General features: G+C 32.0%; 10 protein-coding genes, 1 long non-coding RNA gene, 4 other non-coding genes and 1 pseudogene across 18 annotated transcripts; 11 read left to right on the forward strand and 5 right to left on the reverse strand.

Moving 5' to 3' along the window:
• The window catches only part of LOC146886068 (uncharacterized), a 2,386-nt pseudogene extending 2,125 nt beyond the window's left edge, over positions 1–261 (forward strand).
• Positions 262–341: 80 nt separating this feature from the next.
• LOC114183599 (uncharacterized) lies at positions 342–3,273 on the reverse strand. 4 transcript variants are annotated; one of them, XR_003604397.2, is made up of 4 exons: positions 1,811–3,273; positions 1,433–1,535; positions 1,200–1,234; positions 342–356 (listed from the first exon to the last, which is right to left on the reverse strand). It is a non-coding gene; the product is annotated as an uncharacterized LOC114183599 (long non-coding RNA). The 4 variants fall into 4 exon arrangements; XR_003604396.2 differs by having other exon boundaries at positions 1,200–1,238; XR_003604398.2 differs by lacking the exons at positions 342–356; positions 1,200–1,234 and having other exon boundaries at positions 1,255–1,535; positions 1,811–2,281; positions 2,963–3,266.
• A 6,910-nt stretch (positions 3,274–10,183) lies between these two features.
• Positions 10,184–11,100, forward strand: LOC114184348 (3'-5' exonuclease-like). Its single transcript, XM_028071658.2, has one exon. The coding sequence runs from the start codon at positions 10,225–10,227 to the stop codon at positions 10,858–10,860; it is 636 nt and encodes a 211-aa protein (XP_027927459.2). The 5' UTR covers positions 10,184–10,224; the 3' UTR covers positions 10,861–11,100.
• Positions 11,101–31,185: 20,085 nt separating this feature from the next.
• On the forward strand, positions 31,186–37,348 carry LOC114184349 (uncharacterized). The gene is given in 9 exon segments (XM_085673287.1): positions 31,186–31,779; positions 31,854–32,289; positions 32,292–32,500; positions 32,585–32,674; positions 34,574–34,652; positions 36,415–36,506; positions 36,582–36,597; positions 37,053–37,189; positions 37,265–37,348. Coding segments are annotated over 9 exon segments (1,737 nt in total).
• Positions 37,349–39,614: 2,266 nt separating this feature from the next.
• Positions 39,615–40,609, reverse strand: LOC114183817 (3'-5' exonuclease-like). Its single transcript, XM_028070965.2, has one exon. It carries the CDS (start codon positions 40,527–40,529, stop codon positions 39,843–39,845), a length of 687 nt encoding a protein of 228 aa, XP_027926766.1. The 5' UTR covers positions 40,530–40,609; the 3' UTR covers positions 39,615–39,842.
• A 3,770-nt stretch (positions 40,610–44,379) lies between these two features.
• Positions 44,380–45,010, forward strand: LOC114184350 (uncharacterized). Its single transcript, XM_028071660.2, is given in 1 exon segment — positions 44,380–45,010. A coding segment is annotated over 1 exon segment (552 nt). The 5' UTR covers positions 44,380–44,458.
• Positions 45,011–45,611: 601 nt separating this feature from the next.
• On the reverse strand, positions 45,612–48,933 carry LOC114185851 (uncharacterized). Its single transcript, XM_028073789.2, has 3 exons — positions 48,135–48,933; positions 46,880–47,938; positions 45,612–45,833 (listed from the first exon to the last, which is right to left on the reverse strand). The coding sequence occupies exons 1-2, from the start codon at positions 48,815–48,817 to the stop codon at positions 46,918–46,920; spliced, it is 1,704 nt and encodes a 567-aa protein (XP_027929590.1). The 5' UTR covers positions 48,818–48,933; the 3' UTR covers positions 45,612–45,833; positions 46,880–46,917.
• A 4,454-nt stretch (positions 48,934–53,387) lies between these two features.
• Positions 53,388–55,674, forward strand: LOC114185860 (uncharacterized). The gene is made up of 3 exons (XM_028073800.2): positions 53,388–54,219; positions 54,365–55,084; positions 55,385–55,674. Exons 1-3 carry the CDS (start codon positions 53,593–53,595, stop codon positions 55,550–55,552), a joined length of 1,515 nt encoding a protein of 504 aa, XP_027929601.1. The 5' UTR covers positions 53,388–53,592; the 3' UTR covers positions 55,553–55,674.
• A 433-nt stretch (positions 55,675–56,107) lies between these two features.
• Positions 56,108–60,971, forward strand: LOC114185208 (chaperone protein dnaJ-like protein). The gene is made up of 7 exons (XM_028072803.2): positions 56,108–56,341; positions 56,451–56,660; positions 57,141–57,207; positions 58,364–58,695; positions 58,809–58,950; positions 59,086–59,211; positions 60,335–60,971. Exons 1-7 carry the CDS (start codon positions 56,320–56,322, stop codon positions 60,717–60,719), a joined length of 1,284 nt encoding a protein of 427 aa, XP_027928604.1. The 5' UTR covers positions 56,108–56,319; the 3' UTR covers positions 60,720–60,971.
• A 14,354-nt stretch (positions 60,972–75,325) lies between these two features.
• LOC114184351 (uncharacterized) lies at positions 75,326–77,284 on the forward strand. The gene is made up of 5 exons (XM_085672908.1): positions 75,326–75,518; positions 76,070–76,420; positions 76,498–76,616; positions 76,704–77,070; positions 77,112–77,284. The coding sequence occupies exons 1-5, from the start codon at positions 75,341–75,343 to the stop codon at positions 77,282–77,284; spliced, it is 1,188 nt and encodes a 395-aa protein (XP_085529034.1). The 5' UTR covers positions 75,326–75,340.
• A 1,862-nt stretch (positions 77,285–79,146) lies between these two features.
• On the forward strand, positions 79,147–79,238 carry LOC114186379 (small nucleolar RNA snoR26). The gene has a single exon (XR_003605039.1). It is a non-coding gene; the product is annotated as a small nucleolar RNA snoR26 (small nucleolar RNA).
• Positions 79,239–79,364: 126 nt separating this feature from the next.
• On the forward strand, positions 79,365–79,454 carry LOC114186380 (small nucleolar RNA snoR27). Its single transcript, XR_003605040.1, has one exon. It is a non-coding gene; the product is annotated as a small nucleolar RNA snoR27 (small nucleolar RNA).
• A 242-nt stretch (positions 79,455–79,696) lies between these two features.
• Positions 79,697–79,787, forward strand: LOC114186381 (small nucleolar RNA snoR27). The gene has a single exon (XR_003605041.1). It is a non-coding gene; the product is annotated as a small nucleolar RNA snoR27 (small nucleolar RNA).
• A 3,797-nt stretch (positions 79,788–83,584) lies between these two features.
• LOC114185681 (L-type lectin-domain containing receptor kinase S.4) lies at positions 83,585–85,041 on the reverse strand. Its single transcript, XM_028073548.2, has one exon. It carries the CDS (start codon positions 84,808–84,810, stop codon positions 83,740–83,742), a length of 1,071 nt encoding a protein of 356 aa, XP_027929349.1. The 5' UTR covers positions 84,811–85,041; the 3' UTR covers positions 83,585–83,739.
• Positions 85,042–93,418: 8,377 nt separating this feature from the next.
• On the forward strand, positions 93,419–98,664 carry LOC146886069 (uncharacterized). The gene is made up of 2 exons (XM_085673034.1): positions 93,419–95,667; positions 98,212–98,664. Exons 1-2 carry the CDS (start codon positions 94,942–94,944, stop codon positions 98,662–98,664), a joined length of 1,179 nt encoding a protein of 392 aa, XP_085529160.1. The 5' UTR covers positions 93,419–94,941.
• On the reverse strand, positions 93,788–93,894 carry LOC146886070 (small nucleolar RNA R71). The gene has a single exon (XR_014995438.1). It is a non-coding gene; the product is annotated as a small nucleolar RNA R71 (small nucleolar RNA).
• Positions 98,665–115,826: the final 17,162 nt, after the last annotated feature.

Consider the following 115,826-nt stretch of genomic DNA (forward strand, 5'->3'; position numbering starts at 1 on the left):
CACTAAAAGTACCACTATTTGACTTGGAGGAAAGGGTCATTGCAATTGGTGTGAAGGAGGTAAGAAACAGTGAGGATCTTGCTTTGTATGCTGTTACTTTTTGTATGAGATTATATCACACTCTTTGTTTGAATTGTGCAGGGTCTTGGGATATTGAAAGCTTCATTGACATCAACATCTGCTTTGACAGAAGGTCTGAAACACTTGACAAGACCTATTGAAGAGAAGATTCAATCACTCTCATCTTGTTTGAAGCTGTAAACAAGATTCTAGAAGTGGTTCATATCGAGTGCAATTTTGGCCACAATGTTTTTGAACTTTCTATGGTTTTATCACCGAAATTGGGGTGGCATTCACTGCATTTGTCCAAAGTTCTCTTCCATGTCAAATATCACAACAAAATTATTTCAAAAGCAGTTTGAGTATTGGGTGACGGAATTTGGGTGCAAAAAAAATCAGTTCTAGATATATTAGAGACCGAGATTTTATAATGTTATTGTGCTGTGTTTGGTGGAACCTATGGTATCAAATATATTATGCAATGTTTGGTGTCAAATATAATGCTATTAACAAGTTTTTTATTTCTTTTTGTAAGAGTTTGTTAAAAAAATATTATTAACACTCTTCTATTAATATTTCAGAAGTCTATGAAGTGTTGTTTGGTATAAATTACGAGTTGAAATTATATTTTGAAGTTTATTTTATTGACAAATATATTAGTAGATGCTACAAGAATCACATCTGGAAGAAAATAATTCTAGCGAGTAGTTTCATCATATCCAAAAGTACTTGGCAGAGGCTTATGGATGAGACATAGGTAAAAACAAACTACTTTCAAAGTCGATAAGTTTCTGGTTCAACCCAAATCCTTGTTCTAGAAACAGGTACAAAATGATAACAATTGACATAATAGAACATTTCATCTAATTATATAAACTGTGCACCAGTTTCACTAGTTATGTTAAGTTCATGAATGCCAGCACCTAATAATTGTTTTATAAGCAATATATAAGTTTAGATAAGTTTGAATAAAGGCTTACTTTAATTTTTTTTTTCAATGAACAAGCATATTTTTACTTCCTTGTTGGAATTAATGAAAGTTGGGACAAAATTTCTTCGAGTGTTTTATCTAATTATGGAACAAGAACTTAAATAATCATTAAAAAATAAATTTTAAAAAATAAATCAACTAAACTTACAAATATAAGTTCATTGTGTCTCTGCAACTCTTCATCTATCTAAAGAAGAGGAGTATTAAATGACTTTGTGAATGCCATAAATAACAATGAACGACAAGCTAGCTAAAATAACTATATATATATATATATATATATATATATATATATATATATATATATATATATCTCGGGGAAACAAAATATAAAAAAGCTAGCTAAAACTTCCAATATATTGACATACATAAATTACTAACCCTTTCATGCTGACTCCAATGAGGTTTAGTTGTAGCCATTTCCAAAACTGTGCATCCTAGGCTCCATATCAACAAGGTTGCCACCATTGGAGTCTTTTATAACCTAAAATATCATAACGACAAGCTATCATGTCATCAAAAACAAGATGTAATTGAAACAATAAAGAACTGAAACTCATAGAAATGCTCAAATATATTCTATCATTAATAAAAAATATCATTAACAATTGAAACTCATTGAGTTTTCCAGCACATAAGCCATGATAAAGATTCTATCACATTAATAAAAAAAGACAATTTATCCATTCAATTAATCAGTGCAGAAATTATATTATTAGAACATCTAGAAAGGCATAAATACATAACTTGATAACCTACATTATTATTTGGAGTGGACCAGCTTATCTCTACTGATCTTATGGGCAGGTCAACTCTAGGAGCATGTCCTTCCAAGTAAAATACAAACCGATCAGGCATAATTGACAATGAGAATGTCCCTTCTAACTTCTCAGAACTATCCTTATTAACAGAAGTTTTGTAGAAAAATCATGGTAATGTAAGGGCGTTTTCCATAATTTTTTCAAAACAAGGAAGAAGATACAATGAAAATATTTGCACCCTTGCTCCCACTTGGATCAGACATGTTTCCTGCCATGATCTGTCAAAGAAAACAATATCAGAGAAAACAACCAAGAAAGAACTCTGCATGATTTACACAGGTTATCTATCCAACACAAGAAGAAGCTAAATTCGGCAATGAAGCTTGTAATGGACATTTGAGAGGCATGATCTCGGACTCCATCCCTTGTGAAGCTACCAAATTAGGCAATGTAGTTAATGCAGGACAACCTTCATTAATAAAAGGAATAGGCTAACTAATCAAGGGGTGTTAAAGCAAAAATGCCCGAGGCATGAACAATTCATAACTAAACAAACAAGAATCATTAAGCAAAGATGGTAGAAACTCAGAAAACTTCCATTAGCCTGATTTAAGATGGTTTTGGACAAGGGTTAAAATCCTAAACCAAGTAAGAATATCAAAGAGGCTCGTTTCAATAATTTAAAAATATATTTGGATTGCTGCTTAAGAAACTCACCATACACCAACACAATTTCAGTAATAAAAAAAATAAAAAACTCGAAAACCCAGTTTGAGCCTTTGTTTTTAGTTAGTTCTGATCAAGATACTAATTGCTAAGAAAAACTATTTTGAATATGCAAAATATATTCAGTTTTTCCAGCCGCATACACCTACCATAGTGCCAACTCAGGCACTAACACTAGGTCGAGACTTTATAGAGACTCATTGGAAAAATGAAACAAAACAAAAACAAAATAGAGAAAAGTTCAAAAGCATTCATGATTTTGGAATGAATAATGCACCTACAACGAATCATTAGCATCATAAAAACTACCAAACTTTCAAACGGTAAATGTAAGTGCCACATTTCTATTTGGATTGCTTTGTGAAAATTATCCAAAATTAGGTTTCAACATTCACAAATTAGATAAAAGTTTACATTGCAGTACCATGAGTGCAAGCAAATCGAAAGTGAAATGTTAGGAAAACAATCGGAAGTGGAAGCTCCTAAAAGTTGCGAACAACTCCGACGAATGATAGGGCTGCCTACGACGGAGTAATAGAGTGACACGTGACGGAGTGGGCAACTGAGCTAGAATCATGAGTGAAAGAGTGAGCGACAAAGCTAGAGATGCGACTGATTGAGGGAGAAGGTGTTTAGGTTTTCTATGAGGGAGAAGGTGTTTAGGTTTTCAATTTTAAGTAAAAAAAGTTAGAATAGGAAAATTTTGGAAAAATGTGTGAAAAGGTATTACAATTTGCGGAGGTCATATACCTCTTAAAAAAAATACAAAACCCCCCGAAACTATTAGCATTCAGAGAATTGATCACAATTGTCTTAAATCATAGTTATGACTGGAGGTTTTTAATAACCTCCCAAAAATAATTCCCACAAAATAATATTTTTTTTGTAGTGTACGAAGAGTTGAGGAATCCCATGAATTTTCTCATCCTTCCTTTCAATTTTTATCACTATACTGACCTTATAATTCCACATTCACAAAACATCGCTAAATAAAAAAACTAAGAATATACAAAACTTCTATTAATTTCACAATTTTAAAAAAGATAATAAATTTTAGGATAATGATATTTTTATCCACTCTTTTTACTCACTTTTAACTCATTACTTCAATGACCATTGGATTATCACATCACTACAAAAAGTCAAAATAGATAATCTAAGGATAATTAGAATGGTGAGTTAAAATTAGATAAAAAAAAGTGAGTCAAAATATCATATCCTTAGTTTTAGTTTTACATGTCTTGTCAGTTTGACAGAAGGTCAAATCATCCCGATTATAATTCAACCTTATCTATCTTAATTTTATAAAAGTCGGTCCATGGATTGAGTCTGGCAATTTTAAAGTTATTTTTTGTTTAGAATTTTTGGGTTACATATATATTATTTAAATGTGTTAGTAATTAAGGACATAAGTGTTATGAAAAGTTTTTATGTAGACACCCTAACATAATATTCTGATTTGAAGAGGGTCAAATTAGAATTATTAAAATCAAGGGTCCCCATGTGTAAAAGGGGTAACATTATGTACTACACTAGGGTTTTTTTTTTCTTCTTTTCATCCTTACCCGGAGAGAAAATAAGAGCAGTGTTTAAGACTCTCTACATTTGAAATATTACATACTCACGGTTAATTTCATTATCCACATCATTCTCAAAGACAAACACGTTTCCGCATTCTTTTCATCATGAATTAGATTATGAGTTCATTAAAAGTTAATATATGATTGTTGTAAGACCCGGGAAATTGGAATAAAGAATAATAAATAAATTACAACAATTGTGGGTTGGAAGTACCTTAAGAAAATTTACTGACAAGTCTTTGGTAAGGAATAAAGTCAACTTAAGTGGTTGAGAGGACTTGGGTTCAAGTCTGGTGTGTACCATTAGTGTAATTTTAATTGTGTTTTATTTTACCAAAATATTGTGAATGCGGAAGCATGGTTTAAGTTTGTATGAATGTGTGAATTGACAAAAATAATGTGATGGTTTGTTGGTGTGCATGTGTAGGATGTGTTGGAAGGTTATGGGTTTGAATCTTGGCTAGAGTAAGTAGACCCTTTATATTTTTATATTTTTGCTAAGTGATGGAAAAATCTAGAAACTGTAGTATTTGTATTATTTATTTTGGGCTGAATGTGTGGGAGAGAGAGAAGAGTAAGTGAGAAAACAAAGAGTCATAGTGTGTATGTCAAGTGAGGGCCGAGAATTGCAATCCAGAGAGAGAATTAAAATTCTGGATTTCAAGATGTAGATATATTACATGTATTCATATAAAGGTATAAAAATGCAAGTGTGATTTTCTATATTAATTATGCAGAAATATAGACAACGTGTGTGTATATATATATATATATATATATATATATATATATATATATATATATATATATATATATATATATATAATATTATATTATATTAGGCATTGTATCAAATAAAACTAATCTAATATGAATAATGGTAGGTTGATATTACGTTTTGGTATCAAAAGTCAGTGGCAGCGTGTTTTGTGTATATATAATATATTGCATAGTAATGTATATGATATGGTAAAGATATATTAAAGGCTTTTGTAGTTGAATTATTATTATGTTTGCGTAGCGATTAAGCCAGGGGTTGAAATTGTAAGTATGAAGTTTTATTAGGTGTTGATCGTTGGAATAATAAAGGGTTAATACGTATTGGTAGGAGTGTAAAATAGTGATCTATTAAGTGTGAAATAAGTTTATAAAATGGGTGCAGTCTCGTAATTGACAAAAAATTGGAGATCGTCATAAAAAATAATGGTTGGGAAGTGCAGAGGTTTTTTCATGAGTTATATTATAAAAATAAACAAATAAATAAATAAGAATAAAAAAAATGAAGATGTGATTAATGAAGGTGTAGTAGAATTATGTAGATGGTGCAGCGCTTTTAAAAACAAATATGATTCTAATAAATAAATGTGTATATATTATAAAGAAACATGTTGCAGAATATGGTTTCTGGTTTTGGATTGTGTAATGTGAGATTACATGACTATGTGTTGATGTTAATTTTGGGTTGACATGAGGGTTTGGTTGGAAGGGGCTTTTGTAGGTACTGTTTGAGATAAATCTTGGATTTGGTATTAGAATATGTATTATTGTGTTGTTGTTTTAGAGCTCCTAAGAGTATGATTAACTCTTGGATAAACTCAAGTTTCAACCCAATCTCAATTGTGAATGTATACATATATGTATGAATAATTGATGTATGGGATATGTGCTATTGTTTCTGGGAGTGCCTAGCGATGAGAGTTTTTGCCAAGCAGTCTGCAACGCAACTTCATCTGGCGGTGCCTAGGCAACGCCAGGCAATAGCGTGCGGACAATGTATTGTTTTGTAGCGTTTTACATCGATGGTCTTGAGGGTTTGGTCGGGGATATGCTGGACTAGTTATGAGCGGGGAGATTCGTAACGGAGGTTGGAAATGCGTGATTGATGCGGACGGGAAGTTCATATCTATTGTACTCTTGTGTGGGGATACGAGCGTGGAGGTTCATATGTTCCGTGCTCACACTTGAGGCTACTATGAGCGGGGAGGTTCATAGTAGGTGTTCACGCATGTTGGACTACGAGTGGACAGGTTCATAGAGTTGGACTACGGGCGAGGAGGTTCGTAGAGTTGGACCACGAGCGGGTAGATTCGTGGAAGCATGATAATCCCTAAGGATCAAGGTTGTGAATGGATCTTTCTCATATAGGTTATAAGATTGGGGTGGAACGTTATAAAGAAGTCAATAAATTAAAATTGTCTAAGATAGATTGGGTGAGGGTTAATTCTTATTATTTTATTGATTGTATTATTTTTCTTTCTCAGCTCACCCTTTCTGTTTGTGTTTGGCGATGATCATGTGATTTGTCACGTGGAAGCATATGTGAATCCAAGTGAGCGTGCTGATGCGTAAGGACTCAGCGGGGCACACTAGGGGATGATTTACTTTATATTTTAATTTCTACATTGTAATAAACTTTATGAAGCTTTTCTCTACTATGAGCTTGTAATAATGATGTCACAGCGTAATATAACTGCGGCGATAAAGTTTTAAATTTTCCCGTGTTTGGGAATTTTATTTACTATCTTAAATTTCAATAAAATTTTATTTTATCAAGTAATATCCATCTAGAGTGTTACAATTGTGGTATGCATTTTGAATCTGTATTGGTAAGTGTTCAGGAACAATTATTATTTCTTAGAATTTTCCTTCAATTGGTATCACAGTCAACACATACTCTATTATGTATTCATGTGTGATTTTGAAAATTTTAAATTTTGGATTTTTTATGCTTGTCAATATTATTTGAATATGCATAATTTGTCGCTTAAAATTGATGGTTTCCAAATTCATATTGGAATTCTTTTTGAAGTTTTTATTATTAATTTTTCTTTGGATTTGGTACATAAAACTTCAAATTATAATAGTTTAACATTTTAAATGAGCTAATTGAATCAAGAAGTTGTCAAAGTGGTCTCTTTTGAGTAGATTGATTGTGAAAAATGTTAAATATTTGTGTTTATTTTTATCCATACGAGTATTGATCAGTCCAAAATAAGATTAATTCTTTGTCGGATTACATACACAGATATGACGATAAACGTGTGATAATCATGAAGTTTTTTGTGTGTCAATAATCTAAAAATGAATTTGTTGTTGGACATGTTGTTTTATTATCGATGCTTGATAATCACAGGATACTATAAAGTTAGTATTCATGCTTTTATAAGCCTTTGTTTCTCCTTTTATTGCATTGGCATAGATATTATTCTTATCATTCACACAAATTTACTACATGCATATGATTTTTTAGTGCCTCTCATTTTAGTACATCTTCGCGACTGCAGAGTTGCATGCATGTAGGGCTGAGCAAGTAATGTGGATCCATCCGAACCCGTCTGAATCGTAAAAACAATATGTTATTCGGGCGGTTTTATACGAGTCGGGTCTAAATGGATCACGAAATTCGGGTAAAAATGGGTTTGGGTGGTCGAATATGGATATTAAAATTTAAATCTGCGGATATCCAACCTGACCCGAATCACTTTTGTTTAACCTAATTAGTTCCCGCAGCCCATTTGTTGTCTTCCCCAACTTTCTTCCCTGTTAACCTAATCTATTGGGGCTGCCACAAGTCATTTCTTTTTTCCCCAACTTTCTCCCATGTTTCTCTCAAGCCAGTTGGTGGCCCTTAAGCCTTGCTTCGGATGCCATGGTGTTGCGACTTTATTGCTTTCGATGTCGGTTGCTGGTGCTTTTTGTCGAGTCATGTCCATTTGGTTCGTTTATGTGATTGTATGCCTTGGGTTTTTCGTTCATTATTTTGAGTTTTTCATTCATCTTGGCTGGACTTTACAACTTCTATCTCATCTTCTTTCAACTCCATTTTTTTATCTCTAAGATTCGGATAACCTGAATCCATCCAAATCAAACCGTAACTTCGATAACCTGAATCTGCCTAATCCGAGAAGTTAAACGGTCGGTTGTGGATTCAAAAATATCAGATTCAGATTGTACTGAATTGGACTTATTGAACCCGAATCCGACCCAACCCGACCAGTGCTCAGGCCTACATGCATGGGTTAGACCTATGGTAGGAGAAGAAAATCAATGGCGAGGAAAGACTTATGGGTTGGAACTTCTAATAAAGAACATTAAATGTTCTCATCAACAACATCTGGTTATAATTAAGGATGTCAACAGGCGGGTAGGATACGGGTAGTAGCTCTCCCGTACCCTACCCGCTGGATAAATATCCGCCCCATACCCCTACCTATATCTATGCGGGTATCCGTTATGCGGATACCCGTATATTTTTTTTAATATCTACGGATATTCATGGGTACCCGTGGGTATCTAAAAAAAATTTAATATTTAATAAAAAAAATTTAACCATAAATCCAAATAAAAATACAATGCATAACCTTCATAAATTTCAAACAAAGTCAAAATAACTCGTTTAAATAGTGTTAAATGACAATTTACAAATAAATGAAATTTTTTTAAAACCAATTGATAAAAAATAACCCATTTAAAATCAATGTATTAATGTTTTAATAATTTTTTTTAATTTAAATTAGAGTATAGCAGGTATAGGTACCCATAGGTACAAATATTATGATACCCATATATGCACCATTAATATGCGGATATCCATTTTTAAAATTCATTTCTTACTCGTTGCAGGTAAGGATGTCAACGGGGCGGGTAGGGTACGGGTAGTAGCTCCCCCGTACCCTACTCGCTGGATAAATATTCGCTCCGTACCCGTATCCATATCCGTTATGCGGGTACCCGTCTATTTTTTTCATATCCGCGGGTATCCACGGATATCCGCGGGTATTTACAAAAATATTTTAAAAAATAAATATTTAACCATAATTAGTGTTTATATCAACAAGTCCCCTTTCTCCGATTGATTCTTGAAAAACAAACAAATAAAAAATCACTATCAATTTATATTGTAGTTTATTTTTGAATAAAATATTAAAGAAATTACTAACTTCATCCATGTCCACCTCTTGCAACATTGTATAAAGTTTCATGTTGTCCAATTTTAATCTAGAAGAGCCTTAAAACATAAGAAGTTCAGTAAAAATTTCTAACAATCACTTAATTAAAATATCTAAGTAAAAGTGTTAATTTCATTACCTTCCATGTTGGTCCATAACCAGTCTTAGAGACACATCAATGCCTCCACAGTATATGGAAGTAATTTACTCATTTGTGGGGTAAGAATATGACCATCATTATTGAATGAAGACTCATAATGTTGTTTACTAATATATATATATATATATATATATATATATATATATATATATATATATATATATATATATAAGGTAAAGTTTAGCGGGTACGGATACTATGATACCCGTACTCGCCCCGGTAACATACGAGTATCAAAAATACCCATATCCGCGGGTAGCAGGTATCCATTTTTAATATCCATTTCCTACCCGTTGCGGGTTTTATCCGCGGATACCCGCGGGTACGGATACTTTTGACATCTCCAGTTGCAGGTTTTGGTCCGCGAATATCCACAAATACAAATTTTTTTTACATCCCTAATTATAATATTTAATAATAACTCATATTTTCTTGGTTTTAAAAATTCCAACATCCATACATAATAATATATATCTTTTTATTCATTTAGAATGCAATATAATTAAATATTATATATATATATATATATAACCATTATTTAGTTAAAAAAGTAAATAACTAGTTATATAGCATATTTATAATATTTAATTATGTTTCATTGTAATAGATATCAACAACTAAAAATAAGTTATAATAAACGATCAATTCAAATAATAAACTTTTTACTTTTTATATCAACAAATAATAATAAAATTCTTCTTATTCATTGGACATCTCTATATAAATTTTTACTTTTTCATCACTCCCATATTTATAAAAACAAATTAATAAAAGACTTGTTAAAAGGATATAAATAAAATATGAAAATTAGAACTGTAATTTAGGAAAAGTGTGTCTTTAACGTCCAAAGTTGAAAAACGAAAACCGAAAGATATACAACCCTATAAAAAAGAGAAACTGTATAAAGACGGTTCCTCTTCTCCTTTTTATCACCACCCATATATACCACTCCAAAATCAAAATCCTCTCTCCCTCTGCGAGTCTCTGCATTTTAGTAATGATGAATAGAAACGTAGTGGACTACAACATCCGCAACAACACCTACAACCTATACGACGTCACTTTCGAAAATCACAACATCCACACCCTCGTCACCCACCACCCCTTCCAAGTCGAGAGGTGGCTCTCCAACAACACCGGCCGTCGCCAGGACCTCATGGTGGGCCTGGACATTGAGTGGCGGCCTAACACTCAGCCCAACACGCAAAACCCCGTAGCCACCCTCCAACTCTGCGTGGGTCACGCTTGCCTCGTCTTCCAGATTATCCATTCTCCTTACATTCCCCACTCTCTCGTTTCCTTCTTCCTAGACCCTAACGTTACTTTCTTCGGCGTTGGGATACGCGCTGACGCCAAGAAGCTTCTTCAAGACTACGGCCTCTACGTGGGGAACGTGTGTGAACTTCGTTCTCTGGCTGCGGATTTGCTTTGGCGTTACCCTCATCTGAAGCGGGCTGGGCTGAAGACTCTGTGCCGCCATGTTCTCGAAGTGGAGGTTGAGAAGCCGCTGAGTGTGACCAGGAGTTTCTGGGATACTCCCCAGCTCACCACCGAACAGGTTCAGTATGCTGTCATTGATGCCTTCCTCTCCTATGAGATTGGACGCGTGTTGAATGAACGCTCGTATCCGTAGTAGCTTCTGTCATTTCTACCGTTGCTAGATGAGTAGCTTCTGCAGTTGCTGTCATTTCTCACTGTTAACTTTGCTCTAGGTAATTAGCCTCTGCAGTTTCTTCATTTCTCGCTGTTACCTTTGCTAGTTTCTGCTGTATCTGTCATTTCTCACTGTTACTTTTGCGTGTTATGTTAGGTTTGTTTTTATGTTTCTTAATTGAGGACCTTCAATTACCTATGTCTGTAATTCTCTAATTCTCTGCTGTTTGCTATGATTCCACTGTTGTTTGCGATGATTCCACGGATTTTATCACGCTTTTATCAGTTTACTGTTGCTTATTTATTATGATTAATGTTTGACACTGGGTTTAATTGTGTTCATGGAAAACTGTGCAGATATTAGTTTTCCTTTTATGGTTTATTCGTTTTTTAACCACAAAACTATGGATTAATAGAATTTTAGTTTTTGTAACAGTCTAATCGAATCCAAAATCATTACAATGAATTTAATCACAATGCAATTTCTCTGATAGGTGTTATGGAGTTCAAAGTAAAGTTGTTTGGTATATCAAATTAATATTTGATTTGAAAGGGATTATATTTGTTTTAATATTGTTTGCATCTTAAATTTTGTCAATAAATTTTTTTAGAGAATTTAAAATATTTTATAATAAATATGTTGTTTAGATGAAAAATTTAACAAATTAAAATTTTAAAATTTAATCAAAATGATTGTTATGATTAAAATTTATTTAAATCAATAAGTTTTAAATTCTATCTAAAAATTTTATTAACAACGATCGTTTATAGTTGTTATAGAATTCAAAGTAAAGATGTTTGGTATTCGAGATTTAATATTTTTACATTGCATTGTTTTGATATTTCATATTTTATATTTGTTTTAAAATATTTTATAATAAAATATGTTATTTATATATAAAAATTTCAAAGTTTTAAATTTTAAAATTTCATCAAAGTAGTTAGATTTAATAAAATTAAAAAACCTATATTTTATCTAAAATTTTTACTAACAAAACAAATCATAATTAGAGGTAGAAAAGGGATAAGCCTAGGTCAACATGCAAGTCAAGGTGGCATTGACTACATTTGTCCAAAGTTCTCTTCCATGTAAAAGATTACAACAAAATTATTTCAAACGCAGTTTAAATATTGAGTGACGGCATTTGTGTGCTACAAATTCTTCTAGATATATTAGAGACCTAGCTTTTATATTAGAGACCCCTTTATCAAATATAATGCTATTAAGAAGTTTAGTTTCTTATTCTGTTTTTCTAATAGATTTTAATGTAAAGAGTGTGTTATAAAATATTCTTAACACTCTTCGATCAATATTTCAGAAGTCTATTAAGTGTTTGGTGTAAGTTACGAGTTAGCAATTTTAGTCAAGTGTAAAATGACTACTAAAGAATTATTCATTACTTGTGAATTTTTATGAAAATATGTTAGCAAGATATTCATGCATTTTTTTTTTCGCATGTAATTCGATTGATATTTGATAAAAAAATGTAATTGGCAGAAAATATTTAGAAATTTTGTAGTAAAAGTTTTCTGCAATGAAATACTGCAAATTTTCTTATGTTAAATTATTTACAAAAATATAATTTAAAATTACCAGCAAATTTATTTATATATATGTCAATTATATCTTTTTCTTGCTAATAAATTTTTGTATAAAATATCTGTAAAATTTCTTATGTAAAGTTATTCGAAAAAAAAAAGAATTTAAAATTTCCTGAAAATTTATATATCACTACTATAAATTTATGATTTAGCTATAAAATTTGTTGCCAAAATCTTTTCTGAAAGCTTATCGTAAAAGATTTACTTATTATTATATGATCTTTTGTTAAAAAATTTGACCTCCAGAAATTCCACATAAATTTTTTTGTATTTATTGCTATTTCTTTTACAAATTTAAATTAGTAAGAATATGTTAAATATATTTTAAATTTTAGCAGGAAACTACTGAGAAAAATATAAATTTCTTGTAGAATTTTACTAAATTTATTTTGTAAGAACTTGATATAAAAATTATATTGAATTTTTTTTATTTAATAACTTTTTTCAAAATTTAAATTCACAGCAAACTCTTTTCTTGGAAAATTTTCTACAAATTACATTTGCATGGAAGTTAGCATTATTATTTAAAATTTTGCGGGAAATTTTTTCCAAGTTTCTTGTACTCATAAATTTTAAAATTATTTACATCTCCCTCTTCTTCTCGTTATTGTGTTCTCACGCTCTGCTTTCGTGCGCTCAGCACTATTGTTTTGCGCTAGTACTATCAACACTCTGCTCAAACTCTCTATTGCGTCCTTGTTATGTTAGTGTTATGATTCTTATTAGGTACGTGAATGTTATTATGACCATACCAAAGCACACTTTGTTTCACGTGTGTGCAATGAACTTGGCCTTTGATCACAATTTCATATGTAGACTTTTTAAAGATTAAAGCAATCAGGATCTATATACACTGGCGGAGGATAATGGTGGTAGGGGAGGCCATACCCCCCAAAATTTAGATTTTTTTTTTATGATAAGTATTTTAATTTTTTTTATAATAGATATTATGTATTTTGATTTTTTTATTATAAATATTAAATCAAATATTCTTTTTTTTATAAAAATAATAATTAACGGTAATAAATAATAAAATATAAAACCATACATAATAAAGAATAAAAAAATTTATCAAGATATTTTATTATTATTTTTCATTATAGTTTGAGTTTCTCGCAAATTGTTCTCATCTTTCATTCTTACCTGTTTTCGTTTTCTTTTGTATCTGAAAAGAAAAAAATATTTTATTTTTGCTCTTATTTCTCCTTTGTTCTCTTCCATTCACGAGGAAGTAAAGAAGAATGTAATTCTTTCGTCTCACTTAATGGTAAAATATTAGTTTAATAATTTATTTAATGAACCTCTTCTATATTATTTTTATTTTATGAACATAGAAGAAAAAGTATTGTACTATGTGTTTTTTATAATCAGATTTTAATTGTGGTTCTATTATATGTCTATTTTCTTTTGTTTCTCAAGAGAAAAAGATCTATTATTTTTGCTCTCATATCTTAGTTGTTCTCTTCTATTCTTGAAGAAATAAAGAAGAAGATAATTATCTTTTGTCTCACTTGATAGTGAAATATTAGTTTAATAATTTATTTAATGAGTCTATTGTATATTAATTTTTTATTTTATGAACATAGAAGAAAATGGATTGTACTCTGTGTTTTTTATAATTGGATTTTAAGTGTGGTTTGATTATCATCGATTTTTCTTTTGGATTTTAAGTATGGTTTGATTCTCCGCTAATGATGTAGCTTATTGTTATACTAAGTTATATATTCATTTTTACGGTATTAATGCCAATAATTAAATGTATAAATTTTGGATGTATTATTTTGGCTTCTCCAACAATGTTGGTCAAGATCTGCCACTGCCTGTATAGTATTATCGTCTTAGTAAGCACTTGTCAAAAGAAGTATATTTGTTCTTGTATTTATATAAAAAGATCAGAAAATGTATAATTTATCATAATTATTGTCTTTATAGATGACATAAAGATTGTTGAAATTCCTATAATTAGTTCAAGAAGACAATTGATGAATTTGAAATGAAAGATCTTAAAGTACAAAGTTTTATTTCGGATTACAAATCAAGTATTTAAATAAATGTGTTTTTTTGTACATCAATATATAATGAAGGTGCTTAAAATGGTTTTACATGGACAAGTCACATTTATTATGCACTTCAATGGTTGTAAAGTCGTTAGATGTTTATAAAAGCCCCTTTTAGACGTTAATAAAATGATGAAGAACTTCTTAGTCCAGAAGTATCATATCCAGATGTTATAGGAGTACTAATAAATTTTACTAATTATATTCAACTTGATATACATTTGTTGTAAATTTGTTAAGCAAGATATTGTTTTCATCTACAAGAAGACATTGAAATGTAGTAAAACATATATTTCATTACCTTAAGGGCACTATGAATATGGACTTATTTTATCCAAACGATTCAACATGAGATTTGATGGGTTATGCAAATGTAAGTTATTTACCAGGTCATTCATAATAGTTGATCACAAAGAGAATATTTGTTCACATGTGGTGACACAATGATTTCGTGGCAATCTGTGAAACAAACCATAACAACAACATTGTCAAATCATGCTAAATAATTAGCATTACATGAGGTAAGTCGTGAATGTGTTTGATTAAGGTCTATAGTTCAACATATGCGACAAACATGTGGTTTATCCTCGGGAAAAATGGAATCAACAACAAGATATAAAGACAATAGTGTGAGTTTACATTAATTTGCTACATTTACTCATTAGATCGATTGATTTGCTACAATTATTCACATGATTGATTACTCTTTATAAGATTTAAATATTTGTATTAACTATTTAATTTTTTGAGTTATATTTTATATCTATAAATAGGATTTTTCCTATTAGTAATAATACATACCGAAAATTATCTCCATTTTCTCTTCCCTTTTCTTCTTCTCTCCTTTGTTTTATAACACAATTTTATTATTATTAGTATTATTCTTATTAATAATATTATTATTCTTTTATTATTATTATTATTATTGTGTTCCATTCCAAGTTAAAATGTATATATTTCATAGGTGAGAAAGTTAAGATTTTATGTTTATATTCACATTTATGTAAGTAGTTTGTTTTTTTCATTATAGTTGTTTACTTTTATTGCATCCTTGTATTATGGTTGACTTGTGGATTTGCTTCTATGGTTTATAATTATGTTTGTATTTAATTTAATGGATGCAAATGAGTAGTAACCGAGCTAGGATTTATGTGTTTGTGATTGCTTATGGCAAGATGTTTGTATTCGATAATCTCTGAAATATTTTTGGTGTTATTTGGTTGTAAACTGTTTTGAATGTTGTCATTACATAGATTTAATCAATCGAATATGCTTGGCTAGATATAGATAAATATTATTTACTTCTAAGTTTTTCTAACTAAAAGAAACAATTATTTGGACTAAAGGCGAAGCCGAGTCGATTTGGGTTGAAAGTCAAGAAGAGTCGACTTCGGCTGTAGGTCAGAATGAATCACTTGAACTGAAAATAGGTTTTAAAGGGAAGATTGAGTCGTGTGAGTCTGGTTAAATATTGGTTTAAGTTTGTTTAGATTGAAGTTCAGGCCACGTCGGTCCAGATTGAATAATCTAACTAAATCAAGTTAGGTCTGATCCAACCTTATTGATTTTGATCTTAGGCCAACTGACATAAGTCGGTCTATTGATTGACCCTAACTCATGAGACTCTTAGAGTTATTTTGACACTGTAAACTTCTTCTCAAGTGAACCTTTTGACTTAAGCTTTTATGACCTAGATTCATGTAGGCCAAGATCAAACCTTGTTTCTAAATATAACCAAATAATTTTTTAAGAGTCATCTAACTAGTTTGTTTCAATAATCACTTGTGCAGTAAGGGCTTTCTGCCCCGGTTATTTTCCACATTTTGCCTCGGGTCTGGAACAAAGGCATATTGGGGCGAGGCCAAAAAGTACACCTTTTGGCCTCGGTTATCACCCGAAGTCATAGACCCAGTTTTATGCCTCGGTTGTTTTAAAACCGGTGCCATATACACAGTTTTCTGCCTCGGGTCAGATAGGACCGAGGCCATAGGTGAAAAATATTTTTTTTTAATTCAAATTTTTGCAGACTTTTTGGCCTCGGTTATGGTTAGAACCGAGGCCATATGTGAGTTTTTTTGCCTCGGTCTTGGTAAGAACCGAGGCATATTCCCCTGCTTTTTTTTAAATAAATTTTCTATTTTATATATATTCCCACATTCATATATTTTTCAGACCTGCATATATTTTTCAGATAGCAGCACAACCATAACAGAATATTTTCTCAAACATCCATAATCCAAAAACATTTAAAAGATAATTGAAATGTACACAATCGAAATACATATATCCTAATCAATACTATTGTACATTTGAATTATGAATTTTGCACATGCTATCCTACCAAACTTTATGGACTTCGCAGGAATTGGCAAAGGACTCTTGAATGTCTGCAAAATAAGACATTAAGTTAGTATATAGAAAGACAACTTTAGTATACCAAACTTTAGAATATTGCAAAGTAATTGTTTTAATTCAAAAATATATTACCGTGTCCCAATTAGTTGTAATACGAGCACGCACAATTGTTGTCATCCATTGCATTATATAGTAACCACACTCATATGAGCCGGTTTGTCTATTACACTACATTATATCAACAACATTAAAATCAATTAATGAAGAAAATCAAATCAAACAATTATAAATATATGGATAGAAATATCAAACTTGGAGGGAACACCATGCAAGACATTTTGTCTTAGCCGTTGATCTCCGTGACAACATGTTATGTCCAATAATTGAACTATGATAAAGGGAATAAGTTAGGATACTTTTATATAACATGTCATTTTCATAAGATTGAGATTAGGTTTCTTTCCAATCTATCACTTGTCTAAGATGGTTGGGGGGAGGGCGGTGCAAAGAGCAAAACCACACAGCAAGGTTCTCCCTTAGGGAAACCACAAGTAATTACCAATGATGTCTGAGAAGAAAATAAATTTATTGTTATGCATTAAAATGATAGATTATATTCATAAGTTAACAAAAATGACTTACCCAGCAATATAAGGGACAAAATAAATTTTTTTTCCGCGTTGAAAGCATCCAGTGACATATGATTGAATGTCATCAAACTTGTTGCCTTCATGAGTGAGTTGGGAGTCTACAAACCCATATACATCATTCAGTCCATAGTTTCAGTGACACCAGACAAATACCTAAACATAAAATTGATTTGATATAAGTAAATAGATAAATATATCATATAACTATATATAATGATTGGTGACACTTTTTGGACCGAGACTCCTTGGACCGAGGCCTATACCCCTGACGTCCAACCACTTTTTGGCTTCGGATCCTACTGGACCGAGGCCTATACTCCTGTTTGGCACCGGTTTTGAGCGAACCGGGGCCTATACCCCTCTTTGGCTTCGGGTATTTGGAGAACCGCGAGGCCTAAAACTTGACTCTAATTGCAAAAATGTCACCACGCCATTATATGCTTCGATTCCTGGCCAACCGAGGCATATAAGGCGAGGTAAAATGGGAATTCTCCACTAGTGAATGTACTTTATTTTAAGTTAGTATGTACGAGAATAGTCCAAAATTAACATTTTTCTAATACAATTTGCGATGTACATTTTCTAATGGAATTGCTAACATGATGAAATCACTTTACATTATCATCATTCCTCCATGTAGCAACAAGGAAGTGTGCTTGTCTGACTAACAAAAGTTTCATTGAGTTATAGACCTCGACTTGAGTTTGTATAAATTACTTGTTATATCACAGAATTTAAATGTTAACATTTATTTATATTATGTAATTTTTAAATTTTAAAACAGTATAATATAACACTTATTTATTTTTACATATTTTTGTGAGAAAATTAAATAGATAATTGTTTCCTTCAATAAAAGGTTATTAAATCAGTCATTTTAAAGAATATGATACTCTTTTGTTGGTTATAAAATTAGAATATTTAATATCAAATATTTCGTGGCCAAGGAAGAGTCTTACATTGTTCTTTGATAAAAATTCATAACCTTTATGTTAGATTGAAGAAGAAAAAAACATTAATAACTATTATGTTAGATTGAAAATTTATAACTATTATATTTAGAGTGGCTATAAGAAGAAGAAAAAACACAAATAATAATTTGGGTTCAGATTGAATTCAAAAAATTTAGGTGAATAATAATTTTGAAAATGATTTTGTTGGATGAAATGAAATTAATAGTTTAGCAACAATTTGTTGGATTAAAAAGGTGGGTTAGTTATCATTATTTAGTTATATTTTGATTTTTTTTTCTCGGTCTAACTTGATCGATATGATCGATGCAACTATTAGAAAAATTTTCATGAATCAATTTGAACAAGAATAATGTTCACAAGCAAATGCATTTTAGATTTTATCAAATAGACGAAGAAAACAGTTGGATTAATTTTCAAAAGAAAAATAGAATGTGATATTTGAATATTAGAACTTTAAAGAAAAGAAAAGGTGAAAGAAAATACTCAAGTTATATGTATCCTTGAAACCTTGAATATATGTAATTTTGATGTATTAGTAACTCATGAATATTAAAGATATTTAAAACGTTTAGCCTTTAATAATATTGATCGGTGGACATTATGATACAAGTAGAAGGTCATGACGGGTTGGTTATAGTCAAAGGTCGAGACAAATCGTCCGATGTCAAAGGTGGATACTGATCGAACTGAGTTAAAGGTTAAGACGAATTGTCTTAAGAAGAAGATAGAGACCTATCATATCAAACCAAAGGTAGGGACAGGTAAGCCCAAGCCAAAGGTAGAGATCGTTCAACTAAAATTGAATGTCAAGATGTATCGTCTAGAATTGAAGGTCAAGACAAGTCGATCAGACCGATGGTCGAGATGGCATAATCTGAGTAGAAGTTTGATATAGGTCGACTCGAGATAAAGGTTAATACGTGTAAACTTAGGACGAAGGTCAAGCCTAGTTAGTAGCCCGAAATTTAGGCCTAGTTGGCCTAAGCTAAAAGTTGAATCGATTCAATGTGGATCGAAAGCCAAATCAAGTCAACCCATGTTGAAGGTCAAAATAGGTCATCCCAACCCATAATCTTGTTGAGTCAGCACATGCCCATATTTGAGCAGAGTTAGCCTAGACTCATAGTCTAACTGAGTCAGCCCAGACTCATAGTCTAGTCAAGACAAATTAACGCAGTCCAAAGATCAAGACGAGTTAGCCCGGATGAAAGTTATGAATATTTTTTATTCAAAGGAAACCCCCAAAACTCGATGAATTGAGCGAAAACAACAAATATTCAACAATTTAATATTACCACGAATCTACCACTCACCTTTGGCTTCATTTTCCTTAACACAACCTGTGATGCATACATTTTCTAATGGAATTGTTAACATGATAAAATCACTTTACACTTATCATTATTCCTCCATGCAACAACAAGGAAGAATTGAGTTTGACTAACAAAAGTTTCATTGAGTTTTTGAAAAGGATGAAAAAATTACCCATGTAGGCGAGTATCCGCGAATAAAATCCGCTATAGGTAGTAAGTGGATACTTTAAATGGAATCTTGCAAGTAACGAGTAAAGGGTAATTTGATACCGACATATACACAAATTAGATGCGGATATCATACTACTTGTATCCGCAGGTATCTGTTACTCGTAAAAAATTAAAAAATTTAATATATATTTTATTAAGTTAAATTTAATTAGAATTAAAATATAATTTATATTTATTACTTAAATTTAGGCTTAATTATCATTTTGGTCCCCTAATTTGTTGGGTTGGTTCATTTTGGTCCCCTTATTATTTTTAGGTTCAATTTGGTCCTCTAATTCTTTAAAAGGTTCAATTTGGTCCCTGCCGTTAAGTCAACTTTAACACCGTCTCCGTACATGCCACGTGTCATTTTGTGGAATTTAATTTTTTTTTTTTATTTTTCCTTTTAATTTTTTTAAATTTTTTTTTTAATTTTCTTTTGAAAAAAATTAAACTGCCACGTGTCACCTTATGGTTGTGACACGTGTAACCTTATGGTTGTGACACGTGGCAGATCACGATTGTGCCACGTGTCAAACTAACATTGGTTGTTTTCAATTTAGTCCCTCTTTTTACAATTTTGATTCAATTTAGTCCCCCAATTTTTTAAAATGATTTAATTTTGTCCTCTCCAATTTGAGACCAAATTAATAATTAAGCTTAATTACAATTTATACATTCATGTTTAAATAATTTTTTACCATTTATACATAAATCACTCCCTAAATACTCATGTTATTTCATTTGTTATATTTTTCACTTGTAATTTTTTACACTTGAAAGTTTCTATACATGTAAAAAAAAAATAATAATTTGAATAGTTAGATGGAGTAATTTAATCTATAAATATAATAAAAATTATTTTAATATGTATATATAAGTTGTAATTAAGCTTAATTACTAATTTGGTATCAAATTAGAGAGGACAAAATTGAATCATCTTAAAAAATTGGGGGACTAAATTGAATCAAAATTGTAAATAGAGGGACTAAATTGAAAACAACAAATGTTAGCTTGACACGTGGCACAATCGTGACCTGCCACGTGGCAGTACATTTTTTAAATAAAAAATCTCAAAGTAACACGTGTCATAACCATAAGATGACACGTGTCACAACCATAAGGTGACACGTGGCAGTTTAATTTTTTTTAAAAAAAAAATTAAAAAATTAAAAAATAAATTAAAAAATAAAATAAAAAAAAAATTTGAAAATTCCACAAAATGACACGTGGCATGTACGGAGACGGTGTTAAAGTTGACTTAACGGCAGGGACCAAATTGAACCTTTTAAAGAATTAGAGGATTAAATTGAACCTAAAAATAATAAGGGGACCAAAGTGAACCAACCCAATAAATTAGGGGACCAAAATGATAATTAAGCCCTTAAATTTAATTTATCTTTCATTTAACTTACCTTATATTATATTATATTATATTATATATATATATATATAATATATATATATATATATATTTAAAAAAATTATTTAGATTTCATTTTAAAAATTTATAAACTTTGTTTTTTAAATTTCCGTGGATATTCATAGACACCCATAAGTTCTACAAATTTCACGAATATTTCTTAAATAGGTATTCAACGAAGTCGAGGATAACTCAAAAGTTGGAGAGCTATGTACTCTCCAGGATTCTACATCTCCACAAAGTCGAGGATAACTCATCAATATTGGTTCAAGATTGTAAATCGTGGATTATGTGAGAATATGAACAGAAACACTTGGTTAGTTTAGTAAGTTAGATATTTTTAAAAGATATTTTAGGTATTTAAAGAGATTCTTTTAGTTTATTGTTAGGAAAAGATATGTTGGTTGTGATTTGGTAGTTATCCTGTAGAGGTATTATTTTACAGCAATTGATCATGTAAATCTTCTAGTGATTATGTAAATCTTCTCAAGTTGTAACCGATTCACCTATAAATAAGAACTTTACTTCCATGGTCAAGAGACAAATTGATTTTGGCTTGAGTGAGTCACTAGCTGAAGTTAAAATATATCTTTCATTTTGTTTTCGGCCGAAGGCTATTCTACACCTTTTTTAACCGGAACACTTACGATTCAAAGAATTATAGATGGAAAGTTTCATATTAATTCTTTTGAATTATATACGAAAATTTTCATATTAATTCTTTGGAACCTATTATAAGAAAATATTCTCAAATATAAAAATATCTAGAGAAATAGATGAAATTAGAAAAATTTATTTAAAATGGATTTCATATCAAATCCAACCTCAAAACTATCATTTTTTAAAAAAAAGCATACAAAGATATTTTAATATTAAATTATATATATTTTTATTATATTAGTAATAATAATTAAATATATAATATTTGAGTATATTATTTTCACTCTTTCCAAAATTTTGTAGATCTTCCATCGATATTTAGTTGAATTTTCTGTTAAGGATAAAATAACGAGTAAACATTATCACTGTCTAGCCCCCGACATGATGTCATCCTAGTTTTGGACCTCAACTTCAGTTTGTATAAATTGCTTGTTATATCACATAATTTAAAACTTAACATTTATATTTATGATCTATTTTTCATATGGTAAAACAGTATAATATAACACTTATTTACGTTTACATATTTCGGTGAGAAATTTAATATAATAATTAAATATATAATTGTTTCTTCGATAAAAGGTTATTAAATCTGTCATTTCTCAAAATTTGATAGTCTTTTTGGTTGTTGGTTGGTTATAAAATTTGAATATTGTTATGAATTAATGAATTAATGATTGTCCATTGATTTGATACATTTACTCATATGATTGATACTACTCATCTGATTCATCATTACTCTTTATGTAAATATTTGTATTGACTACGTTGATGAGTTACTTCCTATAAATAGGACTCTTCCTATCAATGATAAAACACAGATGAGTTACTTCCTATTCTCTCATTCTTCATTTTCTATTCTTCCTCTCCTTTTTCTCTCTCTTATTACCTTTATTTCATAATACGTTATCTTTATTTCATAATACGTTATCAGTACCATACTCCAACCAATTGAGGCCCAGTGAAAGTTTTTTCTCTATAACGACAGTGCTCTGCATGTCTCAATCCAAGCTCTTTCTAATCCTTTCTCAAATTATAATTTTACTTTATATTCTTCCTCTTGTAATAAGAATTGTTTAACTTTATCAATTTTCATCTCTGTCTTATTATTTTTATTTTTATTATGACGGTGATTATTATTATTATTATTATTATTATTATTATTATTATTAATATTATTATTTTATGTGCTAGTTCTAAATACACAAAATGTTGCAAAATTTGGATTTGTGACCCTGATATTACAAGGAAAAATTCCTCATATTGGATTTTAAATGTTGAAATATATTTAGATGCAATGGATATTGGGATACCATTAAATAAAGAAATAAAGCATTTAAGCAACATGACAAAAATATTGTGAAAAGAGATTTCACAAATATTGTGAATTTATTTCATACTTATATATGGCTAGCTGGACAAAGCAATATTTTTTATAAAAAATCATGAGATCCGCATTATCTGCTCCATTCCCAGAAGTGAATGCAGCAATAAATATTATGAATTTATTTCATGCATTTGTATGGCTGAACAAAGCAATGAGCTTTTGATAGAAAATCAAGAAACATGTCCAAATTGGTTTTGCTCCATTCCCAGAAGTGAATGTCGCAACATTTGATTTATATTTTCATGATCGTGATATTGATTATGGACATGGTTATTGTCAACACCCAATTTCGTCCGGGCAAATAATGTTGTTTTTAAAAAATATATAAAAAATATAAAAAATAAAAAATAAAATATATATAAAATAATATATATATATATATATATATATATATATATATATATATATATATATATTCAAAAATAAGTGTTATATAAAAAAAAAGAAGATAAAAAACTAATAAATTGTTAAAAAAAATAATAATAAATAAAAGTTAAATAATAAAAGATTTTTAATTTATGTTTTTAAACGTTAAGTAAGATAATCTTTTTGTTTATATATATATATATATATATATATATAATTAAAAAATATATTTTCTTTTTTTATTAATTAATAAATTCAGAAATTAAAAATTAAAAACAAAAATTAAAAATAAAAATTAAAAATAAAAATTGTGGATTGGAGGGAACAGTTTTTTTTCTTCTTTTATCCCAACTTCTTCCAACTGCTGCCCACCCCATCTGCTAATGAAGTTAACACAAGAACTAGGGGGTTTCCACACAGACACGTAAAAAAATTTTCATCATAAAAATATTCTCGGCATTTTTTTTGGCACCATGGCTATGCAACTTTTTTATTGAAATCATTGAATTCGGAGTTGCAACAAAAGAGAACCAATTGGTAAACCAACAATTTTTGGAATCAAAAGCAGAATTGCAAAAGAGGTACGCATTTTCTATCTTCAAATTTTTTTTGTGTTATATGATGATCTGAGTAGGGAGCATGGCGATTGATTATATACCAGTAAAAGAAGTCCCAATTGAAATGAATATCACATCACAAAAACTCTTCTCTGTCTTCTGTTTTCATACACTGGCAAAGCAATTAATGAAATAAAAAGGATTTAGATTGCCGCTATAAAATAGGATTGTGGTAGTGAGCATTAGGGGAAACGTTGGAGGTAGTTTGAGTTGGTATTGGAATAACTTGGGGTTCAGTTCCGGAGAAATGAAGTCCTTGTGCGAGAGAAAAGACTGTCGAAATGGCTCTGTTCCGACGCTGACGGTGGCAGTGACGGCAAATTTACAGTAGTCTTGATGGCCCGAAGAAGACGCGAGTAGTGGAGACAGTGCGACGGTTTTTCGCGATCATGAGTGGTGTAGTGGCGAGCAGCGCCGTGCCGACGTTGCCAAAAACTGAGAGTGGTCGCCGTCACCGTTGACGGCTTTGCCACAAGCATGATTGCGTTTTGAATGGTGGCCGCATTTGATGGTATGGTAGTGTAGGGATGGAGGCGAAAATCTATAGCTGCCGTTACTGTTGGTGGTGGCGCAACGATTGCCGCCGGTGGTCTAGGTCGTGAGTTCTTGCGGCAGTGGTATTTCGTGGAAAGGAAGAAGATGAAGTAAGGGTTAGGTCATTTGTGCTGTGCGTTTTGTTAATTAAGGGTAGCAAATTTAACCTTTTTTTTTCATGCACCTCCATAATTTAATTCACGCACCCCCTCTTCTTTTATTAAAGTTAGATTTAAGTTTTTACTTCAGGCACCACCATAGTTAATTCGCACACTCCCTCTTCTTTTATTAAAGTTAGCAGATTTAAGTTTTTACTTCATGCACCACAATAATTCATTCACGCACCACCTCTGTTTTAATTAAGGTTAGCATATTTAAGTTGTTTCTTCACACACCTCCAGATTTCAGTTTATGCACCCTTGCTTTTAATATTGGATTTTGTTTATTTATTTGCTTCATGCACTCCCCAATGTAATAATCCCACACCCCTTTCATTAAGTTTTAGTTTACTTTTCGTACATGCGTTTTCACTAAGCACACACCCATTTCCTTTATTTTTCTTCTTAGATGTAATGTGTTTACTTTACTTTATGCACCCCGCGCTTTACTTTATGCACCCCGCGCTTTACTTTAATGCACCCCGCATTTACTTTATGCACCCCGCGTTTTTCTTTATGTATCACGTTTCCGTGTTTTTTAAGTAAATTTCATATTTCAATCACGTCATTTTCAAAAAAATAATAAAAATATTTTAAAATTGAAATAAAAATTTAAATAATTTTCAAAAATAAGAATAAATAAAAATTTAAAATTATTTTCTTTATTCTTTGTTTTGGTGTCTAATCGGTCGCTCGTGTCGCACGACACTTTCTTTTAAAAGGTAAAAATAAAAATTATTTTAGTGTCTAATTGATCGTTCGCGTCACATGACACTTCTATTAAAAATATAAAAATATAAAAATTATTTTAGTGTCTAATCGGCCGCTCGCGTCGTAAGACACTTTCTTTAAAAATGCAAAAATATTAAAAATGTTTTTGGTGTCTAATTGACCGTTCCGTCACATGACACTCTCTTTCTTATCAATAAATAAGTTATAAAGAGGTATTTGATGTCTAATCGACCGCTCGTGCCGCACGACATTTCCTTTCAAATATGTCATAAGGCGACTTTCAAAAGTTAAATCATTTAATCAAACAATTTTATAAAGAACTACGTAGCCCTGATTTCTTATTTTTAATGAGAATACGTAGGACTAAGGTTAATCCTTGTCGGGTCCTTTTCACTCAAAAATATATTTATGTTCTTACTTTTGGGAAAAATAAATATTTAAAATAAACACATCTCTTTTGCAAATTTAATTAAAGGTACCTCCTTTGGGCGGGCGCGGTAGGGTGCTAATACCTTCCCTACGCGTAACCGACTCCCGGACCCTAAATTTGGTTCTCGCGGACTTTATGTTTTTTATGGTTTTCCATAGTTTTCCAGAATAAACTATGGTGGCGACTTCAAATCTCTATTTTCTAAATGAATTTATTTTAGTTCGTCATCCCGTCGCGATTTAGGTTGCGACAGTTATAAAGAAAATTTCAAAAACACATTTTGTCACCAGAAGTGGCACAATAATGTGAAAAAGGGAAAAGAAAAATGTGAAAATGCTGACAAAAAGATGAAAGTATATATTATCATTACGGTGGTAAAGGTCATTTGAGTTGTACTTATTGTACACCAAAGCATCTTACAAATAATGAGAAAAACATAGAAGCATACTTTGCTTATGAAGATGGTGATTCTGATTATGGCCATATGGATGTTATTCATCTTGATATTATTATTTTCTTTACTAAAGCAAATGGAAGCATTTATCACCTCATTGATTATGAGAGTGTTAAAAAAAATCTCATATTAATATTTACGTTTATATGAAAAACGAATGTTTGCACTAGTACCAAAACATATGTGTCTTATTGATAGTGCAACAACTTATACAATTCTCAAGAGTAATAAATTTTTCTCTTGTTTGATAATGTGAGACATCGATGTTAGTATTATTTATAGTACTACAAATATATTTGAATATTCTATAAGAGCTATTATACTTCTACCAAGAAGTTGAATAGAAACTTATTAAGTTTCAATGATATTTGTCTAAACGAATATTAAATTGAGACAAATAATGAAAAAGATATGAAATATCTTTATATCTCTATGATTGAGTTGAAAAAGAAAGTGTGTTGGAGAAATTATCAACATTCTCTTATAGTTTGTACTACAAGTTTATTAGTACAATTTAAATGCATGTCATGGTAAACCAGAAGTTTACAAATCAAAATGATTGCTTTGTTTGACATGATCAGTTATTATGATGCGAAAAAGAAAAAAAAAAGGTTGGAAAACTCATGTGGACACATTTGAAGCGTGATAGACCTATTGGTTCCAAATATAAAAACTCTTGAATGAGAAAGGGAGCTAATATGCAAAATGACCTAATCGAAAAGGTTAAAACCCAAAAAGATTCATTTGACATAATTAATGGTTCGGTTCCAAAAGAACCTCAAGTACCTGAAATGGTTGAAAATGATGAGATCTCAATAAATTATGTCATGAATCATATAATATGGAACCAAAATGAAGTCAACATTGATGAAACTTTTACATATAATATAACGATGAATGCTATGAATGACAATGATGATCAATAGCCAATGATCATTGAAGATTGTCGACAAAGAAAAGATTGGCCAAAATAAAAATATGCAAAGAAGCATAATTATATTTGCTTGCTAAACGAAAGGTTTATGGACATATAGTTTGCACACCTGAAATTCTGAAACCCGTTGGGTACATATGGATTTTTGCGCAAAAATCAAATTAAGAATGATGAAATTGTTAGATACAAAGCACAATTGGTTGCTCAAGGTTGTTCACAAAAACCTTGTATTGATTTGTGAAAAAACATATTCACTAGTATTGGATGCAACAACATTGCAATATTCGATTATCCTAGTTGCACAACAAGGCTTGCATTTACATCTAATGGATGATGTTACAACATATTCGTACGATTATTTTGAGAATCATATTTATATGAAAATCCCTGAAGGATTTTATTTGCCCAACAAGACAAATTCTAAAGAGGGTTATTCAATAAAATTGAACATGCTCTTTTATTGATTAAAGAAATCAAGACGTGTGTGGCATAACCGTCTTATTGAGTACTTATTAAAAGAAGGATATAAAAATGATCATATTTGGTCTTGTATTTATATGAAAAGATCCAGATAATGAATTTGCCATAATTATTGTTTATGTAAATGACATAAACGTCGTTATATTCCTAATGAACTCACAAAGGCAATTGATGACTCAAAGAAATAATTTGAGATGAGTGATCTTTGAAGGGCAAAGTCTTATTTGAAATTAGAAATTGAGTATTTAAATAAAGGTGTTTTTATACGTCAAGAAGCTTATATAATTAAGGTGCTTAAAATGTTCTAAATGGACAAGTCATGTCCATTATGCACTCCAATAGTTGTGAGGTCGTTAAATGTTGATAAAGACTCTTCTTAGACCTCAAGAAAATGATGAAGATCTTCTTGGTCTAGAAGCACCATATCTTAGTGTCATAGAAACACTAATGTATCTTGCTAATTATACTTGATCTAATATTGCATTTGCTGTAAATTTGTTAAGCAAGATATAGTTCTTCAACTACAAGAAGAGAATGGTTTGGAGTAAAACATATACTTCGTTACTTTCAGGGTACTACGAATATGAGCTTATTCCATCCAAATGATTCAGATTCAGACCAATGGGTTATGGACATGCATGTTATTTTACATATTTTTACAATGTCACAATGGTTGATCACAAACAAGATGTTTGTTCACATGTGGTAGCACAATGGTTTCATGAAGGTATATGAAACAAACCATAGTAGCAACATCGTCTAATCATACAAAATTACGAGAAAAGTTATGAATATGTTTGGTTAAGGTTTATAATTCAACATGTGCAAAAAACTTGTGACTATCCTTGAGAAAGATGGAATCAACAACCATATATGAACAAATAATGTATTGTTCAATTGAAAGGATGATATAGATATCTAAAAATTCATTCATGTGAAAATATGGCAGGTCATTTATGAAGTTTTTGCCAAGGAGAACTTTTGAGCAAATGATTCACAAGTTCGGACTTCGTTACCTTAATGATGTAAGTTTACATGAGGGGGAGAAATAGAATATGTGATGAACAATATTGTATTACATAATACATAATGTTGTACTCTTTTTTCTTCACTAGGTTCTTATCCCAAAGAGTTTTTCCTAGTAAGGTTTGAATGAGGCACATTCTTTTATCAATGGACACTCAAGGGGAAGTGTTATGAAAATGAATTAATGATTGCCCATTGATTTGATACATTTACTCATATGATTCATTACTCTTTATGTAAATATTTGTATTGACTACGTTGATTTGTTTCTTTATAGAATACATGTTGTATCTATAAATAGGACTCTTCCTATCAATAATAACACAGAGATGACTTACTCCCTATTTTCTCATTCTTCATTCTCTATTCTTCCTCTCCTTTTTCTCTCTCTTATTACCTTTATTTCATAACAAATATTTAATATAAAGTATTTCGTGCCCAAGGAAGAGTCTTCTTGCGCTGTATTTGAATGTGTGTAGTCATAAATCAATTACAATCGGTTGAAAAAGACTTCATTACATTTAATACATTTCTTTTTTCTAAGTATCTTTACTCGTTTTTTGTGCTACAATATTTTGTAAGTGTCTCTTGGATGCTCGTTAATTCATATTGTTCAAAATTTTCAAGGAAACGGGTAATATTACTGGTAACCAAGCATGTGATTTTTTGTGATTAACAACATAGGTTTTGGTAATATATACATAGAGCTCTTAAATACCTCCTTAAAAATAACGTAATGTTTTGTACCGTAATTAAAATTGATTTTAAACACACTTTATTTTCAGTTTTAATTATTTTTTTCACAAACTCTTCAGCTCTTTGTTTAATTTCAGCTAATAAATAATATTCATTAAAAACATTTAAAATATACGTACAAGTTAACATGATGAGAATACTGTATAATATAATAAAAAACATTAATACATTATATATATACACACACGATAGAACAAGATAGCTGTTTAATTTTATTCATGGTAAGAAAATAATCATATTTGTATATATTATATTCATGTTAAATTAACATACCTAACATATGAAATATGATAGATCAGTGATAAATTATTTATGCATATAGAGGTATTCGTGATTTCTAACTTTCAAAACTTTTGTTATTAATCTGTACTTGATTCTTTTTTTTATTATTTAAATATTTTTCAGCAAGTTAATATTTAAAATAAAAGCTATTGAAATATAACTAATAAAATATTTTATCACAACTCTATTTTTTAATAAGATTAAATCATGTCTTTGTTCCTCATATTCATAGTAAAATATTGATTTTGTCCCTCTATTTTATTTATCTCGATCTGGTATCTATTTTAGGAAATTTGATGTAATTAAGTCCAAAAACTAACTTGTAACACCCTTCTAACATGGTTATTACACCACTAACAGAAAGAATTTTATTACATCAAATTTTCTAAAATACAGATCAAATTAAAATAAATAAAAATAAAAAGATAGATTTGATATTGTGCTACGAGAACGAGTATAACTTAGCCTTTTAATAATGATTAATACAGTAACACTTCTTCAAATTTAGGTTTTTATTAAATTTGAACTGCCCATATAATAGAAATTAATGAAACCGTAGGCGTTTAAAAAAAATAAATTATTGAGAATTCAAAATATATATATTGTGGTGCGTCTTTTAAGAGGAATGTGAACAAAAAGTTAAGAAGCTTAAGAGTTTAAGAAGCTTTAATTACAATGGAAATATTACTTAAATATTTATTAATTTTTGTAATATTTTGTTCATTAAAAACGAGTGACATTTAAGAAGTCTAATCCTATGCGTCATGGGTAGCAAACCAAAATTTTCCTTTTCAAAACCGTCTAAAATTTAGAATATCTGAATTAATTTATCATCTTGTATTTCAAAAGATGATGCTCTCTATAAGTAGCGTTTGACAAAACTGATTTGTGATTGTGAAGCCACAATGGTTAAAGATGCAACTCGATCAGGGGTTCGAGATGACACAGTTTCCCTGAAAGTTCTGATAGACAAAGAGAAAAATAAAGTCGTGTTTGCTGAAGCAGGGAAAGATTTTGCGGATGTTCTACTGAGTTTCTTAACATTGCCTTTGGGGACTATTGCTAGACTCGTGGCTAAGGAGTCCAGTGTACAACCAGTTAAAGTTGGTAGCCTGAGCACATTGTATGAAAGTGTGTCGCTTCTTGAAGAAAAATTTTTATGCATTCAAGAGTCCAAGGAAATGCTACTGCAACCAAGGAACTATATGGAACACTATTGCAAACAGCTGATGCTGAATATTGATGATACTGAGCTTAAAAGCTACTGCAACCTTTTGAACTGTGCTTGTGACGATCCACAATCTGAATTGTTTTGGGAAGCTGTAATGCGAACGTGGTTAGAAAAGGGCTTTGTGAAGGAATCTGCTTCTCTTTTAGTTTGTGATGATCTTTATATAATGCCCAATGATTTTGGAGCAAGTGCAAATTTGTTTCATATGCTTGGAATTGAAGACTTGGAGACTCTTGAGGAACAAATTGTGGATATCACCAAGGAGGAGGTATGTCATTTTTTAACTTGGTTTTTATGCTTCCATTCTTTCTATTCATTGGTTTGTTTGTTTTTTTGTCGTAGGTAGTGGACTTGCTGAAGTTTTCATTGATCTCAAGAACCCCAATGACAGATTTAATCCTAAGAAAGAAACAATATCTTGATAATTTTACCCCAATAAGCCAAAACCTGTTTGAGATTGGAAAAATACCATCTTTTGAGGGTAGGCAAGTGGTTGTGAAAATTCGAATAAGTAAATCAAATGGGAAGATTATGTTTGCTGAGGCAGAGGAAGAGTTTGTTGACTTTCTTTTAAGTTTTCTGACTTTTCCCTTGGGTGGAGTGCTTCACATGCTTGAAGGATCTTCTTCGGTAAGCTGCATAGATACATTATATAGGAGCCTGAGTGAACTGAGTTCAGAAAAATATCTGATGTCACATGAACTCAAAGACAAACTAGTTAACCCTCCTTTTTCTAAACATTTGAATCTCAGCAACCAGATATTACCTATGGGATAGGAAATTTTCCTTGTTTATATTGTGGTTGTAGAGCCTCTACCGGAGAACCTTCAAGTCTTGTTGGTTTTGTGAAAGGACCAGCAACGTACTTTGTGACAGATGACTTGGTTGTGACTCCAATGTCATCCATTTATGCTGTTTCATGTCTAAAAACACTAAAAGTACCACTCTTTGACTTGGAGGAAAGGGTGATCGCAATTGGTGTGAAAGAGGTAGGAAATTGTGGAGGCTTCTTACTGTGCATGCTGTTATTTTCTGTATGAGATTACATTAAACTCTTTGTTTGAATTGTGCAGGGTCTTGGGATATTGAAAGCTTCATTGACATCAACATCTGCTTTGACAGAAGGTCTGAAACACTTGATAAGACCATTGAATAGAAGAACGGTTCATTCACTTGCAATTTAAATCTTGGGTTAGGGAATTTGGGTTCTACAGAATTCAATTCTAGAAATATTAGAGACCTAAACTTTATAATGTTTCTGTGCTTTGTGTTTGGTGGAAGACCGTTTATCAAATATGTTATGCAATGTTTGGTCTAAAATATAATGCTATTAAGGAGTCTTTCATTTGAACAGAAGGAATGTGTTATAACATTCTTTACACTCACTCTTCTATGAAGTGTTGTTGGTCATAAGTTATGAGTAAACATTTTTAGTCATTTGAAAAATTAAGGGATTGAAACCTCTTTAAAAAAATTATAATATTTTAAATATGTGCTTTTACGTTCTCACATCATAAAAATAATAATTTTATGAAACAAATTTGTCATACTTATTTTTGGGAATTTATGTGAAAGACAGGATGTAACCTTAATAATCAATTAAATCCTACTTGAATAAAAAATAAATAAATTGTTTTACACTACCAGAAGTTTATTCCTTCCTTTCTTTTATTCTTTTTGAGTATTTTGAAAACTAAATCAAATATTCACAAGAAAGGAAAATCAGATATATGTTAAGTATTAAATGAACAAAACATTTTGGAATCTATTTTTTATATCAAAAATATATGTGTTTTTCGTATTCAGTGTTTTTTTTTTTCTGTTTTAGACATCGAAAAATGAGAGAAAAAAGCTTTGCTCTATTTAGAAAAACATCAATATGATGTAAAATCCGACAAATTGAAATTCACACTATTAAAATTTCTTTTATTACATGAGATTATCTTATAAATTGTTAAAAAAATTACAAAAAAGACTTTTTTTAACTATTTTATTCTAAGAATCTTAATTGATAATCAATTTTTTCGTGAGCAATTATTTCTTACAAAATTATAAAATTTGTAAGTATTTCTCACAAAATTTGTTGTGAAAAGTGTTTAATACAAAATATTTTGTAAAAATGTTACCAATTTCCTACAATATTTTTTATAAAAAAATCTATAAGTATTTTCTCCAAATTAAAATTTAAAACAAAATTAGTAGAAAATATAAGTGTTTTTAGTAGTGTCAAAACTATTGAGTTTTTACTAAATTCAAATTTATATAATTTTAGATTTTTTTTTCAGAATAAAAGTTTAATTAATTAAACGTTTTTCTTTCAACATCTTCACAGTTCAAAACTTGAAATAATAATAAATAATAAAATTAAAATTAAAATTTCGTAACTTACATTAAATTAAATTTCCATGTTTATTCTTTGATAAAAATCCATAACTTTTATGTTAGATTGAAGAAGAAGAAGAAAAAATATTAATAACTATTATGTTAGATTGGAAATTTATAACTATTATATTTAGAGTGGCTATAAGAAGAAGAAAAAACACTAATAACAATTTGGGTTCAGAATGAATTAAAAAACAAAACATAGGCGAATAATAATTTTGAAAATGATTTTGTTGGATGAAAAGAAGAAATTAAAAGTTCAGCAACAATTTGTTCGATGAAAAAGTTAGGTTAGTTATCATTATTTAGTTATATTTTAATTTTTTTTTCTCGGTCTAACATGATCGATATGATCGATGCAACTATTAGAAAATTTTTCATTAATCAATTTGAACAAGAATAATGTTCACAAGCAAATGCATTTTAGATTTTTTATAAAATAGATGAAGAAAACAATTGGATTAATTTTCAAAAGAAAAATAGAATGTGATATTTGAATATTAGAATTTTAAAGAAAAGAAAAGGTGAAAGAAATACTCAAGTTATATATATCCTTAAAACCGTGAATATATGTAATTTTGATGTATTAGTTAAATTAACCATCTCATAAATATTAAAGATATTTAAAACGTTTAGCCTTTAAGAATACAAATTCATAGACATTATGATTTCTCTAACAGATAGTATATATGGTACAACTCGAAGGTCATGATGAATCGTCCAAAGTTAAAGATCGAGACAAGTTGTTGGATGCTAAAGGTGCATACTGGCCAACCCAAATTAAAGGTTAAGATGAATTATCTTAAGAAGACGATAAAGACATGTCATATCGTACAAGGGATAAGTAGGCCCAAGCTAAAGGTAGAGATCGTTCAACTCAATCTGAATGTCAAGATGTATCGTCCATGATTAAAGATCAAGACGAGTCGATCAAACCGACGATCCAAATGAGATAACTCGAGTAGAAATTTGATATTGGTCGACTTGGGATAAAGGTCAAGATGTGGAAACTTAGGATGAAGGTCAAGCCGAGTTAGTAGTCTGAAGTTTGGACCTAGTTAGCCTAAGCTAAAAGTTGAATTGAGTGCCTGAATCGAAAGATCAAAACGAGTTAGCTCAAATCAAAGTTATGAATATTTTTTTATTCAAAGGAAATCCCCAAAACTTGATGAATTAAGAAAACAAAAAATATTCAACAATTTAATATTACCACAAATCTACCACTCACCTTTGGCTTCATTTTCCTTAACACAATTTGTGATGCATACATTTTCTAATGGAATTAACATGATAAAATTACTTTACACTTATCATTATTCCTCCATGCAGCAGCAAGGAAGAATTGAGTTTGACTAACAAAAGTTTCATTAAGTTTTCGACAGAAATGACAAAATTATCCATGCATGCAAATATTCGCAGATAAAATTTACTTCGAGTATAAGTGGATATTTTAAACGAATACCTACACATAATGAGTAAAAGGTAATTTAATACTTGCTTATAAACGAATCAAATGCGGATATTATAAAGTATCCGTTACTCGTAAAAGAATAAAATTTAATTTATATTTTATCAAATTTAATTTAATTAAAATTAAAATTTAATTTATCTTTCATTTAACTTATCTTATATTATATTATATTATATTGTATTGTATTATATTATATTATATATATTTAAAATTATTTAGATTTTATTTTAAAAATTTATAAACTTTCCTTTTTTAAATATGTGTGAATAGTCGTGGACATCCATAAATTCTAAAAAATCCATGAATATTTCTTATACAGGTATTCAACGGATAAGTGGATAAATAAAAGTTAATTTTTTTATTAAGGATAAAATAACGAGTAGATATTATTAGTGCCTATAAATTGCTTGTTATATCACATAATTTAAAAGTTAACATTTATGTTTATGATCTACTTTTTATATGGTCAAACAGTATAATATAACACTTGTTTACGTTTACATATTTCGTGAGAAATTTAATATAATAATTAAATATATAGTTTTTCCCTTCAATAAAAGGTTATTGAATCTGTCATTTTTTTAAAATTTGATAGTCTTTGGCTGTTGGTTGGTTATAAAATTTGAATATTTAATATAAAGTATTTCGTGCCCAAGGAAGAGTCTTGCACTGTATTTGAATGAGTATGGTCATAAAGCAATTACAATCGGTTGGAAAAGATCTCATTACATTTAATACATTTTTTTTTTAAGTATCTTTACTCTTTGTTTGTGCTACAATATGTTGTAAGTGTCTCTTGGATGCTCGTTAAGTCATATTCATCCGTTCAAAATTTTCAAGGAACCGTGTATTACTAGTAACCATGCATGTGATTTTTACAAGTCTTGATTTACAATATAGGTTTTGGTAATATGTGCATAGAGCTCTTAAATACCTCCTTTAAAAATAACGTAATGCTTTTATTGCAATTAAAATTGATTTTAATCAAAATTTATTTTCAGTTTTTATTACTTTTTTCCCCAAACTCTTCACCTCTTTGTTTAATTTCAGCTAATAAAGAGTATTCACCTCTTTTTCATGATCTTGGAATTGAAGACATGGAGACTCTTGAGGAACAAATTGTGGATATCACCAAGAAGGAGGTATGTCATTTTTTAACTTGGTTTTTATACTTTCATTCTTTCTTTTCTTTGGTTTGTTCATTTTTTTTACTCCAGGTATTGGACTTCTCAAGTTTTCATTGATCTCGAGGACTCCTATGACAGATTTAATCTTAAGAAATAAACAACATCTCGGTAATTTTTCCACTATAAGCCAAAACCTGTTTGGGATTGGAAATATACCATATGCTGAGGGTAGGAAAATGGTTGTGAAAATACAAATAAGAAAATCAAATGGGAAGATTCTGTTTTCTGAAGCAGAGGAAGAGTTTGTTAACTTTCTTTTTAAGTTTTCTGAGTTTTCCCTTGGGTGGAGTACTTCACATGCTTGAAGGATTTTCATCGGTATGGTGCATGGATAGATTATATAAGAGCCTGAATGAACTGAGTTCAGACAAATATCTTATGTCACATGATCTCAAAGACAAACTAGCTATAATCTTGTGATCAGCAACCATATATTACCAATTGAGTTAGAAAGTTTATCTTCTTCTGGACAATCTTAAAGTGTTCCTGGATTTGTGAAAGGACCAGGGATGTACAAGGTCACAGATGACTTGGTTGTGACACCAATGTCATCCATTTCTGTTGTTTCATGTCTAAAAACATTGAAAGTACCTCTCTTTGACTTGGAGGAAAGGGTCATTGCAATTGGTGTGAAGGAGGTAAGAAACTGTTTCTTATATCCATTTATGATGTTATTTTTTGTATGAGATTATATGACAGTTTGAATTGTGCAGGGTCTTGGGATATTGAAAGCTTCATTGACCTCAACATTTGCGTTGACAGAAGGTCTGAAACACTTGATAAGACCCATTAACTAGAAGAACGGTTCAATCACTTCCAGTTTAAATCTTGGGTTATGGAATTTGAGTTCTACAGAATTCAATTCTAGATATATTAGAGCCCTAGTCTTTATAATGTTACTGTTCTTTGTGTTTGGTGGAATCCGTTTTATCATATATATTATGCCATGTTTGGTCAAAAATTTAATGTTATTAACGACTCTAATATTCTGTTCTGTTTTATTGATGATACGTTTGAATGGAAAGAGTGAGTTATAAAATATATTTCTCTGAAGTGATGTTTGTCGTTTTAGTCGTTTGCAAAATTAAGGATTGAAACCTCTTAAAAAATAAAAGCTTTTTTTATAATATTTTAAACATGTCCTTTTACGTTCTCACATAATAAAAATAATAATTTATGAAACAAATGATTAGAGAATGTAACCCTAATAATTAATTAAATCCTACTTCCATAAAAAAAATTGTTTTACATTACCAGAATTTATTCCTTCATTTCTGTTATTCTTTTTTAGTATTTTAAAACCTAAATCAAATATTTACATTAAAGAAAAAAAAAAGCTTGCAAAATGAAATTCAAAACTACTGAGTTTATACTAAATTCATATTTTTATAATTTTACTTTTTTTTTTCAGAATAAAAGTTTAATTATTTAAATTTCCGGATTAACAAGTCTCTTCGAGATAGTGAACTTGTTAAATATCTTTTTCATCTTTCATTTATAAATTAATTTCTTTCGACCTCTTCATAGCTTACGGCAGCAACCAAAACATAAAATAGTAGTAATAATAATAAAAATATTAAAATTGAAAGTGCATAACTTACTATTAAATTAAATTTCCATGTTTATTCTTTGATGAAAATGCATAACCGTTATGTGTTTATTCTTTGATAAAAATTTATAACCATTATGTTAGATTGAAGAAGAAGAAAAAACATTAATAACTATTATGTTAGATTGAAAATTTATAACTATTATATTTAGAGTGGCTATAAGAAAACGAGAAAACATTAATAATAATTTGGGTTTAGAGTGAAATCAAGAAGTTTAAGTGAATAACAATTTTGAAAATGATTTTGTTGGATGAAAAGAAATTAATAGTTTATAAAAAAATTGTTGGATATTTAGTTATATTTTTATTTTATTTTTTTCTCTGTCTAACATGATTGATGCAACTATTAGAAAGATTTTATCGTTCACAAGCAAATGCATTTTAGATATAGATGAAGAAAACAGTTGGATTAATTAAGCAAGATATGTTTCAAGAGAAAAAGAAAATTAGAATGTGACATTTTAGAATTTTAAAGAAAAGAAAAGGCGTAATAAAATACTCAAGTTATATGTATCGTTGAGACCTTGAATATATGTAATTTTGATGTATTAATTAATTAACTAATTCATTAATATTAAAGATATTTAAAATGTTTAGCCTTTCAGAATACAGATTGGCCATTGACACTACGATCTCTCTAAAAGATCACGAAAAGAGTTTTTTTCATATTTAATACAACATTTATTTGTGACTAAATGACTTTAAATTTAATATTCAAACTGAATTTTGAAGTTCATAAACATCACTACAAATTGAAGCAAAGAATATACCAAATTTTCTTTATAACTTCACTCCTTTAGTTTCTGAATTCTTTTTTCCAGGTCCGAGCCAAGATGGCTAGTCACGGGCATCGTTACCAGATAATTAAAAGATTTTTTAATGTTTTGAGTTGTAACATATTCAGATGATTTTTTTTTTTTTCGTTTTAGTAAACAAAATTTCACCTTGTAATTATCATTTTTTTTTAATATTGATCCCTTTATGCTATTTGAGCAATTCTAATATTACAAAAAAGTATTAAATTTTCTCAAATTAAAAGCCAATATATAATTTTAAAAATTATAATATAATCAAATAATCCATGAAGAACCGACCAGTTTAGGGATTAGGGTTATAACAATTTTATTAAAAACAAGATTTCGGTTTTATCAAATACAGAAGAATGGGTTGCTCAAAACTCAGGTAAATTTTCTTCATCCCATCTAATTACTGATCACATTTGTCATATTTCTAATTTACTGTCCTATTTCCTTTTTTTTTATTTCACTCATTCTATAAATGATATTATTCTATACTACCCAAGCAATCTATTTAAATTATTTTTCACACATAAAAAGCACAATCCAAAATCAAATAAAACCTTGTTATCACGAGTTCATCGGATCAACAACATAAACATAACCAGTAGCAACATAAATATATATATATATATATATATATAACAACACAGGATATAAAGGCATGGAAATGTAATTAGTGCGGCTAAGCACATAAATTGTCATTAATAAGTAAATATGCTAGGAATGGTTTCTCTGTAAGCATTTAAAAGAAAAATAAAATAAGAATTAAAATTAACTTTTTTTCGTAATTGTTGTTTTCAATGTATACAAAAGTCAATTGTTTTCTTTTACTTCTCTTTCCTAAAAATACGAGCAGAGGAACCATGCTATTAATTAATTAACTTACACGCTCAGACTGCGTCCAATCTCGTAAGAGAGAAAAGCATCCACTGTAGCATACTGAACCTGCTGTGGAGTGAGCCAGGGATTGTCCCACCTACTCCTCGTGATCCGTTTGGGCTTCTCAACCTCCAAACCCAGCACACGGAGGCCCAACGATTTAATCCCCGCTCGGTTCAGCTCCCTGTCACGAAGCTTCTCTGCCGCGAGAGAGCGAAGATCCTGAATATTAACTACATGGAGATTGTAGTCTTCTAGAAGCTTCTCAGCATCTTCTTCGATTCCAACACCAACGAAAGTTACATTGCGATCGGCGAGGAAGGAAACTAGGGAAGGAGGAATGGAAGGGGAGTGAAGGATCTGGAAGACGAGGCAGTGTTGGCCGAGGCAGAGTTGAAGTGTGGCGACGGGGTTCTGCATGTTGCGCTGCGTGTTGGGCCGCCACTCGATGTCCAGGCCCACCATGAGCCCAGTTTGATGGCTGCGGATGTTGTTGGATATCCAGGAGTGGACAAGGGAGGGATCGGATGTGAGGAGGGTGTGGATGGTGTGGGTGTGGAAAGTAACATCGTATAGATTGTGGGTATCGTAGGGTAGGCAGTGATCCACCACGCTTATGGTGGCAACGCGGGTGGGGGTGGGGATTACTGAGTTGATCGGAACGCCGTTGTGGTCCAGCATCTCTGACATGCTCTGAGTTGGGGAAAAGCGGAGAGAGATAGGGTTTGAAGCTGGATAGTGCGAATTTGGATTTTGATTCCCTACTTATACAAATGATTATACAGTTATACTTAAGGGGATCAAATAATTTTTTTACCCGTGAATATATGATATTTTAAATTTGTATCTTGGAATTGTGAAATCTTTTGTCTTTTGGAGGAAAACACGGTCCATTACTAAATTAGAAAATTACTACTATATCACAGTCAATAATTAGAAAATTTTATATAATTAATGTTACTTCATGCGGTTTTTTTTTAATTATTTTGAACTGTAAAATATTTTTAAAAATTACACACGTTATGTTATTATAAAAAGGATATTCACTTTTGTATTTATATCTAATTATTTCAGTTTTATTTTAATTATTATTTTAAAAATTAATTATTTTATAAATAATTTACTTTTAACTTTATTGTTTTAACAATTATTTTAAAATTTCTGTTATATATATATTTTTAATTTTATAATTAATAATTATTTTAAAAATTAATTATATATTTTTTTAATGATAATAACTCAAATTTTATAAAAGTTAAAAAATATGAATATAAATGCACAATAATATCTGTATTTTGGTTAGTTATTAACAAAGTATATTTAAAAAATAATATTAAAAATATAATAATAATGTCATGAGTAATCATTGTGTATTAAAATATTTATTAATTTATAATGACAACAACTAATTGAAGAAAATATTTCAAAAATCATACTGCGATGATTTAGTTCTCTTTTATTTCTATTTTATGATTAACTTTTTTACTATTAGTTTAGCTTTATTTTAAAAAATTTAAAAACTTTTTGTAAAGTTTTGTCTCAAACAATAAGGGTAGAGATGGTACTGTAAGGGATACAAAACGAATTTCATCATTTTGTATTCATTCTCTAGTAAAACATTCATTCACATATTTACATAACACTTCTATATTATCTCATCTTCATTGAATAATGATATATTTGTATTCATTTCTGTATCAATTTCTTACTATTTTAATACCATCTAATTATTGTTTATAAAAATTAAAAAGTCATGACAAAAAACATCATATTATGAAATATTTAATATCAAATTATGTATTCTTATTTTTTTAATATTAAATATTTAGAAAAAAAGAAATATATATATATATATATATATATATCATGAAAATCAAAATATTTACAAATTCTTTTGCAAAATGTTAATGAAATGGAATTCATAAAATTAAAATTTATTTTTAAAAAATTATAATAAAAGTAAGTATCCAAGCTTAAAAATATTTTAAATATCTCTTTAATTTTCTTCTCAAAATTCTAATAATTTTTTTTTCATACATTAATATAAATTATAATACACCACTTTAATGAAATTGCATAAAAAATAAGTATTAAACTAATCATAATTAAAATTTAACATAAATATTTTATCTTTTGAACTTCAATTTATGTTGGATGATGATAAATAAGATTCATCACAAAGATATCAAGTTATTATAATATAGTAATAAAATGTCTTTATATAATTGCGGTGATAAAATTACATTTTTAATAAGGAGTTAGAAAATAGGGTTAAATATGTTTTTGGTCCCTCAAGTTTCAGTGAAATTTGGAATTAGTCCCTCTTCGAAATTTTATACCAATTTAGTCATTCATCTTTAGAAATGCGTGGATTTAGGCTTTCTTGTCAAATTTTGTTAAGTTTATTTGACATTTTAAACGCATTTTATGATAATATTTAATACCATGGCCCAGAATATCTCAGCCAAGTAGTTTGATACCATACCTACACATCATTATCTACTAGCTAAAAGTAGGAGCATCTCATCCTAACCTATTCCACATACAAGACTCTTGTTGCATTTCATTTATTGCAAGCCTAGGGCTAGTTTATTGTGCAGGACTTGCACATCTCGAATTGTGAATTGTGCAGGACTTACTCATCTCGACCTAGTTAAGGGGTCCTAAGACGTGGTAATGTATGGATACAAGACTCTTGTTGCATTTCATTTATTGTGACCCTAAGGAGTTAATGTATTATACAAGGACCTAGTTAAGGGGTCCTAAGACGTGGTAATGTATGGATACAAGACTCTTGTTGCATTTCATTTATTGTGACCCTAAGGAGTTAATGTATTATACAGGGGGTCCTAAGACCTAATAATGTATTATGTTGGACTTGCACCTTTTAGCCAAGATGTACCATCTTGGCTAAATAGATGATTGTTTCCCAAACTCCTTCCCTTTTTTCCTATGAAAGGTTTGATACATCTCAATCAAGGTGGGTCTAATACATCCCGACCAATAACTTGGTGAGTTTTAGATATAGGGTTAGATCCATCTCACCCAAGGTAACCTGATACATCTCAACCAAGGTAACCTAATACATCTCAACCAAGAAAAATAAGGGTGTGAGATTATAACATCTTAGACAAGGACCTGCTAGCTTGCACAAGGAGATAATACACGTGATTAACGTTTGTGACAGTTACAACAGAGTATTCATTAGCATTTATGAAAGAATCTAAATGTTCCTAAAGGTAGTTAATCAGTCAGATTTATAAAGATGAGTCAGTATCACTAAGATGTATTTATATCTTGATTTCTTTGCTATTACTAAAAGCATCACATACTTCTCTATCAGTGACTTGATACACGCCAAAGTACTAAAAGTCCTTGCAGGTACTCGCTTCCCAGAGTACTTATAGGTCCCTTTGACTCACAATATCAGATCAAGTGAGGATGTCTCAATCTCAAAGACTCAACACATCTCGACAAGCAGCGGGCTAACTATACCATATCTTGAAAGATAAATCGATCATAAAAAAACATTTTTTTTCTTTTGTAAAAAGAGGATATAAATAATTTTGTAAAAGAAGGAAATAGACAAAATCTTTTAATTATCAATTTGAAGTAAGAGAAATACTCTCCTGGTTGTTGTAATATGATGGTTAGCAAATGGAACGAGATTATGATAATATAATTGTCAAGTAAATTCGATAAATATGAAAATTGTTAGTCTTTGAATTTAGATCTTACGACAAACTTTTTGAAGTGATTGAGTTTTTTATTTGTAATTATATATATAATACAACTATGATGATGAATTGAATATTGCATGACAAATTTTAAGATGAAAAACCTTTAATAAAATGATAATTTATGATTATAAATTTTGTTGAGATATATTATAAAAATTGTGTGAAACATTAACAATGTAGGTTTTGGTAATATATGCATAGGGCTCTTAAATACCTCCATAAAAAAATAGCGTGATACTTTTTATTGTAAGATAATTGTTTAATTGTATTCATGATAAAAAAATAATTATTTATGTAAATATTATATTCATCCTAAATTAACATAACTAACATTTGAAAATATGATAGATCAGTGATAAATTATTTATATACATAGAGGTATTCATGATTTCGAATTTTCAAAAATTTGGTTATTAACCTGTTCTCGAATGCGATTTATTATTTAAATGTGTTTTAGCATGTTAATATTAAAATAATAAGCCATTAAACTAAGTGATAAAATATTTTATCACAACTCTATTTTTTTAATAATGATTGATGCTTTTCAAATTTAGTTTTTATTTTCAATGCCCATATAATAGAAATTTACTTCTTTAAAATGGAAATTAATGAAAACTTAAGCGTTTAAAAAAAAAATTATTGATAATTTAAAAAAAAAAAATTATTGTTGTGAGTCTTTTAAGAGGAATGTGAAGAAAACGTTAAGACGGGAGTAAATAGAAGATAAAGAGTTTAAGAAGCTTTAATTACAATGGAAATATTATTTAAATATTTATTAATTTTTGTAATATTTATTAAAGAGTGACATTTAAGATTTCTAATACTATGTATATACATATATGGTTATATATACACAGTATATATCATCTATAATATTACATGAAAATTTCTAATTTCAAACGATAATGCTCTGAGTAGAGTTTGGCAAAGCTGACTTGTGATTGTGAAGCCACGATGGCTGAAAATGCAACTCAATCAGGGAATGAAGATCACACAGTTTCCCTGAAAGTTCCGGTAGACAAAGAGAAAAACAAAGTTGTGTTTGCTGAGGCAGGGAAATATTTTGTGGATGTTCTACTGAGTTTCTTAACATTGCCTTTGGGAACTATTGCTAGACTCGTGGCTAAGGAATCCAATGTACAACCAGTTAAAGTTGGCAGCCTGAGCACATTGTATGAAAGTGTGTTGTATCTCGAAGACAATTTTTTATGTGTACAAAGGTACAAGGAAATGCTACTGCAACCAAGGAACTCTACGGAAGATTATTGCCAAAAACTGATGCTGAATATTGATGACACTGAGTCTAAACGCTACTACTTTTGTGAGAACTTGTTGAACTGTGGTTGTGGAGAATTAATGAAGAGGATGGTGAGATCTTTATTCAAACTGAGTTTAGAAAATGGCTTTGTGAAGGAAGCAATATCTTGGTAATTTTACCCCAATAAGCCCAAATATGCTTGAGATTGGAAAAATACCATCTGTTGAGGGTAGGCAAATGGTTGTGAAAATACAGATAAGAAAATCAAATGGGAAGATTGTGTTATCTGAAGCAGAGGAAGAGTTTTTCTCACTTTTCCCTTGGGTGGAGTGCTTCACAGGGTTGAAGGATTTTCTTCAGTAAGCAGCATAGATAGATTATATAGGAGCCTGGATGAACTGAGTTCAGACAGAGATCTAATCTCCTGTGAACCTAAAGACAAACTAGCTAGCCCTCTATGTGCTCCACATTTTAATCTCAGCAACCAGATACTACCAATTGGGTAGAAAGTTTTCCTTCAACTGGAGAATTTCAAGTCTTTTTGGATTTGTGAAAGGACCAGCGATGTAAATGGTGACAGATGAGTTGGTTGTGAATTGTAGTAACTGTGGCTAAGCACATACATTGTCATTAAAAAGTAAATATGCTAATAATGGTTTCTCTCTAAGCATTTATAAGAAAATAAAATAAGCATTAAAATTAACTTTTTCTTTTGTAATTATTATTTTAAAATTATACATGTAACACCCAGATTTAGTAGCATAACACTACTAATTAAAGCATTACAAATTAGGTATTAAGCATAGATCATCACTGAAATGTATACATTGTATTTTACAATTCTCTGAACAAAATATTCAGTCTTTCAAAATTTAGAACCTGTTTTAATACTCAAAGGAATGTATAAAACACAACTATATAAATAGAGGTAGATACAACTCCTAACAGTCCTCTAACAATCTCACTGCAACCCACCACTCCTACCTATACCAACCTCTGCTTAGGTATAATATACGATCAGCGCAGGTAGACGAACCACAACCAACACAGAAAGCGGGATAAGCTAGTGTTATTATAATAGACCATACAAGATATAAATCATCTTATAGCATAGGTAATTTGTCATCATTATGACATGTCAATCACATATAACAAAATAAAAAATTTATACAACACATGCCCTCACTGGCATCAATATAAAACCATAGCCCACACGACTATCATGACCTAGACATTTGACTTCATTTCCAAAAGATATGTATATTGAGTAGATTTTGCACTTGTCCTACCACACTCTCAAGGAGTCCGCTCTTATAGAGCGATGAACTAGGACTAATGTCCCCGTCAAGTATGAAGAGATAAATTCTTTTTATCTGCGTCATTCAATCATGTTTCATACCAAAACACCAGAAATCTCTCTCAACTCTCACAACTACATATATTCCTCTATCTGAGTTAGATACTAGCAAAGTCAGTATAATCTCCTTAAATCCCCTTCAATACACCCTAAAGACACATATATTGAGTAGACTCAGAGATTTTGCACTTGTCCTATCATACTCCCAAGGAGTCCGCTCTTATAAAGCGATGAACTAGGACTAATGTCCCCCTCAAGTATGAGGGGATAAATTCTTTTTATCTGCGTCATCCAATCATGTTTCATACCAAAACATCAGATTATAGGAATCTCTCTCGACTCTCACAACTACATATATTCCTCCACGTGAGTTGGATACTAGCAAAGTCAGTATAATCTCCTTAAATCCCCTTCAATACACCCTAAATTCACTTAGTGTAGTACTTTCTCCCTGGAAAGCAACTACACTCTCATCACTTCATACAGTTTCATACATCATATAGTTCAATTCCCATAGTAAAGCAATTATTTATACATATAGAAAACTATTTTCTTCATATTTCTCATTTCAACAAATCCATCACATGTATATAAAATCTAAAACAATTTATTTCCCATTATTCATATCCATGCATCATATACCTTTGCTTAAGCTATTCTATACAAAGAATTTAAAGCATATTACCTTCATATTTTTAATCATGGAAAGTCAGTACACTCTTATCAAATACATTCAACACTTTCACCCTCCACCCTTCCTTGTTGCACTCTCCCTGTATCAAGTTGTTCTCCCCTGTTCGGACAATCTCGGGCTAGATGTCCTCCTCTTTGACACACATAACACTTCTTATCAGTAAGCTGATGACAATCCTTTGTATCAAGTTGTTCTCCCCTGGTTGGGCAATCTCGGGCTAGATGCCCTCCACTTTGACACACATAACACTTCTTATCAGATTTTTTATCAGCATGACAATCCTTTACCAAATGAGGTCCATCACAACGACGACACCTCTTCTCCACCACTTGGGGTCTGCCACCATTTTCTCCTCTTTGTTGTACTTCTCCTGTAGCAACTTGTCCTTTCCTATCTGGACAAACTCTTGCATAATGGCCTTCCTTCTGACACACAAAACACTTCTTTTCTGCCGATTGTTTAGAACAATTTCCTTGAAGATGTGACCTTTTACATCGATAACACTTCATACTCATGGATTCTGACTGCAAAGGTTGGGAAGAGGATGCCCCAGTCCTCTGATACGGAGATCTATCACCTGGCTTATGCTGATTTCTCTTGGCCATCTCTCCTGAAGATTCTCCCTTCTGTTGGCAAACCACCCCGTTAGGCACAACTTCTGACCTCTTCACCATTTCTGCTCTCTCTTCCAGAGGAGAAAACTCTCCAACACAGGGAACAGATGCAGCAGTAGTTACTCTGGCAGCTTCCCACTGCTGCATGAAAGTCCGATGAGTTTCAACTATCACTGCACTTTGATGTTGTATAGCAGCGGCCATTGTCTCTATGGCCCTTGCTATTCCACACATCTCAGAAGGTTGGAAAGTGGCAGGAGGTCTAGGAGTCATTGCTATTCCACACATCTCAGAAGGCTGGGAAGAGAAAGGAGGTTTAGGAGCCATTGCTATTCCACACATCTCAGAAGGCTGGGAAGAGATAGGAGGTCTAGGAGTCATTGCTATTCCACACATTTCATAAGGCTGGGAAGAGGCATCAGGTGTAGGAGTCAATCTGGTCTCACATAAAGAAAAACTCAGAAACTACTCTTAACTTTTAAACAAACACATATCACAACCATAAAAACAAAGCAAAACAGAAACACAACAACTTCTGTTCTGGTCTCTAACAATACAAGTAAAAAAAAAAAATCTTTTATTTTTCTTTCCTAAAGATGGGATCAGAGGAACAATGCGACTTATTAACTTACACACTCAAACTGCGTCCAATCTCGTAAGACAGAAAGGCATCAACCGTAGCATACTGAACCTGCTGTGGAGTGAGCCTGGGATTGTCCCACCAACTCCTCGTGATCCGTTTGGGCTTTTCAACATCCAAATCCAGCACGCGGAGGCCCAACGACTTAATCCCGGCCCGGTTCAGTGTCGTGTCACGAAGCTTCTCCGCAGCGAGAGAGCGAAGGTCACGAATATTAACAACTCGGATATTGTAGTCTCCTAGAAGCTTCTTGGCGTCTTCTTGGATCCCAACGCCAAAGAAGGTGACATTGGGATCGGCGAGGAAGGAAACAAGGGAAGGAGGGATGGAAGGGGAGCGAAGGATCTGGAAGACGAGGCAATGTTGGCCCAGGCAGAGTTGGAGCGTGGCGACGGGGTTCTGCATGTTCCGCTGCGTGTTGGGCCGCCATTCGATGTCCAGACCCACCATGAGCCCAGTTTGATGGCTGCGAACATTGGTGGAGATCCAGGAGTGGACGAGGGAGGGATCGGAGGTGAGGAGGGTGTAGATGGTGTGGGTGTTGAAAGTGACATCGTATAGGTTGTGGGTGTTGTAGGGGAGGCAGTGATCCACCACGCTTATGGTGGAAACGCGGGCGGGTGTGGCGTTTACCGAGCTGATGGGAACGCCATTGTTGTCCAGCATCTCTAGCATGCTCTGAATTGGGGAAAAGCGGAGGGAATTAGGGTTTGAAACTAAATTGAAAGTTTTTGGATTTTGAAGGGCTGCTACTTTTACAAATGATTATGCTTACAGGTGTTTTCATATTTTTTTACTTGTTTTCTAAACACTATCCATTACTTTTATATATATATATATATATATATATATATATATATAAAGATTAAAAGTTATCTTAAAAAAAGTGTGTATGTATATATTCATATTGGAAAATATAAAAATTAGGTTAAATATTATTTTATCGTCTTCTAAAATTTTTTAAATTCAATTACATCATAATTTTTATTTTTCATTCGGTTCGCTCCGCTCTACAAATGTTTAGTTTGATTATTTATATTAGATTAACGATAACGTCTTATATGTCATAAGTCAATTTCTGATATTTTCAAATTTTTAATTATTTTTTATTTTTTATAAAAAAATAAATTGTCACATATTATTGAAGTGTTATGACACTCTAAGTATCATGTGTCAAACTCATATGTCACGTATTCATAGAATGTTAGGTGTCATTATTAATGTTATAATATATGACAATATTTTATATTTAATTTATAAAATTTAATTGTATAATTTTAAAAATAAAAAGTTAATTGATCTAAATAAAAATGAAAGTTTTAAAAGTAGTTTTTTCTTCTATTTATTTCTATATTTAATACTTACGTATGCGATGTATACTGACTCATTTATTCTTTTGATATTTCAATTATTTTTGTTCTTTATATTTAATTTACTTTCACTATATAACGATTTCTTTATTCTTTAATTTATTTGTATTTCTGTTAATCATTTTTTTCTTCAATTATATGCTATTCAATTATATACTATTCTAGTTTTTATGTTTCTTTTGTTTAAATTATTTAGTAACATATCATTCAAGTATTGATTTAAAGTTATTCTTTTATAGTTTTTATAGTTTTTTATTTTGCACTATATTATAATTTTTTAAGACAATGTCACTTTTTTCATAATTTAAACTAAACAATTTAGATAAAGGAGAATAATTAAAGAAAATAAACTAAACCCACCAAATTTGGATAGGAGGAAGGTATGTATAACTTTTTTTATTATTTACGTATTTTTATTAATTATTCTTTAATTTTTGTTTAGAATGATTATATAAAATATTGTTAAGACAATGTATAACACTCTTTCACCATTTCACTTATTCTTGAAACTATATCAAAATATTTTAGAGCATACTCTTTAAATTTAAAAATAATTTAATATATTGATTAGAGGATTCTAGAAATATTAATTAGATAACTCTTTTCATGTATAAATTAGATGAGTATATCAATACACATTAGACAAATTTGTTTATTCACTTATTAGATTAATATTGTAATACACATTAGATGGTCTATTCATATATTGATTAGAAGAATATAGTGAAAAACATTAGACGATATTAGATAAGTCTATCCATATATTTATTAGATGTGTATAACAAAAAACATTAAACGGATAATTTCATACATTGATTATATAAGTCTAAGAATACATATTATACAAGTATGTCCATACACTGATCATACGAGTATTGGAATAAACACTAGAGGAGTGTGTCTATATATTGATCAGACACGAATCTATCGATATAAGTTAGATGAGTATATTCATACACATATTAGATACGTATACTAATACACATTAAATGATTCTATCTATTATCTTATTAGACAGACGAGTCTTGCAATATTCCTTAGACAAGTTTGTCTATATATTAATTAGACGAGTCTAATGATATACATTAAACAAAATAGGTCATATATTGATTATACAAGATTAATAACACACATTAAACAAGTTGTCAATCAATTGATTAGACGAGTCTAACAATATACGTTAGACTAACCTTTTCGTACACTGTTTTGTACTTTTAACAATTATATTCTACATGTCTACTTTATTTTTGCACATATTTTGTGTTGTGTATTTTTACAAAGCCTACTATATATTTCTATAAATATATTGACTTTTAAAATATATAAATAAATTTTCAAGTTAATTATATTAAACACATAGTTATAAACTCAAAAATATTTATTATTTCTAAATTTATTTTAATATACATATACAAACCTCAACATGTCCTAGAAACAAATTTAAAACTAGATTATTATAAAAAACTATATCTTACTAATCGAACACCAGTCGGCAGCAGAAAAATGGGTTTTTGTACATAAAGAAAAAGTCGAAGTATTTTTTAATTAAAAGAATTAGAATTATCAAATAAGTTGGATGTAACTATATCATATGGCAACGGAGCGGAGCGGGGACGGGTTTCGCTATCCCATACCCATTCCCGCATAAAAAATTCATCCCCATCTCCATACCCAAACCCAACGGGTATCAAACTTTTTTCCCATCCTCATCCCCACCGGGTAACGGGTATAATCTCGTACCCATACCCGTACCCGTGTTCTAACTACTTCAATATTAATTTTTATAAAAGAAAAAAAATTATGGTAAAGAAAACATAATATTATGAAATATTCAATATTAGGAGAATTTTCTTCGATGTCAAATACCTTAAAATAAATTATAATTGTTTACATTTTATATTAGAATACCAAATAAAATTTCATGTGAACCAAAACATTTATTAAATTTGCAAACTACAACATTGATGAACTTAGTTGATAAAATTAAAAAATATTTCAAAAAAATATAAAAGGAAAACAAATATTCAAATTAAAATATATTTTAAATGTTTGTTTACTTCAATTTTTTAAATTCTAATGAATCTCTTTTTTATACACTAATAAAAGTTATAATATATCACTTGATCAAAATGACAAAAAGAACAAATAATAAAAGGAAAAAAAAATATTCAAATTAAAATATATTTTAAATATTTGTTTACTTCAATTTTTTAAATTATAATGAATCTCTTTTTTATACACTAATAAAAAGTTATAATACATCACTTGATCAAAATGACACAAAGAACAAATAATAAACATAATAATAAAATTTTGACATAGATTTTATATCTTTTGAACTTCAATATATGTTGGATAGTGACAAAAAAATATTCATAGAAATTACATTAAATTTTTATATTGTAGTAAATAAAAATTATTTATATAATTAAAGTGAAAAAAATTACAGTATGATTAATAGTGAGTTATAAAATAACAAATAATTAGATAGAATATATCGAAATATTATTCTACATGATGAAAATAAACAATAAATAAAAATATTAAAAAAACAAATGTGTGTTTTAGAAATAATTTGAGAGACTATCGAAAGAAATCGCACAAAGGAAATCAAATGTATAATTAAGGTATGATAAAATGAAAAAAAAAAACTTAGAGAACTAATTATTAAATTATGTTTGAAGTGGTTAAAAATAAATAGAAATATCATTAGTGACCAAAAAATTTGTCATTAAATTACAAATAAATTAGTAATTAAATTGGTTACTAAATCAAGTACCGATTCGATCATTGAATCGGTCACTAATTTAGACAATAAATCAACTACTACCACCAATGATGAAAAATAGTGACTGATATGGATTATTGACTAAATCAGTCACCATTTCATGTTTTTCTTGTAGTGAATTATCATATACTATTCCTAAATATCATTATATATATATATATATATATATATATATATATATATATATAATTGTAACCACTTCAAACAGAATTTAAAGTGAAAAAATTACATTATGATTAATAATGAGTTATAAAATAAAAAATAATTATATAGAATATATCGAAATATTATTCTACATGATGAAAATAAATATAATAAATAAAAATATTAAAAAACTAACAAATGTGTGTTTTAGAAATAATTTGAGAGACTATCGAAAAAAATCACACAAAGGAAATCAAATGTATAACTATTTGAGAGAACTAAGAAAACTTTTCAAATATCAATATATATACTTAATGGTTGAAAAATAACGAAAATTATTTTAATGAAACAAAAGAGTTCTTCAAATTAAACAAAAATTAATAATAATAATAAGTAAAGAATTTTTTTTATATTACCTTAAATTGAGAGTATAAACATTCTCATGTGAAAGGAAAATTTATAATAAATAAAAATATTAAAAAATAATATAAATATTCAAATGTGAGGCATAATTTTTTTTATTAACATACATCATTTTAACATAATTACATAAAGGTTATGATAAGATAAAAAATATATTGGAGATGAGAATGAGTATAATGACAAATGAAATAATTAAAAGAAAAAAAAAATATATATATATATATATATATATATATTGATTAATTGTGAATATTTTAATAATTTAAACGAGAATGAAGATATGGCGGGGACGGGTATTATGGCGGGTATATGTACATCCCCATACCCATCCCCATACCCAACTAAAAAAGTCGGGGATTCCCCATACCCATACCCAGTCAATGCGGGGGATTCCCCGTCAAAACGGGGACGGGTTCGGACAATACCCACGAGGACGGGTTTATTTGCCATCTATAATAAAAGAAATCGGTGTGAAATGTTTTTTTTTTCTTGCAAATAACCCTTTTACCCAATATTGGAGTAAGGTATTTTCCATTGCGCAGGGCACCTATACACCTTTCCTTCATTCTTAGTGAATTCCAAAGCATGAAACTTTGGAACCTTGAAGCTTGCATTACTTTCCTCTTCATGTGTTCCACTTCATTCCTTTACCCTTCACCAAAAATAAGAACGGAACATAAAACACTTTTTGCTTCATTAATTTTCTGGAGTTTTATGTTTCAGACATGGCTTCCAATCAAGAAGCAACAATCCCTTTGAAATTTTGGGTGGACGAAGAACAAAACAGTGTAATTGTGGCAGAGGCGAGTGGAGACTTCGTTGATGTTCTCTTCAGTTTCCTCACCCTTCCAATGGGAACCATCATCAGGCTAGTATCAAAAAACCAACCTTTAGCGATCGGTTGCATCGACAACCTGTACCAGAGTGTGGAAAAGTTCAACACCAACGTCTTCTGGAACCGTATGTGCCGGCAAATGCTGCTTTCTCCGCGCAACCCTTCGGAAGCCTCTTGCCAGAGACTGAAACTGAAGGTGGATGACACTGTGCCCTCGAAGTATTTCGTGTGTGGGTACTGTTTAAAGGGCAGTGATTTGTTGGTGAGTACTTTTGCTGGGGCAAGTTGCTACTGTGGGAAGATGATGACCAAAGAGATGAAGGTGCTGGAAGAGTCAAAGGAAGAGAGTTCTTGGGGAAATGGAGTTTTTGTTAAAGGGGATGCAATGTTCTTGATCTTTGATGATTTGAGAGTGCTGAACAGCTCTCCTGGTAACACTGTTCAGCAACTCCTCCAACTTGGATACAAAGACTTCGACAAGATGAAAGAAATTTCTGTAAATGTTGGCATGAAGGAGGTAATATTATCTTCAAAATGATGCTATTAGACAGGACCATTCCTTTAGTATATAATACTTTGAAAGTATTAGGAAATTACCTTGTTTAAATGAATTATAACTGTACAAGGTTAAAACTTCCTTTGTTTTTTTATTTCTTTTTCAGATATATAGCATACTAAAGCAAGCATTAACCTCCAAATCTCCTCTAAGTGATGTATTCTTGGCAAACAGAGAATCTAAGCCAACACTCCCTTCCTTCTCACCAGATTCTGGTCCAAGCCACCATAGAGGCTCTTTGGAAGTGAAGATAACAGTGAGCAAATCACAGAACAAGATTCTGTTTGCTGAAGCAGAGGGAAATTTTGTGGATTTTCTATTCAGCTTCCTCACCATACCTCTTGGATCTATTATAAACCTCATGAATGACAATTTATCCTTTGGAAGCATTGATAACTTGTACAAAAGTGTGAAGGATCTTAATTCATCATGGTTCATCGGATCAGCAACCAATTCCTTACTGAATCCATGTGTCCCTCATCAATTTGGTTGTACAAGCCAGCCAATACATGTTCCAGAAGAAGAAACTCCCAGTTATTGGTTTGGCACTAAGGTAGTGAATGCCAATATCAAACGTGAAGCGATTTCAAAGAATCAAGACTTGTTACAAGATCCAGTGGCTATGAAAATTTTTGAACCAAGATGTTCTGATGGAGCAAGAGGATCTGCTGTGGGATATATGAAGAGGCCCTGCATATTTGTTGTGAGGGATGATCTTCATGTGACACCAATGACAACTACTTCTAGCATTTCCTTCGTACAAGAGTTGCATGTGCCATTGGATGATTTTGAGGAGCATTTGGTGGAAATTAAGAACTCTCGCGAGGTAATCATGTTCACAATCCACTCTTATGACTTCTTCTTTGGCGTTGCTGTAAGAGAATTGATTCACACATTGTTGTATGAAAATTTGATCATATACATGGTGAAGTTATCATGAACAAACATTAGGTTGAAAGTTTACACTAAACTTTTTACATCAAATTTGCTTCTACAGTGAAATTACATTATTTTAAAGTCAATTTAAACAAAAAAAAATTACAAATAGTTGGTTATGATGAACTTTCTACAACTTTTCTTCCATTGACACTTCTTTTTCAATTCATAATTGTGTCCATTTGGTCAGGCACTGAACCTGTTGAGAGCTTCTTTGACATCTAAAGCTGCTTTGACAGATAGCCTATTCTACTTACTGAAGAAAAGGAAAAGGGAAATGTGTATTTTGAGATGTATTGGGTGGAAGGAAGAAAGAGATGAAAACAAAAAACATGGAAACAGAAAAGAAAATTATTGAATTGTTATTATTTTTTAAAAATTTGAACACAATTTGAATTGGGGCTTGTCATGGTTGGACACGGTTTCGACATTTGTAAGAAACGACTAATGATTATTTTTGTTTCGGCTTCCCTAACAGAACAGATCTGAGTTGTACTTTGCATGGAGTTTGAAAAAAAAGTCCATCTACGGTTGATTAAAAAAATCAATGTATTGGAAAAATATTTTGTTTATGTAGTAAAGTTTATAATAAGTATATAACTTATATAATAATATAATTAAAAGTTATAATCAATAACTTGAACATATAAATTACACTCTAGATTTAAAACAGATATACGTATCGTGATACAAATTTGTGTTTAATATTTCGTATAGAATAGTTGTATCCACGTATCCGTGATTGCATAATCAATGTTTTTACCCTGTCTATTCACCATCGAAATCAAGCGGTGAATACAAAGTTATTTTAATTTAATAAGTTATTTTAAGTTTGAGCAATAAATATGATTTTAATTTAATAAATATATAATTGATGAATAAATAATAAATTTCCACACCAAAAATTCCGTTTCTGTAATTGCCATTTGATGTATAACAGAAAGTGGGGCACGCGGTTTGTAAACCGCAGGGTCATTCACAATGATCAAATCATAACACCGTTTGACTTGTGTGTTTGTGTATCCACAATTCTATTTCCTTAATGGCGAAGTTTTTAACTCGATTATAAGGCACCCAAGTCAATTATCTGTTCTCCACTCTCAACTCTCAACTATCCATCCCGCCATGGAGGAGCCTCTGCTATCAGGTACAATTTCACTTCTTTGATGGCTAAGTATCAATTTAATGGCTGATTTTGAATTTTTAAAACGATTTTGATTCTGGGTAATTTATAATTTTTGTTGGGTTTGAATTAGATAAGAGAAGTGGATCGGTTGAGGCGGACAGTGGAAAATGGAGCTCGTATCAGTATGTGGGTGGAACTGGTTCTGCGAGGCCAACTGCTTCATTGGCTGGAACTGAGGTAAGTGTGGATGAAATACGATCTGCTGCTGCTGCTTCTTCTGGTTACTATCCTCCTTCTCTTCATGGGGCTTTGGTTGGTTCACCTGAGCCTGATCCTACAGGTGTGTTCTCTTGTGGTTCCTGATTCTCATCTCAATAATGATGATTGCCAAGGTTTTAAATTATAGTTACAGCCGCAGTTTCTTCTCCCCACCCTTGAAATATGGGATAAAAGCGGCTAAAGTAGCCACAGTTGCGTTCGCAATGACCCCAAAGATATTGATTTTGTGGCTGTAATTGACCATTTTTTATCTTGGTGTTTGGTTTTGATCTTGTGTTTTTTATATTCATTGCACCAGTAATTCATGCAAATTTTGACACATATGTGTTCTTTATTGTGTAATAATTAAAAAGTTGTAGACTCCAAAGTGATAATCATTGTACAACGGCTAGCATTGGATAGGGGGAATTTTCTGGTTTTTCTTCAGCTGCGGTTTCTATTATAATTTTGAGACAAATGGAGATTTACTAGTTTAAGTTTATTGTCGGAAGATACTTTACCTGTATGACCTGGACGCTGAATACATTATTACTTGTTGCAGAGCAAGCTCTTGTTTATCAAGGTGGATATGGAGGAGATTATGGTGGACCAAGACCCCAATTCCAGAGGTATAACATCTACAACAAATCCATAAAACATGTGTTTCATGTAGCTTCTCATATTGAAACTGGGCTGTACAATAAGCTGTTTAATGTTTTGGTTTCATTGTCGGAAAGAATTAACGGAGGGTTTTATTATATAATGATTCAAACCTTGTTGTTACCGAAATTAGATGGTGGAAATAAAATAAATGTATAGAAGTGTGGACTGGTAGACAATGTTTTATGAGGCAGAAAGATAGAGAATCAAATTAGATGGTGGAAATAAAACAATTTCGTTGATTGTTATTGTGTACAATGTAGAGTTACAAAGTGCTTTCTAGGTGGTATTTTGAGTGTTCGGAGGGGTCTAGCTAAGACATCAGAGCAGAAAACAGAAACAAAGATGTATGGAGTTTGATAATTAAGGGCTGATTTAAGTCGCTTTGATTAAAGAGAACATCCATCAAATGAAGGTACATTTGCTACCTGAAAATGTGTAAGTAAATGTATCTGATCTTGGTGGTGGTGTTATGAAGCACTTTTAGGAACCATTGGGAAATAAGTGAAATCATATATTCAGCGGAAAGCAACTAATTTATAGGCTAGAGTCTCTTTTACAGTGAAAATAAGATAGGTAATCTCTCCCTTTACGTGCTTGAGAAAATAGTAAATAGCAAATACCAATAGCTCAAAAGGGGTTGAAGGGGAGAGAAATTAGGAGGGTTCATCAAGATAAATTTCTGTCATCGCTAATGACTTCATTAGAATGTTACTTCCCTCCTTTTACTATTGGCTGGTGTTTATGGTTTCTTCACATAAATTAAGAAAAACAATTACTTCAAGACAATAGTATTTGTTAGGGACCAATTTTACTGAAATATCTTTACTCTTTTAATTTCTTATTAACTGAAATGTCAATTGGCATGATTTTTCTCAAAGCTAAAAAAATAATCAATATGAAATGGAAGGACTTCTAGATTGTCCTGTTTCCTCCAATAGGTCAAGGAATTGGCACCGCAATTTTTGGTGAGGCATATTATGCATGTTTATTTAAAAAGTATCTTCCTCATGTCACGTGTGTCTAAAATGCATGCCTTTTGATAAAGGCCATTCTGATATGGACTTCTCAAGGTCAATAATATATCGGCAAATAATCTTTGTTAACTGGGTGATCCTCTTTTAGGAAAATTCTGGATGAAGTGGAGATACGAGAGTTGCTCATTGATCATGTTGGTCATCGTTGCTGTTGGGGTAGCCGTCCTGCTCGAACATGGAAGATTCATGCAGTGGAGGACTGTAATGTTTATGTAGGAACACTGGATACATTTATAGAGGAAAGAGAGATCGTAAGAGAGACTGAACCATACCTTGGTGGCGGTATTGATGGAAAAGATAATGGACCTGAACTTGGTATTTGGGAATTGGATCTAAGATCTCAGTTCCCTATTCTATTTGTACCCTACAACGAAGTGCGGCAAAAGATTCCTCATTCTGAAGTTATTGAGAAATGCTCAGGTGAATTCTGGATTTTGATTTCCAAGATTCACAAATAAAATATGTACACGCATATACTACTATTTCACCACTATGTCCTTTTACCTCCTAACAAAATTGTCGAAATTATTCAGTTTGTGCTGGAAGAGGAAGTACAGTCTGTGCCACATGCAATGCAGACCAAGAACCTGGATTTTACAAGGAAAATCAGATGACTCAGTGTGCTACTTGTTATGGAAGGGGTTTAATAGCTCATAAAGATGGTTCCGACACAGAGTGAGTAATTTGTTTGTTCATATAATAGATCAATGTTGAATTCAAGCAGAAGTCAAATGCCCTGGCCTCATTACTTTCTCTCAAGGTGGAGGTTTATACTGGTAATTCATTTATTCAAGTTACATTTTCTTGCAGATGTGTGAAATGTAAGGGCAGGGGAAAGATTCCTTGTGTGACTTGTGGATCACGTGGGCTAATTAAGTGTGTAACATGTAATGGAAGTGGTTCTCTTCTAGCACGCAATATAGCCATTATTCGATGGTATGTCAATCTGGCTTTGTCTAATCATACCTTTGCCTAATTTTTTCCTTGAATAGATAGCTTTGAGGAGTACATTGGTATAATAATAATACTCAAACTTGTATATAATAATAATAATAATAATAATAATAATAATAATAATAATATATTATCTGGAGTAGTTACTTTAGCAGGCACACGTTGTCATGATTTACGTGCTTTAGTTATAATTTAAACCAGTGTGATATGCATAAAAAAAGTCTCTGTAGAATGAACTGCATCAGCACTAATTATGAACCTTTTTATGACTTATCTGTAACTGGCTGAATAATACAAGTTCCTCCACCTTTTTTTTATCCCAAAAGGGTGCTGCTGTTCTTTTTCTGAAATACAAGTGCTCTGCCAAAGCAAGGGAGTTTGAAACATGGTAAAACATTGATATAAAGAGAGAACAAGTAAAATAAAATTTATGTAATTTAATCATCCTCTTAAAGCTAAAGTTGACCCCAAATTTTTGAAATAAAAATTTGCTGTTTATTGTGGTTTGGAAGTATGGTTGATAGTTAGAAGAGAAAGATGTGAACATTAAGGTGTTTAGGTAACCGAAGATAGGAAAAGCTGAGGAAGACCTTTGAATTTTTTGACGGGAAAGTTGTCTTACATGGTTTCGAGATCCATTCAACATTCAAAATCTAATCGAGAAAAGTAATATCAGAGGTTCTCATGATGGTTTGAAGTTGAACTTGTTTGAAATAAAGATTCTGGTGTCATATAAAAGTTCAAGCCAAACACAACAGATGATTGAATGTAGGAAATTAATTGAAATAATACTAACAGACTTTGTAGAAAATAGATCATTATATGTAGTTGAATGGCCATTGTGCTGTATCCATGATAAAGATTTTGTACTGTCTAAAGCGGTGAGTTCAAAATTTAGTTAGAGGTCAAGGCCTGTGTCACAATTTAATGTTTGGGCATTACTGCTCAATCATTGTGCATAAATGTCATCTGTCACTTTAAATGTGGGACTTCTAATATATAATCTCGTTTAAGAAATTCATAGACAACCAATTTCATGTTGTTATGCATAACATTGATTCCTTTTAGTGACAATCCTAAAAGACCAGTGTTTGCGCTGTTACAGGAAGACTCTTTCAACTCGGAAAGTAAATGCAACGAGTGGAGCAGCTTCAGTACCAGATGAGGTTTTCAATAGGTCCAAAGGGGTGGAATTGTGCAACACTCAGGCACACCAATGCACACCAGCCTTTTTTGCAGATTCTTATTTTCTGAACAAGTTTTCTTCTGATGTCATTGCTGAAAGAGCACAAGTACCTGCCACTGCAAGGGTCATATGTGAGAGGCACACAATCTCAGTTGTGCCAGTAACTCGTGTAACCATGTGTCACCGTCGGCAATCCTTCAGTTTCTATATCATAGAATATGGCAGGGAGGTGTATCTTAAGGATTATTACCCTGCTAGATATTGTTGGGGCCTGTGTCCATGTCTGGAGTGGTTGAAGTTGTAATGTTTGAAACTTTTTATACTGGCAGCATTGAGGGGTACACCAGGTTCCATCTACAAGATTACGAGTTCTGTGTTTGTTTGTTCAGTTTGATAATAACATAAGCAGATTTCTGGGTTTGAGAGGTGTGAAGATGAACAATGTACTATTTATCTTTTTTTGCCATTGAATAAATCTTATCATGTACTTGGTTTCTCTTTTTCATAAAAAAGCATCGCCTAGTAGGATTTCTAGCTGGTTTTATTAAAGCTTCAATCTTTGTTACATTCCTTGCTTTCTCGTCTCCATGGAATGGAAGTAATGAAGAACAATTTCAAGTCTAAAACACAAGTCCTTCATGTTATACTAACAGCTATGTATACGAGTGTAACTTTTAAGCTTATTTTATTTCGGTAATATGAATTACATTAAATAGCCGGTGCAAGGAGAAAGCGAAAAACTAAGCCACGCTTAAATCATGGCTAAATATCAGGGACATCTATTCCTAAAGAATAGGCCTTCTTATTTAATTCAAAACAGACAAATTCACTTGGACGTGCATAACACACCCCTTTTAAACTGAAATCAGTTCATATCTTCAACTTTGCACATTCTAAGTAGGGCCGGGCATAGTTAATTAAATTGTACTGAACTTTAGATTATTTGTACTAAATGAAACTAAAATAATTGAACCATATGTAATAAAATTTGAATTGAACTATTATACAGTTCAGTTTTAAAAAATTGAACCCCTCAAAATTAAGTTCAGTTAACTGTTTAGAAACTGTTATCTAATAATAGAAACTCTGTCCAATTCACAATTGACCATTGTCTTGTTGTTCACCACGTTCTCTCTGTTGTCCGCTGCTGCTCTTTGTGCCATTGACGACGTAAGATTCAACTTCACTTATGTTTCTCGATCTAACTTCTTCTTGCGAGAACATTTGCTTTTTCGTTTGTAGCACCAATTTAATTTCTGAAATTTCAACTTTACTCTTTTCCTTTCCAAAGAAAATTTACATTTTAGGGTTTTTTTTTTGTTGAGATCGCAGAGACCCGATAACTGTACTTCTTTGCTTCACTACTCTACTTACTTCATCTCAAAATTGATTTCAATTGGAACCTAACAGTGTTTGGGAAATGGTTTAGACTAGTATAAGCTACATAGTCTTCCTAAACTTTTTGGAATTCTCTCGTATTTCCTTCATAAATGTTAACTATTCAAGAATAACATTTCATTTGGGAAATAACATTATTGCTTCATTTGTTTAACATGATATAACAGAGATTATTGGTGTGGTGCTTTCCTTTGACCCTAAGCCAATCAAGGTTAAAATTTACATTTTCTCTCACTTGGTGATTTGCTAGATTAAACATGTAATTTATTTTCCTAGTGGCTATTAGTTAAACATGTCATTTATTGCTCTGTATATGGGATAAAGTAAGAAGAAATAGTAGAATCACTAAATCTTAGAGGAAAGTGGAAACATATATTGTCTTTTGGCGTCTTTTGTTCACCTTTGAAAATTGATTCAAGTTTTGGCGTCTTTTGTTCTCATCACTGCACAAAATTGTCACACAAGTCAGGCCCTTCATCTAATTTATATTATTTTAATGAGTGGAAAGAGAGAACAAAGCTGAGGCTATCTCTACATCTGTTCCGAGTCATGTTTCACCACAACTAGAGACAACATCCGCATGGTTTAGTTATCACAAAAATGGGAGCATTATACTTGAACACCATAAGAAATTAATAACAAAAGTTTCTAATGAAATTTATGATGTTTCTTCATGATGGAGGCAATCTCAAATGATATGGTGTGTCTTCCTGCCACTAGATGCTCATGAATAGGGAGATAAGTTACTAGAAATGTTACACTTAAATAGGAGACTCCAAAAATTTGAATGTTACTTTTTGTGCAGAGTTGGAATGGCTTAAAGCAGTAGTAGAATGGCAAAGCCAACATGGTTTTAACGTGTGTCAACCTCGGAAGAAGATAAGAATCTTTGTATCCATAGAAGCATTTCTCGTAGATAATCTGGCATATCTCCTGGTGTGTTTGTTTACTACAAAATGATTAGGCCCACAAATTGTCAAAGGGTGTCATGGTCAAAGGAGAGTGAGGTATGAGTGCAACCCTTTTTGTTTTTGTTGTCATCATACTATAAATTTCATAAAATTATGCAACTGAAATCTGATGCAAGCACAATAATTTCCTAGTCAATAATTAATACAACTTCTGCATCTCTATTTCGTGCAAATAGAACTTCTGCACATCATGCAACTCTAACATCTAAGTTGGGTAAAATGTGTTTTAACACAATTTATTCCATAATAAATCATGCCACAATATGTTCTTTTAATACACGTACAACAACTTGAAACTAACATCAAAATAGTCACCCCTTTTATCTACTAACTTTTCTCCATCCTTTTCCATCATGAACCTATTTTCTTACATGTTATGAAGTAGTACTCTAAAAAAGCCTCAAGCATTTAACTCATTTTAAACTGTTTATTATATACTAAGTTTACTGTTTTTGCATTGTAGCATACTGGTAATTTTCATTGATATGTATATGCTTAATTTAATTATCTCCACTTCACCCACCTCAAGGGAAGAAATAATGAAAGTTTTTGTAGCTCCTTAATGGTTGGCTAAAAGTCAAACATGGTTGTAAATGAAAAAGTTATGTGGCTGGCTGAACTCATTAGTAGTGCAGGGTGTTGTGTTGCTGATTTCTTCAGAACTAATTTATCTTTCTACTCAAACAATTCTGACTGCTGACCAACTAAAAGGAAAAGGTCTTTGAGGGAATTATTAAAAGGGATCTCATGGTGAAATATACTTGGTAATTTAGTACTCTACAATTTTCACAGACTTGTGCTATTAAAAGTACTGAAATGCATTCGTATATATTAACAAACAAAAGAGTACATGATGCATTGAACTAATTCAATTCATTATAGTCTTTCAGGTATTAATCGCAGCTTTACAAAAGCTCACATATCTCGTTGTAAGGCACCCTAAAGTTAATTTGTAGCAGGGTAAGACAATCATCTTCTAGCTTTAGCGGTTCCCAAACCCTCAATAATTATCACACAGATTAGATGAATTTTACATTGCCGGAAACCGTCGAAACTCTCACACCAACTACTTTTGGGATTGATCCTTTACCTCCTTGTATGGCTACATTGTCAATAGAGCATAGTAAAGGTCAGTCAGATGTGTGAGGGCATTTTACCAAACAAAAACCTTATTATGAGAAGAAGGCTAAGTGCAATTACTGTGGTGATTTGATTAAATATTTGGCTGGAACAAGTGGGATGAGGAATCATTTGATAAGATGCAAGGAAAATCCTAATAGAGAAGCATTCAAAAGGCAAAAATTGTCATCATCAACTACAGAAGGGTTAGTGTTGGCCCTTCACCAACTATTTCTAAGTTTGACCAAAATGCATCTCGAATGAAGTTGGTGAAGATGTTTGTGAAGTCTGAGCTTCCTTTTCGATTTGTGGAAGATGAAGACTTCCGTGACTTTGTGCGGTCCTTGCAACCAAGGTTTGAGGTTCCATCCCGCACTACATTGAGGCGTGAAATGTGGGAACTCTATGAAGAGGAAAAAGCAAAGTTGAAATTTTTTCTATCAAAGCAGTGTGGGAGGGTTTGCTTAACTACAGACACGTGACTTCAATCCAAAACCTAAACTACATGAGTTTAACAGCTTACTTTATTGATGATGATTGGAAGCTTCATAAGAAAATTTTGAATTTTTCTCAAACAACAGGTCATTCAGGGGAGCTCATTGCTAAACATGTTGAGGCTTGTTTGAATAACTGGGAGTTGAAACGCGTCCTTAGTGTCACAGTGGATAATGCTACAGCAAATGATGTTGGGGTCCAATACCTCAAAAGAAGGATGTTATCATGGAATTGTCTTGTCTTAAAGGGAGAATATGTTCATATGCGTTGTTGTGCACATATATTAAGTTTGATTGTGAAGGATGGGTTAAAAGAGATAAAAGATTCAATTTCAAAAATTCGGAGTGCAGTTAAATATGTGAAATCTTCTCCAGCTAGATTTGCTAGATTCAAGGCTTGTGTTGAACAAGAGGGAATTTCTTATAAAGGTCTTGTTTGCCTTGATGTTGAAACCAGATGGAATTCAACTTATCTAATGTTAGAGGCAAGCTTGAAGTACAAAGATACCTTTGTCTTGTTAGATATGCAAGATAAGAAATTTGGTGCTGAAATGACCAAAAGTAGTGGTGCGCCATTAGAAGAGGATTGGGAATATGCGAGGTCTGTTATACCATTCTTAAAGATGTTTTATGACTCTACCATGCGCATTTCTGGTTCTTCTTACGCCACTAGTCATATGTAAATGAAGGAAGTGTTTGGAATTGGTAAAAAGATTCGACAATATTCTGAGAGTAGTGATGTGAGCATAAGATTGATGGCAATGAGGATGAAGGGTAAGTATGACAAATATTGGGGAAATCCCAATGGAATTAATATCTTATTATTGATTACTATTGTGCTTGACCCTAGGAGTAAGTTGGATTTTGTTAATTACTTCATTGACTATATATTTGAATCTAGCATGGCCAGTGGATTGAAATCAAAATTATTATCATCTTTAAAAACACTTTATGATCAATATCAAGGATTTGAGGAGGGTTCTCAAAGTAGCCAACAAGAATCCCAACTAGATGATGAAGATGATGATCCTCATGGCATGAGTTTCTACCTAAGAGCTACAGAATGTAGATTTGATTATATATCAGAGCTTGATAAATATTTGAGAGAGGATCCTGAACCTTATATAAAGTCGGTTGAGCTTGATGTTTTACATTGGTGGAAGGTAAACTCAACTAGATTTCTTATCCTTGCAAACATGGCTAGAGAGGTGTTAGCCATTCCCATCTCTACCGTAGCATCAAAGTGTGCATTCAGTACAGGAGGAAGGGTGGTTAGTTCTTATCGTAGTTGCCTAACGCCTAAAATAGTGGAAGTACTTGTTTGCACACAAGATTGGTTAAGAGGAACACCTTTCTCTATACTTTTTAATGAGGATCCTAAAGAGCTTGATGAATTTGAGCAAGGTGAGTTTATATGAAAACTTTATATACTTTTTAGTTGATATTTTATATGAAAGCCTAAAATATTTTTTTTTGTAGATATAACTTCTCAAGATGAAGTGGGACCTTCAAGTGCAATTAATTTAGATGATTGAAGATGTATCAAGATGTATTAACATTTTGATGTTGCTTATGGGAGAACCTACTGCAGAACCTATGTATTAAGATGTATAAATATTTTGATTTTGGTGTATTGAAGTATGAGGCTTATTTCAAGTATTATTTCCTAAGCACTTTCAAATTATAAAGTTTATATTATTATTGCGTATTACAATCATATGTAATTGGTGCAATTCGGTTCAAAATAATGTAATTCAGTTCAAAAACAGTGCAATTCAGTTCAAAAATTGTGCAATTCAGTTCATAATCAATGCAATTCGGTTCAAAATAGTACAATTCGATTCAAAAATAGTGAAGTTTATTCAAAATCAGTGCAATTCGATTAAAAATTGGTTCAAAAATAGTGTAGTTAAGTTAAAAATTAGTGCAGTTCAATTCAAGAATAGTGCAGTTCAGTAAATAATAGTGCAGTTCAGTTAAAATATAGTGCAGTTCAGTTCTGATATAGTGCAGTTCATAAAATAGTTCAGTTTATAACAATTCAGTACAGTTCATATTATAGTGCAGTGCAGTTCAGTACAGTTTATTTTTCAGAAAAACAGTTCAGTTCGTCTGAACTATTTTTCAGTTCAGTGCAGTTCATACAACCTGTTTTTCAGTTCAGTGCAGTTTTTGATAGTTCAGTACAATACAGTTATTTTTGCCCAACCCTAATTCTAAGCTTCCCCTTAGTGTTGTGAAGATTTCTAGCTTCAAAACCTTTGTCATAATATCTGTGAACCGCTCCTTAGTACCACAGTGGACCAATTCAATTTCGCCTTGATTTATGGAGGAAATGAAAATGAATATGAATATTTACTTTTGCCTTGCATGATAAGTTTTTTTCATAATTTGATAGTTGAACTATTGTCACAAAGAGTAATGCATTTATCTTGCTTATTTCCTAGCCTCTCAAGCACACATCATCCAAATGTTTGGGGCTACACATGTTGTTGCAACAATAAACTTGACCTCAGTTGTGAAAAATAATACCACAAACTGCTTCTTAGAACTCCAAACAATTAGTCTGTTTGACATTTTAAAAACATACCCGGAGGTTCTTTTTTTGCAATCCAAATCACCAACATAGTCGTTGTCACAATATGCCATCAAATTCTTTTCACATTCCCTTTTATAAAACAGTCCTAAATATATAGCTCCTCCCAAGTAGTACAAAACTCTCTTTGCAACTTGATTATGCAAGGTTGTTAGTGATCCATGAAACGAGCTAGTAAACTCACAACATACATTAAATTTGGTCTTGTGGCAGTTAGGTACATGCGACTGCCTACCATTTGCTTATATATGGTAGCATCAACCTTCAATCCTCCTACATCCTTTGTGAGTTTGTATCTTGGAACAATTGGATTTTTCACATTTTGTAATCCAAATTTTTCCAATACTTCATTGGCATATTTCTGTTGACAAACGAAAATGCCACTAGGATTTTGTGTGACCTCAACTCCTAGAAAATAGTGCATGCATCCCGAATCAATCATCCTAAATTTCCTTTTTATTGAATTCTTAAATTCTTCAAACATGTTCTTACTATTACTTGTGAAAATAAGATCATCCACATAGAAATTAACAATATAAGCATTGCCTTCCCTTTTAACAAAGAGAGTATGATTTGTCATGCTCCTTTCAAATCCTTCATTGATAAAGTATAACTCTATTTTGCTGAGTCAAGCCTGAGGGGCTTGTCTAAGTCCACAGAAAGCTTTTCTAAGTTTCTAAACTTTGTTTTCAGCACGTGGTACCTCATAACCCTTTGGTTGTTATACATATCCCCTATCTACTGCAATGGACAGAACTAGCTCAATAGTGTCCCAACGAGCAACAGGTGCAAACACCTCAGTGTAATCAATGTTAGCTTGTTGAGCATATCCTTTAGCTATAAGTCGTGCCTTACACTTGTCAATATCACCTTTCTCATTTATCTTAGTCTTGAAAATCCACTTGACATCAATCTTCTTTGCTCCTGGTGGTAGATCAAGGAGCTCCCAGGTGGCACTTCTTTCTATTGCTTCAATTTCATTTTTCATAACATCCCTTCATACTCAACTTTTAGTTGCTTCCTTTAAAGTGAGAGGATCATTGTTCACAATCATAGCGAGTTATGGTGTATCCTGGGTGAGATGCTCCACATCATCAACTTCTTTGGATAATCCAACTCCAGATTCATAGTCTTGCATCCATATTGGAGGCTTTTTTGTTGCGTTCAAGGACTTTGTTGCTTATAATTTATGAATTCTTGGTAATTTCAGGATCTCCTTTTGTGGTGATTCTTGAGTCAACATCAACTATTTATGATTCACCACATTTAATATCACTAGTTTTGTTGCTTTCTCCCGATATGCTTCAATCTCACTTTTCCATTTCATCAAACACAACATCATTGGTGATTATTATTTTCTTTGTTTTTGGATCATCCATGCAATAGGCTTTGGATTCTTTATTATCTCCCATGTGCACGCATTTGATACTCTTCTCACCCAATTTTTGGCGGGTTGCATAAGGAATATGCACATATCCTATGCAACCAAACACCTTGAGGTGGCTCACTATTGGATTTCTTTCTTTCCATGCTTCTTCTAATGCCATATCTGTCAAATATGAGATAAGACAACCATTGAGAACAAATGTGGCATGATTTGCTGCTTCTAGCAAGTACTTTTGTGGAACCTCGTGAGCTATAAGCATGCACCTGATCATATTCATCAGTGTGCGATTTCTTTTCGGAGCCACTCCATTTTTCTATGGGGAATAGGTGACAGTGAGTTGTTTGGTGATGCCATGAGCATTGCATTAGTTATTAAATTCTGATAACAAAATTCTCCTCTTTTGTCAATTCGTAGGCACGTTGTTTGGTATTGTTTCCTTCTCCACACATGACTTTAACCTTTTGAATATATTAAAGGCTTCTGACTCGGCATGTAAAAAGTATGACCAAATTTTTCTACTATAATCATCTATAAATGTTAGAATGTACCTCATATGGCTATGAGACTCTAGGGAAATTGCATTGCATATATCTAAATGAATATGTTGGAGAGATTTGGATTCTCTCCATACATTTTTTTTGGGAAGGGATTATGTTGTTGCTTTCCACTCATGCATATGTTGCACATCTGGGATTGGTTCTTCATATATGTAGGCCATGAACTATTCGTTTATAAGTCATAGTGCATAATTCTTTAATATTGAGGTGCCTAAACCTTTGATGCCACAAGCTTGTAGTATTATAAGGAGGAATGGATGATAAAAGTATAAACATGCAATTGACAATTATCATGGTTCTTATAATTAGACCTTTCGCATTGTGATAAATACCGCAACATCCTTTATGAATTAGAATTGACAATTCTCTTTGTTGTAGTTGAGCAATACTAAGTAAATTAGATTTAAGGTTCAGAATATAAAATACCTCTATAATGACCACAATCAGTCCTTTTATTTTTGAGTTGAATTGTACCTTTTTCCCATGACATCCAACTTTGAATCATTACCCAATTTGATGGTGTGCCTGAATGATTCGTTTAGCCTGGTGAACCATTTTTTCTCCACTCATATAGTTGTTACAACTTGAGTCCAGGAACCATATGTCACTACATCCAACTCCTTGTAGTTCTTCATAGGTGGGAAATTCATATTTGAAATGTCCCAGTTTGTGTCAACTATAGCATTCAACAATGGATTTGTTGAATGCTTTCCCTCGGCCCCTAGCTCTTCCATGCCCTCTGCCTCTAGTGTTGGTCATTCCTCAGTATGTGAAAAAGAGGTATCCTATGTGACCTTCAATGCTTATTCAATTATCTCTTGTCGCTTTATTTTTTGTTCATGCTTTGCAATCATCAAGTGTTATCTTATTGATATCTTTTGACTCTTCAATAGAGCACACAATGTAATAATACTTATCTAACAGTGTGCGTAGAATCTTTTCAACAATGTGACCATCCTTCATAGCCTCACCAACTCTTCTCATATCATTTACGATAATCATTACTCTAGAAATGTAATCATTAATGCATTCACCACCTTGCATCTCATGGAGTTTAAACCCCCTTCTGAAGTTGGGCTCTTTGAACATGTGCATTGTCATGATATTTCTATTTCTTTGAGTCCCAAAGACTCTTGGACATTGCTTTGTTGGTGATTGTCATCAGAATATTTTTATCGAGGTTAAATCATTCCAGAGGTTCCCATTTTTGTAGCGAAATCTCAAGTAGGTCCCCCCATTTTTATTTGACTCAATTGAGTCCCTATTTTTGAAAATTCGTTACAATCGGTTCCTTTCCGTTAGTTGTCCATTAACAGTGCTAATTATGTGCCACGTGTCAGCACGTGGTTTTTTTTAATTTTTTTTCAATTTTTTTAATTTTTAATTTTTTTATATTTAAAAAAAAATTACCACGTGTCAATCTGACATTGTGCCACGTGACAGAGACAATGTGATGTGGCAGTGGCAGTGCCACGTGTCACTATTGGATGTGAAAAGTCTCAATGTAGTCCCTATATTTGTTATTTTGTCTCAATTTGGTCCCAATTTTGTTAAAACTGAATCAATTTCATTCGGTATCAAATTTAAATTTTATATAAATTTTACAATGGTATTTTTATTATAGTTGATATTTTTAACAAAATTAAATTTATTTAAATGTATATTTTGCACTGATATTTATTTAAATTTAAATTTAAATATTTATATATCCATAATTTATAGATAAATGTTAGAGTTGTTTTAAAAATAAAAACTTTATAAATTCAAATATAAAATTTTTAAAAAAAATTATAACAATTCTAACATTTGTCAATATTAGAAGTATAAAAATTATTGATATATAAATATTTGAAACAATATTTAAATAAAGTTCAATGCAAAATATACATTTAAATAAACTTAATTTTGTTAAAAATATAATTTATAATAAAAATACCATTGTAAATTTATATAAAAATTAAATTTGATATAGGGATGAAATTGATTTAGTTTTAAAAAAATAGGGACCAAATTGAGACAAAATAACAAATACAGGGACTACATTGAGACTTTTGACATCCAATAGTGACACGTGGCACTACCATTGCCATATCACACTGTCTCTACCACGTGGCACAATGTCAGATTGACACGTGGCAATTTTTTTTTTAAATTATAAAAAAAATTAAAAATTATAAAAATTATAAAAAAAGTAAAAAAAAAAAACACGTGCTGACACGTGGCACATAATTAGCACAGTTACTGGACAACTAACGGAAAAGAACCGATTGCAACGAATTTTCAAAAATAGGGACTCAATTGAGTCAAATAAAAATGGGGGGACCTACTTGAGATTTTGTTAAAAACAGATCTTTCTAATTATCTTAACCACAAAGGGATCTGAATTGATTAATGAGTTTTTCACTTACTTAATGTGAATCTTGAAGGAGTCTTTAAGGTTTAAAACTCAATTAATCAATTTCGCAGTTCTGGGTTAATGGACTGTTTAAATCAATCAAGAAAGATTAAGAGAGAGAAGAAAGAATCAAGACACACAATTTATACTGGTTCGATTCAATGCGAATCTACATCCAGTCTTCTCCTAAGTAACACACTTAGGAGGATTCCATTAAACATAAAGGATCTAAGAATTACAAGCACACCTATATAATTCTAGAACCTAAAACCCAAGAACTTGATCTACCAATCAAGAACTCCCCCTAGGAGCAATGCATCCACACAATTGCACCTAGGTCCACACTTCAAACACTGAAGCAATTGTAATCAGAAATACAGAAAACAAAACAAGAAACGAATACACCTATGCTGTGCAGATTTGACAAGATGCTCCTTGAATCAAGCAAGACCCATCATGGTAGAATCAACCATCAATTCTTCTTGGATCTGTACTTGAGTTATCTTGCAGAATCTTCTGAAACTTTGTGTCTCTCAGATGGCTCTATCTCAGATGAAAACTGCGTGATCTTTCTGATTTTTCCAGTCCCAAAACAGATTCCAAAACAACTTTTATACAAAGGTTTTTGCTGTCACTAATTCAATTAGCAATTTACCTAATCGATTATCGTGAGTATATTTTCACTTACTTTGTACCATACTCACAGTTAATCTATTAGTTAAAAAACTAATCATATGCAAAATTACACAGCAGGCCTGAAATACATTTGATAAAGAGAAGCTAATTGCCTAATGCATATCCTAACTGGACCAAGCTATATTTTATCCTAGATCAGTAGACATCATCAAAACTGTTCTTCATTTATGGATGAAAGGCTCCCCCTTCCAACAGATTTTGCTACAAAAATGGGGACCTCTGGAATGATTTAACCTTTTTATCAATAGACTGAAATAAGTAATTCTTGGCTCTCAGCTCCTTTAGTTATTGCTCTTCCAATGTACACTGCTATGCTCTAGTGAGTTCCTCCACTAGTTTGAGTCAGTGTTATTGAATATCGGCCATGGCGCCGATATGACGGAAACCGGTAGCAATTTTTCAGTCAGCCGCCATAACAAGGCAGGAGCGAATCGAATTTTTCGTGGTGGCCCACGACGGTCGCATTGCGCATGGTGGGTGTAGGGATGTCAATGGGGCGGGTAGGGTACGGGTAGTAGTTCCCTTGTACCCTACCTGTTGGATAAATATTTGCCCCGTACCCGTACCCATATCCGTCGGGTATCCGTTATACGGGTACCCGCCTATTTTTTTCATATCCGCGGGTATCCACGAGTACTCGCGGGTATTTACAAAATTATTTAAAAAATAAATATTTAATCATAAATTCAAATAAAATAAAATAAAATACATCACTGTCATAAATTTTAAATAAAGTTCAAATAAACTCAAATTCATACAAGTCCAAATAATTATAAAAGTAAATATAAAATGACGTTTAACACAATGAAAATTCTTTAATTAATGTTATGATAAGAAAAAATCACTTTCTCCGATTAATTCCTGAAAAATAAAAAAATAAAAAAATAAAAAACCTCAATTGTCACGTGCCAAATATTCTTATTTTGATTCCATCATTTGACAATAAGCATATCATAAACGCCATTGTCTATATAAGATTTGATATATATGTCCAATTTGAAAAAAAAGGAAAGAGAAGAATGTCAAGGGTATACCTCGAAGAAGACAATGTATCAATACTTGAAGTTTGAAGAGTAAAGACAGAAGATAAGACAAGATGTACAACTTAAAAAAAATTAGGCTAGAATGTTTTTTACTAATATATATATATATATATATATATATATATATATATATATATATATATATAAGAATACTTTTGTGAATTAAAGTTTAGCGGGTACGGGTATCCACGGGTACGGATACTATGATACCCGTACCCGCCCCGTTAACATGCGGGTATCAAAAATACTCGTACCCGTGGGTAGCGGGTATCCATTTTTAATATCTGTTTCCTACTCGTTGCAGGTTTTATCCGCGGATACCCGCAAGTACGAATTTTTTTAACATCCTTAGGTGGATGGTGGTGGCGGATCGCTCGTGACGAAAATCTCGGACAAAATAAAAAAAAAAAGGAGAAGAGAAGAGAGAAAGCATGAGAAGATAGAAAGTAGCGACGACGACATGTGTTGGTTGGAGGAAGAAGATGACTTCCAAAACCTAAACCTAATTGTTTTAGTATGATACATTTAAAATTGGGCCTAGCTTACTTCCCCAACGTGCAAATTGCCCTCTTACTTTACTATTTTACCCTTATTTCAGTCACTTAATATTGCAGAAAGCTCTTCTCTTATTATATTACTTTTCTACCCTAATGCAGAAAGCTCTTGTCTTATTATTTTACTTTTCTACCCTAAATTTAGTTGCCATTTTTATTCTTTAAAACCTAAGTCTGGCCCATTAACACATATTTAACCTAACCTATCTGCAAAACTTTCTTCATTCTCTATTATTTTATTCTATTCAGAACTATTATTTTATTCAAAACCAGCACCATCTGATATTCTTCTAATTTTGTAACCAAAAGCTTTTGAAGCTTCCCTACTAGTCGTTGCCACCTGCTGTTACATGTTGTCAGCCGCGTTGGCCGCCACAGTTGTCGATCGCCATTGTCGTCGGCGGCTGCCACTGTCGCCGACCACCAACGCCAAGTTTTTTTTTTCAATTTTTTTCTATTTGTCTAATTTCATTATAATTATTTTGTAAAAAATATACCTATTTTTCAACAACAATAATGGCCAATGATAATGATCCTTCAAGAATATCTCATAGGAGTGACCCGAGATGGAAACATTGTCATCCAATGGATGAATCAAATTTAAATACAACTATTTGCAATTATTGTGGAAAAGTTATGAAATAAGGAGTTACTAGAGAAAAAGAACATCTTATGGCAAAGAAGGGCAATGTTGCTGCTTGCACCAAAACTCCTAAAAATGTGAGAGAAGAACTTTAGAAATTATACAGAGAAAAAGCAAACAACTCCTCCGTCAATCCTTGATATACTGCAACCAATGATAACCATGAAAATGAAGATGAGGTTGAAATTTCCATGGTTAGTAATGATAAAGGGAGAATAGCGGTGGAAGAAAAGGACCAATGGATATGTTTTGTAGAAATCCAACTGCTACAATAGAGAAGAGAAGAAAGGAAAAGTTAAGGCAAGCTAACAACAAAGAGGCATGCGACAAAAATTTAAAGGCCTCGGTTCATCAATATATTGCTCGATTTTGGTACCAAGCAGGCTTGTCATTCAACCTTGTGAAGTTGAAAAGTTTTCAAGATATGATTGATGCCATAGGTGCTTATGAACCTAATTTACCCGCTCCTAGTTATCATGAAATCATAGTTCCACTTCTCAACAAGGAAGTTGATTACATTGAAAAGTTGTTGCAAGATCATAAATTGTAATGGAGCAAACATGGTTGTTCTATTATGTTAGATGCATGGACTGATCGAAAGCAACGATGCTTAATTAAATTTTTGGTGAGCTCCCCTAGAAGGACAATGTTTGTCAAGTCCATTGATGGTTCAAACTTTGTGAAGACAAGAGAAAAATTATTTGAAATGCTTGATTCCCTTATGAAGGAGATTGGGGAAGAAAATGTTATTCAAGTTATAATAGATAATGGGAGCAATTATGTGTTGGTTGGTAAGTTGTTAGAAGAGAAAAGATCCCATCTCTATTGGACTCCTTGTGCTGCCCATTGTATAGATTTGGTGCTTGAAGACATTGGAAAGCTTCCTTTGATAAAGAAGACAATTCAAAGAGGAGTTTGTCTTGTTGGCTTTATATATAGTCATTCTAGTACCTTGAGTTTGTTGAGATAATTTACAAATAAAAGGGAATTAGTAAGACATGTCGTTACAAGGTTTGCTACCTCTTATGTATCATTACAAAGGTTGCATCAAGAGAAGGGAAATTTGAGAAAAATGTTCACCTTTGATGAATGGATCAATAACAAGCTATCTAAGGAAGCCAAGGGGAGGGAGGCTACAAAAATTGTTCTTATGCCTTCATTTTGGAATCAAGTAGTATTTACTCTCAAAGTCATGGCTCATCTTGTTCATTTGCTTCGACTAGTGGATGGGGAAAGAAAAACAGCTATGGGTTATGTAAGACCCGAGAGAATTAAATAGTTAATTAAATAATTATTTAATAAATGCGGGTAATGGAAGCCTTTAAGGCATTTAATGCAGAGGTATATGATGTGGAAAAGTGTTAGCTCATGTGGTTGAGAGTACTTTAACTGTGAGAGGACTTGGGTTCAAGTCCTATGTATGCCATATGTGTTTTATTTGATTGATTATTAATTTTAATAAATCGCATGGTTATGTTGGGTACTAACATAATTAAATAATTAGAGGATTTAATACAAACATGCCTTGGTTGAATTGGTTGTGTCCTAACTTTGGAAATTCAAGGGTGTATTTTCAAATCCCATTCATAACCAAATTGCTCTCTTAATTTTGGGCAAGAAGAACCATCATCCAGGACTTGCCGCCTAGGTGAGAGAATTTTGGATGCTACGATTTTAGTAAATGTGGCGCGATGTTTAAACAATCTAATTTTTCCCGTTTTGGGAATAATAATATCATGATGTTTTTTTCTTTTCTTTATGTATTTATTTAAATAAGTAATATTCTTTAGGGATGTTATAGGTTATATATATGAAGCAATGGAGAAAGCCAAGGAAATGATAATAAAGTCATTCAACAGTGATGAAAGTAAATACAATGATGTATTTACAATCATTGATAACAGATGGACATGTCAACTTCATTGCCCCTTGCATGCTGCTGGTCACTTTTTGAACCCAGAGTTCTTTTATTCCAATCCAGACATGGAATATGATTTGGAAGTTACAAATGGATTATATGATTGCATCAGGAGGTTGGTGCCAAGTAAAGATGTGCAACAAAAAAATTTAACTGAGTTGCCTCTTTATAAGAGTGCAAATGGACTCTTTGATGATGATTTTGCCAAAGAATCAAGGAAAACCACAGCCCCAGGTGAGACACTTAAACATTTTTTAAATTGTGCTAAGATATAATGGTTACATTCTAAGCTACTTTTGTTCCTTGTGTAGCTCAATGGTGGAAGAATTATGGGCATGCAACTCCCAACTTACAAAAGCTATCAATCAAGATTTTAAGCTTGACATGTAGTTCATCGAGATGTGAGCGCAATTGGAGTGTTTTTGAGCAAGTAATAAGACATGGCTCATTTCATTATTATATTAGTTTGTAATTTGTAGAAAGAAATTAACTTACATATTACTTATTCACATTGTAGATTCATTCAAAGAAAAGGAATAGGCTGGACCACAAAAGGTTGCATGATTTGGTTTACATAAAGTATAATCAACAACTTGCTCAAAGATACAATATTAGGGATAGAATAGACCATATTCTATTGAATGACATTGATGAATGTAATGCGTGGTTAGTGGAAGAAGTTGATGATGATAACGATAATGAAGAAGGAGGTAATGATTTGTTTTTTCATGATGATCCCACTCTCAATTGGGCAATTGTTTATGAAGCTTCAGGTATTGGAGAACCAGTAGTTTATACAAGGAGACAAACAACTAATAAAAGAAAACAACCATCAAGTGATGATATTGTTATTGGATCTTCCCATGCTTCTAAGAAACGTCCAGGTGCAACTCCAACTCTAACACAATCTAAGAAGGGTAAAGAGAGGACTCAAATTCAAGTTCAAATGAATTGCATGATAGCTCCAATTCCGAGTTTGAAAGATTACTTAATTTTGACAAGAGTCTTTTAGAAGGGGAAGATGAAGAGGGATATGCCCCATTGGATGATGACATTGAAGATAATTATGTTGGAGTTGAAGAAAAATATGATGATTAGAAAGAAATTTAATACATACATTTTATGATTTATTGCTATTTTATGTTTTAAACTTTAAATTTGTAGTGTTTTGATATGATATCATTATTAATTAAATTTTTAAACATAATATCATTACTTTTTTATTAAAATTATGTTGTAATATTATATTTTTTTTACCGCAATATTTTCGCCATAATTCGTTATAATTTTATAAAAAAATTTTAGGTAGCCAATATAATAACACTGGTTTGAGCTCTTCATAGCCTTGTTCTACTTCTGTCCAATATTCCTTTGATCTCAACAATTTCATTAACATAGACCACAAAAGATTTTTCATTAAAATACACCAGTAATCATAATCACCATCAAACCTAGGAATACTAAGGAAATTATTGTTATCAGTCATGATGTTCTGGTTTTTGAATATCAGCCCGTGAATGGACTCTGATACTAGTGTTGCACTTTAATAACTATGTATAGGAATGAAAGCTTTCAAGCTTATTTTATTTTGGTAACATGAATGACATTAAATGGCCGAGATCCATACTTAAATCATGACTAAATATTAGGGACATTTATTCCTAAAGAACAAGTCTTCTTATTTAATTTAAAACAAACTAACAAATACAGCAAAACATGTGTTGTCAAATGCAAAATCAAGTTAGCAAATACTGAACACATTTTTGTATTTTCAACTTTTTATGAATCTAATCTATCAGTAATCTTAATTTTGATAAGATTTAGATATGTTTTTAGTTTTTTTTTAAAATGTAAATTTTAATTTTAACTCATATATTATTATTATTATATTATTTATTTTTATCCTGAAAGTTTTGAAGTATCAATTTTTTAGTTTTCATAAAATATTTTTATTCTTTAAAATTTGAAATCATTACTTTTAATTTCTAATTTTTATTTTAACATAGACAAAATAGGAGGAATTTTAAAATTATATTACTGGTGTCAAATATTTGATATTATATTACAAACGTTAATATATACTTGAAATTCTTTTTCAATATATACCTATCTAATAATACATAATACTAAGGACTAAACTTAAATTTAGCTTATTTTAGGCAAAGTAAAAATATATTTAGACCATTTTTTACAGTATTATATTTGATATTGAATTTTAAAATAAATTAATAGTTACTGTCAAACAAACTGGATTTTAAACATTAGAGGAATAAAGTAGCATAACATTTTTAAAGTGTTTAATTATCTGTAAAATTTATCAAGTTAATATTTTGTATTTCAAAAAATATTTTAATAAATAATATTTGAACTGAAGTGCGCTAAAATATCTATTCTTATATTATAAATTAACTTATATAAGAAGTACATCTAGAACATTATCTTTCCATATACCAAAAATATATTTATTGGTAGAACTTTTTATTTGCTTTAATAATTTTATATTATCTCATTTCGCGTATATTTGTTAAGGGAGAAAAATGGTATGCACTTGTTACCATAAAAATTTTAAACTATTTTTTTTAAATATCAATTTTTTTTAATTTATTTATTGTCAAATTTAAATTTAAAATAATTGTTAAAAATATAAAAAAATTATTTAAGAGATCATATATCAATTATAAACTTATGTAATGTTGGTAATTATTTGTTTTCTTACAATTTTAATATATATAATTTTTTAAACTTCTCGAAGAAGACGGAAAATTAACACATCATCCCAGGCTCCCAACAAAACCCTAGGTTCTACGCAGATCTTTAAATTCTCAGAACCCTCACGCCGCAGAGAAATTGGTACCCTCGAAACATCTTCCATTTCCATCTCATTCGAATCATCAAATCTGAGGTTCAAACGCGTTATTCCCTCTTTTAGATTCCAATCACCTTGTTGGGTCTCTGTTTTACGAGCATCAGTGATGACCAATTCCAATATGTTATCCTTGCACTATGATTGCCAGTGAAGAAACTAATGGGGAATGATTACTCTGAGATGCTCTTTCTTCAATCTCTCTTTTCCCAATTTTTTTCTAGACAAATTAGTTTTTTTTTTTATATATATATATATTCACACGCTACAAAAATTGCTTCTTTTGTTCTATATCTTTTGTTAGTTGGCTTGATTTATGGATCCGTGATGTTATTTTTAAACTGCGTTATCTATCTGAAACTTCCTTCAGGAATTGAAGATAACCATTAATTGCTGAGATCCATTGTTGTTCTTATTGGATTTTGTTCATGTAATGTAAATCCTCAGACTCCGAAAGGTTGTGGTCGAAATCACAGTTGCATAGCATCTTTTAAAGTATTGCTTCAGGCTTTGATGTTATTGAAGATTGATTGTCTATATCAGCTTCAGAGTTCTGTTGTGTTTTGTATTTGCTCTATATTTAGATTTTGGTGGGTCTGTCTTGTTTTTTCACAGTAGTGCATCAAACATTTGCATCATGGGAAATTTATGGATCTGTGATGTTGTTTTAAAACTGCGTTATCTATCTGTAGTTTCTTCAAAAGAACTGAAGATAATCGTAATCTACTGAGATCTTGCTTGGCTAGTTGTGCCTTTAATTCATTGTGCATATTAACGTCACCATTTCTCTCTGCATTGTAATCAAATTTATTTTTTTGATAGAAAGAGTGTGATAAACTTTTTTCTATTTTTAAGTTCCAAAGTTCATAGTGGGAATTCAAATATGATCTTTTGAAAACATAGCCACCACAAGAAATTGTGCTAGTAGGCTTGTTCACGCTGAAATGGATTGAATTTGTAACGACGGATAATTTATAAAATGGAATTTCAAAATCATCCGAACACGAAATGAATAAAATGTACTTGAAGGTTGTGTTTGAACTGATTACAGAACGTATCTCACTTTAAATCTCTAGACGGGGAGAATGGGAATAGAACAAAAAAACGGTCATTTGTGTTTATAAAGCTCGTCCATCTGAGTCAAGAATTTTGTGTCCTTATTGCATAGTAAGGACTTTTTCCTTTTTATCTAAAGGTGAATTCATTTCTGGTAACCCGTTCTCTTTAGATAATGCAGATGGGGCCAGATGCTAGTCTAACATTATGAATAAGAAATTTTAATAAGTCTGGATGAGTTAACTTGAGGTGAGTAAGCTCAAATTGAAAATCTAGATAAGTTGATCATGATCAAAGTTCGGAATGAGTCAACATTAGTTGATGGTTGAGACAAGTAATCCAAAAGTCAAGTTGATTAGGTCTAGGTTAATGGTCGAGCTAAGTGAATCTAAGTTGAGTCATATCAATTTTTACCAAAGGTTGAGCACAACCAACCCTTGCTATAAGGTTTAGGGTTTTGGAGGATCTGAGTAATCTCATGTATAAGGTTTAGTTAAAAAGGGGATTCGAGTAATCTCATGCATAAGGTCAATTTGAGTTGGCTCAGTCAAAGCTTAAACAAGTTAATCCTAATTGAAGTTCAAGACGAGTTAGTACGATTGAAGGTCAAGTCAAGTAGACCTATATTTGAAGGTCAAGTAGGCTTGGGTTGAAGGTGTGTCAAACCACTCGGACCTAAAGGTTTAGCCATGTTGATTTGAGGCGATGGTCAAGCCTAGTCGACTGGAGTTGAAGGGTCAAACCGTGCCAATTTAAGCAAAAGGTTGACTTAAGTCGGTTTGATCAAAAGTCTAGACTAGTTGATCCAAGCTGAAGGTTAAGACAAGTTGGCCTCAGTGGAAAGTTAAGCTATCAAGATGAGTCAACTCTGATTGAAGTTTGAGATGATTTGACATTAGTCGAAGATGGAGTTGAGTATACCTAGGTTGAAGGCCGAGTTAAGCTAGTCCATACCAAAGGTAAATCTAGGTTAGTCGGGACGAAATTTCAACTCAATTGTTTTGAATTGAAGGGTCGAGATGAGTCGACTCAATCAAAATGTTGAGTTGAGTTGTTCATACAAAAGATCGAAACGAGTTTCTCTCAGCATAAATAGAGTCGAGTTTGAGTTTGCTTTGGTTGAAGGTCAAATCAAGTTGGTCTAAACTCATAATTGAGTCGAATTGACTTGAACTAGATGTTAAGATGACTTGATCCGAGCTAAATGTTAATGAATCGACTTTTTAGATTTATAAAATTTTTTCCTTCTAACTAATGAAGAATTATATAACTTACAAAATTCTAAGTTCCTTCTTTTTTTAGTAGCTTTCAAATTTTATTTTAAAATTAGTTAAAATACCTTCTTAAAATTCTTTTGTTTCAATTTTCTTTTAATTTCTTCATTCAAACAAATAATTTAAATTCAAAAAAATTCAAAATTTTTAATAAATAAATTATTGCCTTGTACCAACGCATAACACATCTACAATAACAAAACTTGAATCAGATTGCTTTGACAATATTTATGGTTAATTTTGTCTATTATACTTATACACTATATTTGATTATTAGGGATAGCTTTCAATCAGGGTAGGGTTGCTTACCTTGTGATGCGTAGAGTATAGGTTTGATCACAGTCACTTCACTTGTAATGGCGTAACCCACTACAAACCATAAATAAAAAAATGTCTAATGGGACAAAGAAAGGAAAATGTAATAAGCCCGTGAATATTCCCTTTGACTGAGCAATGAACTGTTTCATGCTAAATAATCTGAAGCATCAATTGCTATCATCTAAGTAATGATTAATCAACAACTATCAACCAATTACATGTGGCAATAATAACACCAAATTTTATCAAATTCAAACGCTGCGCAGTTCTTTTTTACTCTACTAGACAAGAATATAATTGACATTCTTCTTTCTCTGTTTCAAATAAAAACTTAAGTCACGGAGATATTCGATGTATCCCACGAAAAGAGAAAACAATGATGGCAATAGAGACTTCTCACTTACAAAATGTATTAGTCATCTCGAAATGCATGCAAAGGACACAATCATTGATGTGTAATCTATCAGAAATTACTCCTCTGTAGCATTACTAGATTAAGAAAAGTTAAAGCATGGTATACTTCATACCATAATATTTCGCAGGTAATGTCACATGGTGATCAGATTACTTGAGAAATCATTAGCAAAAATACACATTTATGATGACAATTTCATTATCTATAATTGTACTACAAATGGTTTCAGAGGAATAGGAAAATACAATATTTAAAACAAACTTTACTTCAGGCTTTGTAAGCTTCAGCTTGTAGACATTATATTCATCAATGCAGCCACTTGAAAAGCTATTTCCAATCCCGTTAACTTACCAAAGGATAAGAGCCAGGACAAGGTTAGGATACTATTGTCTGCAATTATCCAATGAGATGGAAAATCATGGAAAACAGAAACATTCATGGAACATACCTTAATAAGTTGTCACTGTGTCCATGATCACTTCTATTCACCAAAAAATTGTATTTAACTTACAAGAACATACCTTAATAAGAGTGTCATCACAAGAAAACTCAATTATTCTCAAGACTACAAAGCTCTTAAGAATTTACCGAACCATTTTAAGTACCAGGATATTCCATAACTAACTAGATATGTTTTAAGGCATTAATACAAGTATCTGCTGCATTAGCAGATCAGGTGCTTGATCCTTTTATTGCAGAAACATTTTGAGCTGAATGCAGAGAGAGCCAGAGAATAGATGCCTAAAAAGTATATACCAACCAACCTACGTAGCATTAACTGCTTGAATATGAATGAAAGGCTGCAGAGTGCACAAACAAATCAAACTACCTGTCAAATTGTCAATGATACTGCTACAAGTTTCTGCTACCTCTAAAAATTGGTTTCACACAAGATCAATAAAGAAAAGGGGATACAAAGTTTCCTGTCAAATGAGAAACACCTGAAATGAAATGAAGAATTGATCCAATTCTGAACGTTCTACTTTCCTTCCATGTTTTCCCTTTTATGGAAACTGTGCTCCTTACTCCTCAGAGAGTTTATTTCCTTTTTATTAAGTTTAATCTCATCATAGAAAATGGGAAACAATATGTTAAATAAAGATAAAAGGGAGGGGTTAAAGAACAATTGCCACTTTATAAAATAATATTATCAAATAAAAAAAAATCCACTTCCATCACTGCGAAAACCAACAACAAAGGTATTGGTATATATGATATATCCATAATCAGCTTTCATTAACCATGTATAGACATTATAGTAATTCTCTTACTTTGATTTGTTACAGTAAACAAGTATCACGCAGATATCACATTTTTACTAATAGCCAGCCTATTCAATACACAGACTGATTATGATTACTTGTCATCTTGATTCAATAAAATCTGTCTCAACATCATATTATAAATTAGTAAGATAGATTTGGACTAGGTCACGATTCAGGTAAAAAAAAAAAAAGGAAGACAAATAATCCTTAATATAGAGTTAGATCTGGATCTCAATTTGCTCAAAAATAGATAATAACACAAGTAAATAAAATAGTTTTTATCAAACTACAACAAAGCAAAACCTGAACACAAGAAACAGTGATTTACAATGCAAGCATCCAACTACATCCATCCTGTAGATCTACTCCTTAGCATCTTTGATGGTTTTATCTACAACAATGTCCACTTTCTTGTACTCAAAATCTACAGGCTGCATTGCATACTCCTCCGGCACCACTGGTCGTTTATTACCAAAGATGGTCCACAAATACAGCACAATGAATGCTGTCAATGCCCCACATCCAGCACCAAATATCATTGCAGCAAGAACCCTCAAAAGACAATCACTCCTAGATTTCACTGCAGGAGTTTCAGCGTTCTTAGAAAGGTCCTTTGGATCCAGAGGCTCAGAATGCATCCAGTGTGGAAAGTGCCTCACAATAAAGCTCCATGAATAGAGAAAGGATGCTTGAGAAGTATTCCCTTTCAGAGTACTAAACCCTGCAAACATCTCTTCAGTACCCCAAACATTCGACAAGTCAATTGAATGCCAAAGCAATGGATCAGATGGCCTTGATTGACCGTAGTGATTCAATCTAACTTCTAACCGTTTTGAACTCGCTTCATAATCAATCCAAGCATGCAATTTCCCTTCACCTTTTAGACCCATAATGACAGATGAGGCATTGATTGTCTTAACAGGAACAGAACTACCAACATTAATGGACACAACACAACTACCAGAACTACCGTTACTACCCTCAACACCAAACTGAACACCAACAATCTTAAAATCCTTTTGCTTCAATCCAAAAGAAAACCCATATGAACTATTACGAAAAACCTCACCTTCAACACCACTTGGAACCATAACAAAAGCCAAGCTACCCTTCCCACTATCCAAGGACATTGAAAACCCAACGTAGGTTGAAAATGAGACCAATTCCCTTGTTACACCATGAACAAGCTTGATGGGCTTCTTGTACATGACTCTCCCATCATTTCCAGAAAGAAGGACTTCAGCACCCTCATTGATAACTTTTGCATTGCCATAAAGCTCCACACTTGACTTGAAATCAGGGTCTTTCTCAAAATCTGTGAAAGAAAAGGAAGAAACTGGATCAAAAGCTTGGGTTTTGAGGAAGAAGATGAGGAAGACGAAGGCGGCGAAGTGGTGGGAAATGGAAAATGGTGCCATAATTGAAGTGGGCATGAGCTAAATCTGCAAGGGTATGCCTCTAGAGTTGGTGGGTCGATCCCATTTGCATCAAAAGGGGATTTTGCTGTTTCTAGGGTTTGAGAAGGAAGAAGACGGAGGAAGAAAGTAAAGAATAATGGGTAAGTTGTTGGAGTTGGAGGTTGTGAAAATTAAATACGGTTTAACTGGTTCCCTGCGAATGCATCTGCAGTGTGCACTTCACTTTCACTTTCTCCCAGTAGTAGCGGTAGCTGAAACTAGGGAATATAATAATAAATGCTCTTTTAACTTTTTCTATCAAATATTATCTCTTTTTCCAAAAAAATTATAATACTTGTTTTCTTTTCAAGAATTTCTATAATACAAGTTAACAAAGCTTGAATGGATGGAAAATTATTCAGCTTTTCAAAATTAGGTTGAAAATTATATTTGTAGCTTCCATTCTCTGAATTGTTGAGTCAGTGATATGTCAATTTGGTAAAGGAAAAACAGCAATTATTCTTCTGCACCAACACTCATCTTCCAAAGTAAAAAACAAAAAATGCTAATTCTTTTTTATTAAGAAAGACGAAGAAGAAGATCATAGTTGGCACTAGTAGCTTTCAAGTCTTAAAATGGTAACAATCGCATTTTACTTTCATCCAATTATGTGTTTTTTCCCTCCATTATGGTTAACTCTATTAAATTGCATGTATTTTGTTTTTTTAGTACACAGTGACTCAATAATAAATGCACTCCATGAATTGAAAAAAAAAAAAAAAAAACCCGTCTAGGAGGAGAAATTAAGAAGAAAGGGTTTTGAGAGATGAGCATAAATTGCTTCACATGATAGGAAGGATCCATGTCACGCATGATGTCGTTTTCAGTACCCAAATAGATGCTGTTTTTGGCACTTCTCTTACATCTTTAAAGCAACCACAATAAAATTTGTGATTTTTTTTTTCTGAATTGATTATACTTAAAATTTAACGGTCCTAATAGTAATATTTTGTTTTTTTTTTTATATTTTAATTGAGAGAATTAGTTTCTTTTTAAAAAGTCGTTATTGTGGAATTTTTTTAATCCAACACTAGATGATACCAAGTTGATACATTTTGTTACCAAATGTTATAAGAAATACAAAACTCTATTTAGATAAGACACAAACATTTATTATAAAAAGAAAGAAAACCTGAATTAATGTTCTCCGACTACTTTTAAAAAATATATATATATATATATATATATATATATGGTAAATTTTAAATTTAGGAAAAAGTATTTTGCTTTTGGTAAATTTTACATTTTGTTGTTTTATTACATTGATATGAATTATAAGGTTAGTAATCTTATGACAGGTTACATATTATTGGTTAAAGAATTGTGAGACACAATATAATACTATTTGATAAAAAATATTATCACTTCATATTAATATCCGTAAGTCGACGTAACTCATCACAAGAATTCAAATCATATTGGATTAAAATCAAGTGATTTTTATTTTATTAAATTTCTAACTCATTAATTGAGTTAAATTAATTTTTTTAGTTTAATTTTAACTCAATTCGTCGTGACCGTACGAGGTAGATTGATTCACTTTAACATTTCTATTATAATGCTATTTTAATCAAAAAATATTTTTATTTTTTAATCATATATTAAGATTATTATTGATGTAACAAATTTTACTTATTTATAAATAAATTTTTTTACTGAATTTTTTCTCTCTTTCATATATATATATATATATATATATATTTTGAATTTTAACTAAATTTTTTCAGAAATATTTTAAAGAATGGTTGAGAATAATGAATGTGGAATTCAAGGCACAAACACAAAAGTGTACAAATTTCGTGAAAATCAACACATGAACCAATGAAATGCTTTATTTTTATTGCATTTTTTTTTTCTTTTAGTGATTTTATATTTATGTTTCGAAATAAAAATTTTTTATATTGTAATATGTAATTGAAAACAAAGTGTTATATTTTAAAGTTCAAATATACTTAAATTACATCATTTTTATATTTTGATATTCACAATGCTTAATTATGACTTGAGAAATTATTTTTTATTTGATGATTTTATACTAAAATGTTTTTATAATATTATAATAATTTAAATATTTTTTATATAACCATTTAGATATAAAAACTACTTTTTTATCAATAATAAATGGGAAATTAAACTAAATATACGTAAACAAATTATATTAAATAATTATAAACAATCTCGTATAGTATTTTATAAATAATGTCCTCCCAAAATTAAGGTTAATTTTATAAATACACATTAAAAATATTTACAAAGATAAAGAAGTAAATATGAAAAATACAAATAAACAAGTAAATATGAAAAATTAAACAGCAATAAATGTGAATAATTAATTAATAATTAAAAATTGGAACGTAAAATTAGAAGGTTAATAATTAACATTTATTCCAATTCAAATAATATTTTTAAATTTGATATGATTTCCAAATTTCAAAATTTAAATTATAATTTACATTTTTAAAAGTAAATTTATCTTATTTATAATATCCACGTTTAGAGCTATATTGATTAATTTTTTTATGATAAAATATATGGGTCCGATATTTTAAAAGTTAAAACGTCTCAGTAAATAAAATGTTGATTGACATTTATCATGTAAATCTAATCAAATGATGAAAAGATTAGTTTGATTATCATATCAATAACTTACAATATTAAAACCTTACAATTTCTCACTCAATATATATGTGCATGAGTGATTTTTAGGTTAAAAAAATTATTACATGGTGTGACTAATTAAATATAATTAGTCCATAATTTTGAAAAAAAAAATTGTATTTTCTTAACAATGATTTGCTAGAAAAATTACAACTCAAATATATATATATATATATATATATATATATATATATATATATATATATAACTTACTTGCTTGCAAATAAGAGTTTTAAGGGTCAATTAGAATTAAATTAGTTATACTATAGTAATATTAATAAAAAATTTAAATAAATACCTTCTCAGTTTATAAAACTTTATAATGCAATTATAAACTCTCACTCTATAGCTCTCCCTACTTGACAACACCAAAAAAATTCCCTACCTAACCTATTCTTAATCCAACATATCATTTAAAAATAATAAGATTGTATGCAATGTCCTTTAATTCATAATTGTACTTACATCATATATGTCCCACAAATAAAATTTGATCAGTAAAATATATATCTAACTTTTACTTTCTAAATTATTACATATCACAAGTATATAAACACAAAAAGTCAATATAATTCCTAAAAATATCAAAACAATATAAGGGTTAAATCAATATAATTCCTCCATAGATAAGCTCACATGATTCTTGAAAGGGTACATAACTCTACAATTTTAATTTCGAAGTAAAATAACTATACCATTGTATAACATGTACAAAAAATATAATGATATTTATTATTCTATGAACAATAATAATATGAACACTAAAAAATATTGGGTACAAAAATACTTTCAGTAAAGTTAAAAAATTTGTAAGATTATGTGACCTGCACTTCGAGTATCAATTCTTTGTCTTTCTTTTTTTCATGACAAGTATCTATACTTGTCTTCTCCTCAAAGCGATAACCACCTTTTCTTTAAAAAAGGATAATTTCTTTTTTATTTTTTATTTTATGGGAACATAGAAAAAGCTGTGGAAGTTACAAATATGTACAGTCAGAATTCCCACTTTATGCAAAAGGGGACCATATACAAGCAAATTAATTCACATATTCCTAATATATTATATATGTTACAATTTTAAATATGAGTTGGGAAGTGGTGTATATAAAAAGATATAAAACTCACAAACATTAAATCACCTTAAAAATAGTGTCAAATCAAATTTCTTATATACAAAATCTATATCTTAGAAATATCAATCTTTTCAATTTATCCCAAGTATACTGACTCACATAAGACCAGTTTCTATAGAAAAACTATATATAGAATTTTATAAAAGAAGTCAATAATATTTATTTCAAAATCTGACTAAACATTTCCAGTGTCCTTATTTTTTTAAATCAACTGTTTTCAGATAAGAGATTTAATATAAAATCTTATTTAAAAAATATAAAGTTAAGTTTCATTTTAGATGAAGAATTTGTTGGTAGATAATTAGTCAATTGGGTGAACTAAATGTTTAAGAAATAAATATTTTTTAAGTCATTTTATTGAAAAACATTATGTAAAAGATAAATATAAACAAAGTGGTCCAATACTGTGAGTACTGTAATACTAATAATTGTAAATTGAAGAAAAAAGAAACAGATAGAATATATGAAGAATTTCATTTTGTTAATGGAGTGAGGTGGAGGAAGAATCCATCCAACGATGGAGAAAGTGACAATGGCAAAAGCAATGCCAGCTAAGCTAAGCCATCAAATTCAAAAATAAATGACTATGTTTACTACGCGTGCTTTCTTTGTCTTCTTCCCAAACCCAACACATGCAACACCATAACCCATATTTGGATATACTTCAAACTTCATCTACACTCCACAGTATACAATTCATTCTCAGACAAAACTTAGATACAATTATAGATACTGTGTCTGTAATGGGACAACGGGGAATTTTCCTTATCATCAGATAAAATTACGTCTACAAAGTCAAATATTAGTATTTTAGACAAAATATGTATATGATGTATTAGAATTAAGTTATTAACCTTTTTTTTGTTCTCTACATATAGTATGAAATTAGATGTTTTAAGATAAAATTGCCTTATTTTGTAGTAATTATACAAGGAAATGATGTCATGGTCACAATATCATCGTATCCTTTTTATTATCATCTTTATCTTTTTGTATCAAGTTTTTTCATTAATGTCAATTAATCTATACTTAATTGAGAATTATTTGATAAATAGTATTTGTATTGTTTTTTAATTATTATGAAAATTTCTCAAAAATATACATAATTATTTATCAGAATATTAAAAGCAAGGAAACTGATGGTGCCACGTCTAACAATACGCAATATGACCGTTACTGTCTTTACTAATAACCAACAGTGCACTCTGTTTTTATCTTAGTTATGCTTTATTCTTTTCATATATATATATATATATATATATATATATATATATATATATATATATATATATATATATATATATATATATATATATATATATTTGTAACCTCCCTATTTCAATAATACACGAAGATATACAATAATGAAAAATGACAGTTTCAGTTTTTCTTCTCCCAGTTTTCCCTTTCTGTATCTTTTCGTTTTTCGCTGCCTTCATCATCTCACATCCTCGACTATTCGTTTCTCTCATCCATGGAATGATAGTTTCTAAGATGGTATCAGAGCTCTTCATTTGAAGAGCTTTGCTGCGCGTCTGTGATCGGTTTATCTTCAACCTTCTTTTTGATTCTTGCTTTTCTCTTTTACCCTGTTTACGTTGTTTGCTTTCATCATGGCCAATGAGGATGTGAAGGCCGCTCCCCCTACACCATCGTATCTCTACCTGCATCCGAATGAGAACCCAGCGGTTCCCTTGGTGTCCCCCATTCTTGAAGCATGTAACTACCATTCTTAGAGCAGGTCTTTCGCGACAGCCTTGAGCGCCAAAAACAAGCTAGAGTTCATTGATGGAACAACTGAGTAACCAAAGAAGAATGACCCAAATTACCCACTGTGGAACCAGTGCAACAACATGGTGGTTTCGTGGTTAGTCCATTCCGTCTACCCTTCGATAAAACAAAGCATACTTTGGATGGACAAAGCGGAGGAAATCTGGAAGGATTTGCGGTCAAGATTCTTCTAGGGGGATCTTTTGAGGATCTCTGAATTGCAGATGGAAGCAGCGTCCCTAAAACAAGGTGATCTCACCGTGACGGAGTTTTTCACAAAGCTAAGGACAATTTGGGATGAGCTTGAAAATTTTAGACCCGAACCTACTTGCAAGTGTCCTACAAAGTGCACATGTGACGTTGCTTCAATGATTAAGCAAAGGAAAATTGAAGATCACGCCATGCAGTTCTTGCGAGGACTCAATGATCAATACAGCAATATAAGGTCACATGTCCTTCTTCTTGAACCCATTCCTCCCATTACTAAAATCTTTCATTATGTAGCACAGCAAGAACGACATATTGGAGGAAATTCTTTCTTTCCTAACACTGATGCCAAGATTAATGCGGTTGCCACTATTTCATGCACCCACTGTGGAAAAGGCGGACATGTCGAATCTACATGCTATAAAAAGCATGGTTTTCCAACAAATTCTGATAAAGGGAATAGAAACAATGCCAATAGAAAAGTCTGCACGCATTGCAGATGAAACGGCCATACTATTGATGTGTGTTATAGGAAACATGGGTTTTCTCCAGGCCATAAGCTTCAAAGCGTAAAGACAGGTTTAGTCAATCAAGTGGAAACTCAACATGAGTCAAAGCACAGTGACCAGCAACGTGATGGAGACCAAGATTTCAAGCTCACTCAGCAGCAATATCAGGCTCTATTGGGCCTTCTGCAACAGACCAATGATGGCAGTAAGGCCTCGGCCAGCATAAACCAGGTTGGATCTATCACATCATGCAGTTTTGATCCAGGTATTGTTACTCTTATTGCACATTCTTTGAACAACGATAAGTGCTTAAAATGGATTTTAGATTCCGGCGCCACTAACCATATATCTTCATCTTTGTCAAATTATGTCTCTTATAATCAAATTCACCCTATTCCTGTCAATCTTCCTGATGGGACAAAAGTAAATGCAACTCACATAGGAGTTATAAGATTTAATAACAATTTCTTTATAAAGGATGTTTTGCATATCCCAAATTTTGCATATAACCTCATATCCATTTCTAAGTTAATTTGTGATCATAATTGTGAGGTAACTTTCACCTCCAATGCTTGTATTATTCAGGATGTGAGAACCAAAGGCAAGATTGGTACAACTGATTTTTGGGGTGGCTTGTTGATAAGTGCCAAAATTCAGTAAAAATTCATAACAAACTCTGGCACTTATGTTTTAAATTTGTGTTCATTTCATATTGATTCTCCCTAAATCTAAGTTTCAATCACATGCTTCCAAGTTTTGATTTAAAGAAATCATTTGATCCTATTTTGTGTGTTTTTCAGGAAAGATTAAAGAGAACTTAAGAAGAATGAAGGAGAAAGCAAGAAACAGAGAAAATAGGGAAGAAATGATGTCAAGGTCGCTCAAACCAAAACATTCTCGCCTAAGCTAAAGCCACTGCCGCCATTCTCGCTTAAGCGACGCAGACTCTCGCTTAAGCGAGACTGGAGACCCTCTCTTGCCGCCATTCTCGCCCAGGCGAGCCCAGATGCTGCCAATCTCGCCTAAGCGAGATCCTTTCTTCAGCTTGAAGTACTCTTGCTCGCCTAAGCGAGATGTTGGCTTCAGCACATCTCGCCCAAGCGAGAGGCTTTCTTTGGGATGAAGAATGCTGTCTCGCTCAAGCGAGACTTAGGTAGCTTGAGCGAGACTTCGTGGGTATATATTCTCCATGCATCAGAAAGTGAAGGGAGCTGGAGATTTTGGAAGAGGAGTGCATCTGTGCTGCAGAGCTGCTACCAAGAGCATAACACAGATCATATTTCTTCTTCTTCTTCTTTAGTTCTTAGGATTTGATAGCTACCATGAGTGGCTAATCTTCTCCTTTGGGATTGAATGTAATCTACTCGAACTTGGATGTAATCTGGTGATATTTATATATAGCATTTCTGTTTTACTCAGTATTGGTATTATTGTTCTGCTCTTAATGCTTACTTCTATCTGATCAATAGATGTTTTGATTTTGATTTTTAGATCTGACTGGAAAGTATTTCTAAAAATCTGATTTGAACAATGATACTTGATATACTGTGATGCTAGGAATAGATCTTAATATATCAACTGCTTTTAACACTCGACCGTAATGATGGATAGTTTGTTGAATATGTGAGGAATCAATATTCAGGAAACTAATCTTATGAATTTTATACGCGAGGGATCGGTATAAATGATTTTTTGAGTGTGCATCAATATTGGTATTTTCAGATGTTATATATTATATTCATCCAGATTACAGACAAGGGAGATAGATGAAATTCAATCTCAGTTTCTTTTACTGTATTTTTCTAAACTTTTCCGCTTTTACTGTATTAATTTTATGCAATAGTTAATGTCAAATCAAATTAAAATATTTGTACATATGCTGATTGAGATAATTATTAATTTTCACTGACTCCGTTCCTCGTGGGTTCGACACTCTTACTAAAAATCATTATACTACAATTGACTTTTGGTACGCTTGCCAAGAGGCCAACAAGTATTTTTGGCGCCGTTGCCGGGGAACGGTGTTCTTTTGAAATTTCTAGTTATCTCATCCAACTTTGTGTATATTTTTCTTTATTAGATAGCTTATTAAATTTTCCCTTTTTACTAATCCTTGCTTGAGCTGTTTGATTTATGCTCTTAAGAGGTCAGGTTCTTGAAGATCGATTAGCATTTGACCCGGAGATAAAAAAGACAGCTAGAAGGAACAGAAGCAAAAGCAAAAAGAAGCAAGGAAAGACAAGGGAAGAATCTTCCTGTACTTCCACCACATCTCAATCAGAAAACATGGAGAATCAAAGACCAGCTCCAGCCAGGAAGACACTTGGAGACTATGCTATGCAACAAGGGCCGAGATATTTTTCTAGCATAGCAATACCATCCACCACCAAAACTTTGGAGATGAAGCCAACTTTCCTCAGCTTGATCAGTTCTCATCAATTCACTGGAATGGATAATGAAGATCCATATACTCACCTTTCTACATTCTATGAATTGATAGGAACCATGGGCTTTCAAGAAGGAGATCTTGAACATGTATACATGCGTTTGTTTCCTTTTTCTTTGGCAGGTAAAGCAAAGGAATGGCTTAAGTCACATCCAAATCAGAGTTTGAACAGCTTGAAGGATGTTGAGGAGAAATTCTTGAACAGATTCTTTCCACCATCTCGCTACATCAAAGCCAAAGCTGATATTTCAACGTTTAGGCAAGGACCAGATGAGCCATTCTGTGAAGCTTGGGAGCGGTTCAATTCCTTATTGAGGAAATGCCCAAATCACGGATTTGAAGATATTGCTTAGCTGAACATATTCTGTAATGGTCTGAGGCCTGACACCAAGATGATATTAGATGCAGCAGCAGGTGGAACAATGATGAGTGTAGATGCGGAGCAAGCAACAAGAATCATTGAGGCATTAGCATCCACGAATCATCAAGCTCAACATAATAGGCAAACTGTTCAGAGGAAGGGAGTGCTTGATCTTAGTACTACATATGCGATCTTATCTTAGAATAAAATTCTGACTCAACAGATTGAAGCACTGACGAAACAGATGTCTAAATTACCAGAGCAGTTGCAAGTTATGCAAACTTCTCCCAGTCACCAACCCATGAGATGTGACTTTTGTGGAGGAGATCATCCAAATGGTCATTGTTCTTATCAGAGTAGTTCACAAGGAGAAGTTCAATATGTGAGCAACCAAGGAAGACCAGGAAATTTCTCCAATAATAGCAACTTCTCACAGGGGTGGAGAAACAATCCAAATCAAAATTTTGGATGGAAGCAAGAAGCTGATCCTTCAAACAGACAACCTCCTTATCAACAACAGCAACAACATTATCCTTCGGTGCATGACAGAACATCTAAACTGGAGGATACTTTAGAAAAGTTTATGCAAGCTTCTTTGACCAATCAGAAAAATACAGAAGCTTCAATCAGGAATCTTGAAACACAGGTTGGTCAGTTGGCAAACAATTATCAGATCAGCAGGCAGGTCAATTTTCAGCCAACACACAAACTAATCCCAAGGAGCATTGTAAATCTATTACCACCCGAAGTGGTAAAGTTGTGGGAAGAGGGATTGGAGACAACCTGGGTGTAGAGGAGGAGGTGTTGGAGGAAAAAAAGAAAGAGAAAGAAAAAAATGAGTGTGAGGGAGAGGAGGAACAAAATAAAAGAGAGTTTGTAAATAAAAGAGAAGAAAAGGAAGAAAAAAATAAAGGTGAGGTGAAAAAGAGGGAGAAGGGTGAGAAACAGGTGCCTCAGTTGAAGAGCCTACCATACCCTCAAAATCCCTCCAAAAAAGACAAGGAAAGGCAGTTTGCAAGATTCATGGACATTTTCAAGCGACTGCAGATTAACATCCCTTTTGTAGAGGCTATGGAGCAGATGCCGACATATGCAAAATTCATGAAAGAGCTCCTAACAAAAAAGAGAAGATTCTCTGAAGAAACAGTGAAGCTTGAAGCAAGGTGTAGTGCTATAATTCAGAAATCATTACCTCGAAAATCCAAAGACCCTGGGAGCTTCACAATTCCAGTTACAATCGGAACATTACCAGTGGGAAAAACATTGCTTGATCTGGGTGCCAGTATAAATTTGATGCCCTTGTCTATGCTACGGAGAATAGGAGATCTGGAAGTAAGGCCTACACGGATGACATTACAGCTAGCTGACAGATCCATGAAGTATCCCTATGGTGTGGCAAAGGATGTTTTAGTTAAGGTTGACAAGTTCATGTTCCCAGTTGATTTTGTAATGATGGATATTGAGGAAGATACTGAAGTTCCTCTAATACTGGGAAGACCTTTCATGAAGACGGCCAAGGTCATTATTGACGTTGATGATGGTAAATTGAAGGTCAGGGTGCAAGATGACGAAGTCAACTTTAATGTATTTGAAGCAATGCAGCACCCGAAGGACAAACAACAATGCTTCAGGATGGATGTGATAGATGAAATTTTTCTGTCATCCAGGAAGCAATTGACAAAGGCAAGCCCATTAGAAAAAGCTTTGATTGGTGCTTGTGATGATCTGGAGGAAGATGAAGAAAAGAAAGTTGATGAATACTTAACACATCTGAATTCAGCAAAAGAAATTGCATCAAATGATATACAATTTGAGAAATTGCAGCAAGAAAATAGAACTGAAAGTCAGAAGCTGGAGCTAAAGGTATTACCTCCTTATTTAAAATATGTTTTTCTTGCAGATGGAGGTGACAAACCGGTGGTGATTAGTAGTGCTTTAACGGCTTCTGAAGAGGAAAAGTTGATTTCAGTTCTTAAGGCCAACGAGGGTGCAATAGGTTGGACTTTATCTGATCTTAAAGGAATTAGTCCATCCTACTGTATGCACAAAATTCATATAGAGCAAGACTACAAGCCTGTAGCACAGCCTCAGCGGCGATTGAATCCAACCATGAAAGAGGTGGTCAAGAAAGAAGTAATGAAGTTACTTGATGCAGGTATGATCTATCCAATCTCCGACAGTGTCTGGGTTAGCCCGGTCCAGGTAGTTCCAAAAAAAGGAGGTATGACTGTTATTTGTAATGATAAAAATGAATTAATTCTTACTAGAACAGTCACAGGTTGGAGAATGTGTATAGATTATAGAAAATTAAATCAGGCCACTAGGAAAGATCATTTTCCTTTGCCTTTCATGGATCAAATGCTAAAAAGGTTAGCAGGGCAAGCATTCTATTATTTTCTGGATGGATATTCTGGTTATAATCAAATTGCAGTGGATCCAGAAGACCAAGAAAAAACTGCTTTTACTTGTCCCTTTGGTGTGTTTGCTTACAGAAAAATTCCGTTTGGATTGTGTAACGCACCAGCAACCTTTCAACGATGCATGCTTGCAATTTTCTCTGATTTGGTGGAAAAATGCATAGAAGTCTTTATGGATGACTTCTCTGTATTTGGTGCTTCATTTGATCAATGCCTGGAAAACTTAAACATCGTACTGAAGCGGTGTGTTGATACCAATCTGGTTTTGAATTGGGAAAAGTGCCATTTTATGGTAACTGAAGGTGTAGTGCTGGGTCACAAAATCTCTGCTAAAGGTATTGAAGTTGATAAAGTTAAAGTGGAGGTCATTGAAAAGCTGCCACCACCCAAAAATGTAAAGGGTATCAGGAGTTTTCTAGGCCATGCTGGATTCTACAGACGATTCATCAAAGATTTCTCTAAAATTTCCAAACCACTCAGCAATCTGCTTAACAAGGATACACCTTTTAATTTTGATGTTGAATGTTTGCATGCATTTGAATTGTTAAAACAGAAATTGGTTTCAGCTCCTGTGATAATTGCTCCTGATTGGAATTTAGGCTTTGAGTTAATGTGTGGTGCAAGTGACTATGCCATAGGAGCAGTTTTAGGACAGAGGAAATCCAAAGTTTTTCATGCTATACACTATGCTAGCAAAGTCCTTAATGAAGCTCAAATTAATTATGCAACAACTGAAAAGGAATTGCTAGCTATAGTTTTTGCATTGGAAAAATTTAGAGCATATTTGATTGGTTCATCTGTCACTGTATATACTGATCATGCTACAATTAAATATTTGTTAACCAAATCTGATTCAAAACCAAGACTAATTAGACGGATCTTATTGTTGCAAGAATTTGATTTGGTGATCAAGGACAAAAAGGGAAGTGAAAACTTTGTAGCTTATCATTTGTCTAGATTGGTGAATACTGAGGTTACCAACATTCAATCAGAGGTGCAGGAGGAGTTTCCTGATGAAAAATTGATGATGGTGCAAGAAAGGCCATGGTTTGCTGACATGGCCAATTTCAAAGTTGCAGGGGTCATACCTGAAGATTTTAATTGGCACCAGAAGAGGAAATTCCTGAAAGATGCACACCAATATGTGTGGGATGATCCTCATTTGTTCAAAATTGGAGCTGATCAATTGTTGAGAAGGTGTGTATCCAATGATGAGGCAAAGAGCATTCTATGGCACTGTCATAGTTCCCCATATGGAGGGCATTTTAATGGAGAGAGGACAGCTGCAAAAGTCCTCCAATCTGGATTTTATTGGCCCACCTTATTCAAAGACGCACACAAATATGTGCAACACTGCAATAGCTGTCAGAGAATAGGGGGAATCTAAAAAAGACATGAAATGTCACTAAATATCATTTTAGAGGTTGAGGCTTTTGATTGTTGGGGAATCGACTTTGTGGGACCACTGCCATCTTCTTTCTCAAATGAATACATTTTGGTGACAGTTGATTATGTGACAAAGTGGGTTGAAGCAGTAGCAGCTCCTAAGGCCGATGCCAAAACTGTAATCAAATTTCTCAAGCGGAACATCTTTTGCAAGTTTGGTACTCCAAGAGTGTTGATTAGTGATGGTGGTTCACACTTTTGCAATGCTCAACTTCAGAAATGTTTAGAACATTATGGAGTGCGGCATAAAATTGCATCACCTTATCATCCACAGACCAATGGACAAGCGGATGTGTCAAACAGGGAAATCAAGCGTATTCTAGAGAAGACTGTGGCATCTTCAAGAAAAGATTGGTCAATGAAGTTGGATGATGCACTCTGGGCCTACAGAACTGCTTATAAATCTCCCACAGGTTTATTCCCATTCCAGCTGGTATATGGTAAGTCATGTCACTTACCGGTTGAACTGGAACACAAGGCATTCTGGGCCTTGAAATTCTTGAATTTTGATTCAAAGGCAGCAGAAGAAAAGAGAAAATTACAGCTGCAAGAATTGGAGGAAATGAGACTCAGCGCTTATGAGTCCTCTAAGCTCTACAAGGAAAAGATGAAAGCTTATCATGACAAGAAAATTCTCAAAAGAGAATTTTATCCTGGCCAATTAGTGTTATTGTTCAACTCCAGGTTGAGGCTATTCCCTGGAAAGCTAAAATCAAAATGGTCAGGACCATTTCTTGTAAAAAATGTGAGACCTTATGGAGCCATTGAACTAGAGGATCCTGAATCTAAAAGGAGCTGGGTTGTAAACGGGCAAAGGTTGAAGCCCTATCTGGGTGGTGAGATTGATAGGCTCGCCACAATCATTCAACTGGATGAACCTTAAATGAAACAGGCGTCAGGCTCATGACGTTAAACAAGCGCTTCCTGGGAGGCAACCCAGTGTTTAAATTATGTTTTAGCACTTTAATTTCATTTTATGTGATTAAATGTGTTTGTGTATGTAATTATGTGTTTGTGTTTATAGTTTTATGTTTTTGTGTAAAAAGGTGAATTTTAGCATCCAATCATCTCAATAAGACAAACCATGCAATTTTGGTTGTTTTCAAACAAAACTGGTATTTTAAGCATGGAAATGAGTTTTTGTGCCAGAATTGAGATCATCAAATGCTAAAAATTGCCTTGTTTTAGCCAAATTGTGAAATTTGAGTTTAAAAGCTTGATTTTGAGTTTGTTGATGTGAAACCTTTTGGAATGATAAAGAATTGATTGAAGTATGGTTTGGTGTGTGTTTATGAGTTAATTGGACTGAAAGGATCATGAAATGGCTGAGTGAAAGTGAACCAAAAATTGAAAAGTGGCAAAATCAGTGTGTGTCAAAACTGCATGGAAATCTCGCCCAAGCTAAACATGTCTCGCCTAGGCGAGATATGCAGAACCTGAGCCAACCATTTCTGCTGATATACTCGCTTAAGCGAGTAGTGACTCGCCCGGGCGAGAATGCCCTGCACCAGGGGTGTTTTGGGCGACACAGTCTCGCCTGCGCGAGACTTTTTAATTTTCCTCTCACGCTCATCTCGCTTAAGCGAGAATGAGTCGCTTAAGCGAGAAATCGTGCTTAAGAGAGGGACAGAGGCAGAACTCGTTCAGTTTTCTTTCCCTAAACTCTCGCCCACAACTCTCGCCCAGAACTCTCCTTTCCACTCTTTAGGCGTGCCTCCATTCACTCATTTTCTCTGCATTTTAACTCAAAATTTCCTTCCTCCCTTTGCTAATTCCCCTTCAAGGTAAGTTCTACTCCTCATTCTCTATATTTTCACCAAGCATAGTCACGTTTTGTATGCTCCAAACCCTACGAGAGTGCCTATGTTATGTTTGCTGCATTTTGTGTTATATTGTGAGTTTTAATATGAATTGATACTGTTGCAGAATAATGTGGGTTGTTTATGCACGAATTGGTTCAAAAATGTCATATTTTAAGAGTGCATTCAAGCTGTTTGACAAAATGTGTGACTTAATTTCGTCTTGGTTGGTCATTTAAGTTGTGAAAGCTGACTTGGCATGCTTTTGGTGGGTTAAATTTCATCCTTGCAGGTCCATGGCTAGAATAAAGACAACAGCTAGACTTCCGACTACTGAACCCAGCAAAGGGAAGAGGAGAAGACGTGCAAGTAGCTCTTCTCCTGAAAGGCCAATAAGCAACCGTTTTAGGGACCCCGAAAGAGAAGAACGGTATGAGAAGATAAAGAACTGGGTCTTTATCAAAGAAAGAAAGGTGGTCCTACTTCCAGATGAATATGATCCATTCTTGAATGGCCTTATCAGGAAGAATTGGATGAAGTTGGCTGACCCGCTTCCCAAATTTGATCCAGAGATTATGAGAGAGTTCTATGCAAATGCTTATTCTGAGGACATCCTGGTGAAAATAGATCTAAAGTTAGGGGGAGGTGGGTAAATTATGATCGAGCTGCCATCAGTGAATTCCTTGGTAATCCACTACCTCTACAACCAGGGCAATGCTGTGACTTCACAACAAGAAGGAGGAGTCATGAACCTTATGATGAAAATGAAGTAGCACTCCTTATATGCGTTGCCAACCGATCTTATCAAGTCGGACCCACTGGAAATCCTCTCAGAATTCTAAGAGGGGATATGAAAACCTTGGCCCAAGTCTGGACCACATTCTTACTTGCAAACATAGTGCCCATTGGTCACGTGTTAGACTTGAATGTCCCTAGATGTCATCTCCTTTATTGCATAATGAGGGAGGATCTGACTGTTGACGTTGCCACAATTATCTCTGAAGAAATCCACAAATTTGTGAGATACGAAGTCAACACTAGGAATGACAAGGCAAAAGGTGCTTTGGGTTTTCCGGCATTAATCACAACTCTTTGCCAAGAACAAGGGGTGGAGGTAGATTTAACTGAAAAGATAGGACCTTCAATTACCAAGAGATTCATTGAACACTTTTGTACCCACCCAGAGGACTTAGAGCAGCTAGAAGAGCCCCAGCTGGATCAACAAGCTGAAGACCAACCAGCTGAAGACCAACCAGCAATGGAAGAACAACAAATAGGGCCCACACAGCAACCTCAACTCAACATGAATAATGAATTGCTTGAGCATATGAGATATCTGAGGTTGCAGATGGAGCACACTCACCAGCAAAATGCTTCCATTCATAGAGGACAACTCCACCTTCAAGAGTACCTCTATCAGAATGTCCGCGGACCATACCCAGGCATGACTCCACCAGAATTCTTCACTTATCTACAGTGGCCTGGGGACAGTCCTATTTTCCCAGGGGGAAATGGACTTGCTGCAGGTGAGGGACCATCAGGAGCTGCTGACACAGATGGAGCAGACATTGAGGATGAGATTGATTTTGGAGAAGATTGATTCACAGCATCATTCCACCCTTCAAAACTCTATAAATACGGTTTCATTGTTCTTTTTCTTTTAGTATTTTGCAGTATTTATGTAATTACTACTATTTTGCTTTAGTTGTTTTGGATAGAATGCTATATTATCTAGTTAATTAACTATTTAACTTTACCTTTTGGCTTAGTATGTTGTGCATAATACTTAGAGACAGCTAAAATTTTTTGGGAATCATTTTAAAAATCTTTCTTGAGGAAATTGGTTAGAGAGAAATATGATTTCAGTAAGTATCATGAGTCTTGAACAACTGAGTGAACTGAACACAGAGGTGAAAAAGAGAAATTTTGGTTGAATTCATAATTAAACAGGATTAGGATATTAGTGCTGCATAGTTAGTCAAGATAATTAGTTGTAATAAAAAGTGAGATACCAAGGAAATAAACCAGAAAACCCAGTGAGTGTGTGAATCCTTAAACAGCTTGAGTGTTTCCACTGTTTGTTGACAAGTTGATATTGCTTGAGTTTTCATTTGATAACATCACATTTGAAGCATGGAAATGATTAAGGCAATTTTGTTGAATTTATAACTCAGTGCCAAATAGCCAACCTGTAAATAATAATCCTTTGTTGATAGCCCATTTGAGCCTAATTGTTTGAATTATGCACCTTAACCTTAACTTGAATTATTATCCTTTCCCTTTGCACACTTAGGGATAGAGAGCATAGGTGTATTTTTCAATTGTAAGGGTAATTGGTTGGTAGAATTGAATTTAAAGAAGAAAAGGGCTGAGTATCATAATTCACTCTTTAGTATTATGTAGGAATGTATATATTTACACATAAAAAAAGAAACTTGAAAAGAACAAAAAGAGGAAAGAAAAGAAAAGAACAAAAAGAGATAAGAGTGAATTATGAATGAAAAAGAAATTTGGTGTATTGAGGTTTGAATTGTGAGGAATGGAGAGTAGAATTGGGTTTGAATTATAGTTATGCCCTTTTTTCTAAGTTGTGCTTTTGGTAATCTTGAAAAACCATTATTCTTGAAAGCCTAGCCTCATTACAACCTTGAAAAGACCTTAAGATCCATGCTGATTGTGTGTTTGTGGTTAGATTGAAAATGACTAGCAATTTTGATTTGTTGAAATTCAGTGGAAAATGAGAGAGACACATGCCTATGAGATTTAAGAGAGAATTTCCTTGGTTAGCATCACTTGTTCTTACAATTAGTTTTCCTGAAAAATTGGTTGCACTCTTATCCTAATGTTGTTTGATAATTGGATTCACCATTTGCTTCTGATTTTGAATCTGTGGTTTGGAATGCAAAAGTTGTTTGGACAGGAACTGTGAAAATGATTTCTCAATAACCAATTTTAGTTTTAGTTTTGAATGGCTGTTGATTTTGTTACTTTGCTTGAGGACAAGCAAGATGCTAGGTTGGGGGGAGTTGATAAGTGCCAAAATTCAGTAAAAATTCATAACAAACTCTGGCACTTATGTTTTAAATTTGTGTTCATTTCATATTGATTCTCCCTAAATGTAAGTTTCAATCACATGCTTCCAAGTTTTGATTTAAAGAAATCATTTAATCCTATTTTGTGTGTTTTTCAGGAAAGATTAAAGAGAACTCAAGAAGAATGAAGGAGAAAGCAAGAAACAGAGAAAATAGGGAAGAAATGTTGTCAAGGTCGCTCAAACCAAAGCATTCTCGCCTAAGCTAAAGCCATTGCCTCCATTCTCGCTTAAGCGACGCAGACTCTCGCTTAAGCGAGACTGGAGACCCTCTCTTGCCGCCATTCTCGCCCAGGCGAGCCCAGATGCTGCCAATCTCGCCTAAGCGAGATCCTTTCTTCAGCTTGAAGTACTCTTGCTCGCCTAAGCGAGATGTTGGCTTCAGCACATCTCGCCCAAGCGAGAGGCTTTCTTTGGGATGAAGAATGTTGTCTCACTCAAGCGAGACTTAGGTAGCTTGAGCGAGACTTCGTGGGTATATATTCTCCATGCATCAGAAAGTGAAGGGAGCTGGAGATTTTGGAAGAGGAGTGCATCCGTGCTGCAGAGCTGCTACCAGGAGCATAACACAGATCATATTTCTTCTTCTTCTTCTTTAGTTCTTAGGCTTTGATAGCTACCATGAGTGGCTAATCTTCTCCTTTGGGATTGAATGTAATCTACTCGAACTTGGATGTAATCTGGTGATATTTATATATAGCATTTCTGTTTTACTCAGTATTGGTATTATTGTTCTGCTCTTAATGCTTACTTCTATCTGATCAATAGATGTTTTGATTTTGATTTTTAGATTTGACTGGAAAGTATTTATGAAAATCTGATTTGAACAATAATACTTGATATACTGTGATGCAAGGAATAGATCTCAATATATCAATTGCTTTTAACACTCGACCGTAATGATGGATAGTTTGTTGAATATGTGAGGAATCAATATTCAGGGAACTAATCTTATGAATTTTATACGCGAGGGATCGGTATAAATGATTTTTTGAGTGTGCATCAATATTGGTATTTTTAGATGTTATATATTATATTCATCCAGATTACAGACAAGGGAGATAGATGAAATTCAATCTCAGTTTCTTTTACTGTATTTTCCTAAACTTTTTCGCTTTTACTGTATTAATTTTATGCAATAGTTAATGTCAAATCAAATTAAAATATTTGTACATATGCTGATTGAGATAATTATTAATTTTCACTAACTCCGTTCCTCGTGGGTTCGACACTCTTACTAAAAATCATTATACTATAGTTGACTTTTGGTACGCTTGCCAAGAGGCCAACACTTGTATGTGCTAAGAACTGGCTTGGGTCATGAAGAAAATAACATTGCATTGATTTGTAGGGATGTAAATAAGAACAATATTTGGCATGTTCGATTAGGACATCTTTCTAACCAAAGACTTGTTGTCATGAAGCAACAACATCCTTGTATACAATATAATATGAATGATTGTTGTGATGTTTGTCATAAGGCTAAGCAAAAGAGACTTCCTTTTCCTGAAAGTTTTTCACATGCGTCTAATGCTTTTGATCTTATTCACACTGATATTTTGGGGCCCTGCTCCACAGCCTCCTTGAATGGAGAGAGGTATTTCTTTACCATCGTTGATGATAACACTAGATTTACTTGGATCTTCCTTATGAAATCCAAGGCTAAGACTCGTACACACATTATTAATTTTGTCCATTATGTGAAAACCCAATTTGGTAGATCCGTTAAAGTCATGCAATCTGATAATGGCATTGAGTTTGACATGAAAAGTTTTTTCCAAAATGAAGGCATTGTGCATCAAACTAGTTGTGTTGAGACCCCTCAGCAGAATGGTATTGCTAAGAGGAAGCATCAACACATTATGAATGTCACTCGTGCAATCCTTTTTCAGTCCAAACTTAGCATGCAGTTTTGGAGTTATGTTGTCACTTATGTTGTTTTTGTCATAAATTGTGTTCCCACTCCTTTTCTTAAGAATACTTCACCCTTTGAAAGGTTGTACAACAAAATTTTTGATATAAATCTCATTCGGGTTTTTGGTTGCCTATGCTTTCTATCTACGAAAACAGCTAACAGAAAAAAGTTAGATGCTCGTGCTGACGTTGGCATCTTTCTTGGGTTACAATCAAATGTTAAAGGCTACATTATTTAGAATTTAAAAAGTCACACAATTTGTGTCTCTCGGAATGTAATCTTTTACGAAAATCAATTTCCTCATACTAGACTCTTTGAAAACAATGATTCTTATCATGACCTTGCTGTTAAGCATCAAATATCACACCATGACACCCTTTTATGAAGAATATTTCAATTCTGAAACCACCAATGACACTTTCGGTGCCACTAATGACGAAATCCCTGCCAATCATGATCCTCACATCGACAATAGTGATACTGCAGATGATCGCAATGTCCACCATGAAGATGTTAATCTTCGCAGATCTATTAGAACTAGGAATGCTCCAACTTATTTGAATGATTACCAAACCAATTTGGCTATGCATAAATCCAATTATCCTATCAACTCTTATGTTTCCCTTGCTTGGCTCTCACCACATTTTAAACAGGTAGTTCTCTCTCTTGATACTAACATTGAACCAGAGAATTACATAATTGTTGCACAACAAGAAAAATGGAAGAGAGCCATGCAAGAGGAGCTTGAGGCCCTGAAACAGAACGCAACCTGGAGCATCCTGCCTCTTCCCCCCAACAAGACAGCCATCGATTGTAAGTGGGTCTATAAAACTAAATATAATGCTGATGGTTCTGTGAATAGGTATAAGGCACTGTTAGTGGCCAAAGGCTATGATCAATTAGAGGGGTTAGATTATTTTGAAACCTTTTCTCCTGTAGCTAAAATTACTACTATCCGTGTCTTGCTTTCTTTAGCTGCTATGAACAATTGGCACCTCAAGCAATGTGAATAATGCCTTCCTTCATGGGGATTTACATGAGGAGGTATACATGCAAGTTCCTCCTGGTCTGGCACATAAAAAGGATCATGTTTGTCTTTTGCATAAATATGGTTTAAAGCAAGCAAGTAGGCAATGGTATGCTAAATTGTCCGATTTCCTTATTTCTCATGGATATAAGCATGCTACTACTGATCACTCATTATTTATAAAGTTCTCTCATTCGAAAATCACTGCTCTACTTGTGTATGTTGATGATGTTGTCTTGACAGGAAATGATTTAGATGAAATTTCCAACATTACTTCCCTGCTACATGACACCTTTAAAATAAAAAATTTAGGTGACTTGACTTACTTTCTTGGTTTTAAAGTTGCTAGATCTGTTACAGGCATAAATCTCTCCCAACGTAAGTATACTCTTGACCTTCTTAAAGACACAGGCATGCTTGATTCTGCTCCTGTTTCCACTCCTATGCATGTATCAAAACATAAAGTTGTTGAAAACACTGATATACTTCCGGACCCCACTCCCTATAGATGACTTATTGGAAGGTTAATATATTTGACTCACACACGACCTGATATCACGTATGCTGTGCATTTTCTTAGCCAGTTTGTAGCTGCACCTACCTCCCAACATCATCAGGCCAGCATACGCATTCTTCGTTACCTTAAGAACGCTCCTGGCCAAGGCATTTTTCTCCAAGCAACAGGTGACCTTCAATTTAAAGCCTTCAACGACTCAGATTGGGCAAGTTGCTCTACCACTCGTCGTTCAGTAACAGGATATGTCATATACCTTGGCCAATCTCCCATTTCCTGGAAGTCCAAAAAGCAACCGACAGTCTCAAGGAGCTCCTCAGAAGCCGAGTATCGTGCCCTTGCATCCACCACTTGTGAATTGCAGTGGCTCATTCATCTCATGCATGACCTACAAATCCAAGTCTCTCAACCTTCCCTCTTGTATTGTGACAATCAATCAGCCATACAAATTGCTTCCAACCAAGTCTTTCATGAAAGGACAAAACATATAGAGATAGATTGTCACATTGTGAGGGAAAAGGTTCAACAAAAACTCATCAAGCTTTTACCTATTAACACTCACCTCCAACAAGCTGATATCCTAACCAAGGCTCTTCCTACTCCTACTTTTCGTTTCCTTTGTTCCAAGCTGGGAATGCTTAATATATATTCCCAGCTTGAGGGGGGCTCTCAGAATATTAAAAGCAAGGAAATTGATCGTGCCACGTCTAACAATACGCCTAGTGCCAATATGACCGTTACTGCCTTTACTAATAACCAACAGTGCACTCTGTTTTTATCTTAATTAGTTATGCTTTATTCTTTTCATATATATATATATATATATATATATATATATATATATATATATATTTGTAACCTCCCTATTTCAATAATACACGAATATATACAGTAATGAAAAATGATAGTTTCAGTTTTTCTTCTCCCAGTTTTCCCTTTCTGTATCTTTTCGTTTTCCGCTGCCTTCATCATCTCACATCCTCGACTATTCACATCCTCGACTATTCGTTTCTCTCATCCATGGAATGACAGTTTCTAAGATTATTTTTTGTGAAATGTTGATTCATATTATAAAATTAAACTTAAAATATAAACAGAGAGCGAAAATAATCATTCCTATGATATTTTATTTAAATTCTTACTTTGATATTTTTTCATTATTATTGTCATCAATAATTTTAAAAGTAAAAGTGTTGAATCATATAAACTTAGTGTAATATTAAGAATTATACTAACTTTATACTACTATATACACAATAAAAAATAAAACATGAAATAAGATTAAATAATAAAACCCTAAACGAGAAGTTAAACACTAAATTTTTTTTTAAAGTGAAAAATCTAGCCTCATATAAATATGTAATTTGAATATTGTTGATATTAGACTTCACCACCTCGCTCTCTTGTTTCATTAAGTTCAAGAATAAAGATTTTTCTCTTTTTCATTTTCACTAATCTTTATCAAGAAAAGTTATATGTAATATCTCATTTTAGTACCTCAAAATTAATAAAATAGAATATTACATCATAGTATTCAAAACATGTAATCCACTGCTTAAAGTATATTAATACAATCTTACAACAGATAGAATTATAAAAATATATCTTTATACATTCAAACTAAACCAACAAGCTGTATACAAAACTAACCACCACTAAAGCTACTTAAGGCCTTTCATAGGTAATATATATATATATATATATATATATATATATATATATATGTGTGTGTGTGTGTGTGTGTGTGTGTGTGTATACAAAGTAGTTGACATTAAACTCAATTATCCAAATGCATGCCCTCGACATATAATTCACTAGAGGTGTGCACTTGTGATGGTTCCTAGTAGAGATGGAAAATATATTCGTGCCCACGGGTATCAATGGATAAAATTCACCACAGATAGTTGGTACTTACAAGTATTTATTACCCGCGGGTATTTTAATACTCATACATAAACGGCTCGGATGCAAGTATCATATTATTCGTACCTGGAGGTATCTGATACCCGCAAAACTTAAAATTTAATTAATATTTTATTACATTAAATTTAATTAAAATTAAAATTTAATTTAATTAATATTTTATTTTATATTTTTTTGTAATTTTATTTAAATTTTATTTTTAAAAATTATAAAATATATTTTTTTGAATATTTGCGGCCATCCACAAACATTTTTTAAATGGGTACCCGACAAATGACGGGACAAGTAACAGGTAGACTTTTCTATTGCGAGTCGGATTCCAAGTAGACATTATCCATGCTTGACCCAATCCGACCCGTTGTCATCCCTTGTTCCTAGACTTTGCAGAGTCTAGCCACAAGGGGTTGTCCCAACCACACATAAGGTAGATCTCCTTCGCACCTAGGACCAAAACAACCTAGTGATTAGACCTCCTACGACTCTCATCACATAACTCATTTCACTCTATTTGAGTGTAAATGATTATTAAAGTTCAAAATACCTTTTTACTAATATCTCCTATGTCAAAGCATACGTTAAGGTAATCACCATAAAGAACTTCTCCTTAAAATTTCTCAAACGCCACCATCATACATGACCACAACCATATTATCACCCCAATTAATAATAAACAACATTTTAAACATACATTAGCTTCATAACAAATCTATATCAAATAACCAAAGAAGAAAACAAGGACAACATACAAACTGGCACTCAGCACCACACCTCTCTAGAGATGGCAAATAAACCCGTCTCCGTGGGTATTGCCCGAACCTGTCCCCGTTTTGACGGGGAATCCCCGCATTGACTGGGTATGGGTATGGGTATGGGGAATCCCCGACTTTTTCAGTTGGGTATGGGGATGGGTATGGGGATGTACATATACCCGCCATAATACCCGTCCCCGCCATATCTCCATTCTCGTTTAAATTATTAAAATATTCACAATTAATCAAGTAACCCCTATATATATATATATTTTTTTTTTTCTATTTTTTATTTCTTTTAATTATTTCATTTGTCATGAAACTCATTCTCATCTCCAATATATTTTTTATCTTATCATAACCTTTATGTAATTATGTTAAAATGATGTATGTTAATTAAAAAAAAATTATGCCTCACATTTGAATATTTATATTATTTTTTAATATTTTTATTTATTATAAATTTTTCTTTCACATGAGAATATTTATACTCTCAATTTAAGATAATATAAAAAAAATTCTTTACTTATTATTATTATTAATTTTTGTTTAATTTGAAGAACTCTTTTGTTTCATTAAAATAATTTTCGTTATTTTTCAACCATTAATTATATGTTAATATTTGAAAAGTTTTCTTAATTCTCTAAGATATTTTTCGTCTTATCATACCTTAGTTATACATTTGATTTCCTTTGTGTGATTTTTTTCGATAGTCTCTCAAATTATTTCTAAAACACACATTTGTTAGTTTTTTAATATTTTTATTTATTTTTTTATTTTCATCATGTAGAATAATATTTCGATATATTCTATCTAATTATTTTTTATTTTATAACTCATTATTAATCATAATGTAATTTTTTCACTTTAAATTCTGTTTGAAGTGGTTAAAATTATATATATATATATATATATAATGATATTTAGGAATAGTATATGATAATTCACTACAAGAAAAACATGAAATGGTGACTGATTTAGTCAGTAACCCATATCAGTCACTATTTTTCGTCATTGGTGGTAGTAGTTGATTTATTGTCTGAATCAATGACTAAATTAGTGACCGATTCAATGATCGAATCTGTACTTGATTTAGTGACCAATTTAATTATTAATTTATATGTAATTTAATGACAAATTTTTTGGTCACTAATGATATTTCTATTTAATTTTAACCACTTCAAACATAATTTAATAATTAGTTCTGTAAGGTATTTTTCATTTTATCATACCTTAATTATACATTTGATTTCCTTTGTGCGATTTCTTTCGATAGTCTCTCAAATTATTTCTAAAACACACATTTGTTAGTCTTTTAATATTTTTATTTATTGTTTATTTTCATCATGTAGAATAATATTTCGATATATTCTATCTAATTATTTGTTATTTTATAACTCACTATTAATCATACTGTAATTTTTTCCACTTTAATTGTATAAATAACTTTTATTTACTACAATATAAAAATTTAATGTAATTGCTATGAATATTTTTTTGTCACTATCCAACATATATTGAAGTTCAAAAGATACAAAATCTATGTCAAAATTTTATTATTATGTTTATTATTTGTTCTTTGTGTCATTTTGATCAAGTGATGTATTATAACTTTTATTAGTGTATAAAAAAGAGATTCATTATAATTTAAAAAATTGAAGTAAACAAACATTTAAAATATATTTTAATTTGAATATTTGTTTTCCTTTTATTATTATGTTTATTATTTATTCTTTGTGTCATTTTGATCAAGTGATATATTATAACTTTTATTAGTGTATAAAAAAGATATTCATTAGAATTTAAAAAATTGAAGTAAACAAACATTTAAAATATATTTTAATTTAAATATTTGTTTTCCTTTTATATTTTTTTGAAATATTTTTTAATTTTATCAACTAAGTTCATCAATGTTGTAGTTTGCAAATTTAACAAATGTTTTGGTTCACATGAAATTTTATTTGGTATTCTAATATAAAATGTAAACAATTATAATTTATTTTAAGGTATTTGGCATCGAAGAAAATCCTCCTAATATTGAATATTTCATAATATTATGTTTTCTTTACCGTAATTTTTTTCTTTTATAAAAATTAATATTGAAGTAGTTAGAACACGGGTACGTGTATGGGTACGAGATTATACCCGTTACCCGGTGGGGATGGGGATGGGAAAAAAGTTTGATACCCGTTGGGTTTGGGTATGGGGATGGGGATGAATTTTTTATGCGGGGATGGGTATGGGATAGCGAAACCCGTCCCCGCCCCGCCCCGTTGCCATCCCTACACCTCTCAAATTAAGGAGGTGCTTAACACAATTCTGGCATTCAACGTCATTCTTCTTGCAAAAGGCAATGCTCAACGAAATTTTTGGCGTTCACCATACTAAAGCTAAAATGCTCCAAACTTGTAGTGCAAAGCTGACACTCAACGGTGCCTTGTTATCACTCAACGGTGCCTTGTTATCACTCAACGCCAAAGCATTCGCAAACTGTGGCGTTCAACGGTATAAACTAGTACTCAATGGACTAAAGCTAAAATTCTCCCAGACTACACAACGAGGCTAACACTCAGCGCCAGTCTGTTACTGCTCAGCGTTGTATCAGAAACAAAAAAAATGTGCAGTGATTGAGGGAAATTAGACCTGTTCAATTGATCAATTTGGTACTCCTCTTTTAGTACTTTGGTTCAAAAATAGTTTTAAGACATTGGAACTTGTACCAAATTGCTCAATTGCTCAGATTCTAATTCTTTCTACCAAACACCAGATCAAATCAAACAAGTACGACCATTCTATCAAGCATTTATCAGCAAAATCATACAAGATAACTTGAACAACTCACATTAAACCATATTTATCATAACAACCAAATTCATTCCCAACATTCAAAATATGATAAACATGCAAATCATCAAAATTGGTAAAACTCACACAACACATTAAAATTAACTTCCTTTACCTCGACAAAACAACCCCAAAGCTCTAAGACAACAACCACACTTCTAACTCACAAGATGCTCTATTTACACATAGAACCATCACAAACATGGTCAAACCATACCATTATGATCACTAATCAATAAAAATTCACAAGGAGAGTTAAAACCAAATAAGGGTCACATGCAAGCTAGGACAAAGACGACTCGTAAGAAAACAAACAAAAATTCAACTTACACGATTGAAAAAATTGATCAGACATAAAGGAAGAATTGGCCAAAAAGATCACCATAGTGATTTCCAATTTTCAAAAAACGAACGGAGGATGAGAAATCCTATAGAGAAGTTTGAGAACTCTAAAAAAGTGATTTCTAAAGAGATTGTGTGTTTTAAAATAATGAAACTCATTTATAACAAAACTATTTATACTAAAACCTTTTAATATTAAAGTAATTGAGTCTCACTATTTTTAAACTATTATCACTTATAAAATATCATTTTTTAGGGTTTACATTATACTCCAATATCTTATAATAAACTCTAAGTATATCCTACTGAATTACAATTTTTCTCAATTCAATAAAGTAAACTTGCATTAAGTTTAAAGATTTAAATATGACCAACAAGTCATTCTCCATTCTTAAAACTAATGATTTATTAATTGTCTTATCTTAGGTCAAGAACTCATAAGGGTTTTTCAATCTCTTACAACTTCAACTAATTTATGGTTAATCAAGTCACAATAAATAATAAGCTTAAAGATTTAACATCAATGGAAAAAAGTAATATAGCATGCTATATAAATATAATCAAAAAATATAAGGGAATTTGTGATAAGTATGAAAAATACTTATTATTCTTATTTTATTGGACCTCTTAATTGTATTCAATCATGTGTTTTGTGGGAAGTTTTAGGTTGTTTTTAGGTTTCTTTTAGGTTAGATATATTTTGTGTTTTCTTGGAGATTATTGTATAGGAAAGTGAAGGATTGGAGAAGAAGTGAGGTTATTCTGTCAGGACCTTGTCGCCCAGCAAGAGTGATCAGTCGCCCAACGAGAGTGCTCCGTCGCCCAGCGAGTAATCATCAGTCGCCCAACGAGTAAGTCATCTCGCCCAGCGAGTGGACGGTTTTCTAAAGTGGTTATAGTTTCGAAAGTTACACGAAACTGCTATGCTAGAGTGTGGGAACGCAACAGGACCAGGAAAGATATGAAAAAGCGTCATTCTAGGGCAAGGAGATTTCACATCAATTCATCCATTTCATCAAATTCATCCACCTTTGTTCTCTAGATGCCTAAGAGTGACTAAACTCCTCTTTCATTGGGGTTGGATGTAATGAACATATACTCTTTGTAATTTTCCTATGCAATGTAATCTCTTTCGTTGTTCATATGTTCTATCTCAATTATAAATGTGCATGATGGAAATCTTTGCTATTTGGTTGTCTCTAATTATTGGAAAATGAATTGGAACTTAACCTTGGATAGAACAACCATGAGATTGGGTTCTAGAAATAGACGTAATCTCTAGGTCATTCTATACATCAAATCTTAAAGCAAGTCATGTGTTAAAATAGTTAAGGAATTAATATTTTGACATATTTGACTTAGAACTTGCTTCTAAGGAATTAGGGGCTAGTAAGCTTATGATGAAGATGTTTGAGCAAGATAGAGAAATTGTGTAGGAAATATTGCATTAGTATGGTTCATGAAATCCAACCTTGATGAAGTCTTTCCTAATTTTTTCTATAACTTTATTGTTTATTAAATTTGCATGTTGTTCTTAAATTAAATCAATCTTTTATGTTGACATCATTACTAAAATTAGTAAATAACCACACTTAGACAAACAAACACAAATTCTTTGGAAAAACGATACTTGGACTTCCATTTTTACTACTTGTAACAAATTGGTACACTTGAAATTAACAATTTGATGATTTCATCTAACTCTAACAAAAGAAGATTAAGCTACTCATAAACATTAATAACATGAAATCTATACAAAGTGATGATGAAGAAATAGAGATGCAAGTTATGGATGATTTCTGACGGGTTTCTCTTATCGACTTCATTCCTCCCTCTTTTCATGTCTTCCTTGCTCTTATATGTGATTTCAAGCCAAAAGGAAAGCATGTTATATAAATATAATCAGAAGATATTATATTAACTAAATGACATTTCATGGAGTGATAATAATTCTTAAAAACACTCTCGTTTAAGAAAGAATTTCTTTAAATAATGATTCATAAAGTCACTATTATTCATGGGATTCCAAATTATAGTATATGAGTTATTTGATCACAGAATAATAGAAAAGAAAGAAAATAATTTAATAATATAATATTCATTTGCTATATTTTTTGTAATGATGTGTTAAAAGATATAATTTTTTTTTTTTCAAAATCGTATTAGACTCTTAATCATACTCGGAAAAGAAAATAAGACCTCAATGATAACTAATTAAGCTCTTAGGCTTATAAAAGTGTTAATAATTATTTCTTTCCCAAAAAGAAGGTTATCACCTACACTTTAAAAATAAGGTTCGGTTCTGATTGATGAATTATATGTGTTCATATTTATTTAAATACATAAATTAAAACTAATACTCAAAATTGCTTGTAGAATTGTTTAGGAAAAAGATATATAAAGAATTATACTCTTTCCTATTTATAAGATTCAAACTACAAGAGATATTTTTGTTTTTATAATACTGACTTTCCTTAATTATTTTTAGATTAAAAAACTCTTAATTAAAAAAAGAGATAGATTGTGTTACGACAAATGATTATAGAAGAAGTGAAAAAAAAAAGGACAAATGATTATATATAAGTGAAAAAAAGGAGTGAATACTGTGATTAATTTACAAAAAATCATTAACAAAAACCTATTGCTATTAACGAACTCAATTATTTTTAAATTTTTAATTAACTCTTATAAATAGAAACAATAGATTAATATTTATACTTTGGGCGACTTTTGCTTTATTAGACAAGGCATACCCAAAGAAAATCTCAAGTGAAGCTTCAATTCATAAACATTGAATTATATTAACTTCTTTAATTACCACCCAGGTCACTAACAAATGTTAAGGTTAAAATCACAAGATCATGATTTATGATTGGTGTTGGCTTTGGAAAATGTAAAATCATTATTATACATAATCACAAGATAAAATTCGCATTTCGTGATAAACTTATGGTGAAGATGTAAATTTCTTGATAACATTATAACCTGTTAAGAAACGTGAATGTTCAAATTTTATGCTATAGATATTAGCAAATCATAGAACATAAGAATATCAATGACTTAAATGACTCTTATCCACATTCACTACTTCAATGGCGGTTAAGTCCCAACCACATAACTGGATTTGTAAGAAGGGTGGTCTGAGTTGTCTCTTCTGCTTATGTTATTTCACTTTCACAGTGTTATGTTACCATTGTGTTTCATCTTATTCCATAAGACAATGTTTGCATCAAAGCAACAACGTTTCCACCAAAGGTCAAAGCATGTAAATAAGGTTTCTTGGACCACTATAAAGTAGTTGTGTTGTTACAGGTCATTAAGCACTCCTTACAATGCCTTCTTCCAAAAAAACATTGCTAAATTATTCTGTGCAAGATGGATAAAAGTTTTCAACGAGACATTTTTCTCTTCCTTTCTTTTGGGTCACCACTACTTGATCTTTGACCATATTAAATTCAACACGATAAAAAGGAACACAAGAAGATGGTGACAACAATTATAAAAGCCAACTTTTTTTGTGTGGGACTTCATCAACCTGGGGCTGGGTTTCGCTCATCGTGCAAATACAATAAACGAATCTAACGAAAAATGAATCTGGCTATAGTAAAAGGGAAAGGAGAACAAATTTCAAGAGCAGGGCATGTTATCGATAATTGTAGGAATGGGACAAGGATTTTGGATTTACTAGTCATGGAGATAAATCTAATGTTTATTATTCACATGACAGTGTAACTTTAGGACAGGATAGAATTTCTTGACATCATATCAATGTTTCACTGATAACCAATTGGTCGGTGATTTGATTATTGCTGCCTCTTTTGTCCTTTTCATTAAATTTGAA

The sequence above is a fragment of the Vigna unguiculata genome, chromosome 5 (assembly GCF_037176805.1).
Source record: "Vigna unguiculata cultivar grain cowpea cultivar isolate G323 ecotype 2 chromosome 5, ASM3717680v1, whole genome shotgun sequence".
Lineage (NCBI taxonomy): Eukaryota > Viridiplantae > Streptophyta > Magnoliopsida > Fabales > Fabaceae > Vigna > Vigna unguiculata.

What these genes read in the sequence shown, in the direction of transcription:
- LOC114185851 (XM_028073789.2), bottom strand. Translation starts at nt 48,817, where the DNA reads ATGCTAGAGATGCTGGACAACAATGGCGTTCCCATCAGCTCGGTAAAC. An exon ending in ATTGGACGCAGTTTGAGTGT is followed by an intron (nt 47,939 to 48,134) that starts GTAAGTTAATAA and finishes ATGTGAGACCAG; the next exon opens with ATTGACTCCTACACCTGATG.
- LOC114183817 (XM_028070965.2), bottom strand. Translation starts at nt 40,529, where the DNA reads ATGTCAGAGATGCTGGACCACAACGGCGTTCCGATCAACTCAGTAATC.
- LOC114184348 (XM_028071658.2), top strand. Translation starts at nt 10,225, where the DNA reads ATGATGAATAGAAACGTAGTGGACTACAACATCCGCAACAACACCTAC.
- LOC114185208 (XM_028072803.2), top strand. Translation starts at nt 56,320, where the DNA reads ATGGAGGAGCCTCTGCTATCAG. An exon ending in GGAGGAGCCTCTGCTATCAG is followed by an intron (nt 56,342 to 56,450) that starts GTACAATTTCAC and finishes GGTTTGAATTAG; the next exon opens with ATAAGAGAAGTGGATCGGTT. An exon ending in AGTTATTGAGAAATGCTCAG is followed by an intron (nt 58,696 to 58,808) that starts GTGAATTCTGGA and finishes GAAATTATTCAG; the next exon opens with TTTGTGCTGGAAGAGGAAGT.
- LOC114185860 (XM_028073800.2), top strand. Translation starts at nt 53,593, where the DNA reads ATGGCTTCCAATCAAGAAGCAACAATCCCTTTGAAATTTTGGGTGGAC. An exon ending in TAAATGTTGGCATGAAGGAG is followed by an intron (nt 54,220 to 54,364) that starts GTAATATTATCT and finishes TTTCTTTTTCAG; the next exon opens with ATATATAGCATACTAAAGCA. An exon ending in AAATTAAGAACTCTCGCGAG is followed by an intron (nt 55,085 to 55,384) that starts GTAATCATGTTC and finishes CCATTTGGTCAG; the next exon opens with GCACTGAACCTGTTGAGAGC.
- LOC146886069 (XM_085673034.1), top strand. Translation starts at nt 94,942, where the DNA reads ATGGACATTTTCAAGCGACTGCAGATTAACATCCCTTTTGTAGAGGCT. An exon ending in AGGAAGATGAAGAAAAGAAA is followed by an intron (nt 95,668 to 98,211) that starts GTTGATGAATAC and finishes TTCCCATTCCAG; the next exon opens with CTGGTATATGGTAAGTCATG.
- LOC114185681 (XM_028073548.2), bottom strand. Translation starts at nt 84,810, where the DNA reads ATGCCCACTTCAATTATGGCACCATTTTCCATTTCCCACCACTTCGCC.
- LOC114184351 (XM_085672908.1), top strand. Translation starts at nt 75,341, where the DNA reads ATGTTCACCTTTGATGAATGGATCAATAACAAGCTATCTAAGGAAGCC. An exon ending in GGAAAGAAAAACAGCTATGG is followed by an intron (nt 75,519 to 76,069) that starts GTTATGTAAGAC and finishes GGGATGTTATAG; the next exon opens with GTTATATATATGAAGCAATG. An exon ending in TGCTTCTAAGAAACGTCCAG is followed by an intron (nt 77,071 to 77,111) that starts GTGCAACTCCAA and finishes AAGGGTAAAGAG; the next exon opens with AGGACTCAAATTCAAGTTCA.